The sequence below is a fragment of the Macrotis lagotis genome, chromosome 6 (assembly GCF_037893015.1).
Source record: "Macrotis lagotis isolate mMagLag1 chromosome 6, bilby.v1.9.chrom.fasta, whole genome shotgun sequence".
Taxonomy (NCBI): domain Eukaryota; kingdom Metazoa; phylum Chordata; class Mammalia; order Peramelemorphia; family Peramelidae; genus Macrotis; species Macrotis lagotis.
The window spans coordinates 144,309,516-144,436,359 of NC_133663.1; the positions used below are offsets into that span (position 1 = coordinate 144,309,516).

The 126,844-nt window shown below is 33.3% G+C and overlaps 2 pseudogenes; both read right to left on the bottom strand.

The window, feature by feature from the left end:
* Window positions 1-21,267: 21,267 nt before the first annotated feature.
* On the bottom strand, window positions 21,268-77,849 carry LOC141492236 (myosin regulatory light chain 12B-like; annotated as a pseudogene).
* Window positions 77,850-94,743: 16,894 nt separating this feature from the next.
* Window positions 94,744-103,240, bottom strand: LOC141492237 (glutamine synthetase pseudogene; annotated as a pseudogene).
* Window positions 103,241-126,844: the final 23,604 nt, after the last annotated feature.

A 126,844-nucleotide genomic window follows, 5' to 3' on the forward strand; every position in this document is an offset into this window, starting at 1 on the left:
TGATTTAATAATCATGATAATCTTTTAAACGAGATAGTGAATTAACTGAGGCACAAAACAACTGAGTAGATTCCTAAGAGTACATCTAATAAGTGACAAAATCAGAAATATATAGAACTAAAATCATTGGTCTTGTCAAAATATCACAATGAGTTTTTTATCTCTTTCCTAATCCAGATCAGACACACCAAATCCAAATGGAAGCATGAGAAATGTGAGCATGCGTTGTAGAATTTCTATTCCTTAAAAAGCACTTGGAAATTTTTTTTCTCTGAAGGTTTATAACTTCCATTTTCCCTTGAGAAGATAGAGTTTATAAGAAACTATGAATATATCACATGTAAAATGTATTTTTACAAAAGGAGTTTAAGTGTATGGTTGATATTTTATGTTCTATAAAATGAATTCACTAGTTTAATTTCTGGCAGACCATTATACATTATTCATCAGTAAAATGTTAACAATCTTTTATCTTCAGTCAAACAATATGTTTCACAAGAATGATATCATTTATCATCCTTTTCAAATATATATATGTACATATATATATATATATATATATACATTTACACACAAGTGCACACACACATATACATAAAGAGAAAAATGCTTATACATACATGTGTTTGTAGGGAGTTTCATTGTCTTAGGGCAGTACCATAAAACTGCTCTAAGACTTTTAGGACACTCTCCTTCATTTTTCATTCAATCAGTTTCTCTGAAGTGACAACAATATACTTGCTGAAAATTATGAAATATATCTCAAGGTAGTGAATTCTCTCAAATCTTTTATCTTTTAAAAACTTTTAAGGAAACAAATATTTCTATTTTATAAGACTACTTTGTTATGAAGAGATTAATGTTTTCCTTTTTGACATTGTTGGAATTTCATAAACCAACTTAATATGAATTAACTCATTTGATTTCTAAGGAAGAATGCAGTTCTTTTATACTTATAAGGAAATTAAGGCTAATAGAGTTTCAGTGAATTGTTCCAAATTCAATAGCTAATAATGTAGTTGGGATTTAAATTTTGGAATCTAGACTAACTACATGATGATTTTCTTTTCTCTAAAATACATTGAATTTTGTCTCATATTTTTCTTCTTTCTTCCATTGCTTTTATCATATTTTCCTTCAGTCTTGTGAATATATTATAGATAAGATTACTTCTAATTTTGGACTTCACTCCCCATTTTATTTCACCTCAACTCCTACCATTGCTCAACCACCTATTCCTTTTCATAAAATTGTAGCCTAATTAGTTTGGGATCAAGAGTTATAATAAATAGAATATTAATTCAACACTTCCATGCTCTTTTCTCCTATTTCTTTCAATCACCATTAAAACATAAGTATTCCCATAAACCCCTCTATCTATTCTATACCAAAGATCAATCTCTTTAAAAAATATAAATAGTAGAAAATTGATTTTTTGTTTGATTTTTATCATTTTATTTTGTATGTGATTGTGATTATTTTATTGGGGTATATGCAATACATGGTTTTGATTTTAAAAATTGATAATAAATATCTATTTAATATACATATTTAAAAATAACACAAAAATATTTGAAAATATTTTTATTATGGGTAATAGCTTGACTTGATTTTTTTCTCAGTTTTTGCAAATGCAGAATAAACTAATGTTATATAGGTATATATATATTTTTTCTCCAATATTTAATCTTTCTCCATAATGATGATCAAATTTGTATTACCTTAGTGAAATTTGATCACTGTATGATTTATCCTTAAAAATTTCACTTCTTTAACCTTTCCTTCTGACAATTTCATATTTAATTGATCAAATCTTCTCATCCTCATTTTTATATGTTCTGGGCAATTGTTTTTGTTTGTGGATTGTTTTTTGCTTTCCCCCCAGATATCCTTTGATATGTTATTCAGCTATGTGTGTTCATTGATGTCTTCTGGGAAATCTGTGACTTTTTTGCACCTGCTCTGTCTGATATCAGTTGTTTTGGGTTATAAGTAATCCATGTGTTCTTTTTAAAAAGATGTATTTTGCTTCTCTTCTGCCAATTTTTCTCCATTTCAGTATTTTGTGTTCTTCCTCAGAGCTTCTACTTATTTGGAGTGATGTTCCACCTTGTATTTAGTAGTGAAATACTCTGACTTACAATACAAATTAATTCATAAATTATTACTTTTAAGGTTGAATTTTTCTTTTTTAGATATTTCAAAAGTTCTTGCTTTTCTTTCAAGATCTTCTCTTTATGAGCTTTATTTTTCTTTCATCTGACATTTTACTTCATGAAATTATATTTGTTTGTTATGCTATTGGCTTTAGTCAGTTTTTAATGATCCTCTGTTCATCTGTTTCTGAATTGTTTTTTTTATTTAGTCTCTTAAATGTAGTTTTTTCCATCTTTCACTTATCTCCCCCTTTCCTCATTTTTCTCTTCTTTTCTGTAGAGATCCATGAGATTAAGTTTATGGTATCCTCAAAATTTTCAGATTTTCAAAATGATTTTCATGACATTTTTGATATATTGGATAAATTATTCTCATGACTCTCTTCATATCGCTGTTCTTGAGTTCATACAAGTCTTTTGAAGTTTCTCTAAGTCCTTCTTTTTCATTATTTCTTATATTCCAGTTTTCATTTAAAAACTGTACTTCTCTTTCTTTCATTCTCGCTCTATATGTATAAATTCGCACACAGAGATACACATCTGTGTGTAATAAGAATACAAAATCTGATAAATTACCAGATCACTTTAAATGGATTTACCCATGTATGAGATAAAAGCATCTTGCTTTTTCCCCATAGAGGAATTTCTTTATTTAAAAGAGGCAGGGAATACAAGAGGAATTGGTTTATACAAGGGTATTGGTATAGTTGAAACTCTGAATTTTTAAATCTATCTGACTAGCATAGTAATTCCTTTATTTTTCCATGACCAGAAATTTTAAAAAAATAGCAACAAAAAAAAATCACCTTATTCATTCATCTTTTCCAGTAAGTGGGGAAGAGGAAGAGTCTTTTCTCTCCTCCACCTACTTATTCATGTGGGTCATGGGATATGGTCTTTTCATATATTTCCTATTTCAGTTCCAGTTTCATGTAATGGAGTCCCCATACTTTTTGGCCTAATTGCTAAGGAAATAGGGAGAAATCCACCATATTCATGGTAATTCATAAGTATGAATATATTTAGGCTTTTGATCTTTGTTTCATTCAAGAATACCAGCACCATCATCTTTCTCTTTTTGTAAAATTAATTTATTTTTTAAATTTTCATCCAATTGTACAAGTATATATTCAAGTTATAAAAATTCCCTTCACCCTTCCTTCCTATCCCCCTTCCCTCAGTAGGGAATTGTCAGGTTAGCATTTTGCATACATATTTTGTTAAAGGAAAGAGATACATAAGAGAGAAATTTTATAATGTGTTCATCAGATTCAGTAGGGGTGTGGATTTTTTTTCCTTTGTGTTTTGTTTTGTTTTATTTTTCTTCCTCTGGTGGGAGTAATATAGTCCATTACCAGTCTAATACAATTGTCTTAGCTCTCTGGAATGTCAAGAGGAGCTGCTTCCATCAAGGTTGTTCATCTCATAATGTTGTTGATTTTGTACATTGTTCTCTTGACCCTACTCCCTTAGCTCAGCATCAGATCCCATAAGTCATTCCATGCTTCTCTAGAGTCTAGCCATTTATGGTTTCTTATAGAGCAATAATATTCTATAGTATTCATGTGTCATTAGTTGTTTAGCCAATCCCCAACTGATGGGCAACCCCTCAATTTCCAATTTTTTTGTCACTACAAAAAGAGCTGCTTTGAATATTTTTAAACATGTAGGACTTTTCCCATTTTTTAACAATTTCTTCTGGATGTAGTCCTACATTTGGAATTGCTGGGTCAAAGGGTATGAACACTCATATTGCTCTTTGGTCACAGTTCCATATTGCTCTCCAGAAAGGTTGGCTCTGTTCACAACTCCACCTGCAATGCATCAATATCCCAGTCCTCCCACATTGATGATCTTTCCTTTTTCTCATCTGAGCTAATCTAATAGGTGTGAGGTGATACATTAATGTTGTTTTAATTTGCATTTCTCTAATCAATTGTGATTTGGAGAATTTTTTCCATATAATTATATATAGCTTTAATTTCTTCATTTGAAAACTGTTCATATCCTTTGAACATTTATCAATTGGGGGGAATGACTTGGTAAATCTGATACAATTCTCTATACATTTTAGAAATGAGACCTTTATCAGAACTCCTAGTTGTTTCCCAGATTTCTGCTTTTCTTCTAGTTTTGATTTTATTAATGCAAAATCTTTTAAATTTAATATAGCCAAAATCATTAATTTTGCAGTTTATAATGGGCTCTAATTCTTGTTTGAACATAAATTCATCCCCTTTTCCATAGACCAGATAGAGTAACTTTTGGTCTATTCATTTATCTGTAGTATTGCTTTTTCTGTCTAAATCCTGTACCACTTTGACCTTATTTTGGTAAACGGTGTGATATGTGCATCTATGCCTAATTTTTCCATATTGTTTTCCAGTTTTCCCAATAATTTTTGTCAAATAGTGAGTTCTTATTCCAGAGGCTGATGTCTTTGGGTTTGTCAAATAATAGATTGCTGTAGTCATTCACTGCAGTTTCTTTTGAACCTCTCATAATGTACTGATCCATTACTCTATTTCTTAACCAATACCAGGCAGATTTGATAACTGCTACTTTAAAATAAGTTTTAGATTTGGTAAAGCTTGGGCACCTTCCTTTACATTACTTTTCATCAGTTCCCTTTGTTATTCTTGCCCTTTTGTTGCTCCAGGTGAATTCTGTTACTATTTTTTCTAGCTCAATGAAGTAGTTATTTGGTAGTTTGATTGATATGACACTGAATAAGTAATTTTATTTCAGTAGAAGTGTCATTTTTGTTATATTAGTTTGACCTAACCGTGAGCATTTGACATTTTACCACTTATTAGGTCTGACTTTATTTGGATGAGGAGAGCTTCATAATTGTGTTCATATAGATTCTGGGTTTGTCTTGGGAGGTAGATACCCGAGTATTTAATGGTGTCTACAGTTATTTCATTCTTTAAAATTTTTTATTATTTTATTCTTGTTTCTTACATTAGCTAATTCTATAATGTGCTAATCTTTTTTATCTTTAATTAATTAAATTTTGAATTTTATAAGTTTTCCCCAATCTCACTTCCCTCCCACCTCCCACAGAAGGCATTCTGTTAGTCTTTACATTCTTTCCATTCTTTCCATGCTATACATTGATCTAAGTTGAATGTGTTGAGAAAGAAATCATTTCCTTAAGGAAAAAAATAAAATAAGATATAAGGGCAAAATTGCATAATAAGAAGTTTTTTTAATTAAAAGTAATAGTCTTTGATCTTTGTTCAAACTTTACAATTCTTTCTCTGCATACAGATGGGTATTCTCCATTACAGATGCACCAAAGTTGTCCCTGATTGTTGCACTGATGGAATGAGCAAGTTCATTAAGATTGATCATCAACCCCATATTACTGTTATTCTACAGTTATTTTAAATGTAATTTCTCTTTTTATCTCCTGTTCTTGGGCTTTGTTGTTCATATATAGAAATGCTGATGATTTATGTGGTTTTATTTTATATCCTGCTATTTTGCTGAATTTGTTGTTTCAAGGAGTTTTTTAGATATTTTCTCGGTTTCTCTAGGTATACCATCATATCATCTGCAATGAGTGAGTTTACCTTTTTCATTGCCAATTCTGATTCCTTCAATTTCTGTTTCTTCTCTTATTGCTACTGCTACAGCCAGCATTTCCAATAGTATATTGAATAGTAATGGTGATAATGGGCATCCTTGTTTTATTGCCTGAATTTATTGGAAATGCTCTGAGTTTATTCCCATTAAATGCAGTATTTGATGATGTTTTAGATAGATACTATTTATTATTGTAAGGAAAACTCCATTTATTCCTAAACTTTCCAGTGTTTTTAGTAGGAATAGATGTTGTATTTTATCAAAGGCTTTTTCAGCATCTATTGAGATAATCCTATGATTTCTATTGGTTTTACTAGTGATATGTTTAATTATGTTGAGTGTTTTCCTAATGTTGAACCATCCTTGCCTGCCTGGTATAATTCCAAACTTATCATGGGGTATTATCCTGGTAATAAGCCAGATAAAAATAGGTTGCATGAGTGGAGGATGAAGGGGAAGGGAAAGAAAGAAAAAGAAAAAGGAAGCACGGGGAAGAAAAGAAATGATGAAAAGAAAGAAAGAAAACAGATCTAGGTTGAAAAAGTAGCAGCCTCACACCTATCAGATTGGCTAAAATTTCAAAAAAGGAAAATGATCAATGTTAGAGAGATTGTGGGAGGATTGGGACATTAATGCACTTTTGGTGGAGTTGTAAACTGATTCAACTATTCTGGAGAACAATATGAAACTATGCCCAAAGAGTAATAAAACTCATCATACCCTCTGATTCCAATTCAAGGCCTATATCCAGAAGAAATCATAAAAAAAATGGGGAAAGTTTCATGTGTTCCAAAATAATCATTGCAGCTCTTTTTTTTTTTGTAGTGGCAAAGAATTGGAAACTGAGGGGATATCCATCAATTGAGGAATGCCTAAACAGTTTATGGCACATAAATATTTTTCTAAAAGAAGTCATAAGTATGTGGTGGCTAGGTGGCGTAGTTGATAAAGCACTGACCTTGGAGTCAGGAGTACCTGGGTTCAAATCTGGTCTCAGACACTTAATAATTACCTAGCTGTGCGGCCTCAGACAAGCCACTTAACCCCATTTGCCTTGCAAAAACCTAAAAAAAAAAGTCATAAGTGGTCAGACTCTAGAAAAGCATGGAATGAATGAATTGTACTATCTGATACTGAGTGAAGGGAGCAGAACCAAGAGAACAATGTACACATCACCAGTAACATTATGAGATGAACAATCTAGTTCAGAGAACTAGGACAACTCCATGAAACCGGTTATGGACAATGCCATGCCAATCCAGAGGAAGAAAAACAAAATTCCTTCAGAATCTGAAGAACACTACATTCACTTTTTTAAAATAAAATCTCTTTTGTATTCCTTTACCTTAATCCTAATTCCACTTTCTGAAAATGATTAATCTGTAAACATGTTTAACACAAATGTGTATGTACAACATTAACCTGAGAGTTTGCCTCTGAGGGGAAGGGAGTGGGAAGAGAGTAGGGAAGGAAATTTTGTAACTTAAATATATACATAGTCATAAAAATGAATGTTGAAAAATTTTCATAACATGTATTTGGAAAAATAAAATGTCAAAAAAAGGTAATAGCAAAGGTATTTTTTTTTACACAAATGCATATCCTTTCATCAGAGATTGAGAATGTGACCTGACTTTTGTGGGAATAGTTGTTGCTGCAAGGAGATAAAGGTATAATCTTAAAACGTAGAGATACATTGATGCAAAAAAAAAACAGTTTTAGGGACAGAAAAGAAGTACTCTGTCAAGAGCTTACAGCTACAGAGCATTTTGACATATCAATTCAGTTGTGTATATATATATATATTATATATAAATATATATTATATATATATATAAATTTTAAATGGGTAAAACTAAAAACTAAAAATCTTATAAACATTAGGAAAGTGAGGGTTTTTTTTTTACTTATCATCACTTTTGTAGGTGGAAAATGAGAAGTTTTAGCTTTCCAAGTAAAAAGTAAATTAATGAGACTTTCATTTAAATCATTGAAGTAGACAGAAGCTAGTTTTAGGACTTTAGGACAGAAATAAGAATCTAGTGCAGAATTAAAGACAATGTAGAGAATGAACTGAGAGCAGAGTAAAAGGGATAAAAAAAAATCTGTCAGAACACTGGCAATTAGTCTATAAGGTTACCTTACAGAAGGTATCAAACTGTGTGTTTTACATTTGATGAGAAAGAGAAGCAATTTCATTAGCTAAGTTTCAGGGCAACCTAGACATTGAGAGATGCAGACTTATAGACTGCTATTCTTCTCTGGTTTGAAATTAAAAACAATACAACAAAATAAAAAGCAGAGAAAACTTTACAACTACTTTTGCATCCCAAGATTTAAGTTATGTTAAGTATGCAAGTTTTTCTTTATTATGTCTATTCCCATCACCTATTTGTAAATTTATTTTCATTTCACCATATATATTAAGCACATCAGTGAGAGTGTGACCAAGATTTATATGAGTATTTTGAATATATTAAATTATTTATGTACTAACTTAAATGTATTAGAAGTTACATTATTATAATTTATTTTGCCTTATTGCTAAGTAAATGGATATATTCAAGATGTAAAAGTGTCTTGATTATGCAGAGTACATGGATATGTGAGTGATAGAAAGTGTTGATAAGTGTAAATAGAAAGTATATAAGATATCACAGAGAGGGAGTGGAAGCAAATAAAGGGAAAATAATATCCATCATTGTGATTTTTTTTAAGAATCTGGGAGGTAGAATTTTATAGTGGTAATAGTAAATTTCTGGAAGAAATCAGAATGACAACAGGGTGGATTTATCAAGCCAACCCAGAGTCAGTGGATATTGCTTCACCTCATTTAAGGGGTGAAATATACATTATTACATTAGTAGATGGCATAATTTATCTTATGACCCCAGTTATATTTTGGTGCTATGGATTTATATCTATGTTCATTGATAAGATCACTTTTAGTGTTACACATATTTTGTTTGAACTCTTGAATTGAGATTTCCCAGTAGTATACTTAATAAAATACAGCAGCAGAGGTGAAAATTAAAACATTTTCTTCATCTTTTCTTCCCTTACAATGAAATAAAAAAAGAAATGAAGTGAACAAGTGGAATTAGTTGAAATAACAACCAACTTTGATTATTAATGAAGAAATGATTGTGAATTGTAAAGCTATTATTCTAACTAGTAATTCAACAAAATCATAACTATATAGTTTTCTTTTAAGGTTATTTTCTATATTATAATATGTTTTCATGCACACTCATCTATCCAAGCTTCATTACCCAATTTAGAGTATGAATGATTTACCTAAGGTCAGAAAGGCTATAAGTATCTCAGAAATTATTTAAAGCACAGTCAGTTTTCTTTCAACATATCATGTTTTTGCTAAAAGCTATTGTTATTTTAGTGTTTTCTCTATAGGGAAGTAGTAAATTTCTTGTAAGTATGGAAAATGTTTTGTATCTGCTCTGGTTTTCCTCTCACTACTTTAAAAAATTATTTGATATTCCATAAATATGTTTTTAATTGAATTTAATTAATTATAAAAAGACTATTTTTATTTGCTTTTATTTTCCTGCTTTTCATCTCTTTGTAAGAGTTAATTGTTGTCAATTCTTTAAGCAGAAATGGAGCACTAATTATTGGCAATTAATGTGGAATAACACATCAGAATTGGGCCTCAAGATTGAAGCATTAGAAAAATACCTCACTACATATCAAAAGTATTCTCAGAACTATAAGAATAATCTGGCTATGGGAAAGTAATTTCAGAACCTCAAATCACAGGGAAATATTTTTCTAATAATCAGAACTTTGGTTCATGAGATAGTGAGCTTACTGTCACTAGTGGTCTTTAAACTGAGACTAGATAATTTATTGTAGGGATAATATAACCTGTGTGATAAGTATAATTTATCTAAGGAAACTCAGATTGAAAGGTATTAACTAAGTAAGTGACTGAACTAGGAACCTGAACCTAAATCCTCTCATTCTAAACATAATGCTCTTTCTATCATCCCATTTTTATTTTTATGAGATAGCAAGCATTCTCGTAAAGGAGGAAACAAACATATATATGTATAAATATATATGTATGTATATATATATGTATAAATATATAAATATATATAAATAAATATATTTTTATACCTTTATACTTTTTTCTACTTTAGAAACTAGTCCTATGTTGTTCAAACATATATGTTCAATAAATTTTTCATTTAAGTATTTTTTTATTTATTTAAGTAATTTTATTTATTTATTTATTTATTTAAGTAATTTTCATTTAAGTATTTAAATTTATTTTCCTCTATCACAACCTGTCTAGATATTTTTCTTAAAATGAATTAATTTTTTTCTTTGAGATTTGATTGACTCAGTGGACTGAAAGATTGGGATGCTGACATTTCTTCCTAGTTGCCTGAGTAAACACAAAACAAACATATATATGTATAAATATATACTTATACGTGCATATGTTCCATTGTAATATACAATAAGATATGCACATAAGTACATGTTCATATATGCATTTATGAATGTAAGCATGCTATATACATATTGTATTACTGCTACCTGAGAAATCAAGCTTTGTTTTAATAATTTTATCAAATAATTAAACAATAAATTTATTTAAAATTAAATAATAATTTATTAATATTGTTTTAATAAACAATAAATATAACAGAATACCTCAATATACATCATTCTCAATGAAGTTACTCCAGTTCTTCTGGTATCTAATTCTTCCAGTTTTAGCAGAGTTTTGAATCTTTGGAAATTATTGTATAGTATTCAAACTGTTATAATCCATTTTGGTAAATTTTATTACTTGACTTTCAAGTTATTCCTCCCTATTTCTTTGATTAAATTTTTATACCTTTATACTTTTTTCTACTTTAGAAACTAGTCCTATGTTGTTCAAACATATATGTTCAATAAATTTTTATTAGTCACTGAGAAAACAGTATATAGAGTGCAATACAAGTCACTAAAATGTGCCCTTTGATCTAAATGTGTTACTACTGAGAGTTATGTATTAAGGAAACTATTGACAAAAAAAAGGAAAAACACCATTGTGAATTTAAAAATTTCATAGCAACAATGTGTTTGGTAACAACAATTCGAAAATAATGTGTTCAATAATTGTGAAATGATTAAAAAGTTTCTTGATGAATGCAGTAGACTATCACATCAAAAAGAGTATTGAATTTGAAGATATCTGAGAAATTGAATACTTAAATGAAATTACATAGAATAAAAATGCACCAAAATAATAATAGTATATGTACATTTGCTATTTTAAGATTTAAATGTTTCACTAACATGTTCTATTTAATGTATATGTAAAGGAGTAATTAGAGATAAGTACTGTTATTATTTCATTTCAAAGATGATGAAATTTGAGAGGTTAAAATTACCTTATGAAGGCTCATACAATTATTAGGTATCTGATGCAAAGTTTGAACTAAAATTCTCCTTATTTGCCATCCAGTATTCTATGCCTTTCATTAAGTAGTAACCTCTACAAAGTAAGGATTATACAATGGCTACAACAATGCAAATAAAGTCAATACTAGGAGGAAGAAAAAGTAACTAGATTCATATAATTTATAAAAGACAAATGCAATCTTTTCAGTACAGTTGATGTGGCGTTTGGTGTCAAAATAAAGTGTCAATACATTTTTAATTAGGTATATACTAAATTTGTATATATAAACACAATAAAACATGCCATAAATAGGCACATCTTTACTGATATTTATCATATCTTAATTTGTAAGACACCTGACACAGTTTGCAGCTTAGCTGGTGGTCAAGAAACATCAGGCTAATTTGACATATTGGGAATTTAATGTAATATTTGCAAGTCTCATTTTCTCACAAACAAGATTTCTGTATTAGGGTCTTAGATTTCTCCCTGTAAGTCAAAGGACAAAAATGATTTTTTTTTGTTTGAGCTAGGAAATTACATTTTGCAAGATAAAGTCTGAAACATTGTTTTGTCTATTTCCCTGTAGAAACAACATAAATCATTGTTGAACAATCACTAGCTATTAGATCATATCAAAAATGGCAGTAGTCTTAAGGAGGATAAAAAAAGATGAAATACTGTCAGGATTTGTGTTTATAAGATTAGTTTTCTCCTTAATCAAATTTGGCTTAGTGGGGAAAAAATTCTGAAAAAACTCCTACCCACACACATATTTAACAGTCTGTCTTTGACAATTATTTACATTATGTAGCATTGCACTGAAACTAAATAAAAACAAAGTTATAAATCAGAAAAACAGATATGTGAAATGTAAGTGCCATATATATGTAAAATCTAAAATGTAACATTTTATTTGTAGCACAAGTAATGCTGGGAAGATCCTGAATTCCTGTTCCTATTATCCTCTTTTAAATGAAAACTTTTTTTAAGAAATGGAATTATACAGATAGAAAGATAGATAGATAGATAGATAGATAGTTTGTAATATGATCAGTGTGGATAAATACTTTGTGTAATCACTTCCACATCTTTAGATTCTTTGAAATCCTGAATGGAAATTTCCTTTTATCCACTCAATGTATTTAAGATATGACTTTTCAAGTACTTAATTAATTTATTTTATAAATTCACCTGAATTAAATAAGCAAGAAAGCATATTCAACACATCATTTTAGCACTCTCCAGGAGTTATCTTCCATACAATACAAAAATGGAGAATTCCTAACCCTAAGGAGCTTACATTTTCCAGAAAGAAACATGTGCATATAAGCAAGTAAATACAAAGTACATGAAAAATATAGCAAGGGTGAGAGAAAGAGAGAAAGAGAGAAAGAGAGAGAGAGAGAGAGAGTCCATTCTTTTATTTTTTTTTAATGCATACATACCTCCCTCCAAATGTTTTAGTAATGGGCAGATACTGACCTAACTCTAACTACTGGGTTCTCATTGTCTATTTCCTCCATTACTTTCATGTATTTGCAAGCATGCTGTTCTCTTTAATGAAACTTCTTGAATATAGATTTTTTTTATTTTGTCTTTGTATTCCCAGGGAATAGCTCAGCACCTAACTCATATTGGGAATTTAAATAAAAATTTATTGAATTCAAAAAGCCAGTAAAAGGTGAGAAGGAAGTATATTCCAGGTATAAGTGATCCATATGACAAATGAAGATAAATTATCTCCCCTTTGTTACCAGTCAGTCTCCAAGAATCCACCAACTCCTGCCTTAAGCATAGAACAGGAACAATGAATGGAAATTTTTCTTACTAATCAAATTAGTCATTTGACAGAAATCGGAAGAACATGAAGGGGAATAAAATATAATAAGACTTGAAAGATAGGTATAAGACAGATTGTGGATGACTTTAATGTCATGCTAAGAAGTTTAACTTTTCCAGTGGGGTTCCATTGTGTCCTCTGGACTTACAAGCTGTCAAAGCAGCTTGAGGAACCCTAGGCCTTGTCATCTACTTTTCCATCTGAAACATCCTATTTAGATGAAACTCCCCTTTTTAGAATATGATCTCCTTGAGAATAAGAGCTAACTCACAGTTTTGCAACATATCCAATCAGTTGCCAAATACTGACCTTCATTTTCCACAATAGTCCTAGAATCTGACTTTTTCTATTTTTACAACTATCACCTTAATTCATGCCTTCCTCACTTCTTTCTTGAATTATTTTATCAGCCTCAGAATCTACTTATCCAATCTCCTTCCACTGTGACTAATCTAGAATGGACATTAAATTGCTTTTTTTTCCAAAGCATAAATCTGACCATCTTACTCCCTTCTCAATAAACTTAAATGGTTCTCTATAAGATCTAGGAAAAAATGCGAACTCCTTTTTTGGTACTTTGAGTCATTCAAATACTGAAGCTAACTGTCTTTGCTAGACTTATGACATTTTATTCCTCTTTACAATCACTATGTTTCAAATATATTACCCCCCTTGTTCATAATATATGGCAATTCATTTCCTGTTTCTATTTCTTTAAACATTGTCCTCCATGCTTCAGATTCTTACCTTTCTCACCTCTATATACAAAGCTTAATTCAACTACCACTTTCTACATTCTCTCATGTCCCTCTCCCAGCTCCTCCCCTTCAAAATATATCAATTCTTTATAAAACCCTTTATTAACATGATTAACTATTATGACCAACTATTTCACTTTTTTTGGTATACATAGGAGTTACCATATTACTTACATAGTGGGGTCTATAATAATTGTAGATTAATTAGTAACTCATCAAAAGATACTGGCAAATGGAGAGATAGGGGGATAAAAAGGAAAAGTAAAAATTATATATATATATATATAATATTCTGGGGATACAAAGATAAAATAGAACACAGTCTCTTCAAACAAAAATTTACATTCAATTAAGGAAATATGACTGGTATTCACATAGACATGATAGAAAGTGATAAAGTCCAAGTTATATTCTATTAATGTACGCTAAGAAAATTTAAGGAAGAGAAAGTCATTCTGAACTTGGAGAATCAGGAAGGTTTTACAGAATCAATGACACATGAGCTGAACCTTAGATGACAGATGGATTGAGGACATGACAGAAGACCTATTTGAATTCATAGAGCTGGACAAATCTCAGCATCTCAAATTATGCATAAAAGATGTAATGAGAACAGTTTTCCAACTCTCCAAAACCATTATTTTCCTCTATCACAACCTGTCTAGATATTTTTCTTAAAATGAATTAATTTTTTTCTTTGAGATTTGATTGACTCAGTGGACTGAAAGATTGGGATGCTGACATTTCTTCCTAGTTGCCTGAGTAGACACAAACCAAAAGTTACCATAGTCCCAGCCTGTGATTAGAGCAATAGACAGATAATGAACAATTTATCCTCATAAACATATCCTAGTTAAATATTCAGTTCTTGAAAAGGATTAGTGAACTTCCTTTTCCTGGTTGTTATCTTGTTCCAATATCAAAGCTAAATTACAAATATCCAAAACAAAGGTCAAAGATGATAAATACTAAGACAAAGTTATTTTATTTGATGAAAACTCATTAATGACCTTTCATAGATTATTATCAGTAATTGACAGAAGTTGTATACAAGACTTCTTGTATTACATACATAATTACATAAATAGCAAACTTATGTAATTACATAAATAGCAAATAAGCTGTTGCCTTCTACAGCTATGATTAAAGCTTTTAGAAGTCATTTTATGCTTATTCCATTAAAAGAGATGAATGTATTTTTGATATATTGTTATACTGATTTATTAATTTGACAATTCTCTTCGTGAAATTAATTCTGAAAAGTTTTCAGATTCAAAAATTCTCTTCTCATACATACTTACCCCACTAAAGGTCACACTGTTCTTTATATTGACTTTGGAATTTTCTTCCATAGAAATCCAATTCTGAAGTGATCTGTTAATTATATGCTAAATTGTTTCATATAGGCCCAACTTGTTAAAAATTGCTTGGGGAATAAGAAGTCAATGAGAAGTTAACATGTATGCTTCAGAGAGGAAAATTCAGACTTGATGAAAAGGAAAACATTAACAATTAAGTGTTTTTCAAAAATAAAATGGTTTCTCAGGGGAAGCACAGTGACTACATCATTACTAGAGATCTTTAAAAACAAAGGCGGAGTTTATTTAATTTTTATTTTTTTTATTCAGGTATGAATTACAAAAAGTATTCTCGTAGTGGCCACATAATTCTGAGATTGGTCAGTGGTTTAGGACAGCATTCCTGGAAGCAATGGAATTTCATCTGAGTCTTAGAAAATGAGTATAATTTAAGAGTGAGCAGAAGAAATAAAAATATCCAAAGCATAAGTTTCAGAATCAACTCAAAGATGTTTATAAAGAATAACATCTTTGCAAAATAATTGAGAGTACATATTGGTGTAAACTATGAATCACAAGTTATATTAGTCTAATTCATTCATTCTAACAAAAGGTATTTGTTAAGGATTTATTATACTTAAGTCCCTCTGATAAGTCAGGGGCATCCAAGGACAAAAGTGAAACAGCACCTGCCTTTAAAAACTGATACTCTAATCGTGGAGACAACATCGATAATAAATATTATTAAAAAGTGTATATTATCCATAATGTATGTGCAAGTTAATACAATGTGATTTGGGGATTTTGTTTGTTTTTTTTATAGGTAAAGCACTAGAAGTGAGTATTAGGAAAATGTTCATGTAGAAGCAGTTCTTTAAGTGGTTCTGTATCTTTAAGAGAAAAGGGGTTCTAAGAAGCTGAAGCATAATTCAGGAAGGATGGGACAAGATAAAGTAAGCGCAGAGAGATAGGACACGCATGAAAGGCCCTAAAAATCAGGCAGTTAAGAAACTGAAGAATATAAAAAAAATCTTTAAATATTTATGAAAAGAAAGGGGCAAGAAAGCAGTGTTCTTGTTTGTTTATTTTTTTGTTTGTTTGTTTGTTTCCCTTTGCTATACTTTATCTCCCACAATAGCTCTGGTGTGGATCTGGACATGAATCTCCGAGAGTCAGGTCAGGTGGACAAACATACCCAAACAGGAAAGGTTGGGAAGTGAAAATCTGCCAACTTTATTTTTGGAAACTCAGACTTTTTATAGCAAAAACTTTTCTCAGGAATGACCAGTTAAAGAAGACCCAGTTTTACAATTTCCTAGGTAAATTTACAATATTTGTTCTTAGAAATCTGCATACTTCTTTATCCAAGAAACCTTTTACAAACACCTCTGGAGGCACAGATTATACTAAATCAGGGTTCACTGGTAAATCAACAGACTCATACAATGAGCAATAATCCACACATATCTTTAATGGAAAAACTCACCAAGTATATGTGAATATCACTCCCTGGGGCTGGCCTTCTACAATACTTAAAGGAGTAACCATGAATGATGAAAAGGAGATTTAACTGAAAAAGTTTAGAAATTAAATTGAAATAAGGCATTATTTAGCAAATGAGTCTTGTTAAGGGACTAGTGACATGATCTATATAGATCTACTGAACTATACTAAAGACTATGAAATAATGAAGAAAAGACAAATATTAATGGGAGATTATAGTATTAATGAGAAGAGAAGTAAGATAAGGAGGAGAAATTATTTGAGGAATAAAAATTAGTAAGCCATTACTGAGCTCGAGATGATGGTAAGATATCAAGTAGATGATCAAGTACATGGGTTTGGATCTCAGGTTAGAAAAAGGATAGATTTAGGAATCATGTTGTATAAGTAGGGAATTGGATAATAAATCAACTCCTTAAAGGAAAGGGCATAACTGAAAAAGAATATTTACGTTATCACACTGAGCACAAGATAAAATCCATAATTACATTATGCGTGGCTAAAAGAAAATCAGACAAGAAATGGAGATATCAGAAATAGAAAAGGAAGACAAAGATGGACTAATATTGTGAGACAAGAAAAAATCTTAAAAGGATAAAATATTAATCTATTTAGAAATTTCCACTGATCAATTAATATAGATGATTGTCCATTATCAATTGCTTAATCTTTGGGTTGTATAGATTTGTCTGAAATACCAAATAACTAGTTAATTATGTGAAAAGATAAGGTAAATGATTTATTTGTTTTGGCACATTAAAAAATTGAACACCAGCATGAAAAATTTTCATCAAATGAGAAAGTATAGTAATCTGACCTGATTTGACTCATTAATGAATTTTTCTCTTTTTTGCATAATTACAAAATGTTCCTTGAGAGCAGACACTGTTATAATTTTGTTTGTCTCTGTGAGGTGTAGCATAGTGATGGGCACCTAGAAGCACTCTAAATATCTATTTTGTTTATTGGCTAATTAGAACAAAAAAAAGTCAGTAATTTTAATTCTTAGTATCTCAAATTTCTGGAACCTGTCTTTATATTTGCTCTTTATCAAATAAAATAATTTATTTAAAAGTTTACATTTATTATAATACTTATAAATATACTAATTTCAAACTTATTTTTCCTATTCTTTTAGTTCTTTTTCATTCACAGTGATACTTTTCCCAGATTTTATATCTTATTATATATATCCATATGAGATATTTAACCTTTTGCTATAAATTACTGAGAAGGCATTCTTTTCCCCACTAGGGAAACTCAGAAGAATATAACCATTCTGTAGGCAAGGATGGATAGACAATTTGAGGCTTAAAGAGAAAAGCTTTGTGAAGCATTGTGAAGATCAAAAATTTCTATTTTAAAATTAAGTCTGACTTTTTATGGAACATGAAAAAGTAAAAAGATTTTTTAAATTATGTTAGGTTCAGCAAACTAAAGGAAACTGAGTTTCTGAATATTTTTCAATAATTTTTTGGAAAAGAAAACCCAAAAACCTTCTCAATGCTATTAGCTTTTGATTGCTATTCTACTTTATCTTTGATTTCTATATAGAAGTAAAGAAAAAAACTAAAGTCCATATTCTTAGTTTTATTTTATTGTATTTTTTAAAGGAATAAACAAAAAACTAATCAAGTTATAAGATGTAGTACCATTTAAACAAAACAATTAGATTTTTCAAAAGTGAATGAAATAGAGTGAAGGAGGAAGAGAAAGGAGAAAAGAGAAAAAGGAAGAGGAAAGGAAAAGAAAATGAGAAGAATGAAGGAAGGGAAAAAGGAACAAAGGAATGAAGGGAAAGAATATAGTAAGTTTTGGGGATTTAGAGTTTATAAGTTAATAGCAATTATCTATAAAAGAGAGGCAGCATCTTCACAACTGTACAGAAAAAAATAAGATATTAGTTTCATTTTTCATGGGTGGAATCTGAAAGAACTGAGGAAAATTAGGTTCAAACTTCCAAAATAGGGCCAAGCAAAAAAATGACTATTCACCATTAACCCAAATTCCCAATCCTGGATGCTGTACATTAATTTAGGTAATAATAGCATTAACTTTTTGTGGTTGTCTTATAACTGATTGATATTAAACTTCCAGTCCTCTAAGAGCCTATATCATTTTCAAATGAAATTCTATCCAGTTCTGTATCATCTTGTACTTTAGAAGTTGATTTAGAATAACTTTTTTTAGGGAGGGGGTGTTTGCAAACCAGTGGGGTTAAGTGACTTGCCCAAGGTCACACAACTAGGTAACTATTAAGTGTCTGAGGAAGATTTGAACTCAGGTCCTCCTGACTCCAAGGCTGGTGCTCTATTCACTACAATACCTTTTATTAAAAAGTGCAATAATATAACAACACATTGAATTTTTAGTAAAATCTACTTTGATTTCTGAAAAATATTAAAGGAATTCACATTAAAAAAGCATTTGTAAGGGTACATTTATACATAACAAATATCATTTTGTTCTGTTTGATTCAATGTTTTGAGCTGCCAAAAATATTTTTGGATCATGACCTATTACCTATTATGTTAGATAACCTTCCCAACTTCAAATCATCAACATATTGTTTTTAAATTGATTTCTTTTAATATCCAAATTAAATGTAAAATTTCATGTTAACAGGTTTTGCTGAATTTATACATTTTGGGTTATTTTATATTTGACTCCAAGTTGTGGAGAGGGCAAAACTGAAGTAATGACTGTGGGAGGAGGGTGATGAGGCAAACTGTTAACAGGAAAGTAAGGTGTTTCCCCTTTTAAGTCAAGGGTAGTTCAAGGGTTTTTTTCCCCGTTCTTTTAGAAAAGTTAGAATGCTACAGCACAAGATCTTAGGAATCATCTAGTCAATTGATTTGACAGACAGATGATGAAACTGAGGCCTAAAGATGAGAAATGATTTGCTCAAGTGACAGTCAAGATTCTAAGCATTTAAAGGAATGAAACAGATTATGCATTGACCTAATAGTGGTTTGTCATTCAATAACAATAATTTTGCAAAAGTATTACTCAGTAAATGCTGTCTACCCTCTCTTCTGGTATGAGGATTAAATAGCATATACAAATGTAATTTGCAAAGAATGATACAGTTGTAAGCTGATGTTAACAAAATAAAACAACTTTAATAAAAAAGTAGTAACATTATTAGGAAGCAGATTGTAAAATACAAAGTTATGACAATCATCAGAAGTCCCCACTGTCATACTCTCATATCCTCTCTCTTCCTCTGAATAGTTCTTTTATCAGTGCTCCATGTGGGGAAGATTGCCCTATGACTTGAGATATTTGATATGTGCTCTTAATAGGCTTGTGTCATAGATGCTGTGCATTTTAAATCTCTGTATACAATTCTCTTCAAAATGAAAATATCAGAATCAAAAAAAATACTATTGTCTGGAATCCTTTGCCTCTTCTGCTGGCTGAATCAAAGTATCTTTATGAGTCTTATATGAATTGCCAAGGACATTCTGGTCTAAAATCAGAAAAGGAGTTACAATATTATTGCCTAAAACAATAGAAATGTGTGATGCCCCTTGACTTGAATATGTGCAATTACTTTAACATCTAATTTATCAGTTGCTGTCGTATGTGCCACCCACAATTAAAACATGAAACAATCCCTTTGAGAAAGCTGAGCAATACTGATTACAAATTCATAAGGAAATCTTAATAAAATTTATTTCATTCTATCGCAAGGATTATTTGCTGTAAAAAAATGTCAGTTGCCAAGTTATTTGGTCTTGATTTTCCCCTTCGGGTTTCCCCTTAACTTTATTTCAATTTATGTTCTCAAAACCTTAGAGGTCACTTAAAGAACAACATACTTTTCTTGTCTTAATTTGGTCAATATAATTTCTAATCATATATTGATTGGTAAGCTGAAGCTGTTTCACTCCCAAATAACTAGGAATAAACCAGCAGTGCTGTCATAAAAAATGACCTATATACATTCTTCACCTAAATTAGGTTAGACCATACTGGGCTTCAAAGAACACTCATTTCAGTCAGATATGAATTTTAGCAATCTAGACCTTGGGGGCAAATGCAGCAAGCTTCAGATATTTTCCTCATGCTCTGGGATTAAATTAAAATGGTAAAAATGTTAAGTAAAAAAAAACCTTCTGAAGAATTTTACTAATTATGAAATCTAAAATTCTGAACTTACTAAAAGCATGACAAAAGTCCAAGCAGGCATACCAGTTTTTACTTCACATTAATGTTAAATATTTTAAGTTCAGATGTACAATGTTCAATATTCATATTGGCAAACCAGCTTGACCATGTGATCTGAACCATGTAAAGTTGAAAATCTCCCAAAAATAATTCCAAAAAACCCCACACATCTATTTAACTTGCCATGATATTTTACTTTGAACTGGCATAATCTTATTTCAAAATAGCATTTATATTAGAAAAATGTAAAAATCTAGCAAAACCAGATATATTGAGATTCTTTTTTTTCTGGGCTTTAACATTCATTATTTTTTTTTCTTAAATTCTCAAACTCTTTTCAAAACAATTTACAGCATCATCCCCATTTCCAGTCTGATTACATAAACATTATAGGAGAAGGACCTAGAATAAATATATAAGAAAAAGCCAAGACTGTGAAGCTAAGTGTATGCAGCAGATTATATCAAGGAAAAAAAAAGTCTTGGGGATGAAACAGGAATAACTGACATGAATAAGATTCCCTTCAGTCATCTTTGTATTTTGTTCCATGTTTAAGAATGAGTGTAAGGGGTGGTTAGGTGGCATAGTGGATAAAGCACCGGCCCAGGAGTCAGGAGTACCTGGGTTCAAACCTGGTCTCAGACACTTAATCATTACCTAGCTGTGTAGCCTTGGGCAAGCCACTTAACCTCATTTGCCTTGCAAAAAAAAACCGCAAAAAAAACCCCCTAAAAAAAATGAGTGTAAACTCCATATAATTGAAATCTCCCTTTTTGTCAATAGGTGTTTCTCTATATAGCTCATCTATTTTCTTCATCTGTAAATCGGTCCCCCATTGTTGTCAGCAACTCTCTCAGGTAATCTTCCTGAATGGTGCCTGTTGTTTCTTCATCAAAGCAAGCAAAAGCATTTCGAATCACGTCCTCTGGATCTGTTCCATTTAATTTCTCACCAAGCACAGTAAGAAACACGGTGAAATTTATTGGACCTGTAGTTTCATTCATCATAGCATCTAGGTATGCATCAGTTGGATTCTTTCCTAAGGAAGCAAACATGTGCAAATCTTCTTTGTCAATGAAACCATCTCTGTTTTGATCAATCATGTTAAAAGCCTCCTTGAATTCTTGAATCTGTGACTGCTCAAACATAGTGAATACATTGTAAGTTTCTTGTTGAAGACGCTACTTTGTGGTCTTTGTCTTTGCCTTTTTTGCTTGACATATTGGCTAGTGGATCCCACCATCACAGAAACCAAGCAAAATTCAAGACTTTCTCCTCCTGCGCAAGACCAGAGGCGACCAGCTCTGAGGTGACAGTGACCAGGGTGTCCCCTCATCAAATATTTTAAAAAAATACAAACTATGCTTTCAATAAACATTGTTTAAAATGTTCAACAATTTGGGTCAGGCACAGATATTTAGAGAAATCTCTAAAGAACCTCTTTCCAGTATGACAATCAATCATCAATGAATACCCTTTGGGTTTAGTCATTCAATCCATTGTGCAACCACACAACTGAATTGAGATCTAGCCCATAGCAATCCATCTTTTCCACAATCATGGTATATGAGACTTTGCCACATGTTTTGTTAACATATAATTGAAATATATCTATAGCATTCCTCTGGTTGTTAACCTGCCAAAAAATAATATGTATTTAGTCAGACAGCACTTGTTTTTTTATAAAGCTTAGCTACTTGTAATAGTCTCTTCCTTTTCCATATATTCATTTGATTAATTAATTTCCCTAATTCTTAATTCATTTATTCCAAGACCACCATCATTCTGAATAGCAATGACTATATATCTATTTCCAAATGGAAACTCCCTTTTAATATTGTAATTTCTGGTTTTAGCAATGACAGGGGCTTGGGAGAGAGTGCAAAGATCAAAAGAAAAGCAGCAAGAGTCAGGAGTCATAAGCCTTAATATGCCTTAGATCTATATGCAGACCTTCCCCAATTGATAAATGGTCAAAGGATATGAACAGAAAATTTTCAAATTAAGAAATTAAAGCTACATATAATCAAATGGAAAAGTGTTCCAAATCTTTATTGATTAGAGAAACACAAATTAAAACAACGAGATATCACTTCATATCTATCAGATTGGCCAAGATCTTTCAGATTGGAGAAAAAGGGGAAATGATCAATGTTGGAGAGGCTGTAGAAGTATGGGACATTGATGCATTGCTGATGGAGTTATGAATGGATTCAACCTTTCTATAAGGAACTATGACCAAAGAGCAATAAAATTGTTCATGCACTTTGACACAGCAATTCCAGTTCTAGGTCTATATCCAGAAGATATTATAAAAAAGGGAAAAGTCCTACATGTTCCAAAATATTCATAGTAACTCTATTTGCAGTGGCAAAGAACTTAAAATTGAAGGGATGCCCATCAACTGGGGAATTGCTACAAGTTATGGTACATGAATACTATAAGAAACTATAAATGGCCATAATCTAGAGAAGCATGGAATGACTTTATGGGGTCTGATGCTGAACAAAGGGTGTAGAACAATGTATACATTAACAACAACATTAAGAGATGAACACCCTTGACAGAAGCAGCTCCTCTCAGTAGTTCAGAGAGCTAGGACAACTGTAATAGACCGGCTATGGACAATGTCATCCCCATCCTGAGGAAGAAAAACAAAACAAAGCAAAAGTCATAAAAAACCTCAACTCTTTTGAATCTGATGAACCCTTTATAAAAATTATCTCTTATGTATCCCTTTCCCTTAATACTAATTCCTCACACCGAATATAATATAATTAATCTGTAAACATGTTAATCAAAAATATGTATGTATAATGGTAATCTGACTATTTGCCACTGAGGAGAGGGATGGAAAGGGAGAATGGAAGGAAATTTTGTAACTTAAAAATATGCATTTGTATATGGATGGAAATAAATAGATAAATAGTCAATGCAGGAATAAAAGATCTATATACAGACCATAATTCTATGATCCCATGTGAATCCTCACTCCAGTATCTGTCAATCAATTGCCCTGAAAATATTTTAAATAACTTAAAATGTATAAAACAACATCTGAGAATAAATATTAAAATTTAAAAGTCCAGAGGGTTACTCATACACCACTTATGTACTTAATTCCTAGAAACACAATGAAGAAAATAATCACTATTCAATGGAGGTGGGGGTAATTTTTATTTTCTATAGAATATGGGAAAAAATGAAGTAACTCCTTTCTCTGAGTTCCTAACTTTCTCTGAGAACAAGAAAAAAAAAAGAAAGGAAGAAAATAAGCATTAATTTCTTACTATGCACCAGATTTTGTATAGATACAAGCTGTAAAGAATCATAGTTCCTTCCCTCAAGTTTATATTCTTATAGGGGCTCCAAAAACTGAAGACAGTTCCAGCATAAACCAGCAGTAAAAATATACATGTTTCTTATGATCAGAGTATACCAGAAGCAAGGCTTTTATTATAATTGAAGCAAATTGTCCTGGGAGTTCCACAAAATAAGGGAGTAGTATGTGGAGAAAAATCAGTCATTTTAGGAGGATAGCAAAGATGAAAACTCCATGATGAGTGGACCATAGGGAATGTAGATTGTTTCAGGGTGGTAAGAATTGATACACTAAGGGTCATTCCAGAATATGTCCATAGTAGAAGACAATATTTAAAAATATCAGAAGAAGTCACAAACAAGGTTGAGGAAATAAAATTGTAACAAATAATTTATCACCTGTAAGAGCTCTATAGCAAGAAATGTTTCAACAAGGAAAATTTTAATGCTATAATTATTTACTAAAAATGGAGTCAAACTCAAATAGAAAAAGCATCCACTAAACTGTTAATAAGGATCCTTATAGCCTACATATTTATTTGGAAACCTACATGTTAATATTATCTATGTACAAATGGTTTTTTTTATTTATATTTTATTACATTTTTATCAGGTTGGCAGAAATCTGGAATATTGCTAAGTTTTATACATCCCTGTAACTAGGATGACTCATTAAGGTCTTGAACTCTTGAAATCACAAGATCACTTGCAAGTAAATGAAACTCTGGTCCCAAACATTTTCTGACATTTTGGTTACTTGCCACTTTCCTGATGTGTATACACATACACACACACACACACACACACACACACACACACATATATGTATATATATATTCCTTTTATTCATGTGATTCCCAAAAGATGGGATTAATAATGCTGGTGGTAATCCAAAATTCATAGGCAAGGCATTTTGACAATAAAGCCAATGTAATAAGCAGTTTATTATTAAAGCATAGTGTCAAGGTAAATGGAAACCTTAGCCATGATGTATCCCACATACATGAATTATATTCAATATCAGCTAATTTTTTTTAATTTTAAAAATATTTTTGCTGATATATTTTAATACCCTTCATTTTGAGTATAATTTTTTTATATCCTGCCCACAGAGCTATAAAATGTAGAAAAGATTTTAAAAGAAGAAAAAAAGGTAGTCTAGCAAAGTCCAATTTATCAACCATGTCTAATAGCATATATAATATTCCAAATCCATAGTCAACCAATTTTCCCATGAAGGAAAAATGTTCTAGCTATATCTTTTTTAAGAAAGACATTAGAAAAGTAAAATATGGCCACAGTGGACAAATAAGAAAGGGCCTTGAAAAGAATATAACATTAATAATAATTCAAAGAACTGAGCCTGGAAAAAAAACTTAAGTGAGATAATTCAGTTGAACAAAGCAAACATTTATTAAGTGCTACTTATAAGATGCTCTCCTAGACATTGAATGGTTCAAACAGTTACATAAGATTTTTAAAGAAAGATCACTTCGAACTTGGAGGAGGTAACATCTAGTGAAGACTGCAAGTAGAACAAACAAACTTCAAGTATAAAGAAGAATGTATTCTATGTGTGGGAGATGGTGTATGCAAATGTACAAGCTGAAGTTTGAGTAATTCAGTCTGAAAAAAATAAATCAAGTTTGATTATATTGTAGAGTTTATAGAAAGGAATTAAGATGAAATGAACTTAGATTATAAACCTATAGTTGAGTCAATTTGTGGAAAGACAAGAATGCCATAGTTATGGAGGTGGACAATAAAGAGTAACTGTAGGTTTCTGAGGAAGAAAGTGACAAATTTAGACCTACAATTTAGGATATGGTAATTATGTTTAAATATTTCAAGGAATATGACAGAACTATTTGTTAAAGATTCAGCAAGCAAAATTAGAACCAAAATAAGGAATTTTTGTGTACTGTTTGGTTTGGCTTTTTTACTCATTTGAAACAGCTACTTAAAAATTACTACCTTTGAAAAATTAGGGTCTTGTACTAAGAAAAAATGCATTTATCTGAAATTGAATGGCAGAAAAGAATTTATGATATAGGAAATTAGAGTAGGAAACCTCTAAAATATCTCTAAATTCTCAAATTTTATAATTCCTTCTTGATAATTCTTGAAATTTGAAGGATAATGAGGTGAAAAAAAGGGAAAACACTGGAGTCACTAAAAGCATTTTTTAAAATTACAAATAGTCATTCCAAACTCATAAATGGACTCATTTCAAAATGTGATTGTATTTATAGTAATGACAATTGGTTAAATAAAGTGCAATATAAAATTTTAATTGACTACTTAGACCTTTCCAGGAGTAACTTAAGTTCTTTTAATTAAAACATTGGAAAAATGTTAAACAAACAAGGAACTTTCATTTCTAAAATCTCTCTCTCTCACTCTCTCTCTGTGTGTGTGTGTGTGTGTGTGTGTGTGTGTGTGTGTGTGTGTGTGTGCATTAGGACTTTATATAAAGGCACACACACACACACGCAAACAGAATATCATAGCTTCTTTTTTATTTACTGTTCAAAAACTTGATCTAAAATTTAATGTTTCTCCCACTATTAATAATGAAAGAAAAAGCCTGATAATGAACTTTCCCGCCTAAACCTTTTTCATTTTGTTAACTGAGAAGTAAAACAAGTGCCAAGTTTCCTCATTATAAAAAGGAATTCAAACAGTGTTATGGTAACAGATTATTATGTAAGACCATTTTCATGGTCTGACTGTTCAGTAACTTGTAAACAAAGGTAAGAGCAATATTTATATGAGGGAACATATGCCAAAATAATTAGTCACAGGGAGATTTATGGATTTGATTTGGTGAACTTTTTTACTTTTATGACTCCTTTCCTTCATGTCTTTTGGAAATTTATTTGGTCATGTTTGTTACTACTGTTATGTTCTATTATTTGTTGAATAATTGGTATATATAATGATGGTTTATTAATATGGGTATACAAAACCACATGATGGTTATTTTTCAAAAACATGCTCTCATGTTAATTATTATTGAATTTGAAAATAAGAGGAGGGCAAAGATGCCAAATAAGATGGAGGAACAAAATCCCTATGAAGCATTTAGCAAAAACAAATGAACTATTAAGTTAGTTGAGGTATAAATTGCACTTTTTTGCAATCATAAATTAGTTCTCTCTCTCTCTCTCTCTCTCTCTCTCTCTCTCTCTCTCTCTCTCTCTCTCCCTCTCTCTCTCTCTCTCTCCCTCTCTCTCTCTCTCTTTTGTCTGTTAGCCTCATGACATCAATTTTTATGTCCACGTAGATACAACTCATATCTGAGTATCAAACTCCCTTCATATTTTTGAATTCCTGTTTTTGACAAATACCAACTGGCCATTTTTGCTATGATATCTCATCTTCTCCTCAAATTCCATATATCCAAAACCATACTTATTATTTGTCTCTTCACAATTTCTATCAAGGACTCATTTTTTTTTCTTTTTAACCAAGATTAGCAAACTCAGACTCACCCACAATTTATCCATCCCCTTCATTGTTCACATCCATTCAACTATAAAGTTTTGCCAGTTGGATATTCACTGCAATTCTTATCACCTCTCCTCTACACTTATCACCCTCCTCAGATGAGTCCCTCATTACCTCTCACATATAATACAATCATAACTTGCTATTTCAATTCCTTCCCTAGTTTCTTCACCTCTAATGGATACTCCAAACATCTTCATTGTGTGTGTGTGTGGGGGGATTTTTAAGAAACATATTTAAGTGAATTATTTTTACAGCACAAACAGTAAACAGTGCAAGTTCAAATAAGACAGAGATCACTTTGAACAAAAAATGTTCTGGAAAAGTTTTATACAAGAAGAGAATGGAGCTTATTTTTCTAGGAATGAATAGACTTTTGACAGGTAAAAGATTGAAAAGGGAAGGAATTTCATGCTTGTCATTTCTCAGGGTTTCTTACCATCAGAGGTCAGTCTCATGCTTCTTGTGCTGCATTTCTCTTCCTTAAACTATCCATTTCCTTGCTATCTTCCAACCTCAAATAAATGATATAATGTCATTAATTTTGTTTGGGCCTTAGGGGGCTATTTCTTCAATGTTGGGCTTACTATCTATCCATAAGAGTGGCACAAAAATATCATTCTTGCCTCTGCAATAACCAGACTAACCTCCAAAATTTTATGTTAGGAGGCATATTTCTATGTCAACAAGGAATTAAATCAAAGATACTATGAAATCTGATCTGATTGAACATCCATCTTTGTGTTTTTCAAGAGACTTCTTCACTAATCCTCGACAGGAAATCATTATTCTCATTTTACAACATCTATGTGACACTTATATTGAACCTAGGCTTATGGTTATCCTGGATGAGTAAGATATACTCAGGCAGCATTTAGTGATATGAAACAAGTGTGTCATCTGATCTTTGTCCTTCATTTTTGAAGAACATGACATCAGACAGATGACGTCATGACAAGCATGTAAATTTGGTTTGAGTGAGGGAAGTGCTGTACTAAGTCACCAACTTCATTTTCTCCTCCAGAATATCTGGATCCAGTGGCCAGATATGGATCAGGATAAATAGAGATGACCCTGAATGTAAGGCAATCAGGGTCAAGTGACTTGACCAGAGTCACATAGCTAGATAGTGTCAAGTGTCTGAGACCAAATTCCAAATACTGTCTTCCTGACCCCAAGGCCAGTGCTCTCTCCACTGCATTACCTAGCTGTCCTTGGTGTTATCTGGGACCTGAGCAGACCCAACCCTAATTTCCATTATAGGACAGATGTCAGTTTACTTTACTATTTATTATTCACTATTGACAATAGTAGAAAATTTAATGTTTGGATCAGGTAGTTATTTCATTAGTATATAAATATCTCTGTGTTTTGCAAAAAGGAAGATGTTATCTTCAAAGAGTAAGAATAGTAATATTCCAAAATGCTGTCTGAGGTCAGAAACAATGTATTTTCATGATGGAGTCAGAGTTGTAGAAAGGATCCATGATTAAAAAAGAGAGAAATCATTAAAAGTAAGCTATTATTTCTCAACAATTTTACATAAAACTGTAATTGTCATTTCATTGCTTGCCATCAGTTAAATATTCTAATTTGTAGTGGACTTCATTGAAGACTATGTAATAGTAAAATAAAAAGATACTTTAACTCAATATAAATATATTACTTTAATAATTCTTATTATTAATTTTGTTAAAAATTATGAAATGTAAACCATATTTTTCAATGAAGATTTCTTTTTTGTTTAACTTTTTGGATTTCTAAAGGGATTAAACAGAAGTACATTGAGATAAAATTTTATTTAACTTTAAAATCTTAAGTATGCTTTTACTTCTATGATATAATGAGAACATCACTGGAATACTAATATAAATAGCAGGTCCTCTAAAATATATGTTATACTAATCTCAAGATTTTGCTTTGTATAATTTATCAAAGAATCTGATATTTAATTGATATTGGAATTCCAATTTCTATAACTTTTAGTCTTAAATACCTGAAACTCAAAGAAGTAAGTGACTCGTATATGTTACCCCAGTTTATATGCATCAGAGAAAGGGCTTAAACACAAGCCTTCCTCAATCCAAGTCCAATTCTTAGCATGCTGCTTCTCTAGGACTCCTTTGTAATATACATTGAGAGCACTATCAATCTTATTAGTGAATATTGAATTTTTAAAATTGATAGCGAAATTAACAGTCTTCTAGATCAAGATATTCACTTCATAGAAAAGTGAAATCGAGAATAAGCAGAGTAAGGAATAGAACCCCGGTCTCTTGACTCTAAACTAATCATCTAAAAAACACAAAGTTCTTAGTATGAGTCCTGGCTGCTTAATCACTGGTGCTTACTACTTACTAATTGGTTACCTGCCTTCACAGGAATATTATGTATTTATCAGATACCATTCATAAATATGTGTGTATGTTCCATAGCTATACAAACATACACAAATACACACACATGCTCAGGGCTAGCATAGTATGATGAAGAAAAGTTGTTACAAGGTCAGAAAATACTAGATTCAAATAAAACTTCGGACAAAATTTCTAGCCCCCTGGGAAAGGTATTTGATCATTTTTACTCCAAAGTAACTAATATTTCAAGTTGGAGTGTAGATGATTATCTGCATTGGTAAATGGAAGAATTTCTTCTTTCTGAAGGGAATTAATTGCTCAGTGAAATCTCAAGTGCAAGCAATAAACTGCGAATGTTGTAAACAATGAATTTTGCCTTTATTCATTCATTTATTCATTCATTCATTTATTCACTTATTTATTCTGTATCTGTAAGAATAGAATTGGTTAGTGACATTACCTTTCTTGTAGATACTAAAGAAGTTTCCTGGTAATGAGATTAAATTAGCTATTATTAAGGGAGAAACCTTTCAACTACAAATTGGAATTAAAAATGTCAATTTAAGAACAAAAGTTTTCTTTCTTAGTCCTATTAGATTAGCCCCTAAATTTAGCACTCCTTTTACTGATGTTTAGCTCTCTCCCCCTCATTCTGGATTGACCCAGCCTCATCCTGTCTTTTCTCCCACTTTCCCATCCTGGGTTAAGTGGATTCTAGCTTTATTTGAATAGCTAGAGGTGATGTTTTCAAAATCTGCCTTCTAATAGTCAAAACTTAAAAAAATCAGAGAAATCCTCCATCTGGGGAGGTTTGGTTGCCTAGTCAGACTCCCCCTCCTTCCCCACACATGCCTGAGAAATTTCTTAGAAAAATATCAATCTATGTGTTTATTCATATATTTTGTTTTTCTATTTCTTAAGGTCAAACTCTGGACATTAATGTTAGTCCCTTAATGGGACAATCTCTGAGAATTAACAATGTTTAATCTAATTATTATGTTTTTTTAAGGTCAAAACTCAGTGAAGACCCCTCCTCACTTTTGAAGAATCTCTTCTTACTGTGTGTATATATACATACACACAAACATATACACACAAATGTATATGTGGACCTATATATGTATATATTTGCATATATAGATACACATATCTATATATGTGGGCGAGTAGACATGCATTATATTTATACACATATTTGGCTATTGTGTCTATGTCCCTGTATCTATATTCATGTATATGCATATACATAGCTTATCACCCCTATTAGAATATAATCTTTTGTGGAACAGGGGACTAAAACTTATTTAAAATTTTAATAGCTTATCACATATGATTAATACTTAATATATATTTATTAATCAAATGCAAGAGTCAATGCCTGTCCCCCTACTGCAAGCTTTCTCTTTATAAGGGCAGGTATTTAGAATATTAATGATTTTAAATGACAAAATAAATATTTTCACTTAAAAGTGCTGTTCAACTTTATTCTTTTAAATACCTGCTAGTGTGGGAAGTCACACTTATTATCAAAAGTATGTTATAACAATTAGCAATCATAAATTAAATCTGGGAAATATTGAATTCAAGCTCATTCAAAGTCATTTCCTGGCAAATTAGTTAGATTGGAGTTGGAAATTTAGTATAACATAACTTCCTTTGCAATTTATTTTTGTCTGCTTGTCTCAAAATTTGTGTTGAAATTTTGTGATACAGAAAAAGATTTTCAAATATAACATAAATCCTGAGTGGACTGCCTATCTATCTATTTTGTTATTGTTCAGTGGTTTCAGCCCTGTCTTTTTCTTCTGACTCATTATGGGTTGTCATTTTTTCTTTGTTTTTGGCAAAGACACTAGAGTGGTTTATCATTTCGTTCTCCAGTTAATTTTAAAGAGGAGAAAACCGAGATAAACAGAGTTACATGACTTGCTCAGGACCACACATCTAATGAGTATCTTAAATTATATTTGAACTCAGGTCTTCTTAACTTCAGCAGGTCTGGGTGATCTAATTACTACAGCCCATCTGTCCATCTATTATCTATCTGAAGGTCTATTAAAAGAAAGAATGGAGTAAGTCAAAGGGAAATAATGACTAGGGCTTAGGTTTCAGTTTTGTCTCCTACTTAGCTATTATATTATCATATAGAAATATATGTTGTGTGTGTGTATATTTTTCAGTAAAATTTTTTGTGTTTAATTAGTGTATACATATTTGGGTATATACAGGGGCAATTAGGTGACACGGTGGATAGTGCACTGGTCCTGGAATTAGGAGGACAGGAGTTTGAATTCAAGCTCAGACATTTGATGTTTCCTAGTTTGTGATCTTTTGCTAGTCACTTAATCCTTATTTCCTCATATCCAGAGCCATCCAGTTACCCTGATGGATATCTAGTCACTGTACGCAGATGGCTCTGAAGGAGAAAGCAAGATGGGTGACTTAGCACAGCACCCCCTCACTTAATCCAATTCACCTGCTTGTCATGATACCACCTCCCTGATGTGGCCTTCTATGAAAATGAAGGACAAGCATTAGGTTATATACATACAAATGTTTGAAAAAAAGCGAATGCAATTAAATCACACACATACACACACACACACACACACACACACACACACACATACACACATAAAGCCACATATAAACCCACTAATGAGAACAAATAGATGCTTACTGTGAGCAAAAGTCCATATAGGGGAATGTGCAGGACATGTTATGAATGAAGAACAGGGAATATAAAAATTTGTTAAGTGTATAAAGCACACAGAATCAATAAAAGCCCTTTATTGAATAAAGTTGTATATTATCCAAAAGGAAAGATAAAGGATTTTAATTTTTCATCAGGAATAAAGAGTTTTGTTCACAGGATTAGCATCAGGAGATCCAGGTATAGGGATCATTTCTTTGCAAATATGATAATTGGCAGCATTCATATAATGCCTTAAGGACCTCAAAATATCTTACAAATATAGAATAATTTTATCTTCACATTAATCCTGAGAGAAAAATGATATCATTAACCCAATTTTATAGACAAGGTTGATAAGAAAAGACAGATATTGTGACTTTCTCAGGGGCACTCAGCTAGTATTTGAGATAGGATTGGAACAGAGATCTTCACTCGAAGTCTGGAACTCTTTTCACAGTATCCAATACTACTTCATTTTGACAAATGAAATGTAAGAGAAATAATGGCTATTGGAAGAACTGTTGAGAGACTTCTTGGAGACTAAAAGTGACTTAAAACATATGCTAACATTGGTGATAGCAATAGAAATAGAAAAGGAGAGAATCAATACATGAGACACAATGAAATTTTATGTGTCAAGGTTTGTTAATTGATTTAGTATAATATGAGAGAATGAAGAGACAAAAATAATACTGATGTTTCAATAATGATCAACTATGTAAATGATGATGTTATTGACACCAACAGTAAAATCTTTTAAAAATGTTCTGCCATTTTAGGAAAGATATTAAGATCAGGTAGGAATAAATTGAATTTAACCTATTACATTGCACTAAGTCTAATATTAAATTTCATAGCTAACCATGAGATATGATGAACACATTCTTTGCACAAGGTTGACATACAAATATACTGCTCAGAGGAAAGGCAGAGCTAAAAAATACCTATTGGGAAATATTTGTTCATAACTGAAAAATAAGACCATATAACTCAATGAGATTTCAAAGGGATGAAGGAATATTTTGATTAAATAGTTCTATTATAATAATAACTTCTGTTTATATAGTACTTTAAAATTTGCTAATTACTTTGCACATATTATTATATTAGATCTTTACAGCAATTCCATGAGGTAAGTGCTATTACTTCATTCTTGTTAATGAAGAAACTGTAGCTGAAAGAATTTAACTGACTTGTACGTAGTCAAATGATATCAATTATTTCAAGTAAAAATTGAACTAATGTTTACCTGGTTCTATTTCCTGTACTTTATTCATTTGGCCATTCTACTTTTCTGTAAATATCCTATGTGCCCTGAAAAGTGAGATATGAATTCATCAAAGAATTTGAAAAGTAATTAAGTATTAAAGTAGTAATTAAATTAGTAATCTCAGTTCATGACAATAAGATTTAGCAAAATTTTATTCAGACATTTGACAATTTTGCTCATGCAATTTGTAGCAAAAAACTGAGAGATTTAAATTAGAAAGATTAAGAAATATATATATATATATATATATTCAGTTCTTTAATGTCTCTCCAGCAGTTTTTTTTTTTTTTGGCAAGGGAATAGTTAAGTTACTTGCCCAGGGTCACACACTAGTTTAATTATTAAGTGCCTGAGGCCAAATTTGAACTCAGGTCCTCCTGACTCCAGTACTGGTGCTTTATGCCATCCCAACTGCCCCATCTCCAGAAGCTACATGAGTATTTGTGCTTGACCATGTGCAATTTAATATTTTTATCAATGTATTGAGAATAGGTATAAATGCTTGACCTCTCAAATATGTTGGTAAGATAAAGTTGAGTCATAGTCAACATATTTGATGAGTCAGGGTTCAAAGAGATCTTGAGAGTCTATTACATTGCACTAAGTCTAATATTAAATTTCATAGCTAACCATGAGTTAAAAATGATTTTGCAAATATAAGGAAGATGTTATTAGAATAGCAGTTTCTCTTAGAGCTGAGTAATTTATTGAATTGCATACTCAATATTAATATTAGTCAAAAAATGTAATGTGATTGAAAGATCTATTAAGAGGGATTGTGTCACAAATTATGAAATTTATAATCACCTGTGCTCATAACTTTGATAATCTTTCTGTTGTGTTGTTCAGTTATTGGTGTCACATTTTAGACAATGTATTGTAAAGCTCCAGAATGTCAAAAGAAGACCAAAGATAAAAGCTGAAATCAACTATATAAATATGGACTAAAAGGAAATGATGATTCTTTGCTTAGACTAGACAAAATTTAGATGTAATATCAAAACCATTGTAAAGTATTTTAAGGCTAGTTTTATGAAAAAGGGACTAGCCATTCTTCTTGTTCCCATAAGACAGAAAATAAGGCAAATTAAAGCAGTATATAAGAATAAACAAAACAAAGAAATAAAATAACAAAAATTTTAAAAAATTGTTTGGTCAGAGAGTTATCAAACAGGAAATAATGGGTCATTTGCCCTCTGTAGAAGGAAAACTGCATGTACTTATCTGCTATACTACAATGATTCTTTTTCAAGTGCTGTTTTTTCTATATGTTCTGTGATGTCCCTTTTAATTAACATTCTATGATAAGACTATTTGTGATAAAACCAATATTTATATACTTATAGTTCACCCAGAGACACTCATATTGAAACTAGTACATTAAATTTGTTTTGAATGATTATTGGTATTTGTTTACTTGACACAGTAAGAGACATTCAGAGTAATTTATTGTATTTATTTTAATCCTTTATTTCATATATAATTTTTTTAGTTGTTTTTTTTTTGCAAGGCAAATGGGGTTAAGTAGCTTGCCCAAGGCCACACAGCTAGGTAATTATTAAGTGTCTGAGACCAGATTTGAACCCAGGTACTCCTGACTCCAAGGCCAGTGCTTTATCCACTATGTCACCTAGCCGCCCCTATTTTCATATATAAAGATCAAAAGTCATGAATTTTTAAAATTCCCATTTCAAAAGTGATTGATGGGGATAATATGATCTGTTTCTGTAATGGAATGAAATAGTAGAAGGAGGAAGGGAATAAACATTTATTAATTGCCTATATGTGACAGGCACCATTTTAAATGCTTTGCAATGGGATATCAATGCATATTAGAATGTAATTTTATTTACTGTAGTTAACTTTGCACAGCTAGTGTTGATAAATTTGGATGTGTGCTATATAAATAAAGGATTTTGAATTCATCTAGCTGACTATTATTTTGTTTTTTGTTTAAGGCATTTTACTATCCATTTGAAAAAAATCTTGTCATTTTATAATCTTTAAATATACTTAAAGCATTTTTATTTGATGGAAAAAGCAGACTTTTTGTTTTGCGTTGCTTTGTTTTAATAGGATTAAAAATAAAAGTATCAGGGATTTTCATAGCAATTTTTATTTCTCATGTACTGTCTTCCAAATTGGAACTTGTTCTATCTTGCTAGTTAAAATTCCAGGAATGTTTCTAGATGTTATTTCAGCTTATTGAAGTATTCCTTTGAGAATAATCAGAACAGTATGAGAACATCCGTATCATTTAGTAATTGAGTTAATGAAATATTATGGCTTCTGATATGAGTGACTCAGCATTTGCTTTTAGCTTTTATTTTTTAGATAGTATGTTTAGGAATTTATTTTATATAAAATATGTTTATTATAACTCATGAGAGATAGTTGTTGTAAAACCCCCACACATTTAACCTTTTCAATTTTGTTCAAAAAAATTTACATCAAATCAAAGTTTCACAAAGCACTGTTATAATGACCTTGAAAAAAGTAATTCTGAGGATCAAAAGTAGCTAGACATGAAAGAAGTGAATATATTGTAGAACTTAATTATTAAAAGAGAATCAAAGGTCTTATCTAATACCTTATTTTGCAGGGAGAAATAATCAATTATTCTTCACTTCATTTCTACTTATAGAACTAGAGAAAATAGAGAAGTTCATATACCTGTACATAGAGATAAATACATATTTAGAGGAAAGAGACAGACACAAAGACAGAGACAGAGTCTGGAATAGACAGGGACAGAGAGACAGAGAGAGAGAGAGGTAAGGGACAGGGGATTTGATATGGTTCCCCCACCTCAGTTTTTGTGATCACTATGTTCACTAATGAGTTTTAATGGGTTAATAGTGTGTAATAAACTAAAATTATTTTATGAGGTACATCTTCCTTAGATAGATATTGAATTAATGATGATGTCATTGACTGAGCAACAAATTAATCATATATTTGAGAACTTTAAATAACTAAGCCCTAGATAAATTTTGTCAATTCAAGAATGATACAGTTTATAAACAGGCATGCCTATGAATGATATCCCTGTATATGGGGGGTTTCTCTTTTCCCATCCTGAATAGGCTATTTGACTTTGAAGAAATACAGCATTTTTTTTTGTAGAGATGGCAACCAGTGAGAAACAATGGCACATTCTCCAGACAGACAGACATATTTAGAGACAAGTATTTCAAAATAGGAAGTATATTTTGAGAGCAGAAGACCTACCTAACTTTTCCAGATGTAAAATTATATTTTACAGCAACAGTAGACAAAATGTTTTGGTATCAGCTAAGGAATAGAATGGTGGACCAATGGAACAAAAGAAACAGTAGTAAATGACTATACTAATCTATTGTTTGATTAACCCAAAGACTTCAGCAACTGGGCTAAGAGCTCACTATTTGACAAGCTACTGAGAAAACTGGAAAATATCATGGCAGAGATTAGGCATATATTTCTCCCAGTCTATAAAAAGGTGAGGCCAAATTTGGTATAGACTTTGTACAATGTAAGAGACTCCCAAGATTACATTAAATTTATAACTTTTTGTACAAATAAAACTAATGTAACCAATACTAAAAGGAGAAGAGTAAATTGGGAAATAATTTTTAAAATTTGTTTCTGATAAAGCACTAATTTCTAAAATATATAGAGAACTGAGTGAAATTAATAAGACCACAAGTCATTCCCCAACTGATAAAGTATTGATATGAATAAGCAGTTTTCAGTTGAAGAAATCAGTTATTTATATCCATATGAAAAATGGTCTAAATTATTATTGATTAGAGAAATGTATATTTAAAACAACTCTGAAGTACAATTTCAAACCAATCAGATCGGTCAATATAATAAAAAAAGGAAAATGATCTATTTTAGAGGGAATATAGGAAAACAGGGACACTAATGCATTGTTGATAGAGTTGTGGATATGATCCAACCTTTCTGGTGGGCAATCTGGAACTATGGCCAAAGGGTAAAAAAACTTTTGATACATCAATACCAATACAAGTTCTGTATCCCAAAGAGCTCTTTTTTATTGATATCTTATTTTTCCAAACCCTTGTCATGAAAGTTTTCCAACATATATCCATATGAATATGTATATTTTCAGGTTACAAAATTTCCTTCCACCTTCCCTTCCCACCCCACCTCCCCTCAGCATCACAGAGTCAAGTTAATATTGTACATACACATTCATGTTAAAAATGTTTACAGATTAATCACTTTTGGTATAGGAATTAGGATTATAGGAAATAAATACATATGATTTTTTTTAAAAAAAGTGAATATAGTGTTCATCAGATTCTGAAGGGGTTTTTGTTTTGTTTTGTTTTTCTTCTTCTGGATGGAAGTAGCATTGTCCATAGCCAATCTAATAGGATTGTTCCAGGTCTTTGAACTGATGAGAGGAGCTGCATCCATGAATGTTGATCATCTCACGATGTTGTTATTAATATATACAATGTTCTCTTGGTTTTGGTTTCTTCACTCACCATCAGATCCTCTAATTTATTCCATGCTTCTCTAGAGTCCAACATTTATCATTTCTTATAGAACAATAGTATTCCATAATATTCACACTCTTCCCACCTCCTCCCCTCAGGGGTGAACAGTCAGGTTAGCATTGTACACACCTATTTTGATAAATATATTTACAAATTAGTAATTTTCAGTATGAGGAATAAGGATTAAGGGAAAGACATACACAAGAGATAATTTTTATAAAGTGTTCATAAGATTGTGAAGGGTTGTTTTTTTTATATGTTTTATTTCGTTTTGTTTTTCTTTCTCTGGATAGGGAAAATATAGTCCATAGCCAGTCAAATAGAGTTATCCTAGCTCTCTGGACTGCTGATAAGAGCTGTCTCCATCAAGGTTGTTTATCTTACAATACTGTTGTTGCTGTGCACATTGTTCCTTAATGTGAGAAGGAAAAGATCAATCAATATTTATTCTCCAGAGGAAATTATTTTAAAAAGGCTAAAATTAGCAAATATTATAGCATTTAGTCTTTGAAAATAATCTGGAAAGCAAAAGCACTAGCAATTGAGAAAATTTTATTAATAAATACATATATAGTTGTATTTTTTCATGTTTTTGCGGGTGTAAATGTTTAGTATTAAAAGAGAATTGAATGTGTTTTAATATGCCATAATATTATATATAATATGTATTTTAGTTCACTTTCTACTATATAAATAAATATATATATATATATATTTTATATATTTGCTTCTCAAAAGTATAAATGATAATATTTGGAAATACATATGTATGTAACTATATAAAATATTATATATTTCCAAACCACTTTATACACATTATATATCTCAGTAGATCATCATAACTTTTATGAGGTTCCATTTTTCTCCATTTTGCAGAATGGAGGCTCAGGAAATTAATTCAATTAAAAATCTGAGATAAGATTTAGGTCTTCATGATTCCAAATCTATTGCCCTATTCACTTTAGTTGAATTTTAAGGATTCAGTTATGTATGTGTTTTAAATGTTTGTTCTGATTAAAACTTCAATGAAACAAAAAAAAAGAGAGAAAAAAATCCTTCAGAATCTGATAATTTATAAAAATTATCTCTTAGGTATCTCCCTTAATCCTAATTCCTCACACCAAAAAGGGCTAATCTGTAAATATGTTTATCAAAAATATTTATATACAATGCTAACCTGACTGTCTGTCACTGAGGGAAGAGGGGTAAGAAGGGAGGGTGAAAGGAAATTCTGTAACTTAAAAATATACATGTGCACATGGATGAAAAAATAAATAAAAATTTCAATGAATAAAATCCTGTTTACAGTTTCGTAATGAAAGGTAATTTATAGCTTTATATATAGCTTTTACTATTATTACATAAAAAATTATTTGATTGAAGGTGATAAGGAGAAATATCGAACTTACACAATTTATATACACTTGTGAAAATCATGCATTTCTTTTTTAGTAGAAAATATTAAATAGAGATTTCAATCTGAACAAATATAAGTTTTATACTATCAAAGGAAGGCTAAATGTTACCCTAAGTAGTGAATTTACTAATAATTTTCTCTTAGGCAGCACAATTCTCTTACCCTCATTCAGTATCCCTGAATATATGCTTAAATTTATGAAAAATACTTATTCAAATTCATCAATGATCTTATTATATAAATATCCATAAATACCTTGCTAAAAAACTTTTCATTATTACTCTAATTATGGATGAGACTACAACCCTATGGAGGATTGGATTTGGTTAGTGGCACACTATATAAACCTCATCAAAAGATAATTTCATGGAAAGTATTCAGACTTCAGTATGTTTCTGCTTGATTTTGACCTTGATCGCTGAATAAGATAATGGGGATGAGTTTGCAAGGAATGCTGTCTTACTACTTACTACCCATCACAAGATAACATAATTTTAAAAATGGATTTGAATTTGTAAATATATAGTTGTGTTCATATCTTACCTTAATTCACAAATGGCATTGCATTCCACAGAGATGTTTTCTTTTCCTCTTCTATAGTTCTTTTATTTTCACTGCTACCACAAAATAAATTCTTGACTTTATTTCCTGAATCTCCTTCCCATGTAATGATCTGATAAGTGGTTCTCACATTTAATAACTTGTATGAGCTAGCTTTTGCTATTTCTTGCTTATCTGAGGACTTGAGTTTGAATATTTCCATTATTTGATATCTCTCTCTTATGTAAAGCAACTCACTTACTACCTTGATCAATAGTTTCCATATTTACAAAGTGAGGACTTTGGGTTAGTTAACCTAGCATGTCTCTTTTAGTTTCATATCAAATGAAACCATAATTAGAGAGATTTTATGAAGAGCCATCACAGAAATTCTTTAACAAAGGAATTATTTACTTATCCTCTAAGCTATTTTGTTCATGATAGATTGAAGTGATAATGATTTTGATTAAAATTGTTTTAAGAATATATAGATAATATTATAATTTAATAGAGAATATATAAATATGACTTATATTGTATAAGTTAGTTATATATCCAGATTATATAAGTAACATATATATACATATAATTAACATTATTGCTATATCAATCTTTATTAGTCTACTGAGTTGCTTGAGACAGCTATTTTCCAATATGAACCACCATACCTAATATTAGTGCTAGAAAATAGACTATTTATTAGTGCTATAGTAATATAATTTCAATTCCAAATGTAATCTTTACATTGCATCTAGTTTTATTTTCATTTGAAGTACTCAATGTCAACAAATTTTAAAACCATGTCTTGGTAGGCATGTTCTGCACTTGAGAACTATTGAGTGTGCATTGATTGAACCATTCTATGTTCATAATAACAATAATTTTATTCATTTTTTTAAAAAATTATATGTATAAGCACCCAAAATATAAGTACTAGATTAATAAAATACAGCATTCCTTTGTAAAATACTTGATTAGAGTTTCCTTTATTGTTTCATATAAATACTTAATGATACATAATTAGTGATGATATATATATATATATATATATATATATATATATATATATATATATACTTTCCTCATCTCTGAAATGATGGATTAAAAGAGATGGTATCTATGTTTTCTCTCAATTATAAATCCGTGATTCTATATTATGCAAAGGTTTCTGTCTGGTCATTCTACTATAACTTGTTTTCATCAGGAAAGTTTTAAGAGAATGATTCTAGTGATTCTATGGTAGAATGGTATATTTGTAGCTAGGTACTATGGTTTGAATCAGACACATTTAAAATCTTGATTTTTATTTTCTACCATTGACCTTGAGTTAGACTTAAACTCTCATTTTTATGATGAGGGGTTAGATAAGATAATATCTAAAATTAATAAAGTATGCACAATATAACATAGTGAAGTTGGCATAAGTGTGCAGTATATTGTCCCTTCTCTAACCAATGCAGCTAGTTTTGATGACTGGAAGTTAACTTTGTAAATTTTTTTTTATGAAGTTAGCAATTGATGTTTGAACAGTCACAGTCTTCTCCCTTCCCCCTTCACCCCTGAATATCTGATGATAGCAAGTAATATTATTCTCAACTACTTTTTGATCTTTCAAAAATCTTGAAGAACTTGGATTCATATTTTTTTAGCTTTTTTTGCAAGACAATTGGGGTTGCCCAAGGCTACAGTTAGGTGATTATTAAGTGTCTGAGGCTGGATTTGAACTCAGGTACTCCTGACTCCAAGGCTGGTGCTCTATCTACTGCACCACCTAACTGCCCCTTGGATCCATATTTTTTAAAAAAAAAATTACTCAAATGATGAAATGATTCTGCCATTTGTTTTGTTATGAACCCTTTTGGTTCAACCTCAAATCTAAAGATTCCCTTCCTTCTTCTGCAACCTTTGCAGCTAGCAGCTTAATCAGATCCTCATTCCACAGTTCTGCATGAGACCCAGACAACTTCCTCCACTTCATTTACTTTAAACTACTATTGTACTAATTTTATAATTGTATTAATCAGTTCTTCTTGTGCAAATTTTACATTCTTGCCATTCATTTCTTCAATTTCATCTTTATCAAATCCATGAACATTAGAAAGGAACTAGAGAAACACTTCCCCCCCCCCCACCAAAATCTCTTCATAAATGTTTGTTACATCTTCTCATGTCTTGCCAACATTACAGATTGAATGATAAATATTGTTAGGATTCCAAAAATCTTTCAACATCAAGTTCATATCTGTCCCTAAAGTTGTAATGGCCTAGACAATTGTAGTACTTAAATAATACATCTTAAAATTTGTAATCACATCCTGTAATAATGAGATAGTAGTGCTAGGGAAAAGGTAGTCAATTTATACATGTTTACTAAAACTATCCAGACGAGGAGGATGAACTGCAATATTATCCAAAATAAGTAGAATCTTAAAAGGAACATCATTATCATTACTGATATATTAAATATTTTCCCCAAACTTCACACTCTTACATTTATACACTTTCTTAGTTTGCCAGTTCACTTCATAAAATATGTTGATTCGATGGGCATGGTGGAATGTGGCACTTGTGGTATGTTACTGACGGTGCAATGATTCTTTTCCTTTCCTAGTTTTAAAAAGTAAGCTTACATGTATATCTCTATGAAATTTTTTTTATCAATTGATGATCATTTAAATTATATAGATAATTTTTAATTAACCTCTAAATATGGAATTTTTTCTTTTTGCCTTTAGTGTTTTTTTACTTATCTTTAATTTTCTTATTTTTGATTTGTTTATAAGTTGAATGTTTCATTCATTTCTTTTCTGTTGAAATTTTATTTTATTTTTCCAATTAAATGTAATGATAGTTTTTCAACCATTTGCAAATTTATGAGTTCCACATTTTTGTACCACCCTCCATTCCCTCCCTCCTCCCCATGGTGACAAGCAATCTGGTAAAAGTTGCGCATATACAATCCTATTTAACATATTTCCATATTAGTCATGTTGTGAAGCAGAAATTAGAACCGAAAGAAACATAGAAAAATTTTTTAAAAATACGAACACAATACGCGTACATAGTTTTTTCCTCTGGATAGATTGTATTATCCATAGCAAGCCTCTCTTGATCTCTGAACTGCTAAGAGAAGCATAGTTGATCATCTCACAGTATATTTATTGTGAACAATGTTCTCTTGATGCTGCTCACTTCACTCAACATCATTTCATATAATTCTTTTCATGCTTCTCTAAAATCTTACATCTCATGATTTTTTTTATTTTCTTTTTCATCTCATGATTTCTTACAGAACAATAGTACTCCATATAATTCCTATATCATAACTTTAGTCATTCCCCAATTGATGGGTATCCCCTCAATTTCTAATTTTTGCCACAACAAAAAGAGTTGCTATAAATATTTTTGACCATGTGAGACTTTTCCTGTTTTTCATAATGTTCTTTGGAATGTAGACCTAGAACTGGTATTGCTGGATCAAAGTATATAATCAGTTTTGTTGCTCTTTAAGCATAATTCCAGATTGTTCTCCAGAATGGCGGCATCAGTTCACCACACCAACAGCGAAATGTTCCAATTTTCCCACCTTTATTCTTTGTTTTTTCCTTCTCCTTAAAGATACTTCAAATGCTACTCTTTGGTGAGCATCTGTCTACTTAATTGATGTTTGGACTCATGTTTACAAGCCATACACTTTGTCATCATAACTTGAAATAGTAAACTGTATTGAAGAAATATACCTTTCCCTTTCTGTAGTTTCAAATGAATAGTAAAAAACCCCAAAAGACCATGTTTTTAAAAGATCTTTTCTTTAGATGTGAAAGTCTTTTTCTTTACTAATTACAGAATTTGCTATTGTCTGTCACAGTTCTCTTAGAGTTTGAAACATAATCTTCCTTTTATTCTTGTCTTTGTTGTTGTTCTACGATTATTATTTTCTTCTTCTGTTTCCTATATTCAAAAATTTCATGCATTTTTTTTATATTTTCTTATATAACGTGTTCTTCCTAAAGGAAGAAGTAACTTTCTGTTAAACCCTTCTTGTCTCTACTTACCTGTTTTTGAGATTAATAGCTATGGTTTCTATTGAAATTATATTTTATTTTAGTATTGTTACCTTTTGTTTCTCCTGCCAGATTTTCCTTCACTGCAATATTTTTGTCTTGTCTTTTAATCTTTATTTTTTACTTCTTTGGAGAAACTCTCATAATAGATCCAATTATTTTCTGCTCATTTATTGTTTAGTATAATTATTATATTTGCTTTGTGAGCAATAAATTCTGATATTTGTTCACTTCTTATTTCTTCTCCATTGAAGTTACATTTTTTTAACAGTTCTGAAATTTCTTTTCATGATCTTGTCATTCTTTTATCTTAGAATTTCACAAGTTTTCTATTTTGTTTTAGGTTTTAGTTCATTTTCCTTTGCCTTATAGTATTTGTTAGCAGGGTTTTGTAATCTCCTTGTGACTTGGTACTCATCCTTCTAGTTTTAGGATCCAATCTGTTGATTTATCATTTTATCTTCCAAATTTTAATGGAATTTTCTTTTTATTGAAATGACTGGGTGCTTCAGTCCACCCCAATATTATTTATCTGTAAATGTGTTTGTCTTATCCCTTTGCTTGTTAATACAACCTAAGGCTGAACTACAAAGTTGATTTTACCTTCTCCAAAATTAGGGGAATTATATTGTGTTGAAATTAATTCAATCACTGAGCGGCTTCAGGTGGGAAAAGATTGGTTCAAGACAGATTTCAGACCACTTTGCTCTCTGTCCACTGTAGCCAATGAATAATGATTTTACAATCTCAATTATCCAGTTCTGTTTTTCCCTTTCTAGGTAGACTGATTCTTTCCTCTCTGTCTCTGTCTCTTTCTGTCTCTCTTTTACTCTCTCAGTCTGCCCCCTCTTTCCCTCCTCTCTCACTACACACCACACACACACACACACACACACACACACACACACACACACCTACATACACAAATATCTACAAACATAAATTTCTATATATAGAAAAATATACATACAATACATATATACATATATTTATGTGTGTGTGAGTATATGTGTATAATTTGTACATGGAGAGGATGTTTTAGGCAGTCATAATTTGGGGAATCAAAACTGGTAAATTCCAGGCAAAAAGCATCACTTCCCCACACCAAACACAAACACTTACAAATTCTTCCAAAACAGTTGGACAAAGACAATGTCTGTTGCTTATTGCTGGAATGAACTGACAGGAAGTTAAAGCATCCGCAGATGGAAATAAAAGCTAGAGCAGAACTGTGGTGACTGATAGGGAAGGGATTGTACATGAGTGTTTTAAGGATTAGCATTATGTGGCATTAATTCATAAAGATTTTACCTTGTTGGGATTATTTCTTTTTTTTTTGTTTTGTTTTATGTATTAGTGGTAATTGCTGTACATCTGGCACATAATTTCTCTTTTAGATTTTTTTTTTTTAGAATCAATCTGAACTTGGAAAAAAATATCTAATCCTCCATCTTGTAGACCTAGAGTTCCCAGTCCCCCACACACATTTTCTTTTCCATTATCTTGATAAATTAATTGATTGGTTGAAGAATGTATGGTATGGGATACCAAATGAAAAAGATATATGATCTTTGACTGCATTATTTGAAAAATAAAATTTATGCACTGAATGAGAAAAATCACTGTGTTTTGACATGCTCAGATAATTAATTGAAGGAACTCAATTTTTTAACTTAAAAAGGGAAGATTATGTTCAGCTAAGAAATAAAGGGGATGGGAGAGGGTTATATACTTAAAGTTGTCAAATCTAGTCACCAAACATGTAATACAAACTTACAATGTGCTGGGTAACACTATAAATATAAAGAAATAAATGTCTTTGCAATAAAAATAGCCCACAATCTAATGGGAGTTGTAAAAGGAGAAACAATATATAAATGAGTATTTACAAACGTAATAGATGTAGGGGATAAATGAAGATAATCTCAGAGGAGAGACACTAATATTAAGGAGAATGAATAAAGACATTTTGCAAAATTATAGTTTGACAGGGACTTGAAAGAAGTCAAGAAATCCCAGGATAATAAATGAGTAGAAAGAGAAGAACCAGAGAAAAACAGGGTCAAGAAAAGGGAGAGTAGTCAATGAGAAAGTGATGGTTGAAAATGTCATATTTTTCAGAAATACCAAGAATAAGGATTTAGGAAAACACTTCAATTTGGTATGACAATTTTAGTCTTTAGAGGAAGCAATTTCAGTTAATAGGTCAGAAATGATGAGAGAATGATGAGAGAAAAGGGAGTAGAGGCACTAATTGTAGATAACCTTTCCAACGAGTATAACCTCAAAAGTTAGGAGAGTTACAGAAAAATTAGAGGAGATGGATCAATCAAGTGAGGGTTTTTATGAGGGTTTTTATTGAGGAAGGAGGAGGTATAAAGAAAGTATTCAGTAGTCAGCAACAGAGGAGATTAATGAATCAGAGGGGATGAGACAGGAAAATCCTCTGAAAATGTGATTGATATTTGCCTTGGCAAGGGGAATATATAACACTTCATGTATGATGGTGTAGAAAGTAGAAACTAGTGAGAGGATTTTGTTGTTATGTGACATGAGGAAGGGAGAAAAATGAAAGTCTTAACAAATAAACTCTTTTTCTCAGTAAAAAATGAGACAAGAATGAACTGATGCTGAGTGAAGTTAACGGAACCAAGAAGACATCCTACACATTAAAGGCAACATTTTGAAATGATCAGTTATAATGGATTCAGCTCCTCTGTGCAATTCAGTGATCAAGAATAATTCTAAAAGATGGGGTGGAAAATACTATCCATATCCATAGAAGCAAATTTGGAGTCTCAAAACAGAGTAAAGCATACTATATTCACTTTTCAAAATTTTTTTATGTTTTTTTTCTGTCTCTTAATTCTTCTTTCACAGCACAACTAATATGGAAATCTGTTAAACATAATAGTAGTTGTACAAACTATATCAGATCACTTCACTGTCATGGGGAGGAGAGAAAGGAAAGTGGAAATGTGGAATTGAAAAGTTTATAAAAAGATGAATGTTGAAAATTATCTTTGAATGTACTTAGGAAAAATAAAACAAAAATTAATAAATAAATAATAAGAGAAAAATTAGGCAAGAATCTCAGCTGAGAGGGTGGAAGTAAAAATTTTGAGAATGCCATGAAAAGGTTTACAAAAACCAATGCATTATGAAGGGTTGGGTAGTAAAAAAATTAAGGAGATGTAAGAGAATAAGTTTTCTGCAAGATCCAGTTGAGATTATATAACATGAATTCATACTGAATGTACTCATTTTAGCTTTGTGATTTTCTCCAGTTTAATTTTGTAACCCATGGGAAGGAAAGAAATCTAAGGGTTGTGAGAATAATACAAGGTCAAGGCTTGACAAAGTACAATCTTCAATAGGATAAGAGCCAAGGGACCCATATACAGAGGTTAATTAATCCTTTGGTTATTGACCTCTTGGTTTTTCTAGAGGTAAATATGGAAAAGGAGGATAAAACTATTCTAGGGTGATATCCTGAGGAAGAACAAAAGGATAAATAAATTAGGGGTCACCATGAGAGAGATTATTACACATAACCCTAACACAGGGATTGTTAAAATATTTGGAAAAGTGAAGAAGTCCAAAACATCTACATTGCCCAGGAAACAAAAAGAAGCAATGGATATAAGTTTCAGAGAAGTAAATTTTAAAAATATAAGGAAATTCTATTGAATAATGATGTCTTTCTAAAAGTAGAATGGGTTTTTGGGGGGATGGTATATTTTTTCTTTCTTTCAGGTTCTTACATTGGAGGCTAAATGAGCATAATTTAGGATTTTATTGGTATTCCTACTCAACTAATTCAACTAATATACACTAACCTCTAAAATCTATTGCAAGACAAAGCCTTTGGAATCCTATGTTATTGGAATAGATCTAGAAACAATTGTAGAACTGGTTTCACTGAAAATGTAGATTTCTACTAGGTTCTAACTGAAGCAAAGTAATCATTTTAGACCTTCCTAAACAATTTGCTATCCCTCTTACCAGAGTTTATTTTTTCTAATTTTTTCATTCCATTTTCTGTTTTGAAAGTACCTCTTCTCAATCCATTTCCCTCTCAGCTCAGGATTTCATACTTTACTCTCATTTTACCAAAAATATTTAGATTTGATGTCCTTCCCCCCCCAAAAAAAAATCTCAGGAAATTATGCGATTTTCCTATCATTTAAAGAGTGTACTATTTAGCTCTCCACCATCCAGACTCAAAAATTTCTGTCATAAAATTTGCTATCACATCTTAGCATTTTTAAATTCATGAAATCTCAGATCTATGACTTCTCTCCATTCAATGACTCTATACTACTTCTAACTCTTATCTCTTCTCATCCAGACTATTCTTCTAACTGTCCTCGATTCCCAAAGTTTCAGCCCACTCTATTACAACATACTCTTACCTACCAAAGATTCTAAATATTTTGAGTGACATAGGAATCAAAGCCGTTGCAATATAGATATGTAAAAGCATACTTTTCTCTACTACTACTACTACTACTACTACTACTACTACTATTACTATTACTACAACACACACATATGTGCTCTGCAATATAGCTACATGTCTCCTTTCTATTTTTCACATATGACACTCTTCCTGGTTAGTAATTTGATATCTGCCACACACCCTCAGGATTGGAAAATTCTTCCACCTCTCTTATCATTAGCTTCCCTGTCTTCCTTCAAGAAGGTCAAACCTCAATTTCTTAAGTGAATTAGTCTATTCGCTTTGATATTACTTCTATTTACAAAAGAAACATCTTCCATGTGACTTATTCATAGTAAATGTTATATAAATGTTAGTTGTCTTATAGTTATTTTTATTATTATTATCACAATCATTTGAATTTTTCTCTTTCATTAAAATTTTAACTACTTGAGAGCAGCTACTATTTTTTGCCTTTCTTTGCATCCTTAGTGCTTAATACAGACTGACATATGGCAAATACTTAATCAATACTTTTTGACAATCAGCTTTTTTAAAAAAGCTACTGTTTCAGATACTGTCCTAAGTACTGAGGATGTAAAAAAAAAAATCTGTAATTTCAAAGAGTTCAGAAATGATAAATTCACTTCCTCATTATAGACCTGACTGTTTCTCAAAAATTCAAAAATGAAGCATACATTCAGATATATTTTACCACTGAGTAATGACTCAATATGGAATATTGGAAAGAATGCTAGATTTAGAGTTAGGAAAACTTAGATTCAAATCATCCCAAATCATTACTAGTTCTATGACTGTGGGAAAATCACATAATCTCTCTCTCTCTCCTGTCTCCACATTTTAGAAATTCAACAGATAGTTGAATGGCTTCTAAATGTCCTCATAGTTTTAAATTTACAATAGTTTTATCTGAAATAATCCAGCTAATTTTGAAGCATTCTTCAACTGATTATAATTTTTTTACTGTTATTATTATCTTTAATCTAGCAGCTTTGTCTATAAGAGACTTGGAGGTATTTAGATCTGTATTATTGGATGGAATACCTACCTTGAAAAAAATGATAACTCATATTTTAGAGGGTTGTAAAAGTAAAATTTAATAACTTTCAAAAAGCATAATTGCAAGTGATTTTCCAGATGGTTGCAGTAATTTACTGCTAAAACAAAAGTTTGTTGCATGCATGCTTTCCAGCAACATTAACAATTGTGATATTTTTTCTATCTTTCCTAATTGTGCTGTGAAGGCTCAAAATTATTTCATTATACTTTGATTAGACAATTAAACGTGCATTACATACAGGTCAAAAGAAGGAAATGTGCTAAATGTCATATTTTAAACTTTGCAAAGTATTTTTCCCATAACAGATTGTGTGGTAGGTAGTGCAATTAATATTGAATGCATTTTAAAGATGAGGAAAATGAAATTCATAGATGATATGATTCCCATATGGCTACACATATATTGTTTCAAAGCCCAGATTTGTGTGCAGACATTCTGACTCTTTTTGTTTTCTTTTTGCAAGACAATGGGGTTAAGAGACTTATCCAAGGTCACACAGCTAATTAATTATTAAGTGTCTGAGTTCAGATTTGAATTGAGGTCCTCCTGACTGCAGGCCTGTTGTGCTATTCAATGTACCTCCTGGCTGCCCCAGACCTTATGTTTCTTAATGCATTAGTTTTTTCCCCCATACTATGCAAACCTGAGGACCATCCTCTTCAAAACTGTAGGACAAATAACAAAAACAACAACCCCTAATGAGTTTTAGAAGTATTAATTATTAATCTAATGACTTTTCAAAAACATTCTCAACTTTAGCTATCTGTGTTCTATAATAATACTGAGGACTTCTGGGGTGGAGCCAAGATAGTGGTGCAAAGCTAACAAGCTCCTGGAGCATTTCCCTACCAAACTTAAATGAAACCTCTACACTGACATTCACACTATAGATCCCAGCAAGAAAAAAAGAAGATTCAAAGAAGTTTTCAACTGAAGACATGGTGGAGGATCTTCATTGAAGGTTTCTCTCTTTGGGGGGAAAGAGGAAGAAAAGTCCAGGAGCCAGGAGAGCCAGGAAAGCCAGGAAAGCCAGCAGGAGGCTTTTAGCCACAGTGCAATCCAGGTTCCGATAGCTTAATAATAACAGAGCTCCTGGCAGCTGGATAGCAAGCCAGCAGGGAGGATCCCAAGCCCAAACAAAGTCTAAACTCTGAAAATACTGGGGTAAAAGACAGCACTAGGTTGGGAACAATCCTCTGTTAAGTCAGAAAATGGATATGGGGGTGGGGGGTGGGGAACAACCTCTGCAAAGGCAGGGCCTAGACTGCATAAGCAACATTTTGTTCAACAACAAGCCAGGGATCAGACCCCAGTCTCAGCATAAAAAGCTTGTATCTATACTCCATGTACCCCAGTAGCAGACCTACAACAAGAAAGATGAACAAAAAAGCTAAAAGAGTTCTCACTATAGAAAAATACTTCACAGATAAAGATGACAGAAATGCCATGTCTGAAGAAGAAAGCTGTGAAACATCACTCACAGGGAAAGTATCAAAAACACTTTATAAATTGGACTCAAATACAAAAGTTCATCGAAGAGTTAAAAAAAGAATTTAAAAACTAGAGAAGAGAGGAAGAAGAAAAATGGAAAAAAAGAAATGAAAATCATGCAGGAAAATTGTGAAAAGTTGACCAGAGAATTAAAGACCTTTAAAAAAGGAAACACAAAAGGTAATAGAAGAAAATAAAATCCTAAAAACTAGAATTGAACTGTTAGAAAGCCTGAACCTGGAAAAGGAAATTATAAAGGAAAACTTCCCCAATCTACTAGAACAAGGTAACAATATAACAATTAAAGAATCCACAGAATCCCCTCAGGAAGAGACTCCAGGATAAAAACTGCAAGGGCTGTAATAGTCAAATTTCAAAACCCTCAAATAAAAGAGAAAATATTGCAAACAGCAAAAAGAAAACAATTCAAAGGGAACACAATCAGACTAACATATCAGCCTCAATACTGAAGGATCACAAGAACTGGAATAACATTTCGGAGAGCAAGGGGCCTGGGATTGCAACCCAGCATGTACTACCCTGCAAAATTCAGCATATATTGTCAGGGAAAAAGATGGATGTTCGATGAAATACAGGACTTCCAGAATTTTCTAACACAAAGACAACAACTGAACAGAGAATTCAATTGCCAAATATATGACTGAAGAGTTACATAAAAAAAGCAAATGGAAAAGGGGACTGAAAAAACAAAACTTTTAAATAAATGTTGATCCATAAAAGGGAAGATATAACAATTTTAACTCATTAGAACTTTACTTCTCTAAGGATAATTAGAGGGTCGAATATAATTGAAGAGAATGAACCTATGGGACATAGGTTTAATTGGGTCTTGTCTCTCAATTGAAGAGGTCCAAGATCACATCACTATGTTTGAGATTAAAAAAACCTTGAAAAAAAAGTAGGGGTGTCAACTTTAACTTAAATATCTCATTACACTCTGATTGGCTATAATAGCTAGGTGCTAATCACTTTGTCTAATGAAAGTATCATAAACTGTGAGGACCTGAGACAGTGTCTCTATTACTTACAATCATTTGTACTGTTCTCAGTGAGATTTCCAGAGCCTCCCAGCACTTAGAGATCTTCAAGACACTTTCAGTTAATTAGATCAGGATGCTTCACTTAACAAGGGGTTAAGTACCCTGGGGGAGTGGGTAAAGTGGGAGAGACAAAGGGCTTTGGTGCACTTATCAAGGTGTTTACTACTTGGAGTGGGAGGTGTGTAGGTAAAGCAGGAAAGAAAATAGGCCAGGGGGGTGGGGCACAAATAGTTCAAGAAAAGATGTAACTTTGGAGTATACTTCAGCTTGTGAAGATTTTGTGGACTTGAAAGATACTTGAAAAGGGGATAAGGTAAAAAAATGATTATAATTATAATTTGATTCAATTTGAGTCAATGCTGCTTATCAAACAATCAAGGAAACAATTTATGATGATATCTTGATAACAATAGGAGCAAGCAATAAAGAACTGTTATTTATGACAGTTGACATATTGGAGCACCATGGGAAGAGGCACAAAGATTTATAATTTTAGAGGGAAAGAATGGGGAATATGAATGCTGTGTAAATTCTATTCAATAGATTTAGTTCAGTGAGGGAATAAAATATGTTCCCATTTGGGTTTAAAAAAATCTAACTTGATCTGGGGGGGCGGAGCAGGGCATGGGAAAGATAAAGGAAGAAGAAATTGATAAAAGGTAGGGAAGTTATAAATGAAAATAAACTGAAATTTTAATAATACTAAAGTGTAAAAGCAGAGGTCACAAATATTTTGTTCCTTTTTTGCAATATGTTTGAATTTTGCTGAGTAACTATCCATATGCATTTTGGAATTTTTGCCTGTTGGTTTTTACATGACCATTAAAATTAGTTATTGACATGTTACTTTCCCAAATGTATGACTTTAAGTGTTGTTAAACTATTTTTCTATCTCTACTGATTAAATTTCCTGATGTTTGGAAAGAATGCTATTTCCACAATATGTTATTATCAATGATTCAGTTTTATGCTACTCCATTATTTTGTGAATAATTTATTATCATGGATGAGAATGAATGGAATATTCCCTCTTAAGAATTAATATTCCTGGTGAAGTCCTCTCAGGATTAAAAATAATTAAAAGAGATAGGGTATTACCCTTGCACTATTCTTAGGAAGAGGGAGAAAAGTCTTGCATTCCTAGTCATACACCTTCCCAATTCTATTAGGGAGGAAAACAGTGGACTCTTTCCAGAAAGACCTTGCACTGATTCTGTTAGGCAGTGAAATAGTAGAATACTTCCAGAGAAGAGAACTTGCAGTCTTAGTTAGCAACCTATTTGATGATAGACTGGGAGAACAGTAGACTGTCTTCTCTTATTTAATAAGTACTAAGTAGATCTTGTATACTCAAGATATTAATTCATTTAGATAGACAGAAGGTCATTAGAAATCTTCTGATACCATCACAATCTGGATGGTGAGGTAATGTTCTATGGAAGCATTTTATTCTTCTCTTTCTGCTGGGTATATTTTTCACTTAAAGATTGTAACTCTGAAAACCTTAACCAATCAGGTTGGAAGAGAGGGGATTAGGGAGGTGTGCTAGGCCATATAGTCTTACTTGACTGTCACCTTGGGGCAGCTCCTTGATCTTCACGACCTTTGTGAGACTTGGAGTATGCCCTTTTCTCAAGAAAAGCCAAAATAAACTTTCCTTTTTGCTCAGAGGAATCTCTATATTTTTTTAAAGTGGATTTTTAGTCCACACAGTTTTTGGTGAATTGACCAGGAATCTCCCCCCCTCCCCAGACTATTTTAGGCATAAGCACAAACAGGTGCCATGCTAGGATGTTTTCAGCAGCTTGTGATTTAGTGCCCAGGTAGATGCCTTGAGGAGTGAGGGAAATAACCCAAAGAGAGACTTAGCTTGAGAAATACTGAAAGCCAGAAGACCTCCAGAGGCAGGACTATAAGGAGACTGGCACAGGGAAGACCCAGAAATGATGGTGCCATGGGTACATAAGTGTCCATACAGGAGCCTAGGTATTGTAAAGTCCTAGGTGACTTGCCCTTCATCATCTCATTAATTTGGAACAGAAAAATGGATGGAGGGGGGAATACTCCCACAAAATTAAATTGCCACGCTTAAGCGGTTCGAGTCCGGAATTGTCCAGTGGTCTTCGGGGAGAGATTCCAGTAGCCCAATCAGTTACAGGCTGAAGGGCACAGGTGAAGAATGTGGAAGTGCCCACTGAGAGCTCTGGGGTATAAATAAAGTAAAAAATCTTCCCAGGAGAAATTCCAAGAGGCAGCATTAGGTTGAGGGGAAAAAAATGGGAGGGTCAAATTTAAAGCACCACTGCAGCAGTAAATTATTGTAATCCCTCCCTGAAGTTCCAGGGAGATAGTCCCTTTGGACTTCAATTTAATAATTGGAAGAAGGAAGTAAAATATCAGGAGAAAGTGCAGAAAATGATAAAATGCTGTTGCCTTTTTCTCCTCCCCACTTTTTTACTGTGATTCTGTGTTTTTGGTTCGTTATCTCTCTACCTTGGAAGAGAAATAGAAGCCAAAGGGGAATTTATGAAGAAAAAGAGGGTTGGCTAGGTGGCACAGTGGATAGAGCACCGGCCCTGTAATTAGAAGTACCTGAGTTCAAATCCATCCTCAGACACTTAATAATTACCTAGCTTTGTGGCCTTGGGCAAACCACTTAACCCCATTGCCTTGCCAGAAAGGGAGGAGAACCTTATTTATAAGTTAACATTGAAAATTACTAAATATGTTAAATAAAGAAATCATAAAAAGAAAAGTTATTTTAAATATAACTGTGGTTGTTTGCTTTGAAGTAAAAGCACCTAAGAAACATGGGGAAGAAAATAATGATAATAATTTGTGATTTTGTTTGTGACAGTCTTACTAATTGTTATGTGAGAATTCTTAGAATAATCTCATAGTCAAAGGGGGTGTTTATTTATTGTAATACAGCAGGCTAGCCATGAGGCCTCTAATATACCATCTTTGTCCAGTAATAAAAAAAGATATGATTTCAGACAATGGGATGTGGGTCTGCAGATTAGGAGTCAGTGACACCAGGAGGATAAACCTTCTAGTTGAAATATGAAACATACTTGTAAAGAAGGTTTGGTTTTTTTGGTATGTAGAGGAATACTCCAGTTGCTGGGGGAACTTGACTGCTTTTCGAATGTTTAGAAAGTCACTTTATCAAATGTATTCTGATGACAGGGATACTCAGAGTAGATACAGGTATAGATATGTTTAGGGAAGGGGACTGATTGATTTTGACCTGCCCCACCCCACCCCAATCCAAATTAGAATTGGCATTTAATCCTTCTGAAGATTCACTTGGAGATCTAATTAGATAGAATTACTATTTTAAATCATGGGACTTTTAATTGGCTTTTGGTTTGTGACTAACATCAGGTATGATCAGCAAAGGAAGTGCTGTTGAATCAGTGCTCTCCTGAAGTCTGGAAGCTGGAAGGAGGTTTGCATGCTGTACAGGTGGCAGGTTTATTTGGAGAAAAAGTTGAAGAGGTGGCTTTTCAGTGCAAACTGAGGTTGGACTCTTTTGACTTGACTTCCCCAAATGTGAGATTTGAATAATGTCTCACCGGACAAATCTAAGATTTGACAAGGCATTTGACTATCTACATGACTTCTGCCTGAAAACTGACATTCAAAATTATATCTATAAAGGAATTTTCCTTTGATGTTCCACATCTTTATAGTAAATCATTAAAGTCAATCTGATATAGGAATTTTAGGTCAAGTGGAGTTTAATAACTAGATAGGCCAACATGTGGATTTTAAACCCTGCTGTTAGCTATATTTTTTTTGAGAAGAAATGAGATTTTTTTACTTTATTTTGTGCTAGGAAAAGGATATTTAGGTAAGAAGAATAAAGAAGGTTATATAATCTCAAGATATACTTCTGTGCAGTATCAGTTTCAAGTTCTACTTTGAGAAGGGAATGTAAGTCAATTGAGTATATCAGGAGAAGAATCACCTATAGTTTAGTTAAGAAACAGTTTGGGAAGAAAGAAGAATTTATTTTAGTTAAATATACTTGACTTTTAATGAAGAGTAAAAAGATTAAAGCTATTTGTATGTCACTTGCTGGACACTCTTTGTACAAAGATGGTCATCTAATGTAAATAGTATAAGCTTAAGTTAACTTGATAATTTTCAACATATTAACTTGTGAAGCAAACAATTATGGAAGTTGTATTTTTGTTAAAGTAAAGTATGTACATGAATATGAAATGTGAATTTTAATAGCTTTAGAATTTTATGGTCTGTTGATGAAAATATGAATCTGTCTGATAAGATGCTGTGTTAAGCAGTTCCTTTGCCAGAGTAGGAGATCTCAACAAGTCATCCAAATTGGAGATTAGAATGGACTTTGCAGATACATAAAGATATTCAATGTCTCCAGGGGAAATTAGATAAACTGGATGAGTTCATCTTCCTCCCTTGTGTCTATAATATGTGTGTATCAGTTGTTTGGTCAGGGTTGCAAAAGGAAGTTGTGTCCCAAGTGGACAGGGAGAGAGAGAGAGAATAGAACTTGAGAGTGTATCAAGAATAGTGTGAGAGGCCTTCAGTTGACAAAATATATAGGTATATATCGGGGAAAAAAAGAGGAGGGAATGAGTGGAATATTCCCTCTTAAGAGTTAATATTCTTAGTGAAGTCCTCTCAGGGTTAAAAATCATTAAAAAAAAAAGACAGACTCTTACTCTTAGACTATTCTTAGAAGAAGGAGAGAGGCCTTGCATTCCCAGTCAGACACCTTCCTGATTCTGCTACAGAGTGAAACGGTGGACTATTTCCAGAAAGACCTTGCATTGATTCTGTTATGGAGGGAAATAGTGGAATACTTCCAGAGAAGAGACCTTGCATTCTTAGTTAGCCACCTATTTGATGTCAGACTAGGAAAATAGTAGACTTCCTTCTCTTGTTTGATAAGTGCTAAACTAGGAAGACCTTGCATACTCAGACATTAATTCATGTAACAGAAGGTCATTAGAAATCTTCTAATACCCTTGCCATCTAGATGGTAATATTTTATGGAAATCTTTTTTTCTTCTCTTTGTTGATGGGTAGATTTTTCACCTAAAAATTATAACTGAAAATCTTAACCATTCAGGTTGGAAGAGAGGGGGTTAGGGAGGGAGGAATTGTACTAGGCCATATAATCTTGTTTGACTGTTACCTTGGGGCAGCTGCTTAATCTTCACTACCTTTGTGAGACTTGGAGTATGCCTTTTTCTCGAAAAAAGCCAAAATAAACTTTCCTTTTTGCTCAAAGGAATCTCTATTTTTTTTTAAGGGGATTTTTACTACACAATACTAAACTATCATTTGTATCAGGGCTTTCCAAACTTACTTTTAAAAGTTTTTATTAAAGCAGTAGACAATATATTTTGATTTGTGTTTTTAGTGAGGGCTCTGTGGTAGGTGGCTTCATTTACTAAAGCATTTAGTAAACCCACGGTTGGTAGCCCACTGTTTTGAAAAGTCCTGATTTATATAATGTTTTAAGATTAGAAATGTTATATCAGTAGCCAAGATCACAGTATGAGGGCAGGAAATTCCAGAAATTTGTCCCCTCAAACAACTCCAAAAATTGCCAAATAACAATTCTAGTCAAAATTTAAATGGGCAGAACCCACCGAAAGACTGAATGATAAAATTTCCCAGTCCAAGACAACTTAGAAAGAAAAGTCTGTTTCATCCAGATTGGGGAGGGGGGTGGAAAGAGCTGCAACATGGTCATAGCATAGCCTGGCTAAAGCAAACCTGCACCATCCTCCCAGGAACAGCCCATGGTGCGCTTGTGTCCTTGGGGACACCTGGGTCCATCACAGAGGATGTGGTTTCCAGATCTCTTGGCACAATAATTGACAGCATGGTTTGAGGGGAGGTGAGAGAACTCTGCAGCACCAGAGTGAACTTGGAGCCCAGATCAGTGGTGGCCTTGGAGTCGCCCAGCACTTTCAGAGCTCACAACCCACAGCTGCTAAGGGATTGGGGAGAGACTGCAGTATCTCTCTGCCCTCCCTGAGGGCAGGACTCTGCTGTTTGCCCACATTCAGATCCAGGTTGCAGTTTGGACTCCCACTGGATGGGGTTCCTCCTCACAACACCAGGACAGAAGGGAGTGCCTGTGGTTATCACTATATCAGAACACAAGTAAAAGAGCAGTTAGAGCCTCTCATAAGACCTTGAAGGAATTAAAGTTCCTCTGGGATATCCCCAAAACCCCCCAAAGCCTTGGAAGTGTGGAAAAATCAGTCATAGGCTGAGGAAATGAGCAACAGAAAAAGAAGAATTTGACTATAGAAAATTGCTTTAGTCTCATGGAGGATCAAAATACACACTCAGAAGATGACAAAGTCAAAGGTTTTTTATCCAAAGCCTCCAAGAGAAATAGAAAATGGGCTCAGACTATGGAGGAACTCAGGAAAGACTTTGAAAAACAAGTAAGGGAGGTAGAAGAAAAATTGGAAAGAGAAATGAGAGTGATTCAAGTAAATCATGAAAACTAAATCAGTAGATTAATGAAAGAAATACATAAAATACCAAAAAAATAACATGTTAAAAACCAGCTTAGATAGAATGGAAAAAGCAACCCAAAAGGCAAATGATGAAAAGAAAGCCTTAAAAAAGCACAATTGGCCAGAAGGAAAAGGAGAAAAAAAAAATCAATGATCAAAATTACTCCTTCAAATGTAGAATGGATCTAAAGAAAGCTAATGACTCAAAAATCAATAAACAATAAAACAATACAAAAGAATGAAAAATTAGAAGAAAATATGAAATATCTCATTAGAAAAGTAACTGATCTAGAAAACAGATCCAGAGAGATAATTTAAGAATTATTGGGCTACCTGAAAGCCACGACCAGGAAAGGAGCCTAGGCTTCATTTGTCAAGAAATAATGGGGGATAGCTAGGTGATGCTGGGGGCAGCTAGGTGGCTCAGTGGATAAAGTTCCAATGCTGGAATCAGGAGGACCTGAATTCAAACCCAGCATCTGACAATAATTACCTAGCTGTGGGATCTTGGGCAAGCTACTTATCTACATTGCCTAGACCCCCCCCCTTAAAAAAAGAAATAATGCAGTAAAATTGTCCTGAGATTTTAGAAGCAGAGAGTAAATTAGAAATTGAGGCAATCCACTGATCACTTCCTGAAAGGGATCCCAAAATAAAACCTCCCAGGAATATTATAGCTCAAATGCCCAAGACAAATGGAAAACACTCAAAACTGCCAGAAATAAACATTTCAACTTCCATGGCTGTAAATTCAGGATTACACAGGATTTGGCACCTTCTTCCTTAAGGGTTCCTAGAGCTTGGAATGTAATATTCTGGAAGGCAGAAGACCTTGGTTTACAACCGAGAATCAACTACCCATAAAAACTGAACATCCTCTTTCTGGGGGAAAAATGGATTTTTAATGAACAGGGGACTTTCCAACTTTCCTGTTGAAATGACCAGAGCTGTACAGAAGTTTAATCTCCATGTACAGGACTCAAGTGAGCAGTGGAGGGGGTGGATGGAAGGACAAATTATGTGGATATTAAAGAAGCTGAATTTTGTGTATTCCTGCATGGGAAGAAGATACTGATAACTCATGAAACTTCTCATTTATAAGAGCAGTTAGAAGGAGCATATATAGACAAGGCACAGGAGGGAGTTGAATATAAAGATATAATATAGAATAAAGAGGGAGTCAATGGGTGATTAAGGAAAGTACTGAGAGGAAGAAAAAGGTGAGGTGAAATGAGTTAAGATAGTTCACATAAAAGAGTCAAGAAAAAGCTTTTGTGGGACTTGGGCCAAGATGGAGAGAAGACAGGCACAGTTCTCAAGTCTCCTGATCTTTCCCAATCTATGATTTGAAACAACCCTCTTAACTGAAATCCAGTCCACAAAACCCAGAAAGAAAAGCCAGGAGAAAGAACATCTGTATCAGGATTTGTTTTCTGCAGTCATGGGTGAATCTGGGCACAGAGGGTGGATCAGCAGTGGATCAGCCTGATTAGCGGTGGGGTTGGAGCCCCAGGAACCTGAGGTCCCAAGAGCCAGACCTGCTTGATCAGTGGCAGGGATAGTTGAACACGGGGGCTTGGGTCAACTAGGGAGCAGAAGCATTGGTGTTGCAGTTTACCAACAGGGCTGGGGAGGGGGGAGAGTTCCTGTGAAGGAGAGCTGCAGATATCATCCCTGGGCACCTCTGGTCTGAGGAACTGAGTCCAAGCCTCCATTATGACTGAGGCCTCTTCCCAGAACAAATACAATTACAGGCTTCTTCTGACCCAGGCACAGGTGTGTGAGCAGAAGAACCAACCCAGCTGACAATAGGGAGAGGGATGACCTCACCCCAGGGTAGAGTTCACCACTGATTGAAGACAAAAGTATTTAACAGCTTCAATCACTCCCTCCCGGCTAGGGAGTAGGTCTCAATCAAGGTCACAGACATTCCAGAGAAAGCAACCAGCACCTCCTACTGGCTGGCTGGAGATGTTGCACTCAATGAGTAAAGCCTTTAGGGATCTCAAGACCAAACTTCTGTGAACCAGACCCTCCCCAACTCAAGGTCTTAGCAAAATGAAGAAAGATCAGCTGAAAGGTGGATCCACAGAAAAATTCTTGGAAGGAAAAGACCCTAACCAGAGAGATCTGGAACCTCTGAAGACAATATGATCTGGTCTCCAGCACACAAAGACTTCCTTGAAGAAATAAGGAAGTAGTTTAAAATCAATTGGAAAATTTGGGAAAAGAAACTCAAAAGAAGATTAATACCTTACAACAAAAAAACCCAAATCATTGCAAAATACAATTGGACAAATACAAAATAAGAATAATTCTCTCAGATCCTCAATTGGGCAAATGCAAAAAGAAAATAATTCTCTCAAAACCTCAATAGGTCTAATGTAAAAAGAAAATAATTCTCTCAAAACCTCAATTGGTCAAATGGAAAATTCTTTCCAAAATAGAAGTGACCAATTGGAAAAGGAGTTGCAAAAAGTAAATGAAGAAAACTCCTCTCTAAAAGAAAAAGGATAGAGTCTGTGGAAACTAATGATTTCATGTAACAGCAAGAGTCTGTTAAACAAAACCAAAAAAATAGAAACAATAGAAGAAAATGTAAAATATCTCTCATAAGCAAAGCCACTAACTTTGAGAATAGATCAAGGAGGGGCAACCTGATAATTATTGGACTTCTTGAAAACATTGAAGGGGGGGGAAAGCCTGGACTTAATATTAGATGATCTAGTGAGGGAAAATTGCTGTGATGTCATGGAACCAGAGGGCAATGTAGTTACTGAAAGAATACATCGATCCCCTCCAGAAAGTGATCCTGAAATGAAAACACCAAGGAATGTTGTGGCCAAATTCCAGAACTATCAGATAAAAGAGAAAATCCTGCAAGCAGTCAGAAAGAAACAATTTAAATACCAAGGAACCACAGTAAGGATTACTCAGGACCTGGCTGCATCAACATTAAGGGATTGAAGTGCCTGGACGAGATATTCCAAAGAGCCAGGGAGCTTGGAATGCAGCCAAGAATCCACTATCCTGCAAAGCTGATCCTTCTTTTTCAGGGGAAAAGATGGACATGTAGCAAAATAGAAGAATTCCAAAATTTCCTGATAAAAAGACCAGAGCCAAATAGAAAATTTGAACATCAAACAGGAGGTTCAAGAGATACATGAAAAGGTAAAATAAAAAAAAGGGGGGTAAAGAAAAAAACCTGAAATCCAATAAGTTGAAACTGGCTATATCCCAGCATGGGAAAAATATTGTCATAACCCTTGAGAATTGTAATTTTAACAGAGAGAATATACCTAGCCAGAATTGATAGATACTCATTACTTATCCATGAGACTGTTATACAATGGGATGAAACTGGCTAGAACCCTACTTGGAAGAAAGACTAATAATTCTCAAGAATTATAACTCTATTAGATAGAATGTATTTAGCTAGAAGTGATGGATACTAAGAATTCTCTTTGACTCGGGTAGAATGATTTAAAAACACCTCCTTCTTAAAAAGGGGGACAGGAAGGAGACAGGAGGAGGGAGGGGATTGAATGGGGTAAATCTCATTACATTAAGAGGTACAAAATACCTATGGTAATAGATGGGAAGAAGGGAGGAGATGAGAAACACCTGAATCTTCTCATCAGACTTGGCTTAAAGTTAATTTATACACATACTCAGTGAACTTAAAAAACATCTAACATTTCAAGTATTAAAAGGGGAAAAGGGGAGGGGGGAGTGGAGAAAGGGAGGGGGAGAAAAAAGAAGTAACACAAGGAAGGGAAGGGAAAAAGGGAAAGGGGAAAGAAAGTGGAGGGGATGGATATAGGAGGCCAAACATACTAAAGGGGGAATATGGATGAATGGGGGAAGGAAGGAAAAAGAAATACAAACAGAGGGAAGATAGCAAGGATGGCAATAAAGAGTAAGTAATTATAACTTTGAATGTGAATGGGATGAACTCTCCCTTAAAATGTAAGTGAGTTACAGACTGGATTAAAAACCAGAATCCTACAATATGCTGCTTCTAAGAAACTCATTTGAAGCAGAGACATACATATAAAGTAAAGGTGAAGTGAAAAAAGCAGGGGTAGCAATCCTTATCTCAGACAAAGCAGCCACAAAAATAGATAGTGTTAAAAGAGATAAGGAAGAAAACTATAGCCTCCTAAAAGGTACCATAGACAATAAAGTGATATCAATATTGAATATATATGCACCCAATGGGATAGCATCCAAATTCTTAGAGGAGAAGCTGAAAGAACTACAGGAAGACATAGACAGCAAAACTCTACTAGTGGGAGACCTCAACCTCCCACTCTCAGATCTAGATAAATCAAATCATAAAATAAACAAGAAAGAAGTTAAGGAAGTAAATAGATGGTTAGAACAACTAGATATGATAGACTTATGGAGGAAATTGAATGGGGATAGAAAGGAATATATACTTTTTCTCTGCAGTACATGGCACTTATACAAAAATTGACCATGTACTAGGGCATCATAAAAACCTAACGATCAACTGCAGAAAGGCAGAAATAGTGAATACATCTTTCTCAGATTACAGTGCAATAAAAATCATATGTAATTTGGGGCCAGGAAGATATAGACCCAGAACTAATTGGAAACTGAATAACCTCATTTTAAAGAATGAGTGGCTCAAACAACAAATAATAGAAAAAATTAATTATTTTATCGTAGATAATGACAACAATGAAACAACATACCAAAATCTATGGGACTCACTCAAAGCAGCTGTCAGGGGATATATTATATCTTTAAAGCCTTACATGAAAAAATCAGAGAAAGAGGAAATCAATGAACTAAATATGCAATCAAAAAATTAGAAAAAATCAAATTAAAAATCCCAATTAAATACCAAATTGGAAATTCTAAAAATTAAAGGAGAATTGTATAAAATTGAAAGCAAGAAAACTGTTGAAGTAACAAAAAAAACAAAAGTTGGTTTTATGAAAAAAACAATACAATTGATAAACCTTTGATCAATTTGATTTTTAAAAAGGAAATCAAATTGATAGTATCATAAATGAAAAAGTTAACTCACCACCAATGAAGAGGAAATTAAAATAATAATTTGGAATTATTTTGCCCAACTCTATGCCAATAAATTTGACAATCTAAGTGAAATGGATGAATATTTACAAAAATATAAGTTGACCAGGTTAAATGAAGAGAAGATTAAATACCTAAACAACCCTATCTCAGAAAAAGAAACTCAGCAAGACATCTCCCTAAGAAAAAGTCTACAGGGCCTGATGGATTCACAAGTGAATTGTACCAAACATTTAAGGAACAATTGGTTCCAATTCTACATAAACTCTTTGGAAAAATAGGGGAAGACAGAACTCTGCCTAACTCTTTCTATGAAACCAATATGGTGCTGATGCCTATACCAGGAAGCGTTAAAACAGAAAGAGTATTATGGACCTATCTCCCTGATGAGTATAGAAGAAAAATCTTAAATAAAATCTTCGCAAACCAATTACAACAAGTTATCCCTAGGATAATACATTTTGACCAAGAAGGATTCATCCCAGGAATGCAGGGTTGGTTCAATATTAGGAAAACCATTAGTATAATCAATTGTATCACCAACAAACCTATCAGAAATTATATGATCATATCAATAGATGCTGAAAAAGCTTTTGACAAAATATAGCACCAAATCCTACTAAAGATACTAGAGAATGTAGGAATAAGTGGACTGTTTCTTAGAATCATAAGCAGTATCTATCTGAAACCATCAACAAGCATTATATTCAATGGGGAGAGGCTAGAGGCATTCCCAGTAAGTTCAGGGGTGAAACAAGGATGTCCATTATCACCACTAATATTCAATATCATATTAGAAATGTTAACTTCAGCAATCAGAGAAGGAAAAAGAAATTGAGGGAATTATAATTGGGAAGGAAGAAACGAAACTCTCATTCTTTGCAGATGACATGATGGTATACCTAGAAAATCCCAAGAAATCATCCAAAAAACTACTAGAATCAATTAGCAATTTTAGCAAAGTTGCAGGATACAAAAATAAACCCTCATAAATCCTCAACTTTTCTATATATGACTAGCAAGATACAGCAGGAAGAGCAAGAAAGAGAAATCCCTTTCAAAGTAACTTCAGACAATATAAAATACCTTGGGAGTCTATTTACCAAGGCAGACTTAGAAACTTTTTGAAAACAATTAAAAAACACTTCTCACACAAATTAAATCAGATTTAAATAATTGGACAAACACCAACTGCTCATGGATAGATAGAGCAAATATAATAAAAATGACAATTCTACTAAAACTAAATTACCAGTTTAGTGCCCTACCAATCAAAATTCCAAAAAATCACTTTAATGAGTTAGAAAAAGTTGTAAGTAAATTCATATGCAGAAATAAAAAGTCAAGAATTTCCAGGGATTCAATGAAAAAAAAAAAGTGAAAATGAAGGGAGCTTAGCTCTATCTGATCTAAAATTATATTATAAAGCATCAGTCCTCAAAACTGTCTGGTATTGACTAAGAAATAGAGTAGTGGACCAGTAGAATAGACTAGGTGAAATAGCAGGAAACAATTATAGTAATCTGCTGTTTGATAAAACCAAAGAGTTCAACTACTGGGATAAAAACTCTCTCTTTGATAAAAACTACTGGGAAAATTGGAAGTTCGTTTGGAAGAAACTTAGATTAGACCAACACCTCACCAAGATAAGATCCAAATGCATACAGGATTTATATATTTTATATATATATATATATATATATATATATATATATATATTATATATATATACATATAAAACAATACTATAAGGAAATTAGAAGATAAAGGACTAGTTTACCTATCAGATCTATGGAAAGGGAAGCAGTTTATGAATAAGGAAGAGATGGAGAACATCACTAAAACAAACTAGATGATTTCTCTTACATTAAAGTAAAAAGCTTTTGCACAGACAAAACCATGGTAACCAGGATGAAAAGAAATGTAGTAAGCTGGGAAACAATCTTTACAACTAATGTTTCTGACAAATGATTCATTTCTAAAATATACAGAAAACTGAGTCATATTTTAAAAAAAGTCATTCCCCAATTGACAAATGGTCAAAGGATATGCAAAGGCAATTTACAGATGAGGAGATCAAAGCAATCGATAATCATATGAAAAATTGACCTAAATTATTACTTATTAGAGAAATGCAAATTAAAGCTTCTCTGAGGTACCATCTCATGCCTCTCAGACTGGCCAATATGACCAGAAAGGATGATGATCATTGTTGGAATGGTTGTGGGAAATCTGGGACACTAATACATTGTTGGTGGATCTGTGAACTCATCCAACCTTTCTGGAGAGAAATTTGAAATTACCCTTAAAGGGCAACAAAAATGTGCATACCCTTTGATCCAGCAATACCACTACTAGGTCTATACCCTGAAGAGATGATGAAAAGTGGTAAAAATATCACTTGCACAAAAATATTCATAGTAGCCCTGTTTGTATTGGCAAAGAATTGGAAATCAAGTAAATGTCCTTCAATTGGGGTATGGCTTAGCAAACTGTAGTATATGTATGTCATGAAACACATTTGTTCCATTAGAAACCAGGAGGGATGGGAATTCAGGGAAACCTAGAGGAATTTGCATGAACTGATGCTGAGAGAGATGAGCAGAACCAGAAGAACACTGTACACCCTAAACAGAAATATGGGGGTCATGATCAACCTTGAAGGACTTGCTCATTCCATCAGTGCAACAATCAGGGACAATTTGGGACTGTCTGCAATGGAGAATACTATCTGTATCCAAGGAAACAACTGTGGAATTTGAACAAAGGCCAAGGACTATTACCTTTAATTAAAAAAAACTGATATCTTATTGTCTGATCCTGCTATCTCTTATACTTTGTTTCTTTCTTAAGTATATGATTTCTCTCTCATCACATTCAATTTGGATCAATGCATACCATGGAAACAGTATAAAGACTGGCAACTTCCCTTCTGTGGGGGATGGGATTAGGGAAGTAAGATTAGGGGAAAAATTGTAGAGCTCAAAAATAAATAAAATCTTTAATTTTTAAAAAAGAACAAAAAAAGGGAAAAGCTTTTGCAATGGAGTAGAATGGAGGAGGTGAGGGGGAATGAATGAGCTTTCATTCTCATCATAAATGGCTCAGTGAAGAAATAACATTAATACTCAGTAGGGTATAGAAATCTATCTTACCCTAGAGAAACATGTGAAGAAAGGGCTAGGATAAGGGAGATAGGCAGGGTCGGGGGGAATAGGTGATAGAAGAGAGGGAAGATGTGGGAGAGGATACTCAAATACATCACACTTCTGAGCGGGGACAGGGTGAAAGAAGAGAGAGAATAGAATAAATGAAAGTGGGGAGGAATAGAATGGAGGGAAATGCAGCTAGTAATAGTGACTATGGAAAAAGATTTCAAAGCAGCTTCTCTGGTGGACTTAAAGATAAAGAATGCAACTCATCCCAGAGACAGAGTTGTTGGAATCTGAACACAGACTGAAGTACACTTTTTTTTCTCTCACTTTATTTCTCTTGAGGTTTATCTTTTTGGGGGGACAGGCTCAGTGTTATGCTTACTTTCACATGATAATTGTAATAATATAAAATAAATAAACTATAAATATATTTCACCCTCACAAGAATTATCATATCATTTTATGCTCACAACAGTTCTCAGATAAAAATTATATTATTTGAAACAGTTTACAAAGAGGGAAATTGAAGAAAAAGAATTTGAATCATTATAGGATTTGAACTTAGGTTTTCCTCTAAGTCCAGTCCTCTAATTCACTGTCCAACTTAGTTCAAGGATATTAGCATTGCTTTATAATAGCAATGGATATATATTCTTAAAGTAAGATGTATTTTACTTTTTATAAAATATGAATTTCTTTCATTTTTTGTGGCTTTTTCAGCCAATTATTTCTAAAAGGTTGTTACAGCTCAAAATACATTTTGAGAAGTCTATTCTAATAAAACTAAGAAACAGAGTTTATTTTGCATTTATTTATTTTTTTTCCTTTTGTCTTTATTGGGACTATTTGCTCTTTTCTACTTTCCAATTCATTATGTTCTAGCTCACAATGAGAATGCAAGATAACAGAATATTGCAAGAAAAGGTGTCTTTCACATAATTGTGATCCTATCAAAAAAAAACTTTTTCAAACTCTTCAACTTCTCCAGGGACAATTTCAAGCAGATAGCCCCATATGGGAACAAGAGACATTTACATACTAAATTGCTTAATGTACTTGATACTATTCAATAATTATTTATTCATATTTAGTTATTTGATATTATTCAATCATGAAAGAGCAAAGCATGCTATTTCCTATAAAAGCACTATTTGAAGGCCCAAGTAAGGCACTAGAATAGGAGGTTCTAGGCAGTCAAATGAGTAAATTCAGTATCTGAAGGAGAAGGAAGATCTAAAGGTACCAAAATCTAGGTACCAAAAATTGAATAAACCTTAAAGATAAGATTCAGTTAATTAACCATTTTTTTAATTGCCTGGAGACAGGACACAAATTCATATCTGTCCATTAATTGTTTTTTCTTGTTAATAACTGCTTAATCCCTCAACCTTACTGATATAATCTCTGTGTTTTTTCAAACCTTTTTGATTAAATATAATAAAGGGCAAAAAAATTCCCTAAGGAGATCTCATTTTAAGTATCCTTAGCAATTTTCATTACCTTAGTGTGGTAGTCCGTTGGTCTCTTTTTCCATTTAGAATCACCAAAGTAATAAAACACATAGTAGACTCCACTGAATGATAACAAACAGAAAATATCTCTCTTTGAAATTGTCCACATCTGTGACTGTTTAACCTCAACATCTGTAGAGATAATTTTCCTGTTAAGACTTTATGTACTACTTTGTTTCTGAAAAAAATAAATAAAACAGGTAGAGTCATGTAGATAAAGGCTGAGTCATTTCTAAGTATTCATTCTGTTTGATCTTTAATCAAATAGATCTACTAATAAACAATAATATCCCTTTCAAGTATATATTTTCCCTGTATCTTTTCACTTTGCCAGGCTAGCATTTATCCTTTTGATGTGGGATCCATGCTTGACTAATAACTAGAGGAAAAAAAAACCTTTCATGTTTCCCCACCCCTGACCCATTTTAGTGGAGTTTTCTTTGCCTCAATATAAATATTTCTTTATAAATTCCTGGGTGATCCTTTTTGAAAATTAACTTTTATTTTATTTCTAGGTTCATATTTTTCTCCTTCTATTTCCCCGAACCATCTATGTTAGGTTATTTCTAGCAATAATGATCTGGGTTTACAAGTCTGTAGTTTCTTCCAACTAACAACTTTAGGTTTTAAATTAAAAAAAAGAAAACAATGTATAATATTTAGATAGTTTTTCTTTGATTACTTGATTCCTCTAAGTAAGTTATTATCTCTTCACTATACTAGTGCTTTTCATCAATTTATTTTTGATTGCTATTTAGTCTCAGACTTATCACATGAAAGATTTCTAGGATTAAAATACATACTTATTTCAATTTTAGTATGTTCTAGACCCTCAAGTTTCAAGTAGAGGAGTTCTATCAACTATTAATACTAAAATTATCTGTAATTCTTAGTATTGCCATTATACAGCATCAGATTTTTGTCAATAGTCTCCATTAAAAAGGAAATTTATTTGTTTAGAAGAAAAATTCTAGAAATGCCAAATTGAATATAGAGATTTCACAAGGTATGAAAATATATATTAATTGAATGTAATCTCTGTAACAAACATCTCATTAATAGCACAACCAATTCTGATACATACTAAATTCAAATATGAAAATGTTTACCTCGAATAAAATTTAGCTGACATATGATAGCTGAATTGCTGAAGAATTAATTGCATCAAAATTGCAGAGGAAGCATTATATAGATAACTGTTTAATGTTTGTTTAATCTTCTAAAGTCACAGTTCACTTATTGCTGATTGCAATAAATCATTTGGGAAATGAAACAAAACCAAAAAAGAAAAAAAAACAAATAAACACAAACCTGCTGAATGAATCCAGCATTACAATTATTACTTAATGAATCTCATTCCAGTATGTTTGTAAAGACACAAGGAAAATATAAGTAAGGTGAAATCATATTGCATATTCCTCTCTGAGCTTCATTTGCTTGAAATTAAAAAGAAAAAAAAATCAGGATCTAGAAAGAGAACTTTGCTTGACTCCTTGTCCTGTGAGAAGCATTTAAGATTCTTCCACTAAAAACCACATAGAAGGTTTATTTTGACATGGTTGAAGTGACAAACTGTGAAAGCAGAGCACAAACTACAGTCAAAAAAAAGTTAGAAGCATTGTGCTGGTAATGATTTTGGCTTTGCAATTTGTCAAAACAAATTTGTCTAATTTTAGAGACTTTTATCCTTAGATATTTATTGAAGAGATAAAGGATTATTTTTAGTTCCTAAGGATGACACTTTAGCAGGTATATAGGACTTACTATTTTTGTTGGTTATGGGAGTAAGATAAAAAAATAATCTTTTTAAAGAATTGAAGAAAGTGCATTTGTTTTGATTTTTCAGCTTTCAAAATATTTTTATCTCAATTAGCTTATATGCAATGTCACTATGAAGGTAGCAAGGCAAAGCAGATATCATTATAATCATTTTAAATAAAATTGAAGCTGTCCAGAAAGGCTACCTAATTTGCAAAAAAGTAAGTTAGAGACAAAGTTAGAACTTCTCCCTTGTTAGGCACTTGATATCATGCTGTGTTATACAGACCCCAGGATATTTCCCTGATCTTGAAGGAAAAAGATGAGCTGATTAAGATTAGTGTTGATTATGTGAGAGATTTTAAAAATCCAAAGCGAAACACTTGAAATTGTAAAATAAATGTTTCTCCCAGTCAGACTTTTTTTTTCAAATTTTCATTTGTAGATGACAATGTTACTATGTTGGTTATTTAGACAGGGGAAAACACTTGTTTTACTTCTTCAGAATCCTTCCTCAGTGTGGTTCTTGAAATCTAAAACATGAACATATATTCAATATACAACTACTATTTATAATTATTTCTTTTTAAAAAAATTTTTAATTATGCTGATAAATAGGGAAGCAAAATTTATGTCTGTCAGAATTGATTATAAATGTACAAACATGGTATGCATGTTTATAAGGCATGTATGATTGCATATATCACACACATATAAATCTGAGTTGTAGTGCTTCATACTTTTTTCTGAGTTTTTAAAAAGTATTGAAATAATAAGTCTAACCTACAGCAATACATTCAAAATAAATAACAGTGAATAAAAACAATTGGAATAATATGTTTCTGTAATTCTAATAACTTGAAATATGAGTTCAAAATTTATATCTTGTTTTGCCATCTTCCCTCTATTACTATCTAATAGTACAGGAAAATTGAAACAACAAAACCAGAATTATGTACTCTTACATGTACTGATATCTCTAAGTATAAGGAAATATAGCCTTTATCTTTTTTATTTCATGAATTTTTTATTTTCCTTAATGTTATATTCAAGATTGCTATGAGCCTATATTTTTTGTCTGTGTTTTTTGTAGTTTCTATCTATGTTTCTATCTACCCATCAGACATTATGCATATATTTTTAATATGCATTTGAATTTATTTCTTTATTTCTCCTCTTCCATTCTGTAAGAAAATAGAATATGGGGCAGCTTGGTGGCACAGTAAATAGAGCACCAGCTCTGGAGTCACAAGGACCTGGATTCAAATCAGAGGTCAGACACTTAATAATTGTCTTAATAGAGATGTGTGACCTTGGGCAAGTCACTTAATCCCATTACCCTGCAAAAATAAAATAAAACATTATACTATATACAAATTTCTGGAAGCTGACTGCTGATGTAAAGAAGAAGGACAAACTTTCCATGTTTCTGTTTTTAAAACAGAAAAATTTTCTCAGATTCTGAAAGCATTTTAAAGGGTTACACATATAGCTGTTCTTCATAAATGAAAGTATCAAAGTGAAGGGGGGAAAATCAATGTCCTGTAAAAACTGTTTACTGTCTCCTTGAGGATGAGAATCACTCCCAGAGTAGGAGCCCTGGATTCCCTTGGGCATATAATACTACATGAAACAGTATTTTATGACAGTTTTCAGGGCTCTGTTTTGTCAGTTATTGCTTACTACTGTGTGATATTCTCTTGGCAAGATGTCACTGCTTTTCATATTCATCTTGTTACCATTAAAGCGCTGCCATCTAAGTTAATAAATAGTTTCTCATCCAGGTGATTAATGAAAAAGTATAAGTCATTTAGCTATTGATGGAGATGTACACATTTCACCTAAGCAACATGGTATTATATTACCATAACACATCACTAGCACACAGAAGCAGTCTCATTGAGCAGATCTGAACTATAGTTGATAATATTTTAAGATCTATAGATTCCCCAAAGAAACATAATCTTTAAATATTTATTCCTTGCCATCAGTGACTTGTTAATGATTTGCTGCTTTCTAAAAAGAAATGATAATATCTCACCCTTATATAGTACATCTTTGATCTTATTATGTTTAACATTTTGTAAATGACTTGGATCAAAGGCAAAGTTGATCTGCTCATCACATTTGCAGATGATAGCAAGGTGGGAAGGATGGATAATATTAAATATTAAAATAAGATTAAAAGTGCAGGCTAGCAATTTATTCTCTCTGGTAGACAAAATTCAATAAAATTGATGAAATTTCTTAGACATGGGTTCAAAAATATAAACTTCTTAAGTATTGTAGGGGAAGAAATGCTTAGATGAGACAATTGCCTAAAATCAATCAATCAGTAAACAAATAAATAAATCTGAGGGGTTTAGTGGATTGAAAGTTCAAAATAGGCTCAGGAGTGAAATGTGAAACCAAAAAACTAATTCAGTCTTGCATTGTATTAAATAAAATCAGATATGTCTTTAGGAATGAGGCAGACTTAATCCCCTGTATTGTTTTAATCAGGTGATATCTGATATATTTTATTTAATTTGGAGATCACAGTTTTAAAAGACTTTGTTATGATACAAGATGCCTAAAGGAATATAATAGAGATGATGAAGGGCCTTGGGTCCATGTTTATTAGGACTACTTCAAGGAACTGGAAAGTTTACATGGAAAAGGGGAATTGGAATGGGTTTGTTGGCTGTCTTCAGTTATTTAAAGGTCCATTATGTAAATGATGGATTAAACTTTGACACCTGATGATGAAGATCACAAAGAAATAAAGGCATTTTTCAAAATAAACAAATAGTATGTAGAACTAGGATTGACCTTAAATCCTCTAACTCTAGGTACAATGTTCTTTCTCCTGAACTACTCCATCATTTATAAATTTGATTGGGTTAAGTTCTGTGAGTCATTAATATAAGCAACTTTCTTTAGCAATATAAAGTAGAATATTCTCTGAAATTTATATTCTATATTGTTGTATGGAGTATTTAAAGAGTAAATGAGGGACACATTTCCAATATATATGGGGGTAGGTATTTAACTCATTTTTCTTCTTTTCAAAACCAGTTCTCTATTCATTATGCCCCATTGAAAATTACAAAATAGAAGAGAGCAAGAATATTCCCACAACTAAATTTTCTCTTTTGTTTATCAACTCCATTTCCTTTAATTAGGCCTTACTTGGCCTCAAAGATTTTTTAACCACTTCTGACATGAAGCAGTTTATATTATCTTTCCTAAAAGGGAATGCTACTGATATGTCTTGGCAAATAAAAGTACTTCATGACTATAGATTTACAGCTACCTGGATTTTGAAGGTCATTTTTAGTAATAGGCTTCTCTTTTTTATTTTTTAATAGAGAAAGGAACTGAGTATGTATGAAGAAAAATGACTGTCTCAAAATCACATGAATAATAACACACCATGAGATTTGAAGGCAATTCAATGGATTCTAAATCTAAGGTTCCATTCTTCTGGGTCCTATCTTATTGCAAACTAAGATAGCCTTATTTATGAAGTAACAAGTACTATTCTCCAATATGGCCAGTACTGAAAATAATTGGTATTTATATTATACTTTAAGATTTACAGTATATTTTACCCACATTTGTTCTCTCATTCATGGCAATAACACTGGGCTATAAGAACTATATGACCTTTTTATACATAAAGAAAAAAATTTACAAATCTTACAAGTCACTAAAAGATAAGTACTGAAAGATACAATTTCATAAAGAAGACAGGTAGAAAGTAAGAGAGGTGAGATTTGAACTCAAACTTTATATTTAAGTACAATGTTTCTTACGATAGAGTATAATCCTTTATTTCTATGAGCTAAGATATTTTTATTAAGTTTTTAGATCATTTTTTACTTAGAATTGAGAACTGTACCCTCAATATAAAATTAATTTTAAATAACTTTTGTATTGTCCTTTAAGATTTCCAAAGCATTTTACATGGATCCTTGAACTGATCCTTGCAACAAACTTGTAAATTAAATATTACAAATTTTTATTATCTTTACTTTACAAATGAGAAAATGCAGGCATAGAAAGTTTAAATGATTTTTTCAGTCATAACTTTTCAATATAAGAATCAGATTTCAGGAAATCGTTTGTGATCAATATGGAGAAATATAATCAGTGTAATACATGTAAGAAGGTTTGGAACTGGTTTGACTAATATAGACAAAAAATCCTAATTCATTCATTCTTGTTACTTCAGTCTCTACTTTTTAATATCTTCCCTCAATGAACCTGTTGCTTTCAGCTATTTTTATCAATGGTATAAAAGTACACAAAAATGAAATAGTTATCAGATTTATTTATGAGGTGAAAATGGGAGAACAACCAATATATGGATTATTATATAGCATTGAATGTTGAAATGAATTAAATTTGGCAATACATTTTGTTCTGAACTATATATTAATATTTCATCAGTTTGTTCAAGCAACTATTTTATTTTTCCCATGTTTCCTTTCCTGAACATGATTTTAAAAACATTTTTGTTTTAAGTTTCTCTCAGTTCTATAATCCTGTGATCTGAGATATGTTGAGGGAATATAGTTCAAAGAAGAATTTCCAAAAGAAAATTCTAGGAAAACTGTTTTTAAATAATTGATAAAGTTTGACCGAAAATCGGGGCAAACTCTCATTGATACCCTACCTTTGTTACTTAAGAACTTTGTAAAAACAAACAAGTCTTTTGAATCAAAATTTTTACATTTATAAAAATGGGACAAAAATACCCTGTAGTATGTATCTCAAAGGGTTATGTTTGAGGTAGTAGTGAGACTCAAATGAGATAATGTTTAGTAAAGAATTTAAAAAATTTAAAGAGCTATATTTGTTTGTCATTATTATTTTAAACTTTAGCATTTCAGCATCCTTACACATTTCTGTCACATTACTTTATAGTTTTATACATTATCCTTTTGATATCTCCCTGTTAATTCATAATTCAATCTTTTTATATCTAATATAATAATAGTAGTAATATAGGATTTACTGAGACTTTAAGATTTGTGAAGCACTTTACAGACAATATCTAATTTTATCCTTACAACCACTTTGCAAGATAAGTTTGATTATGAATTCCATTTTATAGATGAGGAAACTGAAGCAGACATAGATGAACTAAATGACTTGTCCAAAGTCATTTAGTTAGCAAGTTTTCAGGACCATATTTGAACTCAGGTCTTTCAGGCTTCATGCCCAGTACTCAATTCACTGTGTCATCATCTACTTGTACTTAATTCTCTTTCCTTATTTTATCTTTTGTGTAATTTATTTCATGTTACAAAATATGCTCTTTCTCTTATTCTTGCATATGACTTCAAATATGCTTCTTTTTAGTGTAACAAACCTAGGGGCATATTTCCATCTATCTATGTAAATATAGATCTCTTTATCTATCTATCTATCTATCTATCTATCTATCTATCTATCTATCTATCTATCTATCATCTATCTCTATAGTTTTTTTTCCTGAATTTTTATAATATTGTTGTCAAAAGGCCATATGGTAACATGTCGATTATTCCCTAAAAACTTTTACCTCATGTCTTGTTTCATAATTTTACTTTATCAGATAAACTCTAATGAATTGTGGATATGAACTCATTCTATAATATATACTGAAAATGGAAATTTAATTGGTTTTGATTGCTTTATTTAAATATCGATCCAAGTAATATTTCTTTTTTTTTAATTTTAATTTTTTTTAGGTTTTTTCAAGGCAAATGGAGTTAAGTGGCTTGCTCAAGGCCACACAGCTAGATAAAGTGTCTGAGATCGGATTTGAACCCAGGTACTCCTGACTCCAGGGCCAGTGCTTTATCCACTGCTCCACCTAGCCGCCCCTAAGTAATATAATTTCTGACTGAGAAATCAGTTAAAATGTTATCCAGAGACTACATATAAAATTTGGTGATCATGACATATAACAGTAAATTTTTTGTCCTTTTTATTACTTAATAATTTACTGTGAAATTTGATTATTTGGGTCTAAGATAGATAGGATTTTTATTTTCTCCTCTCCTCACCTCAGTAATTCTAGGCTTAAAAATCCTAGATTTAACATAATGCTGTTTTGATACTTTTTAATATTTAGTAATTGTTTTCAAGTTTTTTTTCAGATAATTATTTAAAGATAGACACATAGAGCATTGGGGCCTTTCTGTGACTCATAGTAGTTTGCTTCTTTAAACAATGAACATGACTCCTTTTCCTTCCTATCATCACCTTTTCTTGCTATTTTTCTGGGAAAGTCTATGGCTGAGTTTGTAACTTTCTCTTTTGTTCATCTGGTCTCATCTGGGCTTTCCTTTACCAGTAATTAGCAATTCTCTCCCTGTGAGTTACCTAATTCAAAAAGTTGCATGTAGTTCTGATCTAGTCCCTAGAGATACAAACACAAGATAACAAACAGTTCCATATATAAAAGAGTTTATATTTCAGCAGTTGAGATGAGAAATAAACCAGATTCTCTAGAGGGAGAATAAAAAACTCAAACTTTTGACTGCCTCAGGGTTCTGAGGTTGTATAAAGGTGATTGGTGGTCCAAGCATCTTACACTGTCTAAGAGGATACTAAATTGAAGCAGTACAGAAATAGTTCTATCAAAGCCAGAAATCATCCTTATGACCTAAAGTACTTTAAATCTGAAGTTCTGGTGAACCACAGTTTTTATCATTCATTTTTTTTCTCTTCTCCTGTGCATTTACCTCCAGGGATTTCACTTTAGTTCTTGAATTGATTATAAGGATGATATGTAACATTTATATAGTGCCAGGAACTGTCTTAAATACTTAACAATTACTCTATTATTTGATTTGATAAATCCTGTTAATATTCCCATTTTACAGATGAGGAAACTGAAGCACACAGAGGTAAAACTACTTTAATAATTACTAAGTGTCTGAAGCTGGATCTGCATAATTGAAAATGGGTGTAATAGGGGTGCAGAGCCAAGATGGTGGAATGAGAACAGAATTTCCTAGGAGCTCTCTCAAAAATATTCCCAAAATCTTAAAATTATGGCTCTAACTAAATTTTCGAGGCAATTCACTAGCGCAAAGCAGGCTGAAAAATTGTGGGAAAACTGTTCCACGGAGGTGGAGGGGGCAGCAACACAGCCAGGATTAGTACACAGGAGGGAGGGAGCTCCAGTCTTCCAGGCCCAGCCTGCTGGTCATGGGGAGCACCGGCTCCCAGCAGCAAAAGTAGTTTTCTGACCTGGCAACCGAGGAAACACTTGGGAGATCCGCTGGGAAACGTCTGCCAGAGTGAGTGGGAGCCAGCGTGGCCTTCAGCACAGCCTCAGCCAGTGCCATAGCTGTAACCCACAGTGCTGCCCAGATCCCAGGAAACTGAAGCAGACTCACAGAGCCAGAAAGCAAAAGAGCTTGAAATGCAACCAAGGATCAACTACCCAGCAAAACTGAGCATTCTCGTCCAGGGGAAAAGATGGACTTTCCATGAAACAGGGGAATTTCAAATGTTCCTGTTGAAATGACCAGAGCTGGCCAGAAAGTTTTATCTTTAAGTACAGGATTCAGGTGAAGCATAGAGTTTAGTGGAATATTCCCTCTTAAGAGTTAATATTCCTAGTGAAGTCCTCTCAGGGCTAAAAAATCATTAAAACAAAGACAGACTATTACTCTTACACTATTAAAAAAAAAAGAGGTAGAGAGGCCTTGCATTCCCAGCCAGACAACCTCCTGATTCTGTTAGGGAAGGAAATGGTGAAATACTTCCAGAGAAGATACCTTGCATTCCTAGACACCTATTTGATGATAGACTGAGAGAACAGTAGACTGCCTTCTCTTGTTTGATGATAATAAGTACTAAACTAAGAAGATAGTTGTTTCTTAGAACACCTTGCATACTCAGATATTAATTCATTTAGATAGACAGCAAAAGGCCATTAGAAATCTTCTGATATCCTTACCATCTGGATGGTGAGGTAATATTCTATGAAAACATGTTATTCTTCTCTTTGTAGGTAGATTTTTCGTGTAAAGATTGTAACTGAAAACCTTAATCAATCAGGTTGGAAGAGAGGGGGCTGGAGGGGGGCCATGCTAGGCCATATGATCTTGCTTGATTGTCACCTCGGGGCAGTTCCTTGATCTTCACTACCTTTATGAGACTTGGAGTGTGCCCTTTTCTTGAGAAAAGCCAAGATAAACTTTCTTTTTTTCTCAGAAGAGTCTCTATATTTTTTTTTAGGTGGATTTTTATCATACACAGAGTGGACAAGAAGGATAAATTAGGAGGAATTTAATGATGATGAACTGCATGTATTCCTGCACAGGAAGATGATATAGATACTCATATGAACTTTCTCAATTATTAGAGCAGTTAGAAGGAGCTTTTATAGTCAAGACACAGGAAAGAGCTGAATTTGAAGGTATGATATATTTTGAAAACGGAGTCAATGGGTGAAAATGAAAAGTACTGGGACAAAGGAAAGGAGATGTAGAACAGACTAAGATATTTCATGTAAAATTCAAGAAATAGCTTTTCAAATGGTATGGAAGTGGGGGAAAGTGAGGGGGAATTTCATTCTCATTGAAAATGGCTCAGAAAGGAAACAACATATATACTTAATAGGGCATAGAAATCTAGAAGAAAAAGGAGAGAAAGGAGATGGGAGAAATGGGACAGGGGAAGAGAGCAGGGAGGTAGGGGATAGAGGAGAGGATAGACCATGGGAAAGGATAGTCATACATAATATATTTTCTTTTTTACTTTTTGCAAGGTGGTGGGATTGGATGGCCTATGTGGGACCATGGGGATGGTTGGGTGCTGGGTCACTGAGGTGGGATGTTGGCTTGGGGCCTCTTGGCCCAAGGGCTGGTGCTCTGTGTGCTGTGCTACTTGGTTGTTTCACAGCATACTTCTTTTTTTATAAGGTTTTTGCAAGGCAAATGGGGTTAAGTGGCTTGTCCAAGGCCACACAGCTAGGTAATTATTAAGTATCTGAGACTGGATTTGAACCCAGGTACTCCTGACTCCAGGGCTGGTGCTTTATCCACTGCACCACCTAGCTGCCCCTCACAGCACACTTTAGATGAGGGACAGAGTGAAAGGAGAGAGGAAATATAATAAATGATAGTGGTAAGAAATAGATGGAGGGAATTGCAATCAGCATCATCAACTGTAGAAGTAACTTCTCTGATGGACTTATGATAAAGCATGCGATCCACCATAAGACAGAGCTGATGGTATCAGAACACAGAATGAAGAACCTTTTTTTTCTCTTTCTTTCACTTTATTTCATTTGAGATGTTTTTTTTGTGGGGGGAGGTGGGATTATGTTTACTCTTACTGCAAGACTATTTTAGTAATGTATAAATAAATGAAGAAACTAATTAATTAATTAATTAATTTAATTAAATGGGTGTAATAAAACCTTTTGACTCTCTGTGTTACTGGTCTGTTTTTTTTTTTCCTGAACCTTGCTCTGAACTATTTAATTGTTACTGAGAACTGGGGCAGATATATTAGATATTATTATTATTATTATTATCTTATTAAGAAACTACAGTTACTATCCTTGCCTTCCTCAATCCCCACTCCCACTACTTCTAGTTGGGCTCCAACCATGCTGCATTTGCATCCCCTCCCCCAAGTAATTTTTTGCTAATTTTCCTCCATATATAGGAAATATCCTCATAACTCATGCCTGGATTTGGAGATTCAGAATTTCTTCTATTTCCATTTTCTTCCTGTTACATTCTTCTACCTACTATCCATTACCTATGAGAAGTTTAATTATCATCTCTAGGTAAATGAATCCTAGATCCATGTATTCAACTCTATTCAATTTCATAATATCCAGTCCGACATCATCACCTATTTTTAGACATTTCAAATTAGATATGCTATAGAATATAGGTAAAGTAAAACAACTTATTATCCTGACCCTCCAAAACCACCTCTCTTCTAGGAGTCCATAGTTTTTGTTGAGTATATCACTGTAGTTATAGCCTCACAGGTTCAAAAACTTGGTGTCATCTCTTTTCTGATTCTTCACTAATTCAACCCCCATATCTAATCAGTTGCCAAGATTTATTACTTCTTCCACCACAATATTTCTTCCATCTGTCCTTTTTTTCTTGACTCACATAGTCACTTATTCATGTTCTACTCAACTCTTAGTTGGACTACTAAAATATTCTTCTATTTTCTGAATTTCAAATTACATCCATCTTAAATAACATCTCCATACAACAGTAAAAGTCAGTCAGACAGTAAAACTTTATTAAGAATATAATATACCCCAAGCACTGTGGAAAGGACAATGGAGTCACAAAGAATGATAAAAGGGTTTATGTTACATAAAGGGGGAGAAAATATGCAAAAAACTTCATACAAACAAGATATATGTATATATATATATTTATATATATATATACACATATGAGATAAATCAGAAATAATCAAAAGAACAAATGCATTAGAATTCAGGATTGTAAAAAATCTGTATTTTAACTGGAACTTGAAAGAATCTAAGAAAGTTAGGAGACAGAGATGATGATGAAAAGCATTTTAGGGCATGAGGGAAAAATCACTGAAAATGTTCAGACTGTGTGAATTTCATTGGATTTCATAAGATGTAAAGAAAATATGAGTTTAAGGCAGCTAGAAATGTAGTAGACTTAGGAGACAGGTTGTAAAAGACTTTGCATACCAAATAGAAGACTTTATATTTCATTTTGGAAGTGACAGGGAGTCATTGAAGTTTCTAGAATCAGAGACGTTGGGTAGATGATATATGATCACTCTTAGACCTTAGGATAATCATTTTGACAACTGAGTAAAGAATGAGCTAGAGTGAGGAGAGAGACTTGTGGCAGGCAAACCATGCAGTGGTCTACTACAACAGAGCTCGTGGTATGAAGCAATTAGTGCCTGAACCAGGATATTAACAATATTAGAGAAGAGAAGGGGGTATATTTAATAGATATTAAATATGTGAAATCAGCAGGATTTGGTAACACTTTGGATAGAGTAAGGAGTTGATAATGATACCTAGGTTACCAGCCTGGATTACTGAGAGATTGCTAATGCTATCAACAATTATTGGGAAGTAAGGAATAGTAAAGAATTTGGAAGGGAATAACAAGAAGATCCCTTTTGAACAAATTGAGTTTACAATATCTCAGACTAACTCTATTCAAAATGTCTAATAGGCACTTGGAGATGTAAGACCACAGTTCAGCAGAGAGGGTTAAGGCTGGATATGTAGATTTAAGAATCATTATCAAGGAGATGATAATTGAATCTATGGAAGTTGGTGAGATCAGTGAGTAAATGGCATAGAAAAAGAAAAGGGCTTAGGGTAGTGCCTTTCTAGACACTTATGGTGAATAAGCATGATCTTAAAGTCCTCTCTAATATTTAAAGCCTTTAATAAAATGAATCCAAATTACACTTCCAGACCAATTATTCACTAATCATCCTCATTTCTCATACTCTATGGTCAAAGTGACTATTATTCCTCACAAAACATATGCTATCCCTTCTTAATTATGAGAAATGATTCTTCCTGTTACCTGGAATTAATTCCCTCCTTATATTAGCAAATGTCTTTTGTATGTCAGTCAAATACCACTTCTACATAATGTATATCTAGATCAAGATACAGTTACTATGAATTGCTTACTTTACTTTTTTCCTAATTGAAAGGTACCAAAAAAATCAGACATTTATTTTGCATATTTTGATCTCTAATGGAATGTAAGTTACTTGAGGACAGGAATTTTTTTTTTCCATTTTTTCACATGTATTTTTAGGGTCTAGCACAAGGACACATGAAGTTATTTGAAAAATAATTTTTATTCCCTATAATGACTATTTCACTAAAATAAGTGGTGTTACATTTCTTCTTTTATAGGTAAAGAATATGAAATTCAGAAAAATTAGAAGACTTGCTAAATATCACAAAACCAGTAAAGGTCATAGACTCTAATCTAAGTCTTTTAATGACAATCTCATTGTGAGAAAAGTAAATATCCGTAAAAAGAATGCATCAATGAATATGTTCAAAGAAGTCTTTTTCTTTCTATATTGTCCAATGTGACAACGGATCATTAATTTTCTTTATTCTAGCCTAAGGTTTCTCAAATATAAAAAGAAGCATTTGGACTTGATATCCTCTGTCTGACACACAAAAAAAGATAGAATATAGGCTAGGAAAAAGAGACTTGGAGTTAGGAAGACCTCAATTGAAATCCAATCTGAGATATTTAATAGCTATGTTACCTTAGGCAAGTTACTCTACTGTATGCCTTAGTATTCTCAAATATAAAATAAGATTAATAATAGCATCAATCTCAAAAGACTTTTTTTTGTGGATACACTTAGTATGTGTTCAGTGTTTAATAAATATTTCTTTCCTATCTTTAAAATCATATGACTTTTGATTTGCCTAACTGGATTTCAATTAGATTTATTCTATCTTTGTCCATCTCTTCCTGGCACTGTGCCTGTTTTTATCTTTCTTTCTCTGACTCTGTCTGTTTTTCTCTGTTTTTCCCTGTCTCTGTCTGTCTGTCTCTTTTTCTCTTTCTATAGGAATTTTTTTAATCTTTTTTAATCTTTTTCCCTCGAGGTATTTTATAATGCTCTTCTCCGGTTGGATGTACACAAAACTAAAATATCCAAAGACTAGGGAATTTTTTAAAATTAGGTTTAAAAGTCTATTAAAATGTTTTCTCAACATATTTGTTTATTGTAACTATTCAGGATTCCATTTAAAAGATTCTAAGACCCTTGATATATATTTATATAATGAATATTTTTCTTTTAGTAGTGATATAGAATCAATGACAAATTATAAGACTATTTCTTTGTTGAGAAATATTACAAAAGTTTTAGAAGCTAATAGTTTCAAATTCCATGATTTAACATATTAAAAAATAAAAATTATAAACAATTAAGAATTACTAAAAGCTATTATTATGAAAATTAATTTAACAGTTTATACTATAAAACATCAATCTTCACTATTGTGAGCTCCCAAGAGTAATAAGATTTATGTGAGGAATAAAAACTTCAATCCCTAATATAGCAATTCTGTATTCCCAATAATTCCCAACTGTACTGACAGTTGCTTAGCAAGATTCCCAACATTGTGCCTTCTATGGATTATTTAACAAGAATGAAATAATAGTAATTAGATTTACTAATTAAAACATTGTGGTTATCTATGATTATGTAATCAAAAGAAGAGGGACATTAAAATCTCCTACAAAGGTATAGGTTTTTGCAAGGCAAATGGGGTTAAGTGGCTTACCCAAGGCCACACAGCTAGGTAATTAATAAGTGTGTGAGACTGGATTTGAACCTAGGTACTCCCGACTCCAGGGCCAGTGCTTTATCCACTACACCACCTAGCTGCCCCAATGCTATACAGTTTTGTCAAAAGAATCTTATAAATAAAATAAAGGAGGGTAAAACAAATTTTTTTTAGTTTTTTTGCAAGGCAGATGGGGTTAAGTGGCTTGCCCAAGGCCACACAGCTAGGTAATTATTAAGTATCTGAGAACGGATTTGAACCCAGGTACTCATGACTCCAAGGCCGGTGCTTTATCCATTGCACCACCTAACTGCCCCCCGATAAAACAAAATTTGTGTGATTTTGTCTGTGACCTTTAAGGGAAATGCTATTTTACTCAACCCTATTTTCTAAAACTTGATTGAAATGTATAAAAACAACTCCAGACAAAGGAAATATTAGATTGGTTAAATTATGCAATATTATTCAATACAAATGTTATTGATGCTTTGATATTAATTATCAAAAACTAAAGAAAATTGAATAATGGTATCAATTTCTAATGTGCAACCAACATTGGAATGTCTTTTTATTTTCTGAACTAAAACTCCTTTTTGTGTATTCCTAGAAACTAACAGTGACAATATTTGTATCTTCACTGAGTTTATATACATAAATACACACACAGTCATACACACATATGCAATCATTTACTTCCTACCAAAAGTTTATCTCTTTAATATAATGTGATATCAGTACTTGAGTGCAAGATGTGAGAAACTGGACATTCTTAATTGTGTAATATAATCATTTAATGCATTATTATATATAGCCCACAATAGCTCTAGTGTGGGTCTGGACATGAATCTGAGAGTAAGGTCGGGTAGAAAGACATATCCAAACATGGAAGTTTGGGAAGTGAAAATCCACCAACTTTAGTTTTGGAAACTCAGACTTTTTAATAGCAAAAACTTATCTCAGGAATGGCTGGTTAAAGGAGACCCAGTTTCACAATTCCCTGGGTAAAGTTACAGTATTTGTTGTTAGAAATTTGCATACTTCTCTATCCAAGAAACCTTCTACAACCACCCCAGGAGCCACAGATTATCCTAGGTCAGGGTGCACTGGTGAACCAATGGATCCATACAATGAGCAATAATCCATGCATATCTTTGATGAAGAAGATCACCAAGGATATGTGAATATCACTCCCTGGGGCTGGCCCTCTACAGTTTCCCCCTTCTTAGGCTTGCTGAAGCTTTAGGAGGTGTGTTAGGACAGCTATGTTTTGTCCCAGTGACAGCTGGGTTTAATACAAGTGGGTATAATACACAATATCAACAATAATGCAAAGACACCAGGAAGCATGCTCACTAATATGTTCTTACAATGAAAAGGATGAAACCTATTAACAAAGTTGAACAAATTATCAATATTTGAATCCATTTCCATTCTAGGTGCCAATGCAATATCATTAATAATTTTATGCAATTGATTCATATCCATAGAATCATTATACCATATTCCATTCAAATAACCTTTTATCCCATGGAATAAGTGAAGCATCATGTTTTAAAGGAGTAACACAAATAACAGAAAATCTATAATCACATTGCAATTGTCCCTTGTGTTCATGATAGAGGTTTGTAATGCATTAATCAAATGATAAAGATCTTCATTAATTCTTTCATGAACATTTTCTGATAATTTAAAGAAGGAAATTCTATAGGAAATATCCCTCTTCCCTCAATACTTTCTTCAAATGTAATTCCGGACATTTCTAAGGTCCTGAATGTTCCCATGTTATAAATATTTGGATAAGTTGAATGTTTAGTTTTACTTAATTTAACACATTTCAACAGTACCCATTTTACAAAAACATATAGGAGTCACAGTATTTAAACCACAAAAATTATGCCTAAATTTTCTTCTCAGCATCTCTTCTTCCATACCTCCAGCAGGAACTTTGTTATATACAAAATAATCTGCAGCTTCCCCAATTAATATAATTTTAGCCATACTCTCTCCCCATTGTAGAGCAATGACCCATGGAGGGTTTTGAACTTAAGTGTAATATTCAATTCCTTTTACAGTTCCCAAATTGTTCATGAGTCATAAATTGTCCCATAAGTTCATGGCATATTCTCCTTTCATCTTTTACTTTTCAATTTCTTAAGTGTAAGTTATTCATTTTCTATATTATTTGATTCATCTGATCTGATGTTTCTTTCTGGTACCCAGACAATTTCTCCATCTGTGAATAAAACAGAAGCATACCCTTGAACCCAGATTAATAATGGATCCAGTCATTTTCATTGTTGATACCTTAGGATCCTTCCTTGTGACCATGCCCTTCTCTTCATGTTGCATATCCTTAAAAAAAATCTTTCTGCAGGTGTTGTTTATTATTCAATGTTAAAAAAAATTCATGGTATATAATGAGAGATTTACTCTCCTTCCTTGTTTCCTCTTTGTCCCTATATATTCCCCCTTCTTCTGCACTTCCAGAAATCTCTTAAGATCTTTATGTTTTCTTTCTACTAAAGCTTGACCAGTGGGGTTATAGAGAATACTTGTAATACATTTTATATTGTAATACAGGCAGAATTGTTCAAATTCCTTAGAAGTATAACCAGGGTCAGTATCTGTTTTTGTGGATTTTGGTATCCCTATGATAGCAAAACAATGGAATAAATGATCAATCATACCTTGTGTAGCCTCTGAATTTTGTGCTGTTGCCATTGCACATGAACCAAATGCATCTACAGTAACATGAATGAATTTCATTTTTCCAAAAGATGTAGAATGAGTCACATCCATCTGCCACAATTCATTAGGAACCTGGCTTCTAGGATTTGTGGAATAATTTGGAGGAGTAGATAAATATGGAATGCATAGTTGACAGGATATTACTATATTCCTTGCTTTCTCTCTGGTAATTTTGAAGTCTTTCCTTAATAAAGAGGCATTCTAGTGAAATATTTTGTGACACCGCCTAGCTTGCTCTTCTACTGAGCTTATAAGAAATAGAAGGGTTAATTGATCAGCCCTATGACTGCCTTCACATATGGGCCCAGGCAACCCAGTGTGAGAATGTATGTATTTAATTAAAAAATGATTATATCTATCTCTTATAACTTCTTATAAATCTTTAAAGAGTTGATATAATTCTTCATCAGTGCCATGTTTAATAAAAGCTGTTTCTATGTATCTGACTACATGATAACTATACTTACTATCTGTAAAAATGTTAAGGGCTAGGGGCAGCTAGGTAGTGCAGTGGATAAAGCACTGGCCCTGGAGTCAGGAGTACCTGGGTTCAAATCTGGTCTCAGACCTTAATAATTACCTAGCTGTGTGGCCTTGGGCAAACTACTTAACCCCATTTGCCTTGCAAAAAAAATGTTAAGGGCCTGTGGCTGTTCTATTAATACCATTAATTGGGCATATAATTCATTCTTTTGTTTTGATTAAAAAATATATTTTTTTTAAAATTGCATTTATACATGGACCTACAGGTCTAGAATAAGGTCCACTACATTGTTTAAAAATTTCAGGAAACTGGGGTGGCTAGGTGGCATAGTGGATAAAGCACCGGCCGTGGAGTCAGGAGTAGCTGGGTTCAAATCCGGTCTCAGACACTTAATAATTACTTAGCTCTCTGGCCTTGGGCAAGCCACTTAACCCCATTTGCCTTACAAAAACCTAAAAAAAAAATTTTTGGGAAACCTAAAGTGTCATAACTTCAGATGTTTTCCTTCATTACCTCTACAGAGCAGTCAATCATTAACTCCAGGCTTTGACATCATTACAGTAAAATAGCTTATATTGATAAAACTAGATCACATAACTTTTCAACATCTTGTTCATCAGTAAATTGCCTAACTATGGGTTATATAATATTCAATCTCTCAATCATTTTTCAAAGCCTCTCACATTTATTCAGTATTATTGGAAATAATTGCAGTTAAGCCATAACTTCCTAATTTCTTATACAACCTTCTTCTAAGTTTACCATTTCTGCTTCTTTAAAATTAAACATTAAATTTTTAACCTACATGAAACATAATGTTCCCATGCTGACAGCTCATTCTCTTAAACTTAACCTTACAAATAAATATCTGTTACACGTAAATTTCTTTCACATCTCTGTTTTATAAGGTTATTTTCCTCTTGTTCAAATACAGTCCTATTTTCAAAAAGAAATTAAGATTCCCTATGAATTTAGTTATATATATATATATATATATATATATATATATATAATTTCATAAAATCCATTGTAGTTTTATTTTTTTATTCTCATTTTGTACAAATGTTTTTTTACATTAATAAAATATTCTTGTTACAAAATACCCCTTCCCCCCATGAATATAGATAGACTTGCTTGGGCAAAAAAAGTAAGGGGGAGAGAAAAAAAATTAAAATTAAAAAAAATAATAGTAATAATTGTAGGTATGGTCAGGTGGCGCAATGGACAAAGCACCAGCCCTGGAGCCACAAGCACCCAACTCCATATCCAGCCTCGTACACCCAACAATCACCCAGCCATTTGACATGCAAGCCACCCGATCCCCACTGCCCTGCAAAAACCAAAAAGAAGGGAAAAAAAGACCCAAAATAAAATAAAATAGTAATAATAGTAGGGGTGGCTGGGTGGTAGACAGAGCATTGGCCCTTGAGCCAGGAGTATCTGGGTCCAAATCCGGCCCCAGACACCCAAAGATCACCCTGCTATGTGGCCCCAGGCAGGCCACCCAGCCCCACTTGCCCTGCACCCTCCCCCCAAATAATAATAACAAAAAAGGTGCTTCAGTCTTTGTTCCAACACCAACAACTCTGTCACGGGTGGATCACATTCTTTATAAGTCCATCACAAAAGTTGTTTCCATATTTTTCCACCCTTGCCATTGCTGATTGCAACTCCCTCCTTTCTTATTTCTCCATTACCATGTACTCTATTTTCTCTCTCCTTTCACTCTGACTCTGCTGTAGGGTAGCTGAGTGGCGCAGCAGACAGATCCCTGGTCCCGGGGCCAAGAAGCCCTGAGCCCCCATACTACCCCTTAGGCCCAGAATCCACCTGGCCCTATGGTCCTGGGCAGGCCTTCCAATCCCAGCCTCTTGCAAGAAGTAAAAATGAAAATGTGTTATATCTGACCACTCTCCCCGCATGGTCCAGCCTCTCCTCCTTTATTCACATCCCCACCCCTTCCCCCTGCTCCCCCCCTCCTTCTTACTCCAGATGTCTATACCCCATTGAGTATATTTGTTTTTTCCTCTCCTAGCCATCTCTGATGAGAGCAAAGGTTCCCTCATTCCCCCTTGCCTCCCACCTTCCATATATCATTGCAATAGCTCATTGTAATAAAAGAAATCTTATTATGTGAAATATCTTGGACTATCCCCCCTCTCTTTTTCTTTCTCCCATTCCATTTCCCTTTTTTCCTATTGACTCTATTTTTACACCATATTTTATCTTCGAATTCAGCTTTCTCCTGAGCTTCAACTATAAAAGCTCCCTCTACCTGATCTGTTAACTGAGAAGGTTCATATGAATATTATCAGTATCATTTTTCTATACATGCAGTTCATCCTCATTAAGTCCCTCATGTTTCCCCCCTCTCCTCCAATCTCCATACTTCACCTGAGTCCTGTATCTGAAGATCAAACCTTCTGTTCAGCTCTGGCCATTCCAAAAGGAACCTTTGAAATTCCCCTGGTTCATTAAAAGTCCATCTTTTTCCCTGGAAGAGGACATTCAGCCTTGCTGGGTAGTTCATTCTTGGCTGCCTTCTAAGCTCTTTTGCCTTCCGGTATATTGTATTCCAAGCCCTACGAGCTTCCAATGTAGCTGCTGCTAAGTCCTGTGTGATCCTGCCTGCAGCTCCACGATATTTGAACTGTGTCCTTCTGGCTGCTTGTAATATTTTCTCTTTGACTTGGGAGTTCTGGAACTTGGCTATAATATTCCTAGGGGTTGGTTTTTGGGGATCTCTTTTGTGGGGGGGATCAGTAGATTTTCTCCATTTCTATTTTGCCCTCTGCTTCTAGAATATCAGGGCAATTTTCCTGTAGTAATTCTTTGAAAATGATGTCAAGGCTCTTTTTCTGATCATGACTTTCAGGTATTCCAATAATTTTTAAATTATCTTTCCTAAGTCTGTTTTCCATATCAGTTGTTTTTTCAATGGGATATTTCACATTTTCTTCTAATTTTTCATTTTTTTTTGGTTTTGAAGTATTGATTCCTGATTTCTGGTAAATTCATCAATCTCCCTGAATTCTATTCTTTGTCTGAAGGATTTGTTCTCCTCATAGAGTTTTTCTTATCTCTTTTTCCATCTGGCTAATTTTGCTTTTTTTAAAGCATTCTTCTCCTCAATAACTTTTTGAACTGTTTTATCCATTTGGCCTAAGCTGGTTTTTAGCATGCTATTTTCTTCAACTTTTTTTGGATTTCCTTGACTAAGCTGCTTACTTCATTTTCATGTTTCTCCTGCATCTCTCTCCTTTCTTTTCCCAGTTTTTCTTCCAACTCCCTCATTTGATTTTCAAAGTCTTTTTTGAGCTCTGTCATAGCCTGAGCCCAATTTCTGTTTTTCTTGGCATCTTTAGATGCAGGAGCTTGTGCTTCCTCATCTTCAGGCTGAGTATTTTGATCCTTCTTGGGCTCATTTGCAAAATATTTCTCAATAGTCTTCCTATTATTTCTCTGCTTGCTCATTTTCCCAGCCTGGGCCTGGTTTTGGGGTGCTTCCTGAGCTTTTGGGACACTCTCACAAAGGGTCTCAGTGTGTGAAGCTCTGTCTTCCCTCCTGGTCTGTGAATGACCATAAGCGCCCCACCCTGCCACGAGGCTGAGGTGGGGGGGGCCCTGCTGTTCTGTGGTGGGGCCTAGACTGAGATCAGGATCTGAATGTGGTCAGAGCCCCAGAGTCCTGTTCCAGGGGCAGAGGACAGAGCTTGCAGTCTCTCTCTCTCTTCACTCCCCTCCCTCAGCTCAATGGGCTCATGCCCTGGGGGCTCCTGCTTACCAGTGCAGCTTGTTTCTGTTTCCTGGTCTGGGCTGCCTGCTTGCTGTGTGCCCTGAGGGCTGAGCTCCACGTGCTCGCTCTGGCAGTGGTCCCCTGCTGTTCCCTCACTTTGTGCCCAGTGCTCCCCGGGGTGCAGCTCAGGAGACACCCCCACTGCTGTGAGCCGGGGCTCCCAGTGCCCTGGGGCTGCCTCTGAGAGGCTGCAATTCTTTGGCTCTGGCAGGCCACCCCTCTGGCTGGCTGCCCCTCCGACCCTGGGGAGCAGAGCCTTTCTGCTCTTTTCCAGGTTACCTTGAGTAGGAGAACTGCCTCACTGGGTCCCTTTGTGGGTTCTGTCTCTCGAAAGTTTAGTTAGAGTCCTTAGCTGATGAGTTCTATCAGAGAGCTCCTAAGTAAGACTGGATCCCTTCTTGTCGCCATCTTGGCTCTGCCACCCCCAATGTAGTTTTACAGATATCATATATATATATATATATATATATATATATATATATATATATGTATATATATATATACATATATATATGTATAATATATAAAATTTCACAAAAAAATTCAATGTAAAACTTTTACCAATATCAGGGCTACAGGATACATATATAATTTCTTCTTAAATAACCGATGTTAAATAAATTACTTTGATCTTATATATAAATATTCCCTTTAAGAAACACTAGGTGGAAGAGCACAGCTTTTCACCATCTCTCTGAGCCAAAAGACCTTGAGAAATGTAACCTTGTTGGCAAGGTATTCTCTGTTTTCTTATAATGAATCGTTACAAACATGATGGATGATATTTCATTTCATCCACTGTTTGTTACAGTAGCATAATACTAAAATTTCAAAAAATTGTCTGAATCTGTTCTTATACAAAGTTTACTAATTATATATAACACATTTCAATTTAATGTATATTCCCTTACTTCCTAAAACTCTGTAACACATAAAAATTTCTTGAGAACAGATGTTTCTGAAATTCCTTTTAATGATTACAAGATTTTCTTTAAAGTTCTCTTAATCTTATAAATTCCAAACTCATATTCAAAACTACCTAAAAGCATTTTCCTTTTCAAAATATAAAAGTTTGCAAACCCTTCTTTTCTGTATGAGTGCTATTGTAACTTCTCAATGTTCTAACTTAAAAGAGATTTCTATCCTCACTGACAAAATGGTGTTCTGGGAAATTGGAGATTCCTCACATTTTGAGATATCAAGATAGTGTGCACTAATTATTTACCTTTACTGTTTATCAATCCTTGTTCACACCCCCCAATTTTAGGGACAATTTCAATTTTTCCTAGGTCCCTTATAAGTATAATTTGCCAAATCAGTAAAAAAAATTCTATTAGTCTATCAGACCAGAAAAGAGACACTAGAAAATATGAGAAAGTAATAGAACCCCTTCTCCAAAAACAACATGATTCTAAGGAAAATCTCCTTTTTATTGCCAATCATGAGCTTTTGGGGAAAAAAAAAGATCTAATTTTGAAAAGAAAGAATGGAAAGAAGATTGGCCAATCAGAACACAGAGAACAGCAGGCCTGAGAGACAGCTGAGAGCTTCTCTCTGCTTGTATTTTGAAGGAAACACGTATAGACACAAATGGAGTCAGAGTATCTAGAACCAGAGAGGCCTCCAAAATCCAGGGAAACCCCACTCTGCTCTCACACTAGAGGGTCCCTTTAAACATTGCACAAAGACAAAAAAAAAAAACAAAAAAAACAACAGGATAACACTACCAAAGGTGACAAATCTTCCAAGAAACCAGAGGAAAGTTGTAGAGAACCTTCCATTTTTCACAATACATTTTTCCAATCAAAGGTTTTGATATCTAACACCTCTTGATTTTAACTATAAATAACTAACTTTTGAGAAGGCAAACAGTCACTCAAAAATCCTTCAGCCAGATTGGAATATCCCCTGTCCCCTACCAGCTTAGAGTAAACCACAGAACTTCAACAGACCTAAATCTTTTCTGGGAGGGGAGTCTTTTTATAAATACTCAATCATCCCATTATTTTTTGTAATAATCAAATTACGTTTTTTTTAAAATGAACCTGATTATCTTGTCTTTTTGAAATTAAATGGCATTTTTAACATTTTATTTTATTTTATCAAGTCTTCATGAAAGAATTCTCTTTCTCTTATCTAGTGCTTTTTTCTTAATCCCTCTCTCTATAACTTAAAGATCTAGAAAAGGGAGCCATGAGCAAACAATCTGTCTGATCTCTCACACCCATTGCCTCCTCCTTTTTCAGGCAATTTAAACCATGCCTGTTCATGTGCCTGTAAAATATACCCAATTTGATTATTTACTCCTGCCCATGGAACAGTGCTAGAGAGCATTTCAAATGTTATTCTTAACCCTGCTGTTTCATTTCTTTTAGCTTGACTAGTACAATTCTCAAAAAATTTAGTTTTCCAAATTAAGTAATCTCCTGGTGTGAGTAGTTTTTGCTATTGTGGTCTAATCTTCTAGGTCTAATATTTGTCTACCTAATGTTTCTATTATATTTAAAACAAATGGAGACTGGTGTTAACATATGTGATTGTTGTTGATTTTAATTCTCTAAATGTTTTAAAATCTAAATTAGTGTATTCTCTCAAAACAGTCCCTAGAATCTTTGGATCAGGTCTCCCAAGTATGAGAAAAGAGAACAATGACACTCATGTCCCATGGAATCTTCTCTCCTTTAGCTATTGATTTTTGAGTGGCCATTTGAACAATGTTCATATGCCCCTTATCTTTGGTAACATTTTCTTCTTTAGACTGTAAAAGAGCAGAAGGTGGGTTATAAGAGTTTGGAGGAGGTGAAGCTGGCTGGGGAGCCACCACCTACAGAATTCCAGGAGCAGCAGCTGCTGCTGCAGCAGCCTGAGGGAATGGGGTCCTGCATCCTGGAGACTCTCCAGTAAAAGTTCCTAAAGTGGGAGTTTGGAGGAGAATTTTCCGGGGAAGGCCCTTTGGCCTTGACCTCCACACCCCTCCTTCCACTTAGAGGCAGGCACGGGTCTGGAGGTGTCATTGGAGGTAAAAGCCATCACTCTTATTTTTTGTTTAGGTTTTTGCAAGGCAAATGGGGTTAAGTGGCTTACCCAAGGCCACACAGCTAGGTAATTATTAAGTGTCTGAGACACCGGATTTGAACCCAGGTACTCCTGACTCCAGGGCTGGTGCTTTATCCACTGCACCACCTAGCCACCCCCCTACCACTCTTTTTTGCTCCTATCTTCCTGATGAATAGTTTGAACATCTACATCAACTTCTAATGTACTTTAAGCCAAAAGAACATCTCCAGGTGGAGTCAGACAGATTTTTAAAATATTCCACAATGAAAAGACTCCTATACAGAATGTCTTCTGACCTTCCTGTTTAAAATTTTCACTCATCTGTTTCTCCACAGTTTCCCATTTTTCAATACTTAATACTCCTTCTGGAAACCAGGGACAACATTTTTGTACACATTCAATAAATTCTTCCACTTGTTTTGTTGTTATTAACAAGCCTCTTTCTTTAACTATCTGCTTTAGCACTGTTTTTTTTTATGCTCATTCTTTTTATTTTTTTTCCCCCTGGAAGCTACAAGTCTATGTTTTTGTACAAACTCGATTAGATGGAAACAGTGGTTATGTTCCCCAACCCCTTTTCCCCACTAAATATACTATTTTCTCAGTCTTCAAAAAAATCAATGATGGAAAAAAAGATTAAAAACATCCCAACCCTACTCGCCCTTCCCCTACAAAAAAAAGGCAAGGAGTTATCTGTGGGCACAAAAAAAATGGTATTTTGTGCCCTGGGTTACATCTAGTAGGGAAACTTGGAAGAGGGGAGAGGTGAGGTGGAAGAGGCCATGAGAAAAGGGTTACAGGGCAGGGATACAGAGGTATGTGAGTCTAGTCCACTTAGTTTTTATACTGAAAGGTTTCTTCCCCTGTCTCATTGAGGAGACAGGTATGGATAAGTGCCTCTGTCACTACATAAGGGTCACAGTTGGCAGAGGGGCAGTGATCTTCAAAGTAGCCCTTCTTGTCCTGCCCAACCATCCTGGGAATTCGGATGCTGGCACCATGGTTGGCCAAACCATTGGAGAATTTGTTGATGTTGATGTTTCATTGAAACCTGTCAGGCCACGGGCATTGTCCAGACCCCCTTTGGGGTCATAGGCTCAGATATGATATATGTGCCATTTGCTTAGTCTCTCAATGGCTTCTTCAATAAACTTTAGACCATTTTCTTCTCTCATGGCCTTGGTACTGAAGTTAGTATGGCAACCAGCTCCATTCCAGTTTCTGGGAATTGGCTTGGTATCAAATGTTACAATCATTCCAAAATCTTCACACACTCGATGGAGGATGAAGCAGGCAATCCAGAGATGATCTCCCATTTCAATCCCTTCACAGGGTCCTATCTGGAACTCCCACTGAGCTGGCATTACTTCAGCATTTGTCCCCCCAATTTTGACTGCAGCATATAGATAAGCACAGTAATGAGCTTCTGTTATATCTCTTCCATAGGCTTTGTCAGCTCCCACGCCACAGTAATATGGACCCTGGGGCCCAGGGAACCCATTGGAAAGCCAACCAAAAGGGTGTCCATCTGTTCCCATGAGAGTATACTCTTGTTCCATACCAAACCAGGGTTTCTGGTTAGTCACCATATCCATTATCCCTTTACAGGTATGCCTCAAATTGGTCTCTGCAGGCTTTTGGTTATACTTGAAGACTTCACTGAGAACCAGTTTGTTGGGGTCCTTTCGGAAGGGGTCTGGGAACAGAGCAGCGGGAATAAGATACATATCACTGTTGGAACCTTCTGATTGAAAAGTGCTGGAGCCATCAAAATTCCATTCAGGTAGATCTTCTATGCTCTTCGGTTCACTGTCTAGAGTCCGGGTTTTACAGAGCAGTCCCTCGCCAGTGCCATCGATCCAAATGTACAATGGCCAGGACTTTGGTCTCTTGAGGCAAGTTTAAGTACATCTGCTTGATATTTTTGTTCAAGTGAGAACTGGCTGAGGTGGCCACGTTAGAAGCTGTCCTGGGCCCGGAGGTGGGCAGGAGCGTGTGGTTGGAGCAGGACACAGGGCGCGGGGCTGGATGTGCTAGATGGTGGCTGCGGAGTGGGCACTGGCAGCGGCGGAGGCTCCAGCCTGGGCACAGGCTTCCACTCTAGGTGCTGCCCCTGCGAATAATGTCCTCTATCCTTGGACTGTCCCTGTCCCATTTTAATGCTCTCTGGTTTTGGCCTGATGAAAAAATTATTTACCTTAATTAACTGCTGCCTCTTTATGAGCACTCTTTTGACCTGCAGGTGTCCAGACTTTGGATTTCCTTTCAAGATTGATTCCCCTCCTGGTCTGGCTGTCCATCTGTCAGTCTGTCCATCAGCTCCTGGTCAGGCACCAGCTATAGCCCACAATAGCTCTGGTGTGGGTCTGAACAGGAATCTGAGAGTCAGGTCGGTAGAAAAACATATCTGAACATGAAAGGTTGGCAAGTGAAAATCTACCAACTTTGTTTTTTGGAAACTCAGCCTTTTTATAGCAAAAACTTATCTCAGGAATGGCTGCTTAAAGGAATCCCAGTTTCACAATTTCCTGGGTAAATTTGTAATATTTGTTCTTAGAAATTTGCCTACTTCTCTATCCAAGAAACCTTTTACAACCACCCCAGCAGCCACAGATTATCCTAGTTCAGGGTTCACTGCTGAGCCAATGGATCCATACAATGAGCAATAATCCATGCATATCTTTGATGAAGAAGATCACCAAGGATATGTGAATATCACTCCCTGAGGCTGGCCCTCTACAATTACACTTGCTATCCTTATATAGAATGAGAACAGAGAAATCATAAATCCTAATAGGCAAAATATCTATATTTTTGCACAAAAAAGAAGATAAATAACAAGGAGATGGAAGAAACAAAGACTAAACTATTCAAGTTAGAAAAATCGTATTATTTACTGTTTGGATTTATTTTATGAGTGATTCCTAAAACAAAACATTTCATTAACACACACATATGTACACACATATGTTCACATGCATGTATATGAGCACACATACATACATATATAGCTATACCAACATATGAACGTACATGTGTATGTATAAAGTCAGTTGAATCTGCCAACTTTTTAAATTCTATGACAGCCATAGCAAATTCTTTTATTTGTTTAGAAAAGAAGAATGTAATGGAAGCCAGATTATGACCATATAAAACATCATTTCCCTGAAGAGAACTTCTACACATATATGTATGCGTGTATTTTTAAACACATGTAATGAGGAAATTTGTTTTGCTTGACTATGCGCATTTTTTTAAACAAACATTTCCTTTTCTTTTTTTCCCTCCAATGGAGAGAGTGTTGAGAGGAAAAGAAAAAAAAATAGCTGTTAATTGAAACAATAAACTGTGTGTGTGTGTGTGTGTGTGTGTGTGTGTGTGTGTGTGTGTGTGTGAGATTGGGGTAGTGAGATAAGAAAAAGAGGTGTGCTAGTTGTTCCATGAAAACAAAAGACAGCCAAAGTTCTATGCCTTACCCTAAAACAAATGTGCAAAGAGCCATCAAAAAGCAAGTGGATGACATTTTAAAAGAAAAATAACCTTTTATTTTAAGTCAAATTTTCATCCAATATCTTAATGCTGTTCTATATCAACAAAAAGTCTACATATCTCTTTTTCTAATTTTCAGAAATTTTTTTTATTAAATAATTCTAACTCCTTAAAATATCAGCACCAAACACTACCACAACATTATTATTTATAATTTATTGTTATAGTTTAAGTGAAAGATGAAGATAATCTGATTTAAGATGGCAGTTTGTAGATATATTACTAAAATTAAATTAAAAAAATATTATAGTAGTAGAATTTGGTAAACTTGGCAACTGATTGAAGGTGAATGATAACTACAGAAGATAGACTAACCAAGAAATAATTTAAAGTTACAAATATGGATGCCTAAAAGTGTAGTCTCAAAAGAGTATATATAGGTAAAAGGAACTATTTGTAGGAAATATGTTATAAGTTAGATTTGGGATATGTCGTGTTTAGATTGCCTCTGGTATATCTAATTGAACCAGTTTAAGAGAGAGTCTATAAAAGGAGAGACAAATTTGAAAATGAGGTATATAGACTTCACATTTGAATACATGAGTCCTGATAAAACTACCATGAAATAAACATTATAGAAAGAAAAGAGTTGGGGCAGCTAGGTGGCACAGTGAATAGAGCACCAACCCTAAGTCAGGAGTACCAGAGTTCAAATCCTGCCTCAGATACTTAATACTTTCTTAGCTGTGTGACCCTAGGTGAGTCACTTAACATCATTGGTTCGCAAAACTACAAAATATAAAAAATAAAAGAGCTAGCAGGACAAAAAGGTACCCTGGAAAGGGTAAAGTCAAAGATAATGAATCTGTAAAGGAGAGAATAGCAAAAATCATGGAAAAATAATAAAGAGAGAAGTCATAAAAGCATAGGAAGCTAGAGGATAGGAATATTTAGGTGTATATGTTTTCACATTTTAAAATTCTTTGGTGGAGTTAAAAAGAATGAGAATTGGAAAAGACCATCTAATCTGACATTTAATAGAACAACGATAACCTTAGATAGAATAGTTTTAGTTAAATGATAATTTTGGAAACCAAAGTACAAGAAGTTGAAAATTTAGGGTGAAATGCTAAAATGTAGGAAATTAGTAAAGATATTTCCAGCTCCTCTCAAAAAAATCAGGTGTAAAACAGATGAGAATTTCTAGGAATTAGATGATCAAGTGAAAGATTCTGTTTTTAAGGATGTCATATTTATAAGTAGTGGGAAAGGAACTAATGGATAAGAAAAATTTACGAATTAGAAAGAGAGATCTATAATAATTAAAGGAGTGACTTTCAAAGGGTCCAAGATAAAAATCTTAAAGGAGCCACAGAGAAGATCTAGTTCAGCACTTTCATTTTAGAGAAACCTGAGATTTTGAAATTTCAAGGAACTTAGTCAAGATCACACAGAGAGTAAGAATTAAAAAAAAAGCCAAAACAGAATTTGATCCCTGGTCTTCTCATTCCAAAGCTATGCTCTTCCCAGTGTAACACATTGATTAGAACAGACAGAATGAATGACCTAAATAAGGTATTAGATTCTCCCAAGATAAGATACTCACATTCTTCTGGCTCTAGATTCAATGAACAATAAGTGTGAAATTATTTATTAGTTACTTAAGTATAGAATTGGGGAGAAAAGGGGACTCCTAATAAATGACCCAATTTTGTCCAATTATTAGTCATTGATAAGGAGAGAGAGAGAGAGAGAGAGACAATTGTGAGAGTTAAAGGTGACTTCAGGAGAGAAAAGACATTAAGCAAGTTAGAAAAATAGCTCATGTTGAAAATAAAGGAAAGGATGATATTTTGCAATGACCTCCACTTGGAATTTTGTAAGACAAGGTATAGAAGATGCAGTCTATAAGTTATTTTGACTTTCACATTTTATTTCATACTTACAGAAGAGGAAAAGACAAATGTGATAGTAAAACAGGACTGGATTTTAGAGAATTAAAAAGTGAGAGAGCAAGGGGAAAAAAGGTGGTCAAGATTAAATGATATGTTATAATTGAACTGGATCTAGATTTTGAAGGTAGGATAGTGAGAAATCAGAAGGGGTGATATTACATAAAAAGTAATTAATGTTAGTAGTAGTAATAGAAGGAGAAAGATGAATAAGAGCAGAAGCAACAGCAGCAAAACAATAACAGAATTGGCAGTAGGAGCAGAAGAAGGAAGAGAAGGAAGAGAAAGAATAGTAGCAGTATTACTAGTAGTATTAGAGCAAAGTTTAGGGTTCATCTAAAGGACTACCGGGTTTCATTTATTGGTGAAGAAATCATACAGCTCTGTGATCCAAGTGTATAAGAGCAAAATTTTTATTTACTTTATTTAATGTGAATGAATAAGTAATAGTTGGCTAGCTACATTTTCCTTTGGAGGTTAAAAGAATCCTTAAAAAAAGTAGCTGGGGCAGCTAAGTGGTGCAGTGAATATGGCACTGGCTGTGGAGTCAGGAGGACTTGAATTCAAATAGAATCTCAGACACGTAACAATTGCCTAGCTGTGTGACCTTGGGCCAGTCACTTAACCCCATTGCTTCGACAAAAAAAAGAAAGGAAAGAGAGAGAGAGAGAGAGAGAGAGAGAGAGAGAGAGAGAGAGGAGAGAGAAAGAAAGAAAGAAAGAAAGAAAGAAAGAAAGAAAGAAAGAAAGAAAGAAAGAAAGAAAGAAAGAAAGAAAGAAAGAAAGAGTGACCAGGAAGAAAAGGTATGGGAGTTGCTAAAGCAACTGGACTGAAACAGACCATCAAAAACCATCCAACTGATCTGTCCAATAAAAAGGGAAAGATGAACTTTCTTTTTCTTTTTCTTTGTTTTTAATTTTTTTATTATATAAATAATTTATTACCCTTTTCAACCACATAAAATGGTAGTTTCCACCAATCATTTTTTTTGCAAGGTTTTAAGCTTTACAATTTTTCACTTTCCTTCCCTTCTCTCTCCCCTGCCCCTGACAGGAAGCAATCTGATATAGGTTTTATGTACTGGGAGAGAAGAATCAGATCCAAAAGGAAGAAAGAAAATATTAGACATAACAAAATGTCATAATACATAAGACAACTTTTAAAAATTTAAGATAATAGGCACTGATCTTCATTTAAACTCCTTAGTTCCTTCTCTGGATATGGATGGTGTTCTTCATCACAAAACCCCTAAAATTGTCCCTGATTATTATACTGCTGGAATGAGTAAATCCATTGTGACTGATCATCACTCCATGTTGCTCTCAGTGTGAACAATGTTTTTCTGGTTCTGCTCATTTAACTCAGCATCAATTCCTACAATTTTTTCCAAGTATTTCTGAAATTCAATCATTCATGATTTCTTATAGAACAATAGTGTTCCAACACATACATATACCACAATTTGTTCAGACATTCCCCAATTGGTGGGTATCCCCTCAATTTCCAATTCTTTGCCTCTTCAAAAAGGGTTGCTATGGATAGTTTTTGTAGATGTGGGATTTTTACCCTTTTTCATGATCTTTTCAGGGAATAGAGCTAGTAGTGATATTGCTGCATCAAAGGATATGGACATTTTTATTGTCCTTTGGGCGTGATTCCAAATTGCTCCCCAAAAAGGCTGCATTAGTTCACAACTCCACCAACAATGCATTAGTGTCTCATATTTCTCAGGTCCCTTTCAACATTGATTGTTATCCTTTCTAGTCATATTGGTCAATCTGAGAGATATGAGGGAGTATCACAGAGATGCTTTAATTTGCATTTCTTTAATCAATAGAGATAAAAGCAATTTTTCATATGACTATAGGTAGATTTGATTTCTTTGTCTGAGAATTGCCTTTGCATATCCTCTGACCATTTATTAATTAGGGAATGACTTGTTTTTTTTTATAAATTTGACTCCATTCTCTATATATTTTATAAATGAGTCCTTTGTTAGAAACATTAGTTACAAAAATTGTTTTCCAATTTACTCCATTCCTTTTAATCTTGGTTGCAGTGCTTTTGTTTGTGTAAAATCTTTTAAATTTAATGCAATCAAAATTATCCAGTGTGTTTTTTGGAATGTTCTATGTATCTTCTTTGATCATAAACCACTTTCCATAGATCTGACAGGTTTTATTCTTTGTTCTCCTAATTTGTTTATAATTTTATCTTTTATATTTACATCCTATAACCATTTTGACATCTTGATACTGGGTGTGAGATGTTGGTTTACATTTAGTTTCTGCCATACTGTCTTCTAGTTTTCCCAGAATTTTTTTTTTAATTGAGGAGTGAGTTCTTTGAAAGTAGACTTTTTCAAACCCCTTGGAGGAGGGGTTAGGTGGAGTAGGATAGAACTGGGGAGGAGTTAGAGAGGGGTTAGGTCCTTATCAGAGAGGGACTAAGGAGTGACTTAATATAAGATTTAAGGTAATTTCCAGCATGTCCAGAAGAATTCAGGGATTTAGCTAGACCTTAGAATTTTATAGTACTTTAACTAGGAGACATTAGTCTGACTGGGAATTAGACACTAGATATTTTAGTCTCACTGAATTTATATGATGCTTTTCCTGGTGAGATAACTTAAAGATGTTTGTTTAGATAGGCTTACATAACAGACTAGCTCAGAGTCAACATAAGGCTTGGAGAAACTTTAACAGCTTTAAAGATTAACTGTTTTAACAGTGTCCATTTAGAATGCAATTGTTAATTGAGAAGGAGATTTTGATAGGTAAATAGGGGTTTTTGCCTATAAGTACTGGGTCAATACGGAAAGGAAAGTTTTATAACAATATAGAAAAAGAAAAAAGATTATAATATTTCTCTTAATACAGAAAAAGGGGGGGAGATTATAATATCTCTCTCAGTTCAGAGTTCCCCAGCTTCAGTAACTGTAATTGTAAAAGAAATAGGAGAAGTAGCAGCAGTAGCAGTAGAAATAGTATTTACTATTTATATAGTACTTTAAAGTTTACAAAGTTCTTTAAACAATTTTTTCTTTTCTTAAATAAAAAAGGGTTTTATAACCATATTTTTCAGGCCAGACATGAGGAACAGGATGAAATAGACTAATAATGATGATGGGGAAATTGTGGTGTTATCATAAAGATGAGAGTTTTTCATAAGAGATTTAGTTAATATGCCAGAAGTACTCCTTGCTTTAATACATATAATACATATAAATAACAAAGCAAATTTTAAAAATCAACAACACTGTGTAATTACAAGTATATCCAAATAAAGATCATTTAGGCAATAACACACAATTTGAATTTTGTATACTGTCATTGAACAAGTACTTGAAAATTCATTTTTATGGTCAAGTTAACATTATGATTTTTTCTATAATTGAATAAAATAAGCACCTTTTTATTATTTGGGTCATTGTTGTCTATTGGCAAACAGATGTAATCTTTGAAGCATCAGCCTACCTCTACAAAGATGAGTTTAATTGTCAGAAATAGAAAACAAAGATATTTTGCTAAAGTGAAAACTAGTGTGAGGACTATGGGGGTCTTTGGTCTCCACAAGAAAGTGAAGAGAGACTGGAGTCTGCCTATATTTGTGCCTATAGGCAATTATGTGAGTGTAAGACAAAAGACTTGGTCTCAACCTGATAAAAACCTAAGATTAGATCAGTTCTGCTTCATCTAGTTCTGAATTAACCAAGGGTCTGTGTCCTTTTCCTTTTCCCATGCTCAAATAGATTTCTGTTTCTTCCCCTGTGCTCATTAGTATAATGAGCAAGGTGGAAGAAAAAGTATAGAGGTGGTTGTACCAATTAGATTGGGATCTCGGCCAGTGATTGGCATGAAGGGGGCAGGAACAAGCTTTTCAAATGGCATATAAGACCCAGCCCTGTCATGATTTGGTGCCCTTCTTCCCTTGAGACAGGTGGTCCTTTTGTTAAGATATCTTAATAAAAGTCATTTTAATGAGTATTTATGAGCCATTGATAACACTAGGGATAATAATTCAGACATTTTTAGTTAAACTAAATATATAAAAGGTTAAGAAAAAAGCTTTTTAGGAGTGGAAAATAATTGGAAATTGAGGGAATACCCATCAATTGGGGAATGATTGAACAAGTTATGTTATGGAATACTATTTTTCTATAAGAAACCATAAATGGCCAGACTCTAGAGAAACATGGGATGAATTACAGGATCTGATGTTGAGCTAAGAGAATAGAACCAAGAGAACATTGCATACATTAACAACAATGTTGTGAGATGATCAGCCTTGATGGATGCAGCTCCTCTCAGCAGTTCAGAGAGCAAGGACAATTGTAGGAGATCAAATGGACACAATGCTATCACCATGAAGAGAAAAAAATCAAACAGCCAAATAAAATTCCTTCAGAATCGGAAAGTATACCACATTCACTCTATCTATCTATCTATTATATATATATATATATATATATACATATATATATATATATAAAATGTATGTATTTATCTGGAGGGGGCTGTAAGGCACTGGGGTTAAGTGACTTGCCCAAGGCCACACAGCTAGGTAATTATTAAGTGTCTGAGATTGGATTTGAACTCAGGTCCTGACTCCAGGGTTGGTGCTCTATCTACTGCACCACCTAGCTGTCTCCCCTTCATTACTTTTTTAAAAAATTACTCATATATTTCTTTCCTATCTCATGGGCTTCCTTCTTTTGCTGTAATCCTAATTCCTCATACTGAAAATGACTAATCAGTAAACATGTTTTAACACAAATGTGTTTGTATAATATTCACCTGACTGTTCTCTGCTGAGGGGAGGAGGGTGGAAGGAAATTAGATAAGTTAAAAATATGCAATATGCATATGCCTATGCATGAATGTTGAAAAACTTTCATAATGTAATTGAGAAAATAAAATATCAATTAAAAAAATTAAGGCTTTGGCAGAAAAATAAACTAAAAGAGACAACTGAAGGTAGAGCAACATAACCTATTGTCTAATTAAGATCTTTGCCTTCATTTATTCCCTGAAGGGTTCAGCTTTAAAATCCACCTTAGGGCAGTACTATCTTTCCATTTCAAAAGTGATTAAGGTGTGGTTTACTGGAGAAAGATATAATCTGTGAAAGAAGTGGTCAAGTAAGTAATTGAAAAGCCTAAGGAGAAGATTTAGTAACTTGTTCTCTTTACTGGAACTGAAAGTCACTCAAAAACCATATCTTGACATTTCATGATTTCTTTATGGAGAATTCCTATAACTATTTGACTCTAAGCTAGAAATGATGTGCTTTAGAATAAAGTCAGATATGCTTGAAATAATGGAACAACAACAAAGTTAAAAGAATGAAAAATATTTCTGAGATATTTCTGCCTAAAATAGAAAAAAGTGGGGTCAGCTAGCTGACACAGTTGATAGAGCACTGACCTGAGAGTCAGGAGGACCTGAGTTCAAATCTGATCTCAGACATACATACATACATAGGCTTACATATCCATCCCTGTCCTCAAGCAGATTACTGTTTCTCCAGGAAAAAAAAAGTTTTAAACTGTAAATTTGGCATATGTGTATATATATATATATATATATATATATATATATATATATATGTATCTGTGTGTATACATATATTATATATATATTTAATATCCACTTAACTGTGTAAACTTGAGTAGGTAACTTAATCCTATAGCCTTTCAAAGCAAACAAACAATAAAAGAACAAAAGAGGAAGGGGAGAAGGAAGAAAGGGAGAGAGGGTAAACTAGCAACTAGAGGGTAAAGTAGCAACCAATCCCTAACCTTCGGGTGGGCAGAGCCACACAAAGCAACACAGAGATAGGAAAGTCAGGAATCAAGCAGAAGTTTAACTTATTTCAAAGCAATAAATCTCCCTTCCTGAGAAGGAGGGCTTAACTTGTTGGAGCTAAGAGACTGGACTACAACACAATCATTCTTAGGTCTTGAGTAACATTGGCTAAGGCAGACTCATGCATGGACAAATATAGGTGTTGCTGGACTGTGTGAGAAATCTCCAAATTGAATGTCTCCATTCTTAAGGTTGTTGACCTTTGTGGTCATTCAGCCGGCTAGAGACAAAGTTAGCCTGGCAGGAGCAGGAGCAGGAGCAGGAGAGCAGTATCTGGTTCAGTTATACAGTCGTAGGAATTTAGGAATTGTTAGAAAGCCAGTAGATGTGATGGATGACTTCAGGCGGCAGCATCTTCTGCTTTTGACTCTCTGATCCTTGGGAAACAGGGGAAGTTCCAACAAATCTAAACAGTTATTGATTAATATGAAATTCTTAACTCCCTCAGTGAACACCAGAAGCAGGTCAAAACAACACATTTTGCCAGAGTGAGATCATCCAGAGTGCAAAGGATTGTTGTTATGCCAAACTCAAGGCACAGCCTGCTTGCTGAGCCTTAGCTCTGGGAAATGGGGTGCTCAAATGGTTTGGGAAAGGAAGAAATGAAGGAGAGAGGGGGGAGGAGAGAGCAGAGAAGAGAGGAAATGTTTCTGAAGAGAGAGAGTACTCTTCAGCTGCTTAAACTACCTCAACTTCTGTTTCAATTTGTAAACTTAAATTGTGATTCCTCCCCTACCTCACCTGAAATGGACTGTTTTCTCTTTCTGATTTTTTAATGAACTATTTTTGATGCAGGCAGTTATGGACATAGGAGATGCTGTGATTGGAAACAAATTCTGTAATCTTTTACACTGTTAAATTCTGTCTGAATGGGGAATATGTAGAAGGAAAATTATTTGGAGCCAGATGCTGGAGCACTCCCCCAAATGGACTACAGGAGTGTATTTAAGTCAGGGACCCAGAAAAGAAACTTTTCTTCTCCCCTACCATCACACTGCAAGGATCTGCAAGGATCACTTATTACTTTCTTTCCATTTCTAAGTTAGTGCCATGTGCTCTGGACCAGCTGTCAAGCCATGGGGCTCTATGCTATAGGGCTGGACTGGCCACATGTTTTTTCTTTCCATATTAGACTCAGTTCAGTCAGGTCTTCTGGCTACTCTTCTTTCTCTCTTTTCCTCAGGCTCCTCACTTAGGCTTACATATTCATCCCTGTCCTCAAGCAGATTACTGTTTCTCCAGGAAAAAAAAAAGTTTTAAACTGTAAATTTGGCATATGTATATATATATATATATCTGTGTGTATACATATATTATATATATATATATATATATATATATTTAAATACAATGTATAATAAATCCTGAGCAGTTTTAAACCTTCAGGCTAAAATGTGAATTCATTCACTTCACCAACTTTCAATCTTAAATGATGACACAAATCTTCTGGCAACAATATCACACTTCACTCAAGGTCATAAAAATCAAACAAAATGAAATAGAGTTGTAATATCATATATTCCTTTAGGCAACAAATATAAGTTTAAAATGTCATATTTCAGATGAACTACATTTAGAGAATTCACTAGTAGTCTGTTTGAGGAGGATAATTTACATGCCAAGGAATCAGAGACAGGTGAGATTCTTCCTCTAACTTCTTAGCTAAAGAATATTTATGGTTCTTAAGTAAATTTTTACATCATGAGACACAGGCTTTGGGAGTAAGGATAAAGTTAAATAATTGTTGCAGAAGACATAGAAAAGGAAAATTTTAAATTCCATAGGTGTATGCACACACCCATAAGCATAACTTTGCATATACAAACATGTGTACACACATATAATTATATATAAAATTATATATATATGCATATAACTATATATGCATGCCCACATATTTATATAAGCATAGATACACCACAACACACACATGTTTATGTATGTATACACATGTACATATTTACACGAGTATATGTGTATGCATGAAAACACATGCATACATTCTTACATCTAGTAACTATCATGAAAATCTTGTCTCACTTCAATTAATGTGTTCTTTAAATTTAGATCCAATTGCAAAATAAGGTGGCTATTATAGAGTTATTTTTATTAAAGTCTGAGGGAAATATATATAAGTACTAATATGGTTGGGAAAAGTTCAATCATAATTATTTCCCCTTAAACAATTTTCTTCCTCTAAGGCAACTAAGGAATATTGGAGAAAACAAAGGGATCTAATGAAAGGACATAGAGTGTATGCCCTTCTGGCTTGACACTTCACAAAGAAGAACATTGGGAATACATTTATTATTGTCTTGATTTGAATGATAGCAATAGAAAATGGTCTTATTTTTCAAAAATTAAAAAAGTCTGATTCTCTAGTGTCTATGCAAATATTGTAAGGCTCCATAATTTCAAGTTCTTATCTGAAAAATGAATCTAGAGAATTATCACTATGAATCTCACAAAGCAATCATGGCAAAAGTGATACTAAAAATGTCATATTAAAGTGAGTTTAGTCCTAACTGTGGCAATGCTGATTGCTATTTCTTTGTTTTCAAAGTAGGTCATTTTAGCTTTATTCTAATAATTTTATAATTAGAAAAGTAATATTAAATATTAATTTTGATTCAACTTTTCAAAAATTTTCTGTTTGCTTTTTTTCTTTTTCTTTTTAATTTTTGCAAGGCAATGGGGTTAAATGACTTGGCCAAGGTTACACACACACACACACACACACACACACACACACACACACACACACACACACACACTTAGGTAACTATTAAGTGTCTGAGACCAGATTTGAATTCAGGTCCTCCTGATTCCAGGGCTGTTACTCTATTCACTATGCCACCTAGCTGCCCCCAATTCTTCTGCTTCTTAATAAAATGTCTAAGGGTAGTAAAAAATAATCTCTTATAAGTCTTCAGCGTTCTAATTTATTTTAAATTTTATTATTCATGATCAAAGTAGACTGAGGGTAGGTCTCTCTTTGAAATAGATATAGAATCAAATCTTATATATATTTTAGAGGGTAGTTAAATATAATTCAATGAAGTAACAAAATAAAATCAAAGATAACTTTAAAAATTTAAACTATCCCAGAAAACTAGATGTTTTTCATTATAAGAATTTCACGTAAATGTTCTGGGTGATTTGATTGTTGTATGGAACATCCCATGAACATAGAATAGAAATCAGCAGGTTTTCTGTGATTTATAATCATAGAAAGCAATGTAAGAAAAAGAAAAATTAAGTGACTTGTTTAAGATTATGGAATCATTTGGAATTAGAGGTAGGATTTGTATCAATGTCTTTCAGTCTCTGAGCCTGATTCTACCCACTCCAACACAGTAAAAACTGAGAATCACATATAGAGTCTTAACAAGTCAATTTAAATGACTTATTCTGGCATTGATAGCTATCCAAAATCAGAACTCCAAATGATGTGTTCAAATTTAACTCTCACTGCTATTATTAACTCTCTGCTCAGACTAATCTGCTACTAAATATTCAAAATATATTATGCCCACTCTCAATTTTGGAAATGCTATGACCTCTTTTTTTCCCTGAAAATACTATTTAGTCTTTAAGACATAATTCAAGGTCTACTTTCTTCAAGATAATTAGAATAAAAACATCAAGAGTTGATGACAAAGTTAGAAGATTTATATTCCAAAATCCACAGTTGGTCTCTCAGGATGAGAATTTTCATATTTGTATGCACTGTATACTTTGGCTTTAAAGGAAAATGGAAGATTTTTATTTGTGATACTAAAGATGATCTGAAGTCTCTGGAGACTGTTGTGAAGATAAGTTGGGGGAGGGTGATATCAGATCTAATATTTAGGAAAATCAATTTGACAACTCAAATAAAAATGGATTGAAATGACAAGGTATGGGGATCAGCAAATTGGCTTTTGGAATAAGGACATGTGGTATTTCAGAGAATAAAGGAATATAGAAGAAAGAGGTTATCAACGGGGTGGCTAGGTGGCATAGTGGATAAAACACCAGCCCTGGAGTCAGGAGTACCTGGGTTCAAATCCGGTCTCAGACACTTAATAATTACCTAGCTGTGTGGCCTTGGGCAAGCCACTTAACCCCATTTGCCTTACAAAAAAAAAAAAAAACCTAAAAAAGAGGTTATCATGATAGCAATAATAGGATCTGAAAAATGGTTGGATATGGCATGCCAAGGAAGGCATCTAACAATTAAAAATAAACCCTTCTGAATCTGATGACCATTTTATAAAAAATTATCTCATGTATTCCTTTACTTTAATCCTAATTCCTCATACCAAAAATAACTAATCTGTAAACATGTTTAATCAAAATATGTATGTACAATCTTAACCTGTTTGCTGCTGAGGGGAGGGGGATGGGAAGGGAGGGTGGAAGAAAATTTTGTAACTTTAAAATATGCATGTACTTATGGATGACAATAAAGAAATCCAAAGGAAAAAAAAAAGGAGAGCATCTAGGTTTGTGATCTTGAGTAACTGAGAAAATGGTGACATCCTTAATAGTGATAGGTAAGTGAGGAAATATAATTCATTTGGTTTGATATATGTTGAATTAAAGATATCTTCAGGATACCCAATTTGAGCTGTTGAATAGGCCATGGAATAGGTCAGGAGAGAGATTAAACCTAACAAGGCATTTATAATAGTCATTTGCAGAGAGATGATAATTGAATCCATGAAAGCTAATGAAAACACCAAGTGAAATAACATGTAATGAGAAGAATAAAAGCCCCAGGAAAGAAGTTTACTAATCATCTACCACTGGTTAATATGTTCAGACAAAAATCTAACAAAGAGACTGAAAAGGAATGGTTAAATAGGAAGTCACAGAGCCAAGAATGAGGCACACCAAGGAAAACTATAGAGAAGAGAATATCATACTTACAAAGAGGACTAGAAATTTTGAATGATAGTTAACTGGATTGATAGATCAACTAGGGGTTTTTTTGAAGATATGAAAGAAATAGGTATGTTTTGGAGGTAGCAGGAAACAAGCAAGTAGACAGGAGAAATTAAAGAGAAGCGAGACAGTAGGAATAATAGAGGGGCTACTATGATGAAGAAGATTTGATGGAATGGGATTACTTATAGATGTGGAATGGTTTGTTTTGGCAAGGAGAAGGGCCATCTATTCTGTATTAAAAGAGGAGATAGTGATGGAAGACACCTGAGTGATGTGAGATCAAAAAGGCACAAAAAGTGAACTGTCAGCAAATGGTCTCAATCTTTTAAAGTGAAATATGAGGCAAAGTTCTTAACTGAGAGGGTTGAGAGAAGCAAAACAATGGGAGGTTTGAGTAGACTTGAAAAGGTTAGGGAAAGATGCCTTTTTTAGGAGGAATAGCAAATTAGAGTTAGAAAAGGATTTGCTAGCTATAGTTGTGATCAGTTGAGATTATGCAGCATAAATTTATTAATTTATAATAGTTTCATGATTTATTTTTTATTTTTGTCATCTTTATTCAGCAGCATGTAAGAAGGCACTTAGGCAGCTGATGGGAAAAATCCAAGGCTTGGGTTTAATAGGACAATATTTGGGATAGACTAGGAAAGAAAGGTAAAAAAAGAGAATAGGATATTGTAAAACTGAACTCAATAACTCAAGGTTCAATAAATAAAAAATGTAGACAATATAAGGTTGATGGCCTGGTTTGAAAGAACTAAAAGGACAAGTAATTTAGAGATTATGCTGAAGACTAAGTACATGATTTCAAGGGAAAGAGAAGTGGAATGATAACAAAAATTGTGATCAGACAAAAGAATTTGAAAGTTTATTAACAGGATAGCAAGAACAAAGTGATAGAAAGAACAAAGGCATGCCCACTGGAAGTAGATGAAGTTAGTGAGGGGTTGAGAGTGAAGTGGAGGTGAAGGAGCATTTTGCATGAAATAAGTAAGTTGGAAATAGGTAGGTTAGAATATTTGAAGAAGTATCAATATGTATGTTGAAGTTTCCTAATTTAAGGATAGTTTGGTAGGAAAAAAAATTGTGAGTCAAATTTTAAAACCATTGAGGAAAGAATGGGAGTGTACTAGAGTTGGTAGTCAACATGTAAAAATGAATCTCAAAGAAAGAAAGTTTGCAGAATGAGTGTAGTGGGTCAGTTTGAAAGGGACCAGAGGGTTCAAGGAGTATTCCAATTGCCTCTCCTCAACCAGTGATTTGGGAACATGAGTGAAAGGCCAAGTAGTGCTGGAAAATGTGGCCAGAGAGAAATAGATATAAGTGAAACCAGAAGGTGAAAGGAATAGATATAAGTTGAAAACAAATTTATTACCAATGGAGCAAGCATTTTAGAGAGGACAATGGAAAGATTATATAGTTTTAGTGTTCAATATTGGGTGTGTTTGGTTGAAAGGTTTTAAAGATTTAGACTATAGTTTCTTAATATTATTCTGAAGTCAAAGAGAGTCACTGATGGGCTTTAAGGAGAACAGTAACTTTATTTTTCTACACATATAGAAGTTAGGCAGTGCTATAAAACAGGGTAGGATAATCTTTTTTCTGTCAAGGACCACTTGGATATTTATAACATCAGCTGCCTGCTATATTTGGTAAAACATTTAATTAATTCACCCCTAAAAAGCTCCCATTTTTCTAGTCCTACCTGCAACCGCCCTGGCAGCACCAGACCAAATGACCCAAAAGTCTGCAATTACCCACCCCTTCAAAGTATAAATTACTGTAGAGTGAGTATGGAAATGGAAAGACATAGTAAGAGGTCTAAACTTAATGAGGAATCTGTTTTTATATGAAAATACACTTCCTTATTTCATACATTATATGGACTACAAAAGGGTGTATTATTTCAGTATTCAGTGGAGAAAAGTTAAGAAGAATTTCAAGAGAGATTGCAGAGGAAAAATTGATAGAACTTTTGAAAGGGAAAGAGGAATAAGAATGAAGTGAATCAAAGGTATCACCAAGTTTTTGAACAAAGATGTAGTATCATCTCTAGATCTCACTCTTAAATCCAAACAAGCACAGGAGTTCTCCACAGGATTACAGAATTATGTTTAAGCTATTCTTTCTTTATTTGGAACTAAATCTATTATTCATGAGCCTCCATTTATATTTCTACCTTCAATAGTCACCCAGTTAACATAATTAATTCACAAAGAAGATATTTACTAAAATGGCATTGTATAAATTGTATTAGTAAAGTATCCCTTCCTCTCTCTTAAATCTGGATTTCATTTTCACACAGACATCATCTCCCTTTATCATTGGGAAGAGTGGGGTACACATTTGTTGCTCAGTAATATAGAGCCAGATAGGCAGGGAATATAAACCAAGAAAAGTCATCCCTAAAGCCCCAATATCTTTTCTCACAGTATCCTTATGTTGTACTTCCTAAGTACAATATCGTTGCTGAGTAAGCTATTTTGCTAAAAACCTTAGATCTAGTTTCACTCAATCCTTCAGTTAGACTCCCTGAATCTCTCTTTTCTCTTCCAGATTTGAGTAGCTTCTCTATCAGGTGATATTATTTATAGCGTTGTAGAGAGGAGAGAACAACCCTCACAAGTAAAATGCATGGAAAAAGAAGAGTTGAACTCTTCCTCCTTAATTGGCTCTCTTTTCAAATGTTAGAACTGACTTTCTCAAACATCCTGTCTCAATATATTTCACAGCTGACCTAGTAGTTTACTTTTAAAAGTCCATCAAGAACATGAAAGATTATTCAGTCAGCTAGTGGTCAGTTGCCTATAAATCTAATGATTTTATTTAAGGAATTTCTTTAAATCTCCTCATGCATAATAGAGTATAAATACATTTCCTTGCACAGAAAACTGGGCACATGATTATGAGCTTAGTAAAACATGAAGGGCTAAATAACAGTGTTTTATTTTTCCATGGGATAAGAAATGGTAGAATGATCTTTCCTTTGTTACAACAGTGGAAATCCAATGTCTCAGTAGTACACTAGTCCTCTCTTCTTTCCCCAATTGTCATGTTAAATCTTGTTCCCATTTTAACACAAATTTAGAACATCTGTAAAAGAGATACTTGGATTAAAAATAAGATTTGTGATTATAAACACAATAGACACACAAAGCTGTGGAATTTTCTTTAAAGAAACACTTGGTGACAGATGAAAGAACGCACTAATTTAATAGATGAATTAAGGAAATCTATTACTTTTTAAATCACTTAGGGAGGCTACACTGCATCCCTTTGTACTGATTCTTCAAAACAGATTGTCACAGAGATTCTGAAGGACAGTACTTACAAGAATTATGGTTTATGCAACAGCCTCTTTCTTTTTTTCATTTTTCTATGAGAAAATTGAGAAGTAAAAGAGCCAAAATAGCACCATTTTATGACTCAGTTTTGGATTTAGGTCAGTTCCATTTCTATTCAATTAATGGATTAGTTCAGTTTCTGTCTTGTGAGAAAATTTTATTCAATTTTGGGAATTGTGATAAAAGTTTATTGTGTTGTTTGAATCTAGTCTGATGAGAAGCTAGACCAAATCCACTTGTTGCTTAGAAACCCTTAACTAAGAACCCAGATAATGCTGACCAGAAACCCTATCAGATTCAAAGACCTATGCAAGGAGATTTCTCACAATCATTTATCTCAAACAACCATGTGCCTTATCTGAGAACTAACCCTGTACTGATCTATCAGTCACTGTTTTCTTGTTCCTTTGATTGATTACAGACACATGTGGAGTATGGGGCACTTCTTTTTTCTAATTTCTGAAAATTTAATGTTTGGTCTTTCCCCTCCAAACTTGAAAATCACTTAATCTTTCTTCCAATTTGAAATCAGATTACCTAATTGTTTATTCTATTTTATATATGGTTGATTGTTTTTTTAATGTATATAAATTGATTGATCCTTATATTTAGGGTCCACTGACAAATTAAGGAAAGTTTAGTCCCAATTTACTATGCAATTGGCATGTAATGCTTAATAAATCAATAGGCTTGGATGTTCTGTTTATTTTTCTCTGTTATTTCAATCAATCTGCCTGGCACAATCTATAGAGATCATTTTCTTATTGGAAAAATATTCACATATCTGTTAATTTACTGAAACTATTTCTTAATTCAGCACCAGTCTATGCTTATTGGTTTTTATATCAATCATAAAACCAAAATGACCAATGTACTTATATAATATGATATTTACCATTAAATATTAATCATAAAAGTCTACTACAAACTGGGATTAATCTATATCAAATTATCAATTTGATATAACATAGTTGGACTATTAAGTTCTGACCAAATTTGAAATGATTTAATCGTAACCTTCATGTCATTTCACTGTATGTATGTATGTATATATATATATATATACACACACACATTATATATATTCATTTTATATCCTTTTTTGTCCAGTTTTTGGTTAGTTTCAATAATCCCTAGACTTGAATGAATATTAATATTTTACTTTTTTCTCCAAGAAAATGACCCTGTTCTTACAAACTATTTTCTGAACTTTTCTCTAGCATACTCATACCTATAGCTTATATGACATTCATTCAGTCCCTTATCAGTCATGTCCAACTCATGTCAAACCCCATTTGAAGTTTTTTGACAAAAACATTGGAGTGGTTTGCCATTTTTCTTCTTCAACTCATTTTACAGATGAGGAAATTTAGACAAACTGGACTAAGTGATTTACCCAGGGTCACAAGCTGGTAAATATCTTTAAACCCAGGAACATGTCTTTCTGATTTCAGACTCACTCTATTCACTTAGCAATTTAACTATCTTTACATAACACAAGAGCATGTAATTTAGAAACAGAATTGTGTAAAGGGTAGAAATGTGTAATATCTGGGACTAAACAGTAAAGGGTAGAATTTTTCTTTGATCATAGACACAATAAAGAGAGAAACTGGAGTTTGTTGAGTCAGAGAATGAGAAAAGTGGAAGAAGAATGAGAGAATAGTGAGAAATGTGCTTTAGGGATATTAATTTGACAGCTAAGTAGAGATTAAACAACAGACAGAAGAGAGTTGTTGTAAGATCATGTAGGAGGCTGTTAAAGTAACCCAGGGAGAGAGATGATGAGTATTGTTTGGTCATGTGAGAAGAGGGAGTTAAGGAATTGAATGTTTTATATGTTTAATTGAATCTACCTCTCTACCATAAGAACTAAAAGGATCTAGAGAATGCGTGATAGCAAGGTGTCAAGGATGATTTCAAAGCCTGTGGACCTGGGTAAATGGAAGGAAGGGATGCCTTTTGCAGAAATGGGATGAGATCAATGAGAAAGGTAATGTCTTGAATATTGGACATATTGATTTGAAATGTGAAATAGGTAGCTGGTGAAATGAGTCTAATTTAGTAGAGGGATGACAAGGGCAGCATTATATAGATCTGGGAGACAACTGTATTGAGAATATAGTTTAATCAATGGAAGCTAATAAAATCATCAAAAGAAAAAATAATTGAATCCTAAATAAGATTATAAAGATATGGAATGAGGATTATGTCTGTGACATAGAAACATGACATTTAGCTATTACTTAAGAGTTTTTCTAGTTCCATATCTCATTTAAAGATTAAAACAGATCAAGTGACTTAATCCAAAGAAAACACAGGCAACATATTCCATAGCCAAAATTCTAACCCAGGACTTTTTTTTTGTGTACAAAATACATTTCATACTCTTACTCCATTTCCCCCTATAGTATCTGTTTCAGAGAGTCCAAGTTGAATGTTCTTTGGATGAGGTAATTGGCCAGTTCATGAAAGGTATGTTTGTTGTGTCTTAGGAAGATCTAGAATGACATGATTTAATTTAGTTTGGGGGAGTGTGTCAGAGAGCAGACAAAAAGGATGATCCTCTGCCTAGAAATGGAGGAAGGAGGTGTGCAAATTTTCTATTTTTGTAAGAGGTAGGCAAGAAAAGTAGGCAATGAAGATTATCCAGATCTACTTTTTTTTAAGTAATATGGTTATGCTCCTCCCCACAGCACATTTCATAGTGATGCCTCACCTGCCACACCTTTAGTAGAGACCTGGAGCAAAATATTTTTAGCACTATGAATTTCAAAGAATGTTGGATTATCTTTATGCAACAATGAACCATTTCTCTGAGAACTTTCCCTTTTTGGCAGTCAATTCCCTTCATATAATAAGTTAGGGAAATGAGGTGGGTGGGAAAGAAGAAGATTATAAAATTTTACAAGGTTGTCCCAGACAGCCCTGTCTTTTTTCCCTTTTTTCCTTATTGAGGAAATATGTATAACTTGCATGAATAAAAAGTGTTAATTTTCTTCTATTCAGTGGATAGAATGATGAATACAGTAGGAGATTGTAGACAACTAAGCAGTACTGGAAAAAGAAAAAAAAAACATTGGTCTAGGTCTTTGCCGAGTTGCTGAGGTCTGAGTTCTTATCTACTGTTCTTCTCAGTAAGTAGTCCCACATCTATATTGAAGGAGATTAACTGGGAAATACCCTGAGATTTAATCCTGTCACCCTTCATATAAGAATAGAAAAGTAAAGGTAATTATTTCATAGGGAGAGAATCTCAGTTAAAGATTTTACATGGGCAAGTTTAGACATGGACAAGTGCTCATTTCCTTTCCAAATTTTAAGTGCAACTGAACATTTAAAAACATGCTTTCTTTAAGTCTATATGCTATTTGGGGTACAGACAACACATCAGGATTGAACATACCTGCTTTTTGCAAATTCATTAAATGATTTTAGTACTATTTTAGTCCTAGAATAGTACTATGGTATATAAATAGAATTAAGAAGCCCTGAATTCCAGTCTTTTATAGACTATATTAACTATATAATCATGAGTAAATCATAATCTTTTTGTACTTAAAACTCTAAGATGATAAATTATTGATCTACATCAGAGGAAGAATTTTCCAAAATAATAATTCCTTAGAATTTGCAAAAATAAAATTTTAAGTTAGTGCCTTAATATAAATGCATGCAAGAATGCATGTGATATATAAAATACATCATCATTTATAAATGTTCACAGTATAGAAATACACACACATATGTTTTATGTATATATGTGTGTGTATCTGTATGCATGGAACAGTTAGGAGGCACAGTGGATAGGATACAAGGACTAGAGTCAGGAAGACTCATCTTCCTGAGTTCAAATGTGGTATTAGATACTTACTATCTATATAGTAAGCCATTTAACATAGTAAGTCAGAGACTGGACAAGTCACTTAATCCTGTTTGTCTCAGTTTCCTCAAATGTAAAAAAAAGTGGAGAAGGAAACAGCAAACCACTCAAACATATATTAGTTATGGAATTCTTTGGTAAGCTACTTAACATCTTTCAGCTGAAGTTTTATTATCTGTAAAATGGAATAGTGGAATATACAACAAAGAGTTTTATGATAATCAAGTGACATATTTAAAATGTTTTGCAATTCAAAATAATATATATTCATTATTGTTATTAATAATTATTAATTTGCTAATGAAATCACAGGTTCAGCTGTTGCCAAAACAATCCTGCCCCCCCCCCAAAACCTCTGTAATATGAAAGTGGAACAGTTTGTGAGGTCATTCAAATATTTAATTATATCTAAATATGCTTTTATAAAATTAATATGATGTTATGATCAACCAATACTCCCACAGAACAGAAATGGCATGCTTAAAAGTGATCATAGACTATTCAGTAAAATGCCATGTACAAGTTTTCTGTGATGGATAGAGAATAGTCCACGTAGTCGAAGGATTGAAAGGTTGTCGTGTAAACTATCTTCTCTTTTCTCTCCATATCACATGGTGATCTCATCATTTTCTGTGGATTAAATTATCATCTCTATGTAGAAGACTATCAGATCTGTATGTCCAAGATGAATGCTCCTCAGGGTCTGAAGTTTCTTATTATTAATGTGGTAACTGAACATTTTGAATCGAATGTTTATAGACTTCTGAAAATACTTAACATGTCTGAAACTAAACATGCCCAAAACCAAGCTAATTAAATCTCCCCTAAAGCCATCCTATTTCTTAACTTTCCTAATTGTGTTAACAATTATATTTTATTTTCTAAATCTAGCAGTCTTTTCTCAATCTTCATGCTTAGACTTTATGTTATCTTTGCCACTATCACTACTCTGTATATATGTATATGTATATATATATATGTATATATGTATATATGTGTATATATATATATATATATTTTGCAAGGAAATGGGGTTAAGAGACTTGTCCAAGATCACATAACTAGAAAGCTAGAAAGTATCAAATGTCTGAGATCACATTTGAACTCAGATCCTTCTGATTCCAGGGTTAAATGTATATTCAACAACTGGAGATACAAGACTGAAAATCAAGAGAGACATTAGGGTTAGAAAAATTATTTTGAGAATCTTATGCATAGAGGTAACAGTTGAATACATGACTAATGGAAACAAAGAAAGACATTACAGAGCGAAAATAGAAATGGGTCCAGCACTTAAAGGCAATCAGATAACCACCCCCCCTTCTTCCTAACTCCCATATTTCTGTGCTGTCCTGATACTGTCCTCCCAAAATCTAAATACCATCCTTTGTTCCAAATCCTTTTTCATTCTCCTTATTTAACGATATTGCCAAGATTTGCTTATTGTAACTTTGTCCATCTCTTGGATAATGGGCTGGAATGGACACAACTAAAGCAAGAAGGCAAACCAGTAGTTTTACAGTAATACAGGCATGAATTGATGAGCTTTTTTTCCTTTGATACAACTTCCATTCTGGTATTTTTGTCCACCTATGCCCTTCCAAACATTTGGCCAGCACTCCATAAAACTTCTGAGTGTTTAATCAGGTTCAGGCTTGATGTAATTAGGAAATTTCAAATAAAATAAACATTTAATGGAACTTAAAGTTGTTTTCCATGTCATTTACATAGTCTGCAAGGATCCTTATGAATGGTCTAGTGATTCCTATTTAAGTTTGAAACTATTGACCTAAATGTTGTGCCCATCTAGGTGTTGTATGAGACTAAGTAGTAGATCAGTTATATTTTTTCAGTCAAGTCTCTTCCACTGATTGTCAATGGAAATGAAATAAAAAAAAAAACAAAAAACCAAACAAAGCATAAAATATGAATTGTCAGTCTTAATTTGCTGGCTTTCTATTCTGTGATTGAATATAAGAAAATACCCCAAAGCAAACTATTTATCCAAACCTCCCCCCTTTCTTTTTCACTATATTTATTAATGGATTTTTTACTAATCAAACACAAGTTGCTATCTCATTTCTCTTTTATTCACAATCACAATGAAGCTTAACTGAAAGTAGTATCTGAACTGACAATTCTATGAATCTCAGATCAGGATGACCTGATATTTTCTTTTGCTTCTTTAACTTCTTTTATTCAGAAAGAAAGAGTATGCCACTTTTCTAACATCATTTGCCATTAAATCACCTACACAAGTGCTAAGGTATATGCTAAGAATTATGATTATACTAAGCATACATTCTCAGTTGTACCAAACTCTGATTAGAGTGGGGAGTGAAGAACTCTTGCCAGAACTTTCATTTCATGAGAGTCAACCTTCTTTTCATTTCCACCTAGTAGCCCCTTTTCAGCTTCCATCTGTGCATTCTCTACTCTCATTAGATAATAAACTCCTTGAGAACCAGGAATTTCTCTTTCGTGTTTTTATCACTGGAGCTTATCACAGTGCCTAGTGTATAATTAGTTTTTAAAAATATTTTTCATTAGCCCACTGTTTCACAACACACACACACACACACGCACGCACACACAAACACACAGACAAACACACAAATGTTTTGTTCTTATTAGACTGACAGCCTTACCTAGAAACATGGGCCTCTTAATTACGGTTATGCGTAAGGAATAAAAGATACCAGAAGGATAATCCTATAATACTGTGGTCAAACTTTAAAAGATTTCAAAAGTCATAATTACCCAAGAGATTACAAAGAAAACCAATAAAAATGGATGAAAATTAGCAAATCTGACAAATGTAAAGAAATTCAACATATATTTATTAATTAATAATTAAATGTCAGATATCAGGCATATAGAGATAAATATGAAAAAAATTTTCCCTCAAAGAACTTATATTTAACTGAAGATATTTAATATGCTTGGAATGGTGTTTCTTACAATATGTCATATGAGCAAAGTATCCAAGGTAATCAGACATTCTAAGAGGCAAAATCAAGGAAGAAATGCATTCTTGACATGAGACAGAGGAAGCAGATTCTGCAAAGGTCATGGAGATAGTATATGACATGTCAAGGTAGCCAGTAGGCTAATTTGATCATAGCATGGAGAGAATAAGAATATAAGATTCATATGAAAAGGTAGGTATGAATAAGTTTGGGATGGATTTTTGAGGGACACTATAAACACAGAACCAGATCTTATTTCCAAACATCCACAATAGACTGCTAATCCTTCACCATCAATAACCAATGTAGAGGAGGTCAGGACTCTCAAAATTAACCAGGTTTCAGGTTGAAACATGACTTAAGCCTAGCTACTGACTCTTACTTACAAGGGACCATCTCCAGCCCTTTCCCCAATGTTTCACAACCCTCTTTGATGTCTACCATCCTCTCAGTTAAAAGAACACATCGAGACCTTGGCAAAATCCCCTAGAGAAGGGGAATTTCTAATTTCTCTTCCCATCTTCTAGTAATAGGGCTTCTATTATTACACTACATGTTATTTCTAATAATTAAACACTAACCATTTAGGAACTATCACCTGCTCCCCCCTCTTTGCATGTGTGCATGTGAGGGTATCACAAATAATAAAAATCATTTGATGCTTTGGCTAATTTTCCTGAACTTTTGGCCAATAATTCTTTTCATTGATTCTTTGCTATGCCCAGGGATTGTCATGAACTGTACTGGTAAGAAAGGAAGGACTATTTCCTTTTCTTATTTTCTTTTCTTTGTCTTTTCCCTCCAGTTATGGGAAATGGGTTTTGGGGTTTTGTTTGCTTTAGTTTTTATTTTTGTTTTCCTATGTAGCTTGTCTTTAATTTCAGATGTCAGAAGTCAGGATTTAAAGTCATTGTGACTTTGGAGTTAGGATTTCAGGAAGGATAGTACGAAAGTCAGCTAGCCCACCTCCCTGGAGAAATCAGTAACTCAAAGTAAGGGTGAGAGGGTGAGGACTGAGGTTGAGTTGGACTTGGTCCTAGCACTGGATTATTTTTTTTTAATGTATTCAGGTCTTTATTTTTATGTTTGTTCTTTTCATTTGCTCAATATTGGGGAGTGGGGCAGCCCAATTGATTTTGGGAGAAAAAAAAGAAAGGCAGTAGATAAAAAACTAAATATATAAATAAAAAGTGTCAAGGGAACACTTCAGCTGCCTTGGCCTAGCTCTATCAGTTCTAATCCTATATCATAAAGCTGCAGTCATCAAAACTGCCTGGTACTGGTTAAGAAATAGAGTAATGATTCAGTGGATTAGGATAGGTTCAAAAGAAATAATAATAAATGACTACAATAATCTACTGTTTGACAAATCCAAAGACAGTTTCTGGGATAAGAACTCACCGTTTAAAAATTTTTTTTGGGAAAACTGGAAAATAGTATGGCAAAAATTAAACATAGACCCACATTGCACACCCTATACTGAAATAAGGTCAAAATGGGTACAGGATTTAAAAGTAAAAGGTGACACCATAGATGAATTAGTGGTCCAAGAAACTCTAACAATTTGATCTATAGAAAGAGAAAAAATTTATGTTCAAACAAGAAAAAGAATACATTATAAACTACAAAATGAATGATTTTGACTATATTAAATTTTAAAGATTTTCAACTAATAAAATCAATGCTTCCAAAATTAGAAGGAAAGCAGAAAGCTGGGAAACACTCTTCCAGGAGATCTGATAGAGGTCTCATTTCTAACATATACAGAGAAATGCATCATATTTATTAGGTTGCAAGTCATTTCCCAATTGAAATATGGTCAAAGGATATGAATAGGCAATTTTAAAAAGAGGAATTAAAAGTTATATATAATCATATGAAAAAATTCTCCAAATCATTATTGATTAGAAAATACAAATGAAAACATCTTTATGGTATCATTTAATAGGTATCAGATTGGCTAAGATGACAAAAACAGAAAATGATCAATGTTGGAGAAGTCATAGGGTGATTGGGTCATTGCTGTATTGCCAGTGGAGCTGTGAATTGTTCCAACCATTCTGGAGAACAATTTGGAACTATGCCCACAACAATAAAACTGTTCATACTCTTTAACCCAGCAATTCAACTTCTAGGCCTATATCCAGAAGAAATAATAAAAAATGGGGAAAGTCCCACATGTTCCAGAATATTCATAGCTGCTCTTTTGGTAGTGCTAAAGAATTGGAAATTGAGGCAATGCCCATCAATTGAGGACTGATTAAACAAGTTATGGTGCATGAATATTATGAATTATTATTATTATTCTATAAGAATCCAAAAATGGTCATACTCTAGAGAAGCTTGGAACAAAGAATTACAGAATCTGATGCTGAGTGAAGGGAGCAACATCGAGAGAACATTCTACACATTAATAACAATACTATGAGTTGATCAACCTTCATGGATGCAAGTTCTTAGCAACCTGCCAAGACAACCCTGGGAGACTTGTTATGAACAACACAGACACTAGGCAGAGTGTGATGTAGAGCAGGCCCATGCAATGTCCAATAGGAAAAAGAGAATGGCGTTGGCAACTTAACTGAACATGAAGATGCCACCAATATGCAGCTGCACTGTGATTGATCTCTGGTTCTTCATCATTAAATGGAGCTGAGGGATGTTAAGATCTCCACCTTCCTCCAGTCAGAGTCATAAGGGTTGCAGTCCTCCTCGACTGGCAGGAGTGCAGTGGCACCGACTACAGAAGCTCCAGCAGTGGGGTCGGCAGCCCCGTCTTCCCTCTCCTGGAGCAGCAGCTACCACCGCAGTTTAGCCAAAGGACCTGCTGGACACGAACCCCTTCCTCTTAGTACTGGATTCTTTAGGAATTAATCCCTTACCCTACTCAGAAATTGAGAAGTCATTTGAGTGAGGTTCAGGTCCCCATATATTGCAGGAGTAAATTTATTTGTTATCAGACCTTTCAGTAAATATTCTTTTGTTAAAACTATTATATATTTGTATACATACATACATACATACATATATATATATATATATAATTTGACTTAATTTGGTATATTCTTTGCTCACTATGAAATTTTTCTCATTAAATTTATTTCTATATTGCTTTTGTTTTTATTGCTAACATTTATATACAAATATCTAGAAGGCTATTGCATGTCTACAATTCCATTTGCATATTCAGTTATGTTAGTTACTGTTTTAACTTAATTTTATTCAGTGAATTCTTTGATTTTATTTCATTGTTTGAAAAGTGAATGGAAGGAGAGTCTGTACCTGTGATTTCATTTGCATAATATACTCTTTATTTACTTTATAGTATTGAAATAATTTTTAAATTTTTTTATTTTGAATTTTAAAATCCCCCTCCCAATCTTGCTTCCCTCCCCCCATCCCCTGCAAAAGGCAGTCTGTTAGTCTTTACATCGTTTCCATGGTATACATTTATCTAAGATGAATATGATGAGAGAGAAATCATATCCTTAAGGAAGAAAAATAAAATACAGTATGAGAGATAGCAAAATTACATAATAAGAATACAAATACTTTTTTTTTTAAATTAAAGGTCTTTGGTATTTGTTAAAACTCCACAGTTCTTTCTCTGGATACAGATGCTATTCTCCATCGCAGATATCCCCAAATTATGCCTGATTGTTGCACTGATGGAATGAGCAAGCATTAAGGTTGATCATCACTTCCATGTTGCTGTTAGTGTAAGCAATCTTCTTCTGGTGCTGCTCATCTTGCTCAGCATCAGTTCATGCAAATCCTTCCAGATTTTCCTGATTTCCCATCGCTCCTGGTGTCTAATAGAACAATATTGTTCCATCACATACATATACCACAGTTTGTTAAGCCATTCCCCAATTGAAGGACATTCACTCAATTTCCAATTCTTTGCCACCACAAACAGGACTGCTATGAACATTTTTGTCTAAGTGATGTTCTTACCCTTTTTCATAATCTCATCAAGGTATAGACCCAGTAGTTGGGATTGCTGGATCAAATGCTATGCACATTTTTCTTGCCCTTTGGGTGTAATTCCAAATTGCTCTCCAGAAAGGTTGGATGAGTTCACAGCTCCAGCAACAATGTATTTGTGCCCCAGATTTCCCACATTCCTTCCAACATTGATCATTGTCCTTTTTGGTCATATTGGCCAGTGTTAGATGTGTGAGGTGGTACCTCAGAGATGCTTTAATTTGCATTTCTCTAAAAAGTAGTTATTTAGAGCAATTTTTCATATGACTATGGATCACTTTGATTTCCTCATCTGTAAGTTGCTTTTTCATATCCATTGACCATTTATCAATAGGAGAATGACTTTTTTTTAAAAAAAATGACTCAGTTCTCTGTATATTTTAGAAATGAGTCCTTTATCATAAGTACTAGTTGTAAAAATTGTTTCTCAGTTTACTACATTTCTTTTGATCTTGGTTACAGTAGTTTTGTCAGTGCAAATGCTTTTTAATTCAATACAATTGAAATTATTTAGTTTCTTTTTAATGATGTTCTCCATCTCTTCCTTGGTCATAAATATGTAGTATACTATTTTTTTAGGTTTTTGCAAGGCAAATGGGGTTAAGTGGCTCACCTAAGGCCACACAGTTAGGTAATTATTAAGTGTCTGAGACCAGATTTGAACCCAGGTACTCCTGACTCCAGGGCTGGTGCTTTATCCACTTCACCACCTAGCTGCCCTGTAGTATACTCTTAATAAGGATTTTTCCTTTGGTATTATAGGTAAGCAACTTCTTTTCAACTTGTAATATAAGAGAATTGCTTGGACCATAAGAGCTTAAATGACTTACTCAGAGCCAAAAAACCATTGTGTGTCAAGAGGAAACATTTTGAAACCAGGCCTTCCTAATTGGGGTCATCTATCTGTCCTATACCTTTGAGTAACCTACTTTTTCATTTAGACAAGCAAAAAATATATTTAAACTGCTTCATCTTTTTTACCATCTTTTAAAAAATTTATCTATTTTGAATTTTACATTTTCCCCCTAATTTCACTTCCCTTCCTCCTACCCCCCACAGAAGGCAGTCTGTATAAACTGTTTAATCTTATAGAAGTTCCAAGATAGTATAGTTACTAAGACTATTGGCTTTGAGATTACCACTATAGTTTCCTCTTAAGGATTGCTTAGTCATAGAATTTATGATAGGAAAACATTGCTTTAAGATTAGGCCATGGAAAAAATACTGAAATTTTAAGGATAATAAACTGCATGTCTAAAAATAGTATCTTGCCAAACTATCAATTTGTCTCTTCTCATTCCTTTTCCTTCACCTGTGTGCATCAAAATCCTCATATACCTCTAACTTTGTATGCAAATTGACCAGGTTCAGGCAGTCTGAAAATCTGAAAATATCCCATTCACAGAAGGTACTGGGAGGGTACATCTCTCCTCCCTGAGAAAATGCTCTTTCTATGGGTCCAAGCCTTCTTACTTGAATGGACTAATAGATCCCTACCTCTGTACTTCTCCAATGCAGTGCCATCCTTTTGTGACTATTATTTTTTACTGTGTGGGTGTGTCTGAGTTATGTATTGCATATTTATATCATTATCTATGCATTATATTTCATGTATTGTATTTATATAGGTGAGTATATATATGTAATATATAAGAATTGATTTGTTCAACCACTATAAATTTCTTATAGTTCCCAGTGCTTGATTAATTCTTATAAAGCTTCATGATTCTTACAGGTATAAACTTCAGAATCTTGATAACAATAAGCTATTGAATAGCCAAACACACTGCAATACCATTTTAAAAAGGAAATACAAGGATACATAGCTGTGTCATTCATCATTTACACAAGGTAAAATTACTTTCATCTAATTACCAAAAGCACAGTTGTGCAACTGAATTTATTTTCTTTATCTATAAAAAACTAAAATGGAGAATGACAAGAATTAAAACCTGTTCTACCCCACACTTTCTTTTGAAATTGGTTGGCAGTGTAGCACATTTTTTGATATAGACAGTGACTCCTTATCAGTGCTCTGAAATCTGAGCCTGATTAGCTTACCAGGAACAACACTGGAGTCAGAGAAGTAGAAATCCAGGCAGAAAAAGGTTCCCTAAACAATGTCAGCTTCCAAATCAATGTATTATACTAGTGCCTCATATTTTTGGGTTGACATTTTTCTGATTATAAAACTAGATAGTCACAATACCAACTAACATATTTGCAATGAGTACTAATGTCCAGGATAAACATCTTTAAGAACATTTTATCAATGTTACTTTAATATTTGATTCATGGGGTGATTGATTTAAAATTAACTTGCCAAACCAGAAAAAAAAAATGAAACTTCAAAATGTCATTGGATAGAGATAAATATAAAGTCTATGACTAGAGTTGAAAAAAAAAAAACAGTTTCTCAAGTACCATATGGGGAAGACATGATGCTTTATAGGGGATTTCATAAGGAGAAAAACATGAGGGGGAAAACAAACAAAACAATTTAAGAGTTACA